Consider the following 144179-nt stretch of genomic DNA (forward strand, 5'->3'; position numbering starts at 1 on the left):
AAACCATCTTTGACCCTAATAGAGTGCTTTAGACCCCTATACACGTCAGTTGGACCAATTGGTGTCAAACCACCTCCCGTGGTGCTAAGTCCATTTTTGGAGGTGCTTATATTTTTCTTAAATGATATATACACCAAAAGACCCAAGGACTTGTGTAGATTGGACCATGTGTGCCTGTGGACTAATGAGCTTTACAAACCATCTTAGACCCAAAAGGAGTATTTTAAACCCCTATACACGTCAGTTGGACCAATTGGAGGGAAGCTACCTCCCATGGTGCTAAGTTTTTTTTTCTGTGGTGCTTAAATTTTTATCAAATGATATATACAACAAAAGACCCAAGGACTTGTGTAGATTGGAACATATGTGCCTGTGGACTTATGAGCTTAACAAACCATCTTTGACCCTTATAGAGTGCTTTAGACCCCTAAACACGTCAGTTGGACCAATTGGTGTCAAACCACCTCCCGTGGTGCTAAGTCCATTTTTGGTGGTGCTTATATTTTTCTTAAATGATATATACACCAAAAGACCCGAGGACTTGTGTAGATTGGACCATGTGTACCTGTGGACTAATGAGCTTAAAAAACCATCTTAGATCCCAATAGAGTGCTTTAGACCCTTATACACGTCAGTTGGACCAATTGGAGGGAAGCTACCTCCCGTGGTGCTAAGTTTTTGTTCTGTGGTGCTTATATTTTTCTTTAATGATATATACACCAAAAGACCCCAGGACTTGTGTAGATTGGACCATATGTGCCTGTGGACTAATGAGCTTAACAAACCATCTTTGACCCTTATAGAGTGCTTTAGACCCCTAGACACGTCAGTTGGACCAATTGGTGTCAAACCACCTCCCGTGGTGCTAAGTCCATTTTTGGTGGTGCTTATATTTTTCTTAAATGATATATACACCAAAAGACCCAAGGACTTGTGTAGATTGGACCATGTGTACCTGTGGACTAATGAGCTTAAAAAACCATCTTAGATCCCAATAGAGTGCTTTAGACCCTTATACACGTCAGTTGGACCAATTGGAGGGAAGCTACCTCCCGTGGTGCTAAGTTTTTGTTCTGTGGTGCTTATATTTTTCTTTAATGATATATACACCAAAAGACCCCAGGACTTGTGTAGATTGGACCATATGTGCCTGTGGACTAATGAGCTTAACAAACCATCTTAGACCCAAAAGGAGTATTTTAAACCCCTATACACGTCAGTTGGACCAATTGGAGGGAAGCTACCTCCCATGGTGCTAAGTTTTTTTTTCTGTGGTGCTTATATTTTTATTATTTAAAATGATATATACAACAAAAGACCCAAGGACTTGTGTAGATTGGAACATATGTGCCTGTGGACTTATGAGCTTAACAAACCATCTTTGACCCTTATAGAGTGCTTTAAACCCCTAAACACGTCAGTTGGACCAATTGGTGTCAAACCACCTCCCGTGGTGCTAAGTCCATTTTTGGTGGTGCTTATATTTTTCTTAAATGATATATACACCAAAAGACCCAAGGACTTGTGTAGATTGGACCATGTGTACCTGTGGACTAATGAGCTTAAAAAACCATCTTAGATCCCAATAGAGTGCTTTAGACCCTTATACACGTCAGTTGGACCAATTGGAGGGAAGCTACCTCCCGTGGTGCTAAGTTTTTGTTCTGTGGTGCTTATATTTTTCTCAAATGAGATATACACCAAAAGACCCAAGGACTTGTGTAGATTGAACCATATGTGCCTGTGGACTAATGAGCTTAACAAACCATCTTAGACCCCAAAGAAGTGCTTAAGACCCCTATACACGTCAGTTGGACCAATTGGAGGGAAGCTACCTCCCGTGGTGCTAAGTTTTTTTTCTGTGGTGCTTATATTTTTATTAAATGATATATACAACAAAAGACCCAAGGACTTGTGTAGATTGGAACATATGTGCCTGTGGACCGTATGAGCTTAACAAACCATCTTTGATCCTAATAGAGTGCTTTAGACCCATATACACGTCAGTTGGACCAATTGGAGGGAAGCTACCTTCCGTGGGGCTAAGTTTTATTTCGGTGGTGCTTATATTTTTCTTTAATCAAATATACCCTATATAAAGGACCCTATGGACTTGTAGATTGGAACCAAGGTGCATGTGGACCAATGAGCCCTACAAACCAACTAAGACTCACAAAGAGTGTTATACACCCATATAATTGTCTGTTGGACCAATGGGAGGGAAGCTATCTCCCGTGGTGCTAAGTCCGTTTTCGGTGGTGCTTATATTTTTCTTTAATGAAATATACCCTAAAAGACCCCCATAGACTTATAGATTGAACCGCAGGTGCATTTGGACCAATGGGCCTTACAAACCAAGTTAGACCCCAAAGAGTATTTTAGACTCTTTTACCCGTCTGTTGGACCATTGGGAGGGAAATTACGCCCCGTGGTGTTCAGTTTGTTTTTTGGTGGTGCTTAATTACTGCAAGGATTTGTATAGTTAGACTATACAAATCCTTGATTAAAGAAGTCCATATTAAAAAAAAATCGATTTAAATTATTTTTATTTTAACTTTTCATTTAATGATTATTTGATGTATATTAATATCTACGTATACATTAAATAACTCATAGTTGCTCAAATGTATTTATTTTACTGATAAAGTCCGTGGTGCTTATTGTGGTTCTTCGTGGTAGAATCGGGGGATATTCTAACTCCATATCGACATTCGGTAGTAAATAACCTGAACCTTTGGTGGTATATCTGAAGTAGAAGCGTCTATATCTATACCGGGAACCAGTACATTAATTAAGAACAATCGTACCTGCTCGGTCATTCTCGTCAATGAGGTAGGTAACGACTGTATATAATCAAACAGGTTGAACCAATGAAATTGCGCAAACGGATTAAGTGAAATCTCTACAGTAAATGTGTAAAATTAGAGATTATGTATAATCTCTGAATTTTCAGGGATTATGTATAATAACTGTTAACTTTAGTGATTAAAAAGTTTGTACACGTTTTTTTTTCAAATTTGTAACAAGTGTGGACACAGATCAGTGTGGATAGTATGTTTGAATGGTGGACAGTGTTTTCTGCTGATGTTTTCTGATAAAATAGTTCTCCATTTTGTTCGATGTTTAACTATTTGCACAGTAATAGCCAGCGTGTACCAAACACTGTCTTAAGCGTTGTTTATTTAATATTTTAGTTTTATGTATAATGCCGACAAGGATCGGATAGAGCCAATTTCAAAAGGGGGTCGTCACAGTATACTCAGTATAATAGGGGATGGGAGGTTTCATCCAAATGTCCAGTTTCAAATGCATTGATCGTCAAAAACTGGAACTTCTCCACCCCACCCCACCCTTTTCCTTGGATTCGCCAATCAAGTATCATAGAGGCACTACTGAATTGCTTGGAACATAGGATTATAAAATATCTTCCATAACTTTGATTTTGGATACCAGCAAAAACTCAAAATCATGACAGCTACACATTATGTGCATTTTTTTAGAAGTTATTTTATATAATATGCGAGATGGTATTTAGCAAGATTGCTAATAAGACAACTTTCCACAAGAGACCAAATGAAACAAAAATTAACTAAAGGCCAACAACGAGCAAAGCCCATACCACATAGTCAGCTATAAAAGACCCCGAAACAACAATGTAAAACAATTCAAACGATAAAACTAACGACCTAATTTATATACATAAAAACGAACAAAAAATAAAATTTTATATGTAACACATAAACAAACGGCAACCACTGAATTAAAGGCTGCTAACTTGGGACAGGCACATACACATTATGTTCCTTTGTGATGATCATGTGCAGCTTGGGTTAGTCCATAATAATTGTGAATTATCTAAGGGTCTTCCCAGTATCATCAAGGATTTGTGTAGTAAAACTATCCTTGGTATCATTAGTTAACGATTTTGTTTAATGGTCGATATTGTTTCTTGGAAGATTATTTCAAATTTGTAATTATCACTTCCTCCAAAATGTCTAAACATATGACATATAAAAAAGAAAATGTGGTATAATTGTCAATGAAACAAATCTCCACAAGAGACCGAATGACACAGAAATTAACAACTATATGTCATCGTACGGCCTTTGACAATAAGTAAATAATAAAATTGAGAAAGGAAATGGGGAATGTGTCAAAGCGACAACAACCAAAAATGGTAGTATTTTTAGATAAGCGATTTTGATAATTGAGACGTGTACATGTAGATACCCTTTGAACGAGTTAAGTATTTAATATTTTTTCATTTCTAAGCTTCATATTTGTTTTTTGGTATGTAGATTTTATTACAAAGGAACAAAGACTGGCCTCCAGAATATGAACCAGTACACAGTAAATTGAATTGTGTAAAAATGAGAAAACTGTTCGGCTAAAGACGTCAAACGCTTTTTGTCATAAATTACCCGACAAATTTAACAAAAGATAGGATATATCAAGGTAGCAACTGACGTCTGACTAAATAGATGAATGGAGCTGAATATATTAAAAAACTACTTTTTGATAAATAATCCTAAAGTAATGAACATAGAGAAGTTCTCGCTCGGACACACACTTCATAATCTATAGTACAATATAACAGCATACACCTTAAAAGGCACGGAGAGGCACACTGCTGTCTCCACACGGCACTTAAGACAAACCCTGTTAAATATAAAATTGAGAAAGGAAATGGGGAATGTGTTTAAGCGACAACAACCCTACCATAGAACAGACAACAGCCGAAGGCCACCAATGGGTCTTCAATGTAGCGAGAATTCCCGCACCCGTAGGTGTCCTTCAGCTGGCCCCTAAAAATATGTATACTAGTACAGTGATAATGGACGTCATACTAAACTCCGAATTATACACAAGAAACTAAAATTAAAAATATACAAGACTAACAAAGGCCAGAGGCTCCTGACTTGGGACAGGCGCAAAATTGCGGCGGGGTTAAACATGTTTATGAGATCTCAACCCTCCCCTATACCTCTAGTCAATGTAGAAAAGTAAACGCATAACAATACGCACACTAAAATTCAGTTCAAGAGAAGTCCGAGTCCGATGTCAAAAGATGTAACAAAAGAAAATAAATAAAATGACAATAATACATAAATAACAACAGACTACTAGCAGTTTACTGACATGCCAGCTCCAGACCTCAATTAAACTGATCGAAAGATTATGTCTTCATCATATGAATATCAGGCACAATCCCTCCCGTTAGGGGTTAAGTATCATACTATCATAAAATATATGAGAAGAACATAACCCGTGTCATGCCAATAACTGTTGGTTTTTTTTTTAAATAAATGTGTTTAGTTCCGATGCAAATACCCTATAAGTGAATCAATATTAAAGTCAAAATATGCAATCTTTTTTAATGACAGTATATAACTATATCATGTATATGCCTTCTTAATAAGCCCATACCGCATACTATAAAAGACGACCTAAATTATGAATTTTTTTTTAACAAAAAAAAACAAATATGTCACACATCAACAAACGACAACCTCTGAATTACAGGCTCCGGCCGGCCGACTTGGGAAATGCCTCGAGCCAATGAAGAATAAAGAAACACATAGCCATGCATACGCACAATTAAACTCAGTTTAAAAGAAATTCGGGTCCTATGTCAAATGAAATCCAATATTATAGATGTCAGAATAGGTAACAAAAGAAACTTAGTAAAATGACAATGATACATAAATTAACAAAGGACTACTAGCAGTTACTGACATGCCAGCTCCAGTCCTCAACTAAACTGATTGAAAGATTGTGTCTTCATCATATGAAAATCAAGTACAATCCATCTCGTTATCGACTCCTAGGAGTCGATATTAAGAATTGAACGATGGACAGTTAGTGCGTGAATTTTTCTTGCTACCTGATTGGAAGATATTACGAGACGTGAATAATCAAAGTTTATTGATTGGTTAGGACAATCCAAACCTAGTAAATGTCCTTCAATCCCGTAGAGTATCGGATTTGTCCTCTCTATTTTAGCAATTAGATTTTGCCTGGTCATTAATCATGCATATTGATACACAGGTAACTTTTATCTATAAATAGCCGAATCTTCTAGAGTTTCGTAAACAACAACGTTAAACGATATATACTTCTTCATAACGTGTGACCTCACGTGTGTGGTAAAATTTGTTGATTGATGCACGTGGCTATTCTAGTAAATGAATTAATCTACAAAGCGAGAGCACTTTCCATTTTCATCAGCTAGGAGTCGACTTAGCCCTTTTTGAAAGGCTATTGCTTGTTAGGGGTTTAGTATCAAATCATCATAAAAATAATGAGAAGAACATAACCCGTTTCTTGCCAGCAACTGGTTTTAGAATAAATGTGTTTATTTCCGATGCAAAGACCCTATGAGTGAATCAATATTATTAATTTCAAAATATGCAATTCTTTATGACCTGAAAACAGTATTGTAACTATATCACTTCCGAATAAGTCTTTTTAGCTTTCGAGGTGAATGCCGACATGTGTGTGCTTTGTAAAGAATATTACCATGACATATTGGATGTGAAATACCTGAACGTATAAGCTAGATTTCTGCGTGTTGATTTATATTTACAAATGATGTCCTTGTGCCGATGATAAAATTTAGTATATAAATGTTTGTGATATCGAAAACCCTGGTGTAATAATTTGTCAGTAATACGGAGATTTTTTTCTCTGAAATCAATTACGTTAACGTTGTTACAAACACGAGCGACCGAACAAGTTTAGATATATGTCATACATATGTACCATAAGATGGCGACAAGGGAACGTCACCATCTTAAAATTGATACATGTAATTAACAATAGGAAACGAAAAATTATCTCTTTTATCATAAATTTGGTGTAAAGCTTCCCATTAAAGATATAAATATCAAGATCCAGGAAAGGGCCGTGTTCATTGTTACTATTAGCTTTGTTTAATGTCAGTTTGGCGGGATAAATCTCCGGCTTTAGTGTACATAATGTACAAGTCGTCATTGATATCATCCAAATATCAAAACGTATTATTAAATTTTCGGATAAGATGTTGTTTCGATGGGTCTTTGCTGATGTTCGTCATAAATTGTAACTCATAACAATACAGAAACAGGTTCGCAATAAGTGGTGCACAGTTAGTCCCCATGGGAATTCCGACAACCTGAAGATATACGGAAGCTCAAAAGCGGACAAAAGTGTTATCTAGTAAAAATTCAAGGGGCAGTTATAGTATTAAAGCAGGTCCAATTGACATAGTTCTTTTGTTTCTTGTTACTAAAAAATTACCTGATTAGTTCTCTGTTTACAGAAATTTCAACTCTACTCATCGTTTGAGGAAAAAGTTCTTGGTTTCATTGACACACTCCCTTTTTCCCGAAAATCAGTATCCAGAATTGAAATCACATAAACAAGAAGCGCTTGTTTCTACCTTCTTAAAAAAGAATTACAGTGCCAATAATGCATCCGCTGATGTACAAATGGTGAAAGAATTTGTTCAATTTACCAAATGTAGCATCACTGAGTTAAGTCCATACTCATTTACCACCACGTCATGTGCTCTATGCTTAAAACAAAACATGGTATCAAAGGTATGACTGCTTACCTTAAAGGCTTTAACAGAGAGAAGCGTGATCTCGACAGCAATGGCAAAAAATATATCGGATAGTGGTCTGAATTTATTTCAACTGCAATTGGCTAAAAGGCGAGATACGGCCAATGGTATTAGACTAGTGCTGGCTGAGAAGAATACACACAGAAATTCTAGCTCGTGTTACTACTTGCAAAAGAGTAGCTACAAAGATTTCAGATTATCTGAATTGAAAAAACTATTCATTATCTTTTAAATTTTGTCTGTTTCACTAAGATAGGCAGCATTTCTTTTATTCATTCAAAATTACTTATTTGTTTACTTTTTTTTCATGATAAAGGCCGATCGTTAACAAAAAGAAAATGACTCCTGAGCGCTGGTACTACATGTAATATATTTTATATGGTCTTTCTGGTTGTTGTAATACTAGATTTTCATCTGTGCTGTATGACTTCCTTTACTTCCATCTAATTCAAGTTGTATCACCTCCTTGTGGTTTTGACAGTTGAAGGATAATTACGCACCCAAATTGTAGTGGTTATTTACAGTACCTCAAAATGCACCTTGCTGATATAAAAATAAGAAGATGTGGTATGACTTCCGATGAGATAAATACATTTTTGATAATTTACTGAAGTGTTATTATTTGAGGTCACCATACAGCATTCAACAATGAGAAAAACCCATACCGCACAGTAAACTATAATTTTAGACCAAGAAGTGTTGTAGCACACCCAAAAAATAACTGGAAAATCAGTTGAAAAAGACGACTTTAAGATCGACACAAAGCAACAAAATAATTATTACCAAAAAATAAACCTCCAGTCATGATATATTAGTTCATCACATATATTATATAAATAACACAGCTGAGAGGGTGATACAGCAGATTGGTACCCCGAGAAAACATTGTCAACCGCGGCGAAGCCAAGGTTGACAATGCTTTTTCGAAGGGTACCAATCTGCTCTATTACACTCTCAGCTATGTGTTATTTAATCTATCATACTGAATGTCCTATCATTATTGTCTTTTACAGATTACTTTTATTTTAAAAGTATTTTCTTTGACATCACGTTCATAACAAACAAAAAAACAACAAAATCTGAACCAAAACGTAGAACTTAAGCATCGCACTTAATTACTTGATGTAAGTTCGGTTCATTGTCCTTTAAATTATCGAATTCTGATTGGTCTTGACGAGAGGGTAACATTAAAAAAAATGTCACCCGCTCAGCCATGTGATAGAGTAAATTAACACCCTCGTATAAGCCAATCAAAATATGGCATTTTAACGTGACGTAAAATAATACAAAATAATAACCGGCAACAATAACGACAGGCACACACAAGCTGTGGTCATCCAATTCACGTAGAAAGTGGTGTCAAAGTACACAAAAAAAAAAGACGACTCTTCAGATCAGCACAAAGCACAAAAAAAAAAAATACAGAAAAAAAACCCTGTCATTGAGGTATTACTTCATCACATATATATCTTTTAAACACTTCTGTGGAGAAAACTTATGCTGTGTTTAAAACCATATCAATAACAACAATTAAACAAATAACTGTTTACAACACTCTTTCAGATGATTGGCGCAATTTGTTCCCGCCATATCATTTTTTTTTTACAATATTTCTGAATATCTTTTTTAGAGTAAGGTGACCCTACTTTTTTATTTTTTTTATTTGGTTTAATAGATAAAAATGAATATTGTGTTGAATTTTTATGAAAAGAACATTGGTCATTTTTTTTTATTTTAAATTACTGTAAATTCAGAAATTATTGCGAGGTTTTTATTATTGCGAATAATGCGACAGAGTTGTAAACGCAATAATTAAAACTCGCATTTTGTAATATCTTAACTGAATTAAGCATGACTTTTCTCAAAATCGTAATAATTAAAATCGCATTTAATTTAAAATGACAAAATCGCAATAATAAATGAACGCAATAATTTCTGAATTTACAGTACTATATTTTACCTCAACATTGCACCATAAAAAGGCGGGAAAATTGTTATAGCAAATTATCGATATCTCTTGTTCTTCAGAAAATAAGAATAAGAATAATGTAGTTTCTGCAAACAATAAGGTTAACAAAAGAAGCAATTTTCAAGTGATTCGGACTTTTTATAAAATTTTACATGGCAAAGAACTACAAGTCACGATTTTCAAATTCTTCAAAAAAGATGGCGTTCCAAATCAAATTTTTTATTGTACCAATGAAGTGTACTAGTAAATAGAATAGATAATTTAGTAGTGGAACAATGGCTTGAAGACGGAATAAATCTATATTTGAAAGGAGTTTTGTGCAGCTTCGGAAGCCAGTAAATCATTTTGTTTTGTTGGTTTATTTTGAAGCTTTTATATAGGCCAAAGTGTAGATAGAATTTAAAGGAGATATTATTGGCAGACCTGAATAGAAGGATTTGTCTTCAATAAGATTATGAGGCAAGGTGGTATATAGGATAGAAAAAGCAAAACTTTCAGTAAATAGATTCAAAGTCACCAAAATAAACATGTAATTTATCAAGTACTTCCAACGAATTTTTGACACTCCAAAAGTACTGTGAAAGTAATTAAATCCACTATGATTTTTAACTCTTTTAAGGCCTTATTTGAACAATTTATTATAAAAATAAGTCAAAAATAACACAAAAATTAACACTTAAATCATCACCGTACGGCCATCAACAATGCGGCGGAGCAAAGCTCATATTGCATAGTCAGTTAGCTCATATTGCATAGTCAGTTGTAACCGGAGGGGTTTCTACAATGTGTATTTCCCGTGTCATTGACGGCACATTTTAACCAACTGTTTACCCCAGACCGTGTAAAGAGTAGGTATCGGAATCCTGAGTCTCTGATCCTTCATATTTGGCTTTGCAAAACTTAATACTAGCAAGTTTTCATAGTTTATTAGCAAAATACATAATTCAACAAATATCAACAATTTGTAAAGATAAAAACATGAAACATAAATATGAAAAGCAAATTAAAATTCACATAAAAGTGACATTGCTCCATCTGTCATTTTAACCTTTGTCTAGATGCATTATAATGCTAAACACAATAGCGACATTGTGTCAAGATGAAGTGAAATGCATTACACCTTTCGTGTAGAATGTGAGTGAGGTCTGTGCAGGACCAGTTAGTCAGTGAAGTCTGTGCAGGACCAGTTAGTCAGTGAAGTCTGTGCTAGATCTTTCGTGTAGACAGTGACTGAGATCTGTGCAAGACCAGTTAGACAGTGAAGTCTGTGCTAGACATTTCGTGTAGACAGTGACTTAGGTCTGTGCAAGACCATCTATACAGTGAAGTCTGTGCTATAGACCTTTCGTGTAGACAGTGACTGAGGTCTGTGCAAGACCAATTAGACAGTGAGGTTTGCAAGACCAGTAAGTTCTTAAATTAAAGGTAAAGTAAGAGGTTGTTGTATCAACCAAAGTGGCTTATGAAAACAAGCCGTTACACAGCTATAAAAGACCCCAAAATGATAATGTAAAACAATCCAAACGAGAAAACTAACGGCATAATTTATGTATACAAAAATGAATTACCAGTGTTTTTATTGTACCAATGAAGTGTACTAGTAAATAGAATAGATAGTTTAGTAGTGTAACAATGGCTTGAAGACGAAATAAATCTATACTTGAAAGGAGTTTTGTGCAGCTTCGGAAGTCAGTAAATAGTTGGAAATTTCATTTAAATTGGTTCAGTCTGCTTATAAAGAAGCAGCTATGTTTGTTACAGATGTCATTTCCCGAAAATGAAGTCAGATCATGCTGTTAGTGAATTCTTGATTTTCTTTTTTAGAAACTCTATGTAAAATTTATGTCAAACAATAATGATATTGTTAGCAGCCTTTAATTGAGGGCCTCAGGAAAGATTAGTTTATTGTAACTAACTGACACCCTCTTTAAATAAAGAATTTATTATTATTATTATTATAATATCAGCCCGGACAAAAACAGTAGGCATTCACATTTCCTGGAATAAGATTTTATAAAAACACTTTTACCGGCTAAAACTACTAAGTGCAGATATTGGTTCCGGCTGATTGCCATTCAAAAAAATGATTTTTCTCCCAATATAAGGGGGAGGTTTCGCTAGCCATAAATTCAGGTTCAACCCACCATTTTGTTTTTATTTTTTTTTTGTCCTGTACCGAGTCAGGAATATGCCAGTTGTTATCTAAAAAGTAAAATCACAAAAATACTGATCTCCGAGAAAAATTCAAAGCGGAAAGTCTCTAATAAAATGGAAAAAACAAATGATAAAACACATCAACTGTTATCTAATAGTCTCTATTGTTGTAGTTCAGTGTCAGCTCAAATTAACTCCCGTCTCGGATAATATCCGTTGCGGAGGTGTTCAATATTGGACGGATATACATATAGAAGAAGAAGTTAGTCGTAATTTTCTCCTCATATCTCGAATCAAAGGATAAAAAAATAATAAGTGCTGAATTGACTTTAAATATGTGCCGATTTGATTTTTTATATGTGCCGAATTGACCAGGGGACGAATTGACTTGTATTCCAGAGTGGGGTTATGTCCCCTGTAATAATCTTTTGTTGAGGAGGTGAAATCTGTGGTCCGGACAAGTTTTGTTGTTAAAATGTGAAAATCAACAAAAATAAAAACAAACTGGCATGAAAATTTGAAATACTTGAGAAATCTCAACGAAATAATATAATGGCATTTACAATCTTTTCCCATACATCAGCAATTCTTTCATCTGAAGTCTTAGCGAAATGTGGAGATTTTCCATGGGACCCTAACAGTCACCTCCACAAAATATGCTTGGATAACGATGTAAAAACTTCTTTCACCGAACAGAAGCAGTGCCTGATGGAAGGCAATTGGGCTGCTATTATCGAAATTTACAACAGCATTGCAAGATATCTGCAGACGAACTATAATATAAACCCAGGTATACTAACCATACACAACTTGGACATGGAGAACACCGATAATCAAATTCAAGTTCAGGATATGCAATTAGTCAGTTTGCCACAAGATGAAATTCCGACAACACCAGATCATGGTACCGCTGACAAAAAGCAAACAAAATTGAAGATACCAGATCCAATCGTGTACTCGTTTATTACCAGTGACACTTTGATTAATAGTAATACACATCCAGTAATTGAGACGATAACTGACACAGTCACAGAATACATCAAACAACACACTTCTGAACCAACGCAAGATCATTCCCAAGAAGAAAAATGTCCAGAAATTAAAGAAGAAATGTGTGAACCTCGTACTAGCAGTCCAATGTCACAGCAAAAAGAAACAAATAAAGGGAAAAAGACTGACCGGTCATTTACTAGAGTAAGGAGGAGGAAAAGTTTGACTCCCAAAAAATCATCAAAATCATCGTCAACCAAGAGACAAATAAACAAGAAAAGCTTAACAGAAAATAAACAAGATAAAAACATTGCAAAAAGACCATCAAGTTTAAAACCAAAGAAATCTTGGAGCCAAAAGCTTATGCAAGATGAATTTTCTGTTAAAAACCTAGAGGACCAAGTAAACATGAGAAATGAAATTAAAGATAATGAAGTATTTGTTGAAAATGGAACAAATGATAAAAAACTGACCAGTGAAGTTGAAAGTGATAAAGAAATGAAAAGAGATTTAGAAATTGACTGGACTCCAGAGAACAAGGGAGAACTATTTCAGGTGAAAGGTAAAGTTTCATTTATACTATATAAATCTGATGTAGAGTTGTCACTGGTTCAGATGTACTTATACATATATCATTATAGTGCTACATGTGATAAGTATATAATACTGTATACTTTGTTATATTAGCCAGAAACAGAGGATCACAGATATCAGGATTGAAATTTTGTATGACAGATCGGAAGCACATTTTATACAGAAAAGACTCATCAGTGACACTCAAATAATGAAGTTGAACATGTTGAAGAGCCTGAAAGTTTGCCAAATTAAATGCAATGGAATTGAACCATACATTGTTAACCTCAAATTTGTAAAAAATATTGAATACACACAAAGCTTTTAAATATATTTCCAAAGTTTGACATGAAGCTACTTATGTACCTGATTAGTTTTAAACATGTTACAAAGGGGAAACTTTATAAAAATTGCTGTTGTAAAAGCGGAGGTAAATGGTAAATCTACTTAAATGTTATTTATATATGCCAATTCATGCAAAGACAAAAAAAAAAGATGAAGGTATAAACAAGCAGAAAACATATAATTTTTTTAGGGTCCTTTGTATATTGCTTTTCTGTGTGAGCTTAGGTCCCTTGTTGAAGACTGTACTTTGACCTATAATGGTTTACTTTTACAAATTGTGACTTGGATGAGAGAGTTGTCTCATTGGCCCTCATACCACATCTTCTTATATATCTATTGTAAATGTCGCATTTAGTTTAAAGATTTATTAAAACAGTCAGGGGACTTACTGAAATAGGTGATTTTTAAATCACTTATTTGAGTAGCAAAATCGTGGTTTTGTCACAAATTGGAATTTTGTATTTTTTTCCAAATTTTAAACACATAGGTTTAAATAATATCTTTTAATTAGTAAAACTAAAAAAACAAACTTTTTGCTTCTTTTAAGTAGAAAGGTTTCTGCCTTTGATGCTATCATTTAGCTGAAAATTCTATTTTAGTTGAAAAAATGCTATAATAATGGCTTTACATAATGAACTGATACTTTCTTAAAAGATTTTTCCCAGCAGTGGGAGTATTTTTCCGGTGAAGTTCAAGGTTTCGTCTTTCAGATTATGTAATAAAATTCTACTGTTCGCGATAAAAATCTCACTGTTTGGGGGTGTTGAAATTAGTAGGGATTATTAAAAGAATGATACTTAAAGAAGTGATTTTTGGGAAGGAAATTGAGGTCTGATACTTAAACAAGTGATTTTTATGTCATTATCCTAGATTCAGTACAAGGTCATCACCTGAAATGACCTGGTCATCCTAGACAACACAGATGTTGGTTCTGATAAGTTTAGAAACATAATTAGTCCCTGGATCATTAGTATTCTATAGTTAAAGCTACAATAAAATTAAATCACTTCTTTCAGTGATTAATTTGTACTACTTAAATAGGTGATTATTAAAGAAAGACAACTCCAACTTCCAACCTTTATGGAAATAATGTTACTTAAATCAGTGATTTAGAAAATCACTTATTTAAGTAAGTCCCCTGACTGTAAAACAGAAGAATATGTTTTTACTGTATATAGCATGTTTAATATACCTTCATTTTTCAACAGGTACCAAAGCTCTGAAGATAACACTTAAGAAGCAGCAAAAACCAAAGTCTTTGAAGAAACGAAGTAATAAAACTGAAGAAACAGAACCAAGCGAGCAACAGTTTACCTGTACCCAGTGCTCCTATGTATCTAGTAAACGAGCAAACCTTAGAGAACATGTACAGAGAATGCATAAAGACAAGATATGGTCGTGTGAATTTTGTGATAAAATATTTAGCATTCAAAAAGATTTGGTTCGACATGAAAAATGTCATCTGAATCCACAGTTATGTTGTGATTTCTGCGGTAAAATGTACAAATCACGCCGAACATTTATCCAGCATAAGAAAAGCCATGAGGAAAATTATATAAAACCTGAGTATGAATGTAAAGTTTGTAAAAAGTCTTTCAGCACCAAATATGTATTGAATTATCATGTAAAATCAGAGCATTTAGGGATGAAAAAACAATTTCTTTGTCCAACATGTGGGAAAAGTTTTACCCAGAAAAACTCCTATGTTCAACATGCCAATGTTCACATGGGACTGAAGCCTTATCAATGTGAACATTGTGGTAAAAGCTTCGCATATGAAAAATCTCTGAAAGAACATCGTTTTATGCATGATGAAGTGCTCCATTTTAAATGTGATGTTTGTGATAAACTATTTCGCCAAAAGTCAGCATTACAAATTCACAAGAAAATTCACAAAGTTACAAAAGATCATTTATGTGGTACTTGTGGTAAAGGTTTTACTCAGAGACAAGCGTTATTACGTCACGAAAGAATACATAATGGAGATAAACCTTTCTCTTGCGCTATCTGTTCTCGTTCTTTTAGTGATGCATCTATAATTAGACGTCACATGATACTGGTACATAAAAAGCATACTAAAGAATGGAGAGAAGATGTCATTTGTGATTTGAAAGGAGCAGAAGATTATTGGATAGAAGGGAAAAAACCTGAAGGTCGTATTAAAAGATTGCCAGCTAAAAAGACGGACAATATTACTGAAGTTCAAGGTCCGCAAGGCAACAATAATGAAATTGGTCAGGTAACTGCTGATGACACCATTACTAACATTGTTGATGAATTGAGTCTACATCAGCAATCTACAGAAGAACAAAGTAGGATACATAGTGATGCAGTAGACCAGACATCCCCGGATGGAAGGTACATACAACAGTCCCTTTACAGTGTATCTGAAGAACAAATGAAAGAAACTGCCATCTACCTTAGAAAAAATCCCACAATGCTTCAGACTGCTGCTGACGCTTCAGAAAATGATATGCTGCTGAGTTCGTCTAATATATCTCAATACTTACATAACCCACAAGACAGTAACCATTCTGTTAACCTTGATCACACATTTAATGAACCTTTCACAAGTCTTCACGATCGAAAGAGTGAAGAAAGATTAACTAACCCTTTTCATACCAACGTTCAAATGAGAACAAGTAACCAATGGACTGCAGAACCTTTCTCTTATAATACAGTACATTATATGTCACAGTATCAAAACTATCCAAACCAATAATACAGTACATTATATGTCACAGTATCAAAACTATCCAAACCAATAATACAGTACATTATATGTCACAATATCAAAACTATCAAAACCAATAATACAGGTTTATATTTCATTATTTTTATAACAAGTGTGCCTTACTTATGTTACATGAGCAAGCAGGGAGAATTCTTTAGTTTTTGACATGCTAGTAGTTACAATAATGTACTTAATGAGTATTAATTTTTTTTATTGTACGAAATTTTTTCCCCTTATTGTCATTTAAAAAAAATATTGGAAAAAGTGATAGTAATCATAGTATTAAAGAATTTTCAAAACTCACAACTGATTCCCAAATTTTGTGTTACATTTTGAATAAACACTAAAATTTGAAAGAAAAAAATACTAACGAATTGCTTTATCTCTACATGTCTTATGTTTCTTAAAACCTTATTGGAATGTTGATTTCTAATTAACATTTTTTATTTGTTTATTAAAGATTAGATGTTATTGATAATGTACTGAAATTTGTTTTCATTTTCTTTTATCAATTTACATATAAACATAGACTTAAAAACACGTCTTTCATTCATAATTTTGCTAGACTCAAATCAAATGTCAGTCACTTAAAAAGATGTAATGTGGGTATCTTGTTTTCTTGTGAGTTTGAAAGAATGTTTTTATTTTGTGAGAAGTATGTTTTTTTCTTATTGTTTGTTTGTTATTTTGATATATATAATATTATCAACAGAACTAAGCTCTAATTTTAAATCATTGAGGTGGCAATAAGGCCAGATGTCAGAGTTTGTGATGTATTTTTAAAAATTAAAACCTACATGCACATTCTTATTGTTATAAAAATATATACATTTTATTTAAGGGTCATTAGGGGGCATTTTTATTTCGCCTTACATGTAGTATCTACTTCCTCAATATTAATTTATGACAACATTAGCAGTCTTCACGCTGAACCACAGGTCCAGCAGTCCAGGCTTGTAAAATTAATGTTGGGCCTGTAAAAATCATCCCTACAAACCAACAAGATCAATAGGGAAAAGTTCAGTCTTTTTTAAAGCCCAATAATTCAAAAACAAGCATTTGGAATTGGCAGTGGGAGATATTTTGAATTCCCTTTACAATGTATCTTTTGGTTACCATAGAAGTGTCATTACCTGGTTAGTTTGATATTTGTTATACAATTTATTTTTTGGTAAAATGAAAAGTGAATTAGAGAATGGACCCACACTTGTTACCAATTGTATTGTAATTGTTAAATTCATGAGTTTAGTGCCTTTTCATTAAATATGCAACATACTTTTTAACATAAATGTATCACTGTATGCTTTATAAGATACTATATATATTATTTTTCTGTTAAATCTTATCTATAGGTGAATTTATTATGGGATCTATCCTACCATTTCCTCTTTGGATGGTAAAGGCTATATTTGGAAGTTATATTTGTGCTAGATACTTTTTTTTAACATTCATTATAAAAAAAAGGAGGCTATATTGAAATCGTCTTATTCCATAATCATATATTCTTCCAACAAATATTTTAACCACTCTTTTACCAGAAATAACTAAACAGAATGACTTTATAATTGTTCAGCAGCTTGGCTGTTATTTGTTGTCAGGTGTACATGTGAGCACTTTTGGAATCGTTAGATACCCACTTCCTGTTTGTGGATATCATGACTTAAAAAATGTCATATATTTCTTGATACTTCTGAATAGAATACATTCACATTTGGTCAACAGCTCACCAATGATGAGTTGTAATGACTAATGTAAGTGTGCTTTTTATAACACTCTTAATCTTCTTCCTGTTTTCTAATACCTTGATGAGTGAGGGTATGCTAAGCACCACAACATGTATGTTCTTGTTGAGTACTTGGATTACTGAAATTAAGAGCCGAGACGATTTTTAAGTAATTTTAATGATATTTATGAAATCTTTTTACTTCTAAAGGCTTGATTTTTTATACCGGATTTATTTCTAGACTGTTGGCTTATTTTTTTATTTGTTGTACATGTATATAATGTAGTGAAATATTTATTTAGACTTTTTATCATAAATAAACATTATGATTCATTGATTTCTTTTATTCTGCTGTCCCATTTGACCTTAACAACACTTCAGTTTGTTTCCCTGTACACTGGATATTGCTAGTAGTGTACTATAGATTGAAGCCAATTTACCTGAAAGTAGGATAGCTGAAGCGCATCATGATATCTGTCTTTCTATGAGGTTGAATTTTACAAACTACATCTCAAAATTATCTCCCATATGTGAATGTTCCTTGCAACACCAGTACAATACAACTAATACATGTACATGTATCTGCAAAGACAAGCATTGAAAATTAACATATATTCCCAAGAGGTTGTGACATCAGAAAAAGAGCAATGCAGAAGGAATAACCAATTGAAAAAAAGATGTTATATAAGCAGTGACAGATATTATATCTATGATTTAATGCAAAATGTGAAAAAAATACCTGACTTGTGTTTGTTGCTCGCCTCACAATTCCCAGTACAATCTATTGTACACAAATACAAACTTTGAACGACAAAATTATTTCATGGCTACCTGTGCGAATTTCAAACGCGCAATTTTACACCAGTACTTAAAATCCTCCATCCTTTATGGGTGCATTTTACATAGATAAATTAAATCGTATAATATAAACAAAATGAGGATGTTAAATTTGATGTATGCCTTTTTGTGCTTCTTCGTTACATTTGTTGTTTTTATAGTGATTTAGATGATAACACAATGTTGACTGCTGTACCCCTATTTTTTTACCTTTTTACCTATTGTGTCTGTTTGTTTTGTTCACACATCGGTGACAATATAATGGAATTTGATGCGACTGTCATACAAGTGAGAGGTTTAGCTAGCTATAAAACCAGGTTCAATCCACCATTTTCTACATTTGAAAATGCCTTTACCAAGTCAGGAATATGACAGTTCTTGTCCATTCGTTTTTGATGCGTTTTGTTATTTGATTTCAGGGCCGTAGGAAGGTTTTGTCAAGAGGGGTGCGAAGGGGGTGGGTGTGGGAGGGTCACTCCCCTCCTACAGCTTAGATTTTTTTGAAAATGGGTAAGCCAATTTCAGGGTTTTATGTGTTTTCATAACGTTAAATACATGATTATCCATACTCTTCCAATAAGCTTTTTAAACGGTAACCGTTAATAGGCTGATATTTAATTGAAGAAAACGTAAACACCATTGATCGCACAGAAGGTACTTTTCATTTCAACATATAAATATATATATATAACAGTGGTACCTTTCAAAGTTAACATTACAATTTCATATATATGATAAAAACAATGCACGCATCACTTTTGTTCCGTAATTATTTCGGATAAAATATATTACTCTTATATACACATAAACCTACTGGCATTTAATCATGATCTATTTGGAGATTTTAAAGACAACATGGCTTCATATGTCTTTCAAGTTTACTTTTATTATGCACGCATAATGTGTTCATAATAAAAGTAAACTTAATAAGACGAATTCCATGAAAGACGTACGTGTATCTTATTACAATATGATGGATTATAAAAAAAAAACAAGCAGCTTAAGAAGCATCTATTAAAATCCTAAAAAAAAACATAGTTGATTCTCTCTGAAAATTTCTCAATTTAAGATTTTGTCCTTTGACGGATACATGATAAGCTTGGCTAGGGGCGATTCTAATCCTACAAATCGCATTTTAACACCCTCCTCGGTAGCCTTTATATTCGCCTGTCCCAAGTCAGTAGTATTTTGGTCATTGGCGAAGCATTTAATTTTTATAAGTTTTGGAAAAGGAATACCAACGATACAAGAAGCGTTTTTAATAAGAATTTGGGAAATTATGCTGTGCTTTAAGGTTAAGGCTTAACCTTTTGGGTTTAACTGTTATTGTTTTATTTGACCTACAGAGCTGTAAGTAAGAAGTTCTTCTTATTTTGAGAAGTAGTTTACGTTGCCAGTTCTAAATAACTGTTTGGTGTTACATTTAGTAGATATGGATTGTGACGGTCTTCGTGTCATATTGGGTCTTTTTTCAACACGTTCTATGTGATAGATTAAATTGTATGTCAATGTCTCATCTATTACAAGTAGTTATTTAACCCTTACCAGAATACGGCGTGTTGGTGCATTTTTTGACGCATTACTTAAAATTTCCTATATGTTAAATGAAAAAAAATATCATTACATTGTACCAATTACATTTAGCATTCGTAATTTAGACCAAACTGTAGAAAAAATATATCTTCTTTAAAATTATATCTCATTTTCTCGCTTTGTTCTTTCTGCTTTCCAATATTTAAAATAAATCGTATTACACTCCCAAATTGAAAGACATGTTTTGACAGAATAATGAAATTAAAAACTGAAATTTCGAAAAATGGTAGAAAATTCAGAAATGTTACCTGAAACTAAAAAAAAGTGCTTAATGCTAGTACAAGGTTTCAGCTTCATAATGATGAATCAACTATTTTGTTTTGCACTTCGTAGTTGTCGAGCTTTAAGAGAAAAATCAAAACACTGTATTTTTTGTTTTGCTATCCGGATGGAACTCAATCAAGTTTCAAGACCGAGGTCTATATTAATAAGAATTTGCATGATAAATATTACAAACATATGTTTGATAAGGCATTAAAATGATTCCTAAGTCCTTGTCGTTTCACGGAATAGTCGTTTATTCTTGATGTTGAGCTTCTATCTCCTTTATATCTTCTCAAGCAAGATGACCCCGTGAATTTAAAAGATCGATCTATATGACAGGAAATGGACCTCCGTCATGATTCTTTATATAACGAGTCAGACATGGATTATAGCTCTACGGGTCTGATCTCGAGCCTCGTTTCCATTCCTTTTAAATATACAATTCCTTGACTGCCTCAATGAACAATTTTGAGATTAGGAGAATCTTTACTACAAGGCCACCATACGTACTTCTTTGCATAGATTACAAATATGAGTTGTCAGATCTAATGTAATTTGCCGATTTTCTGGATAATAAAATTGAGAATAGAAATGGGGAATGTGTCAAAGAAACAACCCGACCATAGAACAGACAACAGTAGAAGGCCAGCCATAGGTCTTCAATGCAGCGAGAAATTCCCGCACCCGGAAGCATCCTTCAGCTGGCCCATAAACAAATGTATATGCTACCCAGGTAGCACAAAAACATTTTATTGATTTTTTAAAAATATATTGCAAAGTATCACCAAAATATCATTCAAAAACATGTTTTTGACGTGATATGTCTGGCTGTACTCATGTGAATAGCATATTTTCTGGAAATATTTGTTCTGAATGTTTAAAGAGCATTATTTTTTAAAATATCTTGATTTTATATTGAAATAACATAATAGCGGCCTTGTTTACAAACAATGCAGATTCGCACTGAATTCCTATACTGACCCCCATTACTTTTCAACCCTGTAGGAAATAAAATTAGTACATACAGCATTTATTTTTTTTATTTTCTTCAACTCTAGTTTTGATCCATCTACCAAAAAATATTTATTACAAACATTATCTACCATTCAGAAGAGCACTTGACTTCAGTTTTAGACAGAAAGCTCTCCCCCAAATGGGCGGTACCTGATGACGTATATTTATTTACTGAATTAACCCCTATAAAAATATCATAAAGTTCACTATTAAAGAAATAACATGAATACTACTTTTAGCCATTATAGATTGTTATATGAAAAGAGGGAAACCACAGCAAAAATAGCTTACCTACATAAAAAAAAACCAGGAACTATATTCATAGACAACCGATTACGAGCGACCAAACAGGTCATTCTTAAACATCAGATCATTTCGTCTTTTTCTATTTAGTTCTCTGAGTATCTCTTTTGCTTTTTTTCTCTCACTTATTTACGCATGACATAACACCTCAACTTCATGTTTAAATATATATATATATATATATATATTATTTACGTGTGTATTGTGCATCAATATGAAATATGGGGTAAACGTCAATGAGACAGCAACCTAGCAACATAAATAACCAAAAGATAAGTATTTGGTTTGAATGGAAGCAGATATATGCGAGTTTTTTTACTCAACGAGATAGCATTTCAACGACAAAAAATGTATTTAAACGAACTATGCACTTGGCTACTGTTCTTTTTTTTTTAAACTCTTTTTAAAACCTCTTGCTATATTCAATTTGAGAGATAAAAAACAAAACTATCTATCAAACGAAAACTAGATCAAGTGAGAAAGAAGCTTCTTTCATAAGTACAAATTATTGCTTCATTGCTTATTTCAGAGTTCGAAGCTTGGTCCGACTCCAAATCTATGTTTGACAATTTTCCAGCCGAATGTCAGTAGTTTTCTCCTGGTGCACCAGCTTTCTTCACCATTATAAAGCTGGTCGCCATGAAATAGCCAAAAATAATGAAAGTGGCGTTAAAGACCAATAATGAATAAATCAATCATTGTATATATCAGACGTTTCACACACATATCTTATCCTTTATTGAACAAGAATCTATGCATTTGAAATTGAATTTGACAATATAGTAATTTTCCAGCATCGTGTAATGATGAATCTCGATATGACTGTAATATGTGCCACTGGACATGAATCTTCATCTTTGTGACATTGTAATACCTAGAAGAATGGGAGAAAGTTAGAGCAACTTAGCTTTCAACTTTTATCAACCATTCTAGAGGAAAGCTAAGTATTTAGAAAATTCCTTAGGAATGCTAGGACCAAGCAACATAGAAGGGACCTATTTTTGAAGGTTGATGTGTCCATCATATTACATATGTGGCAACCTTTTGTAAAAGATTTGTACTTTTTTTTTTTTATCTTTATTAAGTAAATATTATTTAAGTTCCATTACTAACCTAAAGTCGACACCTTATAATGTAGAATATCTTTTTTTAATAGAAAAGGGTGTTTTAGATATTTGACGATTGCAAAATTTCCGAGAATGAATCGAGCAGTCCCTATTTGAATGCAGCATTCACTATCTTAATAGACATGTCTTTGACAAGCAATACTGTGACCCACTGACAGTGTTTTTAAAGATCCAATGTGCAAATATGTCAAAAAGGGGTTACAGAGTATTGTCCCTGCTAAACAGAAGTGTGCATGTTTCAGCTCTGGTGGTCCCAGTGAAGACATTTTTTTTCTCAGTTAAAACATTTGAGGTACACAGTCTGTAAAATGAAACAAAAGTTGAAAAGATGATGCTCGTCTTGGCGTATAACCAAAAATTTACTTATTCGGAACTGGTTAGAAATGAAATGAAGTCACAAGAAAAGTCGCTGCTTGAATAGACACAGTTGCCCTTTGTACAACTTCTGACACGTTGTCCCACAATGGCTCAATGATCTAAAGCATAATAGGGGTAAATTCAGTAAAAAATCTTCCTTTGACTTTAATTCTTATCTATGTGTGGAAATAAATTTATACCTGATTTACCTTTAGAAATTAAAAACTTTCATACATCATTCATGAAAGTACAAATGTAGCCCTATCTTTTGCAACAATAAAAACATAGTGTCATCCGGCATTTTTGGGCATTCATATGGCCTCAGTGACGGATCCAGGGGGGTGTTCCGGGGGTTGGAACCCCCCCTTTTTTTGGCCGATCAATGCATTTGAATGGGAGCATATAGTTGGAACACCCCCCCCCCCTTTTACTCTGGGTTGGGAACCCCCCTTTTTAAAATGGCTGGATCCGCCACTGCGGCCTTTTTTACAAACAATGTAGATTCGTACTGAATTCCTATACTGACCCCCATTACTTTTCAACCCTGTAGGAAATAAAATTAGTACATACAGCATTTATTTTTTTTATTTTTTTCAACTCTAGTTTTGATCCATCTACCAAAAAATATTTATTACAAACATTATCTACCATTCAGAAGAGCACTTGACTTCAGTTTTAGACAGAAAGCTCTCCCCCAAATGGGCGGTACCTGATGACGTATATTTATTTACTGAATTAACCCCTATAAAAATATCATAAAGTTCACTATTAAAGAAATAACATGAATACTACTTTTAGCCATTATAGATTGTTATATGAAAAGAGGGAAACCACAGCAAAAATAGCTTACCTACATAAAAAAAAAACCAGGAACTATATTCATAGACAACCGATTACGAGCGATTAAACAGGTCATTCTTAAACATCAGATCATTTCGTCTTTTTCTATTTAGTTCTCTGAGTATCTCTTTTGCTTTTTTTCTCTCACTTATTTACGCATGACATAACACCTCAACTTCCTGTTTAAATATATATATATATATTATTTACGTGTGTATTGTGCATCAATATGAAATATGGGGTAAACGTCAATGAGACAGCAACCTAGCAACATAAATAACCAAAAGATAAGTATTTGGTTTGAATGGAAGCAGATATATGCGAGTTTTTTTACTCAACGAGATAGCATTTCAACGACAAAAAATGTATTTAAACGAACTATGCACTTGGCTACTGTTCTTTTTTTTTTTTAAACTCTTTTTAAAACCTCTTGCTATATTCAATTTGAGAGATAAAAAACAAAACTATCTATCAAACGAAAACTAGATCAAGTGAGAAAGAAGCTTCTTTCATAAGTACAAATTATTGCTTCATTGCTTATTTCAGAGTTCGAAGCTTGGTCCGACTCCAAATCTATGTTTGACAATTTTCCAGCCGAATGTCAGTAGTTTTCTCCTGGTGCACCAGCTTTCTTCACCATTATAAAGCTGGTCGCCATGAAATAGCCAAAAATAATGAAAGTGGCGTTAAAGACCAATAATGAATAAATCAATCATTGTATATATCAGACGTTTCACACACATATCTTATCCTTTATTGAACAAGAATCTATGCATTTGAAATTGAATTTGACAATAGTAATTTTCCAGCATCGTGTAATGATGAATCTCGATATGACTGTAATATGTGCCACTGGACATGAATCTTCATCTTTGTGACATTGTAATACCTAGAAGAATGGGAGAAAGTTAGAGCAACTTAGCTTTCAACTTTTATCAACCATTCTAGAGGAAAGCTAAGTATTTAGAAAATTCCTTAGGAATGCTAGGACCAAGCAACATAGAAGGGACCTATTTTTGAAGGTTGATGTGTCCATCATATTACATATGTGGCAACCTTTTGTAAAAGGTTTGTACTAAGTAAATATTATTTAAGTTCCATTACTAACTTAAAGTCGACACCTTATAATGTAGAATATCTTTTTTTAATAGAAAAGGGTGTTTTAGATATTTGACGATTGCAAAATTTCCAAGAATGAATCGAGCAGTCCCTATTCGAATGCAGCATTCACTATCTTAATAGACATGTCTTTGACAAGCAATACTGTGACCCACTGACAGTGTCTTTAAAGATCCAATGTGCAAATATGTCAAAAAGGGGTTACAGAGTATTGTCCCTGCTAAACAGAAGTGTGCATGTTTCAGCTCTGGTGGTCCCAGTGAAGACATTTTTTTTCCCCAGTTAAAACATTTGAGGTACACAGTCTGTAAAATGAAACAAAAGTTGAAAAGATGATGCTCGTCTTGGCGTATAACCAAAAATTTACTTATTCGGAACTGGTTAGAAATGAAATGAAGTCACAAGAAAAGTCGCTGCTTGAATAGACACAGTTGCCCTTTGTACAACTTCTGACACGTTGTCCCACAATGGCTCAATGATCTAAAGCATAATAGGGGTAAATTCAGTAAAAAATCTCCCTTTGACTTTAATGCTAATCTATGTGTGGAAATAAATTTATACCTGATTTACCTTTAGAAATTAAAAACTTTCAGTTTCAATTGAAAATATCCAGACAACATCTTTCAAACATCTGGACAAAATATTCTTCTAATGTCTAGGATATGTTTTATTGATGTCTACCTAATGTTTTTTTTTAAATACAGTCTGTCAACCTTATTCTCATTTTAATAAAAAGTTGAGGCATTGAATTGAATGATAATAAATCAATTCATATATTCTACAGGTTGATATTATAATATATATGTTCAGTAGATTAACAACTATCAATTGGAGAGTAAGAAAATTCACTCGTGTCAATGATGTGTTGATATACAAGAAAATGAAAAAAATGAAAGTATATTCAAATTGTATTTGTTGTTTTGGGCTGATTTTAAATATTGTTTGTTTGTGCATAAAATTATTCAATCATTTAGGTAAATACATTTAAATGACTACACAGATTTGAAAATGTTAGATAAAGAGAAGGAAGAGCACATTTTTTGTTAGAACATTGGAATAATATAATTTTCAAGTATGTGGTATAAAGGGGGGAGATAATTACCTAATACGTTGGCATATTGTTGGCACAATGTTGGCTTATATTTCTTTATTGGCATGAAATATCAATGATATTTTTTTATAAACACTGTTTAAAAAACTTTGAATTAGACAAAATACAAAGAATTTTCTAGTTCTAGGCACAGATTATCGTAGTCCTATTTGGTATGACTTTATCATTTTGATTTTTTACTGGGTCCTCAATGCTCTTAGCTAGAACACAATCGTTATTCGCTAGATAATTTTTCTTTTGACTTGATTTGAATTTTCATTTAAGTTAGATTAGAATTGTTAAGACTTTTCTATCAAAAATGAGGAGACATTCATGTTAATCTGATTAAAACATTATATAAAACATATTTTCTTTTTCATATCAAACATCATGGACTTCACACAAATATCACTAACAAACATAAGAAAAACATTTGTCGTACATCTTACAAATATCAATTAAAAATATTATGTAAAAATGTTTATAAAATATTTCTTTTTTCATATCAAACATGTGCTTCACTCAAATATCACTGACAAAATGGATGAAAAATTTTGTCCTGCATTTTTTTTTAGCTGTAATCTCTGTCCTGCCTTTTTATTTTTCACTCTAATCGGTCCTGCTTTTTTTTTTTTAGTTTATCCTGACTTTTTTTTACCTAAATTGTCGTCCTGACTTTTTTTTTTGCAAGTGTCACATCCTGCCTTTTTTTTTACTCAAAACTCCTGTCCTGCCTATTTTTTTCAAATTTCATCGTAGCCCCAAAAATCAAATGGTAGCTCCCTAATCAAGTCTGTCATCAGTTGGTTGGATATTCAAGTCTGTCTTCTGTTGGTAAGGTAATCAAGTCTGTCATCAGTTGGTTTTGTATCAGGTCTGTCATCTGTTGATTGGGTAATCAAGTCTGCCAACTGTTGTCAATCAATAAAATTGAGAATGGAAATCAGGAATATGTCAAGGAGACAACAAGGGGACAATAGAATAGACAACAGCAGAAGGTCACCAATAGGTCTTCAATGCAGCGAGAAATTCCCACAACTGGAGGCGTCCGTCAGCTGGCCCCTTAACAAATATATATACTAGTTCAGTGATAATGAACGTCACACTAAACTCCAAATTGTACACAAAAAACTAAAATTAAAAATAATACAAGACTAACAAAGGCCAGAGGCTCCTGGCTTGGAACAGGCGCAAAAATGCTGTGGGGTTAAACATGTATATGAGATCTCAACACTCCCCCTATACCTCTAGCCAATGTAGAAAAGTGAATGCATAACAATACACACATTAAAATTCAGTTCAAGAGAAGTCCAAGTCTGCCATCTGTTGGTTAAGTATTCAAGTATGTCATCTGTTGTTTTGTAATCAAGTTTAGCTTGTTTGTTTTGTAATCAAGTCTGCCATCTGTTGGTTGGGTATTCAAGTCTGTCATCTGTTGCTTTGATAATCAAGTCTGGCTTCTGTTTGTTTGTTAATCAAGTCTGTCAACTGTTGGTTAGGTAAACAAGTCATTCATCTGTTGGTTTGGGTAATCAAGTATGTCATCTGTTTGTTTGTTAATCAAGTCTGTCAACTGTTGGTTAGGTAAACAAGTCATTCATCTGTTGGTTTGGGTAATCAAGTATGTCATCTGTTTGTTTGTTAATCAAGTCTGTCAACTGTTGGTTAGGTAATCAAGTCAGCCATCAGTTGGTTAGGTAAACAAGTCTGTCATCTGTTGGTTGAATAATCAATTTTGTCAACTGTTGTTTGGGTAATCAAGTATGTCATATGTTGATTGAATATTCAAATCTTTTAACCTTTGGTTAGGTAATCAAGTCTGTCATATATTGGTTGGGTAAACAAGTCTGTCATCTGTTGGATAGGTAATCAAATCTGTCAACTGTTGGTTGGGTAATCAAGTCTGTCATCTGTTGGTTGGATAATCAATTCTGTCATCTGTTGGTTGGATAAATCAATATGTAAGATCAAGGTTAGGTTAACAATGTCTGACAGGTATCTTACATTGATTTAATAACCTAATATTGTTGTCCCTAATGATATAGTTCTCTGAAACATGAAAATTACTTTAAGGACAATCGATATCTGCCAGAAGTAAACTTCAGTCTCTGGCCTTTGTTTATAGTCTTGTATGTTTTTTTTTAATTTTAGTTCAATTATATGTTTTGGAGTTATTTTTGGGCGACATTCATTTTCACTGAACTAGTACACAATTTTATTAAGGGGCCATCTGAGGCCCACCTTGGGGTGCAGGTGTTTGGTCAGGTTGTTCTCTATTTGACATATCCCCATTTTCATTCTCAATTTTATTCAGTCTTAGATGCATTTTGTTATTAGTTGTTATTGGCATCAAACTAGTTGTCAGTAACTGTGAGTACTCTCAAATTTGTACTTAATTGTCTTTTGCTGTTGGGATGAATAAGTACCCACCCATGTCTGGTCTTTGTTTTTATTAGATGTATTTCTGGTGTGTATCAATCTGATGATTAAAGCCTTTCCAACTGATTTTTCAAGTTTGTTCTAATGTTAAACTGTTACACCAATGTCCCAGCTTAGCGAGAGGGTTGCACCTTCAAAGTAATTTAACTCTACCACATTATGAATATAATATTGAGAATGGAAATGGGAAATGTGTCAAAGAGACAACAGCCGAAGTCCACAAATGGGTCTTCAATACAGCGATAAACTCCTGCACTCAAAGGTGTGCTTCAGCTAGCCTCTAAACAAAAATGTACTGTGTACTTACTGCCTGTCCTAAGTCATATTTGTTTTTCGTTCATTATTTTCTACATAAATCAGGTTGTTAGTTTTTTGGTTTGAATTGTTTTACATTTGTCATTTATTAAGGGGTGTTTTTATAGCTGACTATTGGTATGGTTTTGCTCATTGTTGAAGGCCGTACTATAGTTGTCTCATTCCTCATTGGCAATCATACCAAATCTTATTTTAATAAGTACAGGGATGCTTCATTAGCACTATCATTTTCTATGTTCAGTGGACTGTGAAAATGGGGTAAAAACTCTAATTTGGCATTAAAATTAAAAAGATTAATATTCTAGGGAACATGTGTACATAGTTTCAAGTTGATTGGACTTCAACTTCATCAAAAACTACCTCAACCAAAAACTTTAACCTGAAGCAGGCGGACAAATGGACCAATGAACCAACAAACAAATGGACGGAGGGACAAACGAACAGACGCACAGACCAGAAAACATAATGCCCATAACTGGGACATAAAACACAAGGCATCTGTAAACAAGAATAGCCTAAATGGGAGGCATATCTCTTTTTTGTGGATATTGTGTACGGGTAAGTGTACTTTTATGTTGGTCTAAGTGCATCTTCCCCCAATACAATACTTAGTAGTGTTAACAAAATAAGTAATGAATAAAATTTATTTTTCTATTGATCATTGTTTCTGGACAATAACTGCCCAGTTTCCTTGATCATAATATTTTTCAAGCACATGACATCCACTTATTCTACCACACATTTCCTCTAATTCTCCTTCCTTAAAAACATGATAGTATCTATGGAAACTTGTGGTATTATTGTCCTGATCTTTCCTTTCCCATGGCACCAGAACATCTTGCTGTTGAAAATAAGTTCTATTTTTATGTACAGTTAAACAACAGTTTGTTTTGTTGTCAGCCTGACTGACAATTGTTTCTTCTGTCCCTTTTCTATCACTAGAATCAAATGAATCTTTCTTATTACTTTGACTATCACATGCTAATTTACTGTTTGAATCATTTTCGCTCTTATGGTTCATAACTTGACTGTCTCCTTGATAAGCGTTTTCTTTGCTTGCCGATTCCTCACTCGTTAATTTGTCAGAGCAGTTGACATTGCTACACAAACTTTGATCTTTGTCAGTGTTGTGTAGTTTGCTCTCTTTCAGATATTTTGATTTGATTTTATGGCGTTCCTGTTCCATGGCCCATACATATATCAGAAGTTTTCCACCTGATCGTAAGATTCTTAATAATTCTATTATAGCTGCCTCTCTTCTTTCCTGTAATGTAACAAACAATTACAATACTGTAACCAACTTATTTTCGTGACTTTTGCGAATAGAAAAATGATGCAAATATAAATCATGTTGAATATGTAAAACTTGGATTTTTCCTTATTTATTGAAATCAAGTCAATTTAAGAATTGCAAAATTAAATCATTGCGAACTAGACTAAAATTGTTAAACGCGAAATAAAGTATCCGCGAAAATAAGTTGGTAACAGTAACTCACTTAAAGCTCTGATATTTATGCTAAATGAGTTTAATAGTTTCTTGACTTTCCAAACTTGATGATACTGATATATGTTAATCTATAAAGGAGTAAGGGCCTTTTTTCGCCCCAAATTTCAGCTTCATCTGAAGAAAGATTATGGACACTTTTTTAAACACTTAAGGATGTACTTAGGTGACTCATAAAAGGCCATTTTCCAAAATTTAAGCAATTTCTTAATTTTTGTTCCATCGATTTGAGATCCAAACAATACCAAGGCAAATGTTAGGTAAAAGTCTGAGTCAGCCTTTTCAGGCTTTTTTTTAAAACTCAAATATCTTGAAAAGGAGGTCCATGATCTATCAATATTTTTAGCTTATTTTGTTCCTTAACTGGTACTCTTTCAAAATGTAGTATCAATTTTAATTTCTTGATTTTTTAAATTTCACCTAAGTCATTGTAAGTACATCCTTAAGTGTCTACTTCAGTTGATTCAATTAGTTTATGTGAAAGATTTGAACTGATTTTGTCGTTTTGGACACTCAAATTCAATCTTAAATATGAAAATCTATCAAATATGCCATAATATGTTAGTTTTCGGAAGATTTTTGTTAAAAATGAAAGTGACTACATCCGTGTTCACTCTCAACCTTTATATATAATATGTATTATCATCAAATACAACTAACATTTAAATATTAAGAATGAACACAAATGCAGCCACTTCCATTTCAGACAAAAATTGTCTAAAATTTAACTCAAGTGCTAGAATTTTCAGGATTTCAGTAATTTAGCATGACTTAATGATGAAAGTACCCGATATGTGTGCATTGTATGGTAAAAAAACAGCCCATATTTATGTAGCAGAAGTATTCTACTTTCAAAAAAATTTCTTAAAGTTTATTTTTTAACAATTATGTAAAACTGCTATATTTTGGGGCCAAAAAGAGGTCTTACTGAACGGTTGAACCTACTCCTTTCCTTTGTAGCATATACATTTCGAGGGATATGTTCAATCATCTTAATTAAATTCAATTACATGTGTACTATGATAACTAATAACTAGAGGCTCTCAAGAGCCTGTGTCGCTCACCTGTTAATGTGTTTACTGATGTCGGCCATCTTTGTTGGTAGGCGGGGTCATTAGACACTCTTTTTAAAAATAGATACCCTGGTATTATGATTGTGGCCAAGTTTGGTTAAATTTGGCCAAGTAGTTTTAGAAAAGATTTTTATACAAGTTACAAAAATGAGGAAAAGTTGTTTAATATTGACTCTAAAGGGCAATAACTCCTTAGGGGGTCCTCTAACAATTTTGATCATGCTGACTTATTTGTAGATCTTACTTTGCTGAACATTATTGCTGTTTACAGTTTATCTCTATCTATAATAGTATTCAAGATAATAACCAAAAACTGCAAAATTTTCTTAAAATAACCAATTTAAGGGCAGCAACCCAACAACAGGTTGTCCGATTCAACTGAAAATTTGTGAGGGGATATATCTTATTCTGATGGACATTAAAATCTTGAAAGATTTGCCCTAAATGTCTTGGTTTCAAAGATATAAAGCAAAAACTGCATTTTACCACTATGTTCTAATTTTAGCCATGTCGGCCATTTTGTTTGGTAGGCTGGGTCATCGGACACATTTTTTAAACTATAAACCACAATGATAATTGTCGCCAAGTTTGATTAAATTTGGCAAAGTAGTTTTAGAGAAGAAGATTTTTAGAAAAGTTACAAAAAATGATGAAAAGTTGTTGACTATAAAGGGCAATAACTCCTTAAGGGGTCGTCTGGCAATTTTGGTCATGTTGACTTATTTGTAGGTCTTACTCTGCTGAACATTATTGCTGTTTACAGTTTATCTCTATCTATAATAGTATTCAAGATAATAACCAACTAGAGGCTCTAAAGAGCCTGTGTCGCTCACCTTGGTCTATGTGAATATTAAAGGTTCAAGCAGATGGATTCATGACAAAATTGGGTTTTGGTGATGGTGATGTGTGTGTACATCTTACTTTACTGAACATTCTTGCTGCTTAAAATTATCTCTATCTATAATGAACTTGGCCCATTAGTTTCAGTGGAAAATGTTAGTAAAAATTTACAAATTTTATGAAAATTGTTAAAAATTGACTATAAAGAACAATAACTCCTAAGGGGGTCAATTGACCATTTCAGTCATGTTGACTTATTTGTAAATCTTACTTTGCTGAACATTATTGTTGTTTACAGTTTATCTCTATCAATAATAATATTCAAGATAATGACCAAAAACAGCAAAATTTCCTTAAAACTAACAATTCAGGGTCAGCAACCCAACAACGGGTTGTCCGATTCATCTAAAAAGTTCAGAACAGATAAATGTTGACCTGCTAAACAATTTTACCCCATGTCAGATTTGCTCTAAATGCTTTGGGTTTTGAGTTATAAGCCAAAAACTGCATTTTACCCCATGTTCTATTTTTAGCCATGGCGGCCATTTTGGTTGGATGGCCGGGTCACCGGACACATTTTTCAAACTACTAACCCAAAAGATGATTGTGGCCAAGTTTGGATTAATTTGGCCAAGTAGTTTCAGAGAAGAAGATTTTTGTAAAAGATTACTAAGATTTACGAAAAATGGTTAAAAATTAAATATAAAGGGCAATAACTCCTAAAGCGGTCAACTGACCATTTCAGTCATGTTGACTTATTTGTAAATCTTACTTTGGTGAACATTATTGCTTTTTATAGTTTATCTCTATCTATAATAATATTCAAGATAATAACCAAAAAGAGCAAAATTTCCTTAAAATTACTAATTCAGGGCCAGCAACCCAACAACGGGTTGTCCGATTCATCTGAAAATTTGAGGGCAGATAGATCTTGAACTGATAAACAATTTTACCCCATGTCAGATTTGCTCTAAATGCTTTGGGTTTTGAGCTATAAGCCAAAAACTGCATTTTACCCCATGTTCTATTTTTAGCCATGGCGGCCACCTTGGTTTGATGGCCGGGTCACTGGACACATTTTTCAAACTACTAACCCAAAAGATGATTGTGGCCAAGTTTGGATTAATTTAGCCCAGTAGTTTCAGAGGAGAAGATTTTTGTAAAATATTACGAAGATTTACGAAAAATTGTTAAAAATTGACTATAAAGGGCAATAACTCCTAAAGGGGTCAACTGACCATTTCAGTCATGTTGACTTATTTGTAAATCTTACTTTGCTGAACATTATTGCTGTTTACTGTTTATCTCTATCTATAATAATATTCAAGATAATAACCAAAAACAGCAAAATTTCCTTAAAATTACTAATTCAGGGGCAGCAACCCAACAACGGGTTATCCGATTCATCTGAAAATTTCAGGGCAGATAGATCTTCACCTGTTTAACAATTCTACCCCTGTCAGATTTGCTCTAAATGCTTTGGTTTTTGAGTTATAAGCCAAAAACTGCATTTTACCCCTATGTTCTGTTTTTAGCCATGGCGGCCATCTTGGATGGTTGGCCGGGTCACCGGACACATTTTTTAAACTAGATACCCCAATGATGATTGTGGCCAAGTTTGGTTTAATTTGGCCCAGTAGTTTCAGAGGAGAAGATTTTTGTAAAAGTTAACGACGACGACGGACGACGACGGACGACGGACGCCAAGTGATGAGAAAAGCTCACTTGGCCTTTTAGGCCAGGTGAGCTAAAAACTGCAAAATTTCCTTAAAATAACCATTTCAGGGGCAGCAACCCAACAACAGGTTATCCGATTCGTCTGAAAATTTCAGGGCAGATAGATCTTCACCTGATAAACAATTTTACCCCATGTCAGATTTGCTCTAAATGCTTTGGTTTTTGAGTTATAAGCCAAAAACTGCATTTTACCCCTATGTTCTATTTTTAGCCATGGCGGCCATCTTGGTTGGTTTGACGGGTCACGCCACACATTTTTTAAACTAGATATCCCAAGGATGATTGTGGCCAAGTTTGGTAGAATTTGGCCCAGTAGTTTCAGAGGAGAAGATTTTTGTAAAAGTTTACGGACGACGGACGACAGACGACGGACGACGGACGACAGACGACGGACGCAGGACGACGGACGACGGACGCCAAGTGATGAGAAAAGCTCACTTGACCTTTCAGGTCAGGTGAGCTAATAACAAATTTTCCAGGCTCATTTACTTATTTTAAGTATGGAAGGATCTATGCTAGATTGAATCATTAAAAACTTTACAATAGGTAACTTTCATCGCAGACAATAAGTATGGTTTACCTGAGTAGACATATGATGAATGACAGCTATACATATACAGAAATCAAAGGAAGAGGAACGTAATGGAATGTGAAGGACATCTCCAACATACACCTCATGGGAACGGCCATGACAAATCTCTGATAGATTAACACTCCGGTCTGATCCAACCTACAACAAAACAATAAATAAGGTATATACCGGTATATGGAATCATAACATTGTGATCAAACATAAAAACAGAACTACTCACTAATCATGCTAATAAAAGCAATACTCAATTCCCGTATGACTGAGGGAGGGAGACCATCTTATAAGATTTTAATTTCCCAAATAGTTTGTGCAGTATATAATCAAACTTTTTCACCTGTTTGCTCAACATGTGTTGGAAGTGATGATTCATACATTTTTGACACATGGTGATGGAAGTCACATGACAGATTCCTTTATACTGTATTCTGTAACTGCTGTATAACGGTAAAATCCATGAAATTTTGTAATCAACGGAGACAATAAAGAATCAATAGTATTTATGTGGACTTTTATTTAAAAGAGAGTGGATGTTGTTACCACTATCTGACTGTAATCATAGTAATTTAAACATCCTCATCTCTCTCTTTCTGCAAAATTCATAAAAGGGGAGACAACACCTCTTTCTGACATACTTATTTTTGCATTTCTCATAAACTTTCTTTAGTCCTGAAAACAAGTCTCTTTTATTTTCTATGGCAAAAAGTTAATGTTACATGTTACATACAACACTCAAATCAAAACAATTACCAGAGATTCAAATCAAAATGTCAAACTCTAATAAACAAATGTATTTTTATAAATTGAAAATATTTGTTTTTCTTATCATTTGCTCATACCTCATATACAGACTGATTGAGACCAAGATATTTTCCATTTCCACAGCCAATATCTGCCATCAATGATCCTACAGGCATATCTTTGATAAACTGAGATATCTTAGGCCATGGTGTGTGTCTTGTTCCACTGAAATGATCTGCTATTTCTTCATATACCTGTAAAGCAACATGTTTTACTTTAGTTTACACAATATTGGATGGTGCAAAAATACAGTTACTAGTAATTATTTTCATTTGCATATATTCTTAAATGGAAAACAGTTACTTTGAGATCAAATACAGATAAAACTCAACAAGATTTCTTACATTAATATCAAGTTCATTTAATGTATGAAAAAAGCAAGACTTTTTATGAAAATGATTGTGAATTATCATACCAAACCATCTTGGTTGCAAGTGTGTGTCACTCTTCACCCTGATCACACAATGATAATGACTAAATAATGTTATAAATCAAGAGATCAAGATTTGGAATCAGTACCAAACATCTAAGAAAATACAGTAATCTTCAGGTGTAACACCACTAATTAAGGCACCGGCCAGAAAGCACATACCAGAAAGTAGTACATATTTAACTCAAAATAGTTCCTACGCATGAGTGTAACTTTCAAAATATGTAGAATATTTAGGTATTTTTGGAATGAAATGAAAGCTGAAGGACTGGTGATCATTGTAGAACACTTTTTGACTTTTAATTTTGAATATTTAAAAAACTGCATCAAATTTTAAAAAGAGGGTACATCTTGTCAGTTTGTCAGATCTGAAGTACCTGTTTTGGTACATCCGAAGTTCTGGGAACCAGTTCTTTCTTATATGCCATTGAACTTTTAAGGTATGTTGATTTTTTCAGTACAAGACACCATACAGTGTTGCTTGTAAATGCAATGATTGCCACTTTATTTGAACTTAAAACAAAAGAGTTGTGCCTGCTTGAAACGGAGGAATTTAACATAGAAAGCAATGGGACCATGAATTAGTGGTGTACTCCCTTCAGACTGTAGAAACTAGGTTCTAATTGAATAAACTTACCAAGATAATCAGACAGTCATCTTTACAAAGACCACATATAGTTAACTACTTTATATTATAATAAATGCTTCGCTGAGCGCAGCCTGATATGACCACAAAGGCCTAACTCTGAACAGTTGGGGCAAATTTGGACACAATATTCAATCTTGATACTGTCTGAATTTGGATTGTGATCAAATTTTTGACATAATAAGGCCCCATAACCCCTAAAATGAATGCAAACCTTCTACTTGTGGTATCAAACATGGTGGTACAATTTAAGAACAATCAAAATATTTATACACAAGTTATTATCCTGAAACTAGAAAAATGCTTGGTTTTTTTGCCCCCTAAATCCTAAACTGTTGGCCCCATAATCCCTAAATTGAATCCCAACTTTAATTTTGTGGTATGGAACCTTCTTTAATAAACTGTTATCACAGAGATATGTCTCGCCTTTTTGCAAATGTTGAAATCAAAATAGCAATATTTTTAACATCTTATATAAGTTATGCAAATACAAAGTCAATGAACCATGACTTAGTAACATGGCTAAAAAAATCTCCATGTAAATGAGATGTGCCAATGCTGATACGACTGCATACCAAATACCATTGAGTTATTATAATTTGTTCCCAAACCTAAACACAAACATTAACTTGTAAACTATGTAAAAGTTTCAGTCAATGAACCATGAAGAGGGGGTAGGGCTATATGATCTCCATGGAAACGATACTTGCAAAAGCCAATAAATTTGCATACCAAATATCATTGACTTAACATTAGCAGTTCATCTTAAATTGATTTAATCACAAACTAATACATGTAAATTAAGATAAGTTACAAAGTCATTAGACTGTGACTGAGGGGCGAGGCCAAATATTCTCCATCGAGGTAAGATGTGCCAATGCTTTTACAACTGACTACCAATTAACATTGGCCTACCACTAATGGTTCCCCTAGAATTGACCTTATCACAAACTAATACATGAGAACTTAGAAAAATTTTCAAAGTCGACCATGACTAAGGGGGCAGGTCCAAATGCCAATGCTTATACAACTGCATACTAAATAATACTAACCTACCAATTGTGATTCCCCATAAACTGACCTAATCACAAACTAATATATGTAAAATAAGCAAAAGTTTCAAAGTCCATTACCATGACTGAGGGGGCAGGGCCAAATAATCTCCACGGAAATGAGATGTGCCAATGCTTATACAACTCCATACTAAATATGATTGACCTACCACTTGTGGTTCACCATAAACTAGACCTATTAATCACAAACTAATACATTGTTTATACCATCGCCCTCGCCGTCGTCGCTGCCGCCGGAAACAGCATACCTTGGTCATTATAAAAAAAAGTGCAAATTTCGACGAGGTAATATTTTGAAAAATGATGTCATTGTTTAAAATATTTGAATGTGGCCCTCTATTCTATAGTATGAAGCAACGATATTCAGAAATATGCAATGGGGAAAATGAAGAGTTCCTTCAATTTTAACAATTTTAGGTCATCCTTTGATAGAATCGTGTCAATGGTGTTACCAATTTAAAACATACATTTAGGTACTAAATATTATTGTTAAACATCAAACAACTGTTCCAATTTGTTGTTTAGGTTTAAATTACGACTTATTGACATTATTCATATAGCTGTGCATTCTATTCAAACATAAATCTCAGAATACATTGTCATAAAAAAGTTGGCTGTCCTAATTATGGCCGTTGTAAATACTGAAAAATACACTTAAACTGAATATATGTAAAATGTATCAGATTAAATGATAATAACATACCTAATCCTTCATATACGGCCTAAAAACACTTTCATTCATGAATAAAAATTAAAAAATGTCGCATTTTTATATAGTTACACCACTAACCCTTCAGTAACTCCAATGACACAAAAGTACCACCATTGACATCACATTTCAGATTTTACTTTTATTAAGTACTGAACACAAAGCAAAGAACACTGAGCAAAAGAAAAAGATGAAAAATAATTCTTATGCTAAAAATTCTCAAATTATATAACATAACATCCATTACTAAAAATGTCAATAGTGTTACTAAATAGTGTCATTGTTACCAGCATACATCAGTTTGTGAAAACTTTGTATATGTAATACATGATATTGTTAAAACATTGTTAAATAAGTATTGTTTCATAAATAATATGATGTTTCGCTTGTTAAACATGATAAGCACAAAACAATGCTGATTTTCATGATATATTCAGTGGTGTTACTTAACTGGTCAATGGTGTTATTTTATCAAAATGGTCTCACCATTGACAAATTAAGAATCTACATACACAGTTAGATTCGGCATATCACAGAACCCAATTTTTGATGAAATCAAACAAAGTTTAATTTTGGACTCTTTGGGCCCCTTATTCCTAAACTGTTGGAACCAAAACTCCCAAAATCAATCCCAACCTTCCTTTTATGGTCATAAACCTTGTGTTAAAATTTCATAGATTTCTATTTACTTTTACTAAAGTTATGGTGCGAAAACCAAGACAAGAGGCTGTCACAACGACAGCAAACCGGATTTATTAACATTTATTTGTGTCCTGGCAATATCACAAGAACCATAACTGATGAATGCTGAAAGTGAAAATCGTCAATATCAAATTTGATCTCCATTTTGTAGTCAGTATCAACATATTAAAATTTGAAAAGCTTAGATTGAATGGTTCATTAGTAAATGCAACAACGTGAATGGAAACGCCATTTTACGATCTTTCAAGAACCATAACTCCTGAACGGTAAAAGTCAAAATCGTCATTATTGAACTTGACCTCTATTTTGTCATCAGAAACAACATATAAAAATTTCAAAAGCTTTGGTTGAATGGTTTATGAGAAAATGCACGGACACGACTGGAAACACCATTTTTCAATCTTTCAAGAACCATAACTCCTGAACCGTAAAAGTCAAAATCGTCATTATTGAACTTGACCTCCATTTTGTCATCAGTAACAATATATTAAAATTTGGGAAGCTTTGGTAGAACAGTTCATGCGTAAATGCACAGACACGACTGAAAACTCCATTTTTCAATCTTTCAAGAACCATAACTCCTGAACGGTAAAAGTCAAAATCGTCATTATTGAACTTGACCTCCATTTTGTCATCGGTAACAACATATTAAAATTTGGGAAGCTTTGGTAGAACAGTTCATGCATAAAGGCACAGACACGACTGGAAACTCCATTTTTCAATCTTTCAAGAACCATAACTCCTGAACGGTAAAAGTCAAAATCGTCATTATTGAACTTGACCTTCATTTAGTTGTCAGTAACAACATATTAAAATTTTAAAAGCTTTGGTTGAGCAGTTCATGAGTTAATGCATGGACAACATGTGATTGCCGCCCGCCTGACTGCCCGCCCGCCGTACATCCCCAAATCAATAACCCACATTTTTGTCACAAAAATCCAGTTAAAAAATGTTTATTTGGGCCCCTTTTTGGCCCCTTATTCCTAAACTGTTGAGACCTTAACTCCCAAAACCAATCCCAACCTTCCTTTTGTGGTCATAAACCTTGTGTTTAAATTTCATTGATTTCTATTCACTTTTACTAAAGTTATTGTGCGAAAACCAAGAATAATGCTTAATTGGGCCCTTTTTTGGCCCCTAATTCCTAAACTGTTGGAACCAAAACTCCCCAAATCAATCCCAACCTTCCTTTTGTGGTCATAAACCTTGTGTCAAAATTTCATAGATTTCTATTTACTTAAACTCAAGTTATAGTGCGAAAACCAAGAAAATGCTTATTTGGGCCCTTTTTGGCCCCTAATTCCTAAACTATTGGGACCAAAACTCCCAAAATCATTCCCAGCCTTCCTTTTGTGGTCATAAACCTTGTGTTAAAATTTCATAGATTTCTATTTACTTATACTAAAGTTATAGTGCGAAAACCAAATGTCTCTGACTACGACGACGACGACGCAGACGACAACGTGATACCAATATACGACCAAAAAATTTTCAATTTTTGCAGTCATATAAACAAGAGTGCACACACTGAAATGTCTCGCTTCTTTACTAATCATTGATATTATGTCGATATTCCTAAGTATAAAGCTTGATTACAACTGTCACATAAACTTAACATTAACCAAGATAGCTAAACAAAGACCAATGAATCATGAAAATGAGGTCAAGGTCAGATGAACCATGCCAGGCAGACATGAACAGCTAACAAAGCTTCCATACATACAACAGGCATACATAGTTGACCTATTAATTTACTTATAGTTTAAGAAAAATAGACCAAAATACAAAAACTTAACACTGTGCAATTGAAGTCATGGTCAAATAAAACGTGCGGGACTGACATATAGATCATAATATATTTCCATACACCAAATATAGTTGACCTTTGGCATATAATATTAGATAAAAAGATCAAAACTTAAAAACTTAACTTTGACCACTGAACCATGAAAATGAGGTCAAGGTCAGATGACATCTGCCCGCTAGACATGTACACCTTACAACCATTCCATACAACAAAAATATAGTAGACGTATTGCATAAAGTATGAGAAAAACAGACCAAATCACAAAAACTTAACTATAACCACTGAACCATGAAAATGAGGTCAAGGTCAGATGACACCTGCCAGTTGGACATGTACACCTTCCAGTCCTTCCATACACCAAATATACTAGCCCTATTACTTATGAGGTCGAGGTCAAGTGAAAACTGTCTGACGGGCATGAGGACCTTGCAAGGTACGCACATACCAAATATAGTTATCCTATTACTTATAATAAGAGAGAATTCAACATTACAAAAATTTTGAACTTTTTTTTCAAGTGGTCACTGAACCATGAAAATGAGGTCAAGGACATTGGACATGTGACTGACAGAAACTTTGTAACATGAGGCATCTATATACAAAGTTTGAAGCATCCAGGTCTTTCACCTTCTAAAATATAAACCTTTTAAGAAGTTAGCTAAAACACCGCTGCCCTCGCTGGATCACTATCCCTATGTCGAGCTTTCTGCAACAAAAGTTGCAGGCTCGACAAAAATTGAGCTGGGTAAAACTGACACACGGAAATCTATTGAATGTAAATTAAATAAGTAGAGCCTTATAGCAAGTATCATCCATTACCTGTTGAACATGAGAATTCTCTAATTTTTCTGCATCTGTGTCACATTTTGGAAGCATTATACTTAAACTGAAAGGAAAATAATCATAAAAATCAATACATTAATGTTTGGAGGCTTAAACACAGGTCTCAGATTTTTATTGTGCCCAGTACGTTTTGATATTTCAAGATAACAGTGTGAGGGATGATTACTCACACAACTAATATACTAGACTATTACATGTATTATACAAATATAGTTTATGTAAAATGAATTCAGAACTAGTCTAGACTAACTGTGATAAAGAGCTTAACATGGTCAAAAGATATTTTCTATTTTTACTCAAAGGATTAATAGTGCTGAATTTATTAGCAGTTACGGTAAATGTGCTTTTTCTCTCTTTTGGTTGCCTTACTCAATGATTTTGACCAGTCATCATCTTTAATTGATAAGAAAATGAAATTTGGCTGGTCAATATAATTTTATAGCTAAAAGTTGAACTATCTTGTTTTCAACAAAAAGTACATATATTTTATTCCATTGATCATTTGTCAAAGACTGAAAAATAGATTATTAAAGTGTCTATAATCATGTTCATTGGCTTAAATCTTTTCTACTAACACTACATATCTTGTCTATTCCCCATTAACTTTGCTCAGAGGAACAGTATTGTTTATTCAGTTATAGTATATTTTTAAAGCTTTTAATTTCAGATCATTAGTTTATAAGATAACTGAAAATAAAGAAAGTTGTTGAGAGAAAATCTGAAATTCTACAAAATTTAGCTTAATCAGGTGAAACAATATTCTGAAATGACAAAAAGTAAAATGGTTACAATAGAATAGACCCTTTTTGAGTTATGTCCTTCACCAGAAAAGTTTGTCAATTATGCCACCTTTATGACCTCATTTACCAGATAGAGGCTGTATCCCTGCACTATTAAAGTTCATCAAGCTTCTTTGTGATTGTCATTATGCAAGATAAACTAGAAATATGGTTTGTTCCGTAGCTACTTAATCACAATCCCCTAATGACAGCAGTGCTGATTATCAATTCATAAGAATTTAATGCTCAACATGAGAAGGAAGTGATCATGCCCCTAATCTCATGAATGGTGTTCACTAAACCCAAAGTTTTTGACTTAAATGCAACAAACTAGAAAGTGGTCTATTTTGCATTTAAAGATCAATAACATAATTGATTGGTGTTTATCCATGACATGTGTAACGTCTTTTACACTTACTCTGAAGTTTGGAATGGTACAATTCTACAAATTCTATCTCTAGGATGAATTATTTTTCTGAATGTAAATGATACCCTGGTTTCCCTCATGACTAAATCTAAGCCATCAGCTGTTGTGATGATATCAGACTTTCGTGGAGTTATACCATGTGACCAGAGATAACGTGATTCTCCCGTCATAATTAACAAACTACGCCTGGGTAACAAAACAGATATTTGTTGACCCCCAGGATGGCTGAACTCCATGACAATCTATAAAAAGAAATTCAATAAATTATCTATTACAGTACTTAACAAAATAAATGCAGGGACCATCCCTTAAATTACTTTAAAATTATGCATATGTGTGTATTGAAATTTGATATGTTTTGTGATATAGATATAAGACGATGTGGTATGAGTGCTAATGAGACAACTCTCCATCCAAGTCACAATTAGTAAATGGTAAACCATTATAGGTAAAAGTACAGCCTTTAATACACAGCCTTGGCTGCTTATAAACTGTATTGCTTGCAGAAATCAAGCAGTCCTAAAAAATTGCAAATTCATCTGGCTTACATCAGAATTTTGATACAATTTATTGGTTAGCATATCTTTAAGAATAGGCTCTATAACATTGATTATAAAAAAGACCTCAAACCTTTACCTGAGATAATAAACTTAACGACATTATTCCATCTTCAAAAGCTGGTGGTGTGTCAACATGTGGAGGGATTCCTATAGAACAAAACTGTTAAAATTAATTGCATGAACACAAACTGAATCTAAAGTTAACCAGTAGTGATAATATATTTATATACTGAAACTTAAGGGAAGCAGTATACAAGTAAATATATATAGGAATTACCACATAGAAGTACTCACTGGGTATACTTTGAATTATCACAAAATTATCTGTTTTTGTGTTGTTTTTTAATTGTGCTGTTTCATTGATACATATCCAACATCTCCTTTTATTCATACATGTGTATATATGGAGTGGTTCATCATGTCTTCTGGTTTATTGGATAATTTAATATAATACAAGGATGTGTATCCTTTCTTGTTCACATACATTTTTTCGGAGGGTTTTCTTTATTGTAGATTTATTCTAAGGTATATTTGTTAACCTTTGAACTATAAATTTCTTTCAAAGTGACCCTCTCTTTTATAATTACATGTTATACATAACATTTCAGTTAAAATCAATCTATTGTTTGTTCAATTCAAGGAAACAAGAAGAAAATACAATATTAAATTATTTATTCTCACAATTGGTATCTTGTCCCTCTATTTTTCACAGACCTTTATAAAGGTGGTTATTTCTTTTCTGACCTTGTCGAAGTGTATTTTTGCTAAACTGGCCTTTCCTTTCTTATCATACTGACCTTTTCTGTACAGTTTGTTACATTGACCTTGCTTCTGTACATGTTTGTCCAATTACAGTTATCATAAAAAAGAAGATGTGGTCATTGCCAATGAGACAAATATTTACAAGAGCAGAAATTTATAACTATAGGTCACTTTATGGCTTCAACAATGAGCAAAGCCATACAACATAGTCTGCTAGAAAAAGGCCCTGAAATATAATGCTTGTTACTACTGACCTTGCCCTTGAACATATTTGTTGACTGTAAGTTGATCTGGTAGATGCTTGACATATCCTGTTTGAAGGGCCTTCTGAAGTATTTCATTACATTCTGCTGGTATAGACTGAGGCAGAGGGTCATCAGCATCCACATCATTAATGTCATATCTAAACTCATACCCATAATGCAGCACTTCTCTGTGCTTCATCTCTGAAAATATATAAATTCTCATAAATGCTTCAAAACAATCATACAGAATAGATTACATTACCAAAGGACAATGGTTAATGCACTCAACTACAGAACAGAAATACAAGGAAACTGTATTCTCTATTTTCAATGATGTGTTTTGATGTTTAATGATTTTTGATGTTTTAGAAAAAAGTAAAGTAACAATAAATGTGCCCATGGAACACAGATGATGCCCCTGCTTGCATATAAAGTTATAAAGGTATAAAGGGACATAACTTAAGAACTGTCAAAGTGACCCTTCCCAAATTTGAACTTCATCTATGTTTTGTAGTACAATGTAATAAGTATACTTTTCATCACATAAGTTAAGAGAACGGAAACGAATTTTCAGCAATATTTCCATTTGTAAAGGTACATAACTCTAGAACACTACAAGTGATTCTACCAAAATTCAAACCTGTATTCTGTGATAATAAGCATTGTGTATAAGTTTCATAACATTAAGTTGAGGCAAACTCAAGTTAGAGATCAATATGAAAAATTCAGCAATTTTTCCATTTGTAAAGGGGCATAACTTTAGAATAGTAAAAGTGACAACACCACAATTCAAACTTGTTTTGTGTTTTTTTTGGAATTAAGCATTGTATTTAAGTTTCATAACATTTGTTTGAGGCAAACTAAAGTTAGATATTGGAAACTAATTTTGACATATGTAAGTACGGTCACAAGGGTAAAACTTAATGCTCCCTCTACTATGATGGGGGCATAAAAATACCGAACTCCAAGGTAAATTCTAATGGGAAACTTCCTTATCAAATGGCAAATTCAAAAGGTTAAACATATCAAATGGAAACAACTGTCATATTCCTGGCTTGGTACAAGCATTTCCTTATTGTAGAAAATGGTGGATTAAACCTGATTTCATAGGTAGCTAAACCTCTCACTCGTATGACTGTGACATGATATAAGGCTTATATTTATCAAATTGCCAGTGTAAAATGGATATCAAGTACTTCTCTGCTTCTTTAATGTGATGTTTTAGACAATCACCAGTGAAAACTTGATATCAACTGATTTTGTTCAGGTTCTTTAATGTGATGTTTTAGACAGTGAAGTTATCTTGTACTTACGATTATCATTTTGCCAGTGTAAACTGGATACCAACTGATTCTCTTCTGCTTCAGACACAAAGTTTTCAAGTATAATCAGTCCAGGTGGTAGGTCCTTACAAGGTAAAATATTGGACGGAACTATAACAAATAAACCAAATTTCAATCATTCAAGTAAAAAATATCAAATACAATGTACGATTAACTACTTTTAGTAACCTTTATCAGTAATAAATTTAATGATTGAATGAAATCATACAGTGTAAAAATTCCATTGTGCTTTTGAGAAAACAGACAAATTTTAATGATTTATTTTTTTCCAATTAACAAGACAAATTATTCAGTTATTTTTTAGTTTATCTTCCTTAACAAAGACCACAGAAATGGACATAAATCAGTTTATCTGTAAATAGTATGTTTTCTATTTATTCTCTTTACATGTGCATTTTAACCATTCTTAACCACCCAGAAAACTTGAATACCAGTCTTAAATGATTTTTTTTAGCAAAAATTTAATGAAATAATGATATCATTTCAACCCAACAGTTTAAAAAAAGACACTATAACATGTATAATGAGTTTTGTGGTACATGTATGTTTATTCTTCAGATTACTTTTCATTTGTGTACTATTTGACTTTTCTCTTTCATACTCAGTCTATTTTTCGCTGAAATTATTATACATAAAAGTAACATATTAGAATAAGAATATGTGATTGCCGATGAGACAACGCTCCAACAGAGACCAAATGACACAGAAATTAACAACTATAGGTCACCATATGGCTATCAATGAGCAAAACCCATACCCCATGGTCAGCAATAAAAGGTCCAGAAATAGTCCATCAAAAATGATTGCACTATATTTTTATAACACATTATTTCCTGCCAAGTTATTTAGCATATATGTTGATGTGCCCCATGGTTGTCTGAATCCTTTACAGTTTTGAACTTTTTGTATATTTTAGAACAGTAACTGCAAAATTTCATTGTCTGTTATTGTCTGAAGGTTTTTGATTATGTTGATATAAACCCATTGTTTGTGTTCTTTAATTGGAAATGTAGTGTCATCAACACCAAACAAATATTTTCACTCAAACTTAACTATGGGAGTCTTTATCTTGTACTAAGGCAAGTTTGACTTTGAGATAAAGAACAGCATTCTTCTTTCCCGTAAGTTCAAGAAAGGAATTTCTGTCATGTCCATCAATCTGTTATATAACCTTCCTTGGTAAAGCGAAATTAAAGTTTACCTTTGTTTACATATGACAAATAAAAAATAACAGAATGTTTTCTTTTCCCATTAGGTGGCATCTCAAGGCCATTAAACTCTTCACAACATTTTGTTGCGTCTTCAGTTGTTTTAAAGCAGACAATTGAGTATGGTTTCTTTGGCAACATGATGACATCAATGAGAGAACCATTTTTGTCTAGAGCTGTTGAAATTTCCTCTCTACTCACAGAATTGTCAAGTCCACCATTGTGAACACATATAATCTGTAATGAAAATTAACAAACTATATTAGGCCACACCAGTTTAATTTCTTGTTCTACGGACTTTTGGACTCCAAAATTTGGGGCGAGCAAGCAATTTGAAAATTTTAATAAAAAAAATATTTAATTTGCAAATTTTTGAGGCGAAGCTTGAAAAGTTAAGGCGAGTAATTAATTTTTTTTTTGTAAACATAAAATAGTAGGTTTTTACATTTCTTAAAACTAGATTTATCACTTGTACTTTGACATTTCTTTAATTCTTTAATTTATGAAGTAATTTTTCCCTCTTCACCAAGAAATAACTGAATAATTAAATCTGGTCTATGTATGTGACGGACAATGAGACAATTCTCCATCCAAGTCATAATCAGTTTGGGAACAACCCCTTAGTTTTATAAATATCCCTTTTATGAGGGGTCAATATAAGCAGGGACTTTCTATACTAAGTAAATAAGCGGTACCTCGAATGACCAAATATCCGAAAAACACATGTAATGACCGAATAACTCTTCAAATATCAATATTAACACATTTGAGTGACTTTTAAACATATATTATTGAATAAAATTATATTACAAGTGTATTTTATAACCTAAAAATGATTTACAAGTTGCAGGTAAGTTAATATTGATCATTATAAATTTATGGATATCGGTGTGTACTTCCAAGATGGCGACCAAGGAAATCGTATGGAATGAATAAAAGAAAGATTGCATATGCCTTCAAAGGAAAACGCTATGAAAATATAGTATTAAATCGTTTACTGTATATACAGAGAATTGTCTAATGATTGTTTTTCAGAAAGGATTTGAAAATTTAACCATTACATCAAAGCAATGCAATTACTCCAATAATTATAAAAATGAAAAAAAGAACACAAATAAATATTTACAACTATATACAATATGTACATCCTATGTTAGCTTTCTGTGAAAGGGTAATAATGTTTCACCAATAATTTTTGATTATTTAAAATAAAATTATTTAAAATTATTAAAAAAAAAAAGTATTTAAAGTTGATTTGAGTTTTCCTGTTAAAAAAGCTTTCTTCTGGCAAATTATAATTTAAAATTAAAAATATGTAAGAACTTTTGGATTATTTTAGTCATTCGATGTTAAAAAAAAATTTCTTCTTCTTAAACAAAATACATTTCACGTGGAGTCATTGAGAAAATATTTCAGTTCATTTGCTAACTTTGTTAATAAACCAACTGACCGACTTCCTCAAAGCTACTAAGAAGGCACTGTAACCCTCTTCATTTGTATTGTGTACATTTTTCTATATTGTTCATGTTCAATTTCATTGTGTACATTTCGTATGTACATTTTTGTAGTTATACTGGTAAGTACATGTTTACGTTGCAGGTTCTATTCTCTTTTTTCAATTATTTTAGTGTTTAAGTAAGTATACCGTTTTGTTTATGCAATTTATTTGTATTGTGTTTAATGCATTTTTCTTTTCTTGTTCCCCATTGCTGTTTTATACACTTGATACATAATGCATGTATAGTATTGTTGCGCATGTTTTCAGGTTGAACTGGATGAATATATTTTTTAACAATTCTAAATAAAGTATTACCGTGGACTATGACAGATAAGCCCGTGCCTTGTGCAGGATATCTTAATAGTTATACATATTTTACAATAAATTCTAAATAAAGTATTTCCGCGGACTATGACAGATAAGCCCGTGCCTTGTGCAGGATATCTTAATAGTTATAAATATTTTACAATAAATTCTAAATAAAGTATTTTCGCGGACTATGACAGATAAGCCCGTGCCTTGTGCAAGATATCTTAATAGTTATAAATATTTTACAATAAATTCTAAACAAAGTATTTCCGCGGACTATGACAGATAAGCCCGTGCCTTGTGCAGGATATCTTAATAGTTATAAATATTTTACAATAAATTCTAAACAAAGTATTTCCGTGGACTATGCCCTGACAGATAAGCCCGTGCCTTGTGCAGGATATCTTAATAGTTATAAATATTTTACAATAATTCTAAATAAAGTATTTTCGCGGACTATGACAGATAAGCCCGTGCCTTGTGCAGGATATCTTAATAGTTATAAATATTTTACAATAAATTCTAAATAAAGTATTTCCGCGGACTATGACAGATAAGCCCGTGCCTTGTGCAGGATATCTTAATAGTTATAAATATTTTACAATAAATTCTAAACAAAGTATTTCCGCAGACTATGCCCTGACAGATAAGCCCGTGCCTTGTGCAGGATATCTTAATAGTTATAAATATTTTACAATAAATTCTAAAAAAAGTATTTCCGCGGACTATGACAGATAAGCCCGTGCCTTGTGCAGGATATCTTAATAGTTATAAATATTTTACAATAAATTCTAAACAAAGTATTTCCGCGGACTATGCCCTGACAGATAAGCCCGTGCCTTGTGCAGGATATCTTACTTTAATAGTTATAAATATTTTACAATAAATTCTAAACAAAGTATTTCCGCGGACTATGCCCTGACAGATAAGCCCATGCCTTGTGCAGGATATCTTAATAGTTATAAATATTTTACAATAAATTCTAAATAAAGTATTTTCGCGGACTATGACAGATAAGCCCGTGCCTTGTGCACGATATCTTAGTAGTTACAATTTTTTTACAATAAATTCTAAATAAAGTATTTCCGCGGACTATGACAGATAAGCCCGTGCATTGTGCAGGATATCTTAATAGTTCTAAATATTTTACAATAAATTCTAAATAAAGTATTTTTGCGGACTATGACAGATACATTTTGTAAGCCCGTGCCTTGTGCAGGATATCTTAGTAGTTGTAATTTTAAAGTTGAACATCCATTTCTAAATTAAAAATATAATAATATGATAAAGATAATATTTTTTTTAATAACTAACTAAAATTAAAACAAAAACTAATTTAAACAGTTTACTATTCCATATTTTATTTTAAAAAGGCCCACCCTCACATTGTTCATTGCCTTGACGTGGCGTGAGGGCTCTAATTTGGTGGTCTAAGATGAACACGTTGAGGGATTGTATGCAATCTTTCTTTTATTCATTCAATACGATTTCCTTGGTCGCCATCTTGGAAGTACACACCGATATCCATAAATTTATAATGATCAATATTAACTTACCTGCAACTTGTAAATCATTTTTAGGTTATAAAATACACTGCTATTATAATTTTATTCAATAATATATGTTTAAAAGTCACTCAAATGTGTTAATATTGATATTTGAAGAGTTATTCGGTCATTACATGTGTTATTAGGATAATAACAGTGTTATTCAGTCATTTGTGTTACCCGTAAATAAGTATAGAAAGTCCCTGATATAAGTTATAATATATTTTTTTGTGAAAAAAAACACTTTTTAATAAAAAAGGGCTCATATTTTCCCAAAGAACTGAATATTTATTTATAACTGTATGTGTATTACAATTTACAGAATACAGAATATATTTATCTGATATCAAATGGTCAAAACATGTCCAAGAATTTTTTAATATTCCTGGACGTTTACCATGTTAACACCAGAAGGGTTATTGGAGCAGATTTCAGGTCATTCTTAATTCCTAAATTGTCTATTGTAAGTGTAAAAACTGTAAATAGTGAATAGAGAACACTTTTTTTTACAGCCAACACCTGCCTAGTACTAAACTAATTGATTCTTAATGTGTTAAACCTTTGTTGGTGTTTCAGTAATTTGTATCCCTTCATTCTTTTCTAACATGTCACGAAACTTCATCTGCTTTTTCTTTAATTTTTTCTCGACTTTTGACATTTTTGTCGTGGCACTGGGCGCTGCCATCTTGAATTTAATCTCTGATAAAACTGATATTTGAGTTTATATAATTATTACTATTTTAATTTTAAAACATATTCATTTTTATTATTTTTTTTCACAAGTATCATGTTTTTATGTTTTGTACAACAAAGAAAGTTATTTAGAGACTAAATTATTTGACGTCAGAAAGATGGCGGCGATGGTGCTAGCCGACGTGAACTCTAAATCATGGGATAAATCAGTAAAACATGACTTGTAAGAATGAAATCCTTGTGACAGTATATGCTTTCTTATAGAAACGAAAATATACAACATTTAAATTTCAAAATAAGCTCGGCATTCCGTGTATTTGCGGAGAATATTTAGAAAGCGAAAGTTGATCTTGTCCATGTGCAAAAGCCAAAACAATCAACACTGGACATCACTGACCAAAGATAATTTCTGATTTAGTGATGATATTGATATAATTTAGCAGTATATGAAACACGATATACCTCAAAGTCAGACAATAGAAGCACTTAAAACATATATCACTGCCTAGAAAAAGACAAAATAATTAGAAACAAGTAATTAAAATCTTTCTTAAAAAAATAGTGAAGACCATGGGCATGGCATGAGTTAGTCTGAGATTACTGTGATGTCCAACAGCTATTTTGCCAGACAAACTGGGGCCGTGGGATGTCGGAGCTCGTTCCATATCAAAAAGTGGATATTTGCCCGTCCAAAATAGATGCGCTGCTTCGTCACTTCTAGTGCCAACTAATGGCCTTGGAATCATATAAATAGGGTATCAATTTGTTCATTTTTCATTTATCTCTTCATTTATGTAAGTTTCATCTACCTGCCACCCTTTATTTTCTTACATTCAGACAGTTTTCGCAGTGACCCATCGTTTCAGACATTTTTATACGACCCCAAAAAAAATTTGGGATCGTATAAAGGTATGATGTCGTCGTCGTCCAAAGACACATTGGTTTCCGGATAATAACTTTAGTTTAAATAAATAGATCTTTATGAAATTTTTTCAGAAGGGTCAATACTGTGGATTCATTTATTTTCGTGGGTATCAATTTTCATGGATTGCTGAAAACTTGTATATTCGTGGATATTTGATTTCGTGGTTTTAATGATCTCTGTATACAAAGCCTATTTAAAGTATGTTTTTCGTCGAACATTTGATTTCGTGGTTCACCTGCACCCACGAAACCCACGAAAATTGGTACCCAACGAATAATAATGAATCCACAGTACCTCAAAAGGAAGGTTGTGATTGATTTTGGGGATGATAGTCCCAACTTTTAAGGAATTGGGGGCCAAAAGAGGCCCAAAACAAATATTCTTCTACTTTCAGGATAATTACTTGTGTACATGTATTTCAATTGCTCTGAAATTATACCACAATGTTTAAAACCACAAGTAAAAGGTCTGGATTCATTTTAGGGATTATGGGGCCAAAGTTTAGGAATTTTAAAGGGTCAAAACAAGAAATTTTCTAGTTTCCAGACAATAACTTGTGTGTAATTGTATGGTTCTCTCTGAAATTGTACCACAATGTACTATTTAACAAAGGGGAGGCTGGGATTAAGTTTTTGGTTAATCACCCAAAATATGTAGGAATTAGGGGCCAAAAAAGGGCCAAAAAGAAGCATGTTTCTAGTTTCCAAGCAATCATGACAAAACTTGTGTTTAAGTGTATGGATCTCTCTGAAATTGTACTGCACAAGGTTCAATACTTACAAAGGAAAGCATGGGATTGAGTTTAAGGTTTATTGCTCCAAGGGGGGTTTCAAAACAGGGGGGGGGGGGGGGGGGGTTACCATATTTTTAAGGGATTCCTTTTTTTCAAAATTTTCAAATTTTGAAAAGTTTTAAGAAGAATATTGTGCAATAGATTTGTTAGATCTTTGACCACATTAATTTTTTGACATAAACCTATATTATGTCAAAAATTTGATCACAATCCAAATTCAGACAGAATCAAGCTTGAATATTGTTACCAAATTTGCCCAAACTGTTCAGTGTTCGACCACACTGGGGTCGTATAATGCTGCGCCCTGCGGAGCACTTGGTTACTCTCATTTTCAAATGGTTGTCAAGTTACGTGAGACTTTATGACCCAGAGACGCAAATATGCAAATATTTATACTTTTTTCACCTCCTTTATAGGAGATCCGTATTTTTACATTTAGAAGCCAACCACAATAACAGTCGGAAGCTCTCAGACATTTAGATTACTTGCATCATAAATGAACGAGGTGTTAGATTATGGTCATTTGCATAAATCATCACTTTTTTCTCGTGGTCACGTGATAATCTTTGAAAGTGAAAGTCGAAATGCAGAAATTGATGGGTAACTGTGAAAACTGTTTAAATATGGAAAAAATAAAGGGTGGCAGGTAGGCGAAGCTTACATAAATGAAGTGATAAATGAAAAATGAACAAATCAAGACCTGATTTATATAATTCCAATGCCGTTAGTCGACACCAGAAGCGAAGTAGCAGCGCATCTATTTTGGACAGGCAAATATCCACTTTTTGAAATGGGACAAGCTCTGACGTCCCCATCTTGTCTGGCAAAACAGCCGTTGGACGTCAGAGTAATCTCGGACTAGGCATGAGGGTATTCCAATGTTATTTTGCAGCAGACATTTCTACCCACAAGACTTGCTTTTTTGACTTATTACCTAATGTAGTTTGTATAATTACGCAGATATTGTAAAGTGCAAATCAACATTCCCTATCACTTGTTATGCATACATTAATTTCAATAATAAATATTCTTACAGTGCATCCCTAACTCTGTTTAACTGACAAAATGTCAGACAAAAAGTCATTCGGTCAGACAGAATTTAAAAACATTTTTAGTTGAAAATATAGTCGAACGTGTACAAATGATGAAGAAAAAGTTTCTTTTTCAGTCAGAAAAAATTCTAAAACAGTTTGGCAGAGGGAGAATGATTACCTAGAACATAGATAATGATAGATAATGACATGAACATTTTTTATCGTAAGAAAAATATATACAGGGATTTTCCAACCTTCATTTTGGGTCCAAATTTTGGCCCCAACCCTAATCTCGTTAGCTGGTCTCACTCGCCAAAAATGTTCACATTGTGTCTCACGGCAGATATTTTACAATATCGATGTGGAGAAAACCCGATAATCTATACTTAAGGTGCAGGACATACTGCTTTTAATAATCAGAAATAGTTTAACATTGAAACTTATTACCTTATGATATTATAATGTATTAACATGATTAACTTCCAGCTTCCAACTATTAATATATTTTGAAATGCAATAATTTTCTTTCTGTTTCTTTGCAGCTTGAAACAATGTAAATCATTTGTAAATGATAACAAATTATGGACTCCAGGACCCAAGTCACTTAAGCAAGCTTTCTATGACTTGTGTTCAGTTGTATCTAAAGGCCATGTCAAACAGGAACAAGCTGTATCAGTATTAACAGATCTCTGCGTGAGTAATCCACCTTCATATCAGGTTTGAAAATACATAGGCTATAAGAAATAGAAAATAAGAAAAAAATTATATTTCTAAGGTCAATATTAAAGACTCAAACTGTAAACCAGTATCCTGAGGTTTGACCAATTATCCAATGTCTCATTAACAGATAGAAAAGACCTTTTATATCAAGTAAAAAACAGTTGGAGAATCAAACCATTAGAAAACCTTACAAAGGTTGAACCAATAACATTTTTGCGATAGTTTCAACCAATGAAATGTGATTTAGCTATCAGTATTTGCACAGTGGAATGATACTTATAATAAAACACATTTTTTTTTATGATTTCAGGATTTCAAGAAGGAGGTTCCATTATTACTTGTTGATGTCTTTTCTATATTTGGTAAGATTCTTTTAAAGTAGAAAAGCTACTGTTCAGTTAATTATTTGGGTACTGGTTACTGAATACACATTACATGTTACTGGTTACTGAATACACATTACATGTTACTGGTTACTGAATACACATTACATGGTACTGGTTACTGAATACACATTACATGTTACTGGTTACTGAATACACATTACATGGTACTGGTTACTGAATACACATTACATGTTACTGGTTACTGCATACACATTACATGTTACTGTTTACTGAATACACATTACATGGTACTGGTTACTGAATACACATTACATGTTACTGGTTACTGAATACACATTACATGTTACTGGTTACTGAATACACATTACATGTTACTGGTTACTGAATACACATTACATGTTACTGGTTACTGAATACACATTACATGTTACTGGTTACTGAATACACATTACATGGTACTGGTTACTGAATACACATTACATGGTACTGGTTACTGAATACACATTACATGGTACTGGTTACTGAATACACATTACATGGTACTGGTTACTGAATACACATTACATGTTACTGGTTACTGAATACACATTACATGTTTTATTTACAGATATAGAGACAACTTGTTCTGAGGATAAACAAGAAAGAGACAGATTTATCTCATTGGTATCAGCTATAGAGGTAAGAGTTATTTATGAATTACAAAGGGATTGATGCTTGTTTAAAAAAGGTATATACAAAGCTCCGCCTCATTATCATTAGATAACATGGGAAAGAGCATTCATTAACTGAAAATTACTGTAAGATCTTGGATGATCATATTACTCTATTAAATGTTTGACAAAGCATATTGATTACAAGGCAACCCAAAACAAAACTATCTTTTTGTTCTTTTTATTAGGTAATCTCAAAATCATGTATTTGGATGTTAATGTGACTTGTTTATTTCAGGGATTAATAGCACCAACAGTGTTTAAAGAACGACTGGATTTTGACACATTGGAAAATGTAGGCTTGATTTCCTCTAGACAGCAATATCAAGCCAAATATGTCAAAACAAAAACACGATTATTGTAAGTACAGCAGTGTTATATGGAGTAATGTACATTTATAATTAAAAAAATGTGTAAGGGTTCCGCGGAACCCAGTGTCTCACCTACTTTTGCTGTTAATCGCAGGCTAAACAAAAATGAGCAAATAACTAATAAGAATATTCCTCTGTATACTATCTTTTGATTGCAAGAAGCTTCTGACCAAGTTTGGTAAAAATCCACGATAGTTTATGAATCTAGTAAATGTTTTAAAAACTTTAACTGCAGACTGTATGTAATGTAAACTGGAAGAAAAACTATTAAAGTCCACTTATAAGTAAAATACGGAAAACAAGAACAAATTTTTAACAAATTTAATTATAGATACTAGCTTTAAATCATAAACAAGCTTACCAGTATGTCTAAGTATGATACAAAGCCAGGATATTTAAAAAAGTTATTAAAATTTTAAAATATTTAACCACAGAGGGAAAGTCATGTTTCCTGGAAGAAAAACTAAGTCCATTTATAAGTAAAATATGATAAAAAATGGTTTGTTTTTTTTTCACAAAATTTACTTCTGTATACTACCTTATGAACATAAACAAGCCTCAGGCCAAGTTTGGTAGAAATCGGGATAGTTTCAAGAAAGTTATTAAAATTTTAAAAACTTTAACCACAGAGTGAATATTTGTGGACACCAACGTTGACAGAATGTAGGATCGCTATGTCTTGCTTTTTCGACTAAAGTCGAAGGCTCGACAAAAAGAAAGAATTTATGGATTATCTATTAAACTAGTAACTTGACTTTTATGCACAAAGTTCTCAAATTTACTCAAATATCACAGCAGTAAGCACTTGAAGGCTTTATATTATATTAAACCACTGGACAGAAAGTTGTTAAACTTTGGTGACTGGTTTAAATCTATTAAAAATAACCTCCCTTTAGTTTATTATAAATTTTTGATAAAACATTGAGAAGTTATTGAACTTTATTCTTTGAATAAGCAACAACTGTATCATGCTCTCATGCTGCAGATTTTTATTTAGAATTTTGCATTTAATATTAAAAAAATTAATAAATGAAATGGTTAGAAATCTTGTCATTTAAAAGATGTTATTCTATGGTATTCTGAATTTTACCTTAAAGAGATTTGTTTTTTATGGTTGGATGCTATCTTCTTAAAAGATTTAATTGATTTGTAGTTACAAACAGATGAAATTTAATTTGCTGCGGGAAGAAAATGAAGGATATGCCAAACTTGTAGTGGAATTAAATCAGGAAATAACAGAAAAAATCACACCTTTACAAGTTATAGAAAATCTCAAATCACTGATTGGTAAGTTAAAGAGAAAAAATATCACCTTTACAAGTTATAGAAAATCTTAAATCACTGGTAGGTAAGTTATTAAATATTTATAGATTATCGTTGTTTATCTCAACGTGATTGATTTTCCTACTTGAGCCAGTATAGCAAAAGTGAGAAAAGCAATCAAGTTGACATGACCAATGATAATCGGCTTATGGCTATAAAACCTTTGACAGTGTTGTTAATTCCATTGACAATGGCATGTGCACCCTTATTTTCTAGCGATAATTTTTCATATCACTCTACTGTGCTGAGAACCGATCAGTCAGTAATATCAAAGGAAAAGGAGTAGGTTCAGTAAGACCCCATTTTGGCCCCAAAATATAGCAGTTTTGAAAAATTGTGAAAATGTAATCCTTTAGCTTTTTATTGGAAAGTAGAATGCTTCTGCTACACAAATATGGTCTGTTTTTGACAATACAATGCACATATATCGGGTACTAACATCTTTAAGTCATGCTAAATTACTGAAATCTTCACAATTTTAGCATTTTGGTTAAATTTTAGACGGTTTCCGTCTCAAATGAAAGTGGCCACATTCGTGTTCATTCATAATATTGAAATGTAAGTTGTATTTAATGATAATACATGACATATATAAAGGTTGAGGATGCACACGGATGCGGCCACTTTCATTTTTGACAAAAACCATCTGAAAAGTGACGATTTTTAGCATATTTGATAGATATTTCTTATTTTTGCTTGAATCGGAGGGTTTTTAATGACTTAATCAGCTAAAATCTTTCACATATACTAATTGAATCAACTGAAATAGACATTTAAGTGTTTAAAAAGTGTCCAAAATCTTTCGTTGGATGAACCTGAAATTTGAGGCCAAAATCGGCCCTTACCGGACCTACTCCTTTGGTTAAAAGGCAGTAAAAGGAATCCTCACAAGATTCTGAAGTTTGGGAGAAAATCAGTAACATCTGTTGGATGAAACAGAATTTTTATAACAGAATACTTGTTATACTGTGAATTCATTAACTTTCATGGGTACTAATTTTCGTGGATTAAGGACAAATTATAATGTATATACTTCAGTACTGTAGAAAGTATAATACAATCCAGAAAACTACTCCAGAGTTTGAAAAGTAAAATATTACCAATCTTATCATCTTTAATAGCTGCCTTGTTTTTGGAAAGTTTGCTATAGCTTGCTTTAGTTCCTTTCCTTAGGCGTCGGCCTCAACTTCACAATGTTCTGCACCCAAGATAATGTTGTACTAGTGTTCAAATTCTGATTCTTGGATAGTTTGAGTTGCTACTCTTTTGAAAAGATTACAGCTTGAATAAAAAAAGGAATGAATGTTCACCGACAATTCATATGAATTGAACTTCATTTTGAAAATAAGTATCACAAACACTACTTTGCGGATCGTCCATTGGCTGTAGAGAAAATCAAAAGAAATCTACGTGAGACAGCGTTTCATTCATGAATATTTCATGAATGAACATTTTCCCGCACTATTTTTTACTATGTACGATAGTTACAACAATTACTGTTTATTATTGAATAAGTAAAAGCCCGGGTGTATCGAAAGAGTCCGTTATGCGAGAACAAGTTGATATTTGACAAAGTTGTCGGATAATTGACAAGTGATAATGGTTCGATTTATTTTAACAATACACAGGTGAAAGAATATTAAATAATCGATAATTATATGGCTTTGTCTCACGCCAAGGACGAGTAAAAGTAAATACCGGCTTTAATAGAAAAGTGCATTGTTTTTGTCAAACTGACAATGATCTGAAAGTTTTGATGCCAAAAATCATTTGAAAACTTTTAATTCTGTTATTTAAATACTAGCTGTTTCACATTCCAATGTGGATATAAGGACTTTCACTCGTTCAGCATGCTCAAGTGGATCAAACTGACAACAGAAATACATTGTCTTAATGACAATTAGTATCATAGCATCCGTATAATTTAAAAGCAACCAAGTCATCATCTACTTCTTAGAATATTATAGTTCATGACAGAGATCAAGCTACAGACAACTGCTGTAGAAATTATCAAAATGATTTAATAACATTTGTCCATGTACATGATGTACTAGCAAAATTCTTAGTGCTTAAAAATGCAGTAGCGGATCCAAAACTTTTTATCCTAACGCTTTATTCCTGGGGCAGTATGATTCTTTTAGATTGACCTATATTTAACAATGTATCGTCCTTACACAGAGGCAATGATTACTGATACATCAATAAATGGCTTAAAACAAAAATCTCAAATGTCATTGCCTCAATGGTAATTACACAGCAGCAACTAAAATGTGTTACAGGGTTATACAGATCAACATTGTATGAATCTAGTGTATATAAACTTTTTATTCCTGAGGTCATTCTACTATTGTTATGCCCACACCATATTGGCTTTTATCCTGTTTTTTTCTGTAAGTATAATATGTTACAGGGTTATACATTAATGTACAAGTGTAATGTACGTCCCTTACTTGTACGTACGTCCATACATCCCAAAATTGATTTCTGTTCCGTCTTAATTACTTTAGTTTGTTTGAACCAAATTTTATGAGAAACTTATATGCAATGCTTATAACCACAAAACACAAGTCAAGTTTGAATTTTGTTGGCGTCACTTTTACCATTCTAGATGTAAAAGGGTGAAATTTTCAGTATATCCTATCAAGTATATATACCCTTATATATAAGTTTGACTTGTAGTTTTCTTTGGTTATACATTTATCAGGTGAACATAAAAACGGTCTTTAGATTTAGAAGTATAGATATATAAAACAAGAATGTGTCCATAGTACACACAAGCCCCATCTGCACTATCATGTTCTGTGTTCAGTGGACCGTGTCGGCGTGAAAATGGAGTAAAAACTCTAATTTGGCATTAAAATTAGAAAGATTATATCATAGGGAACATCGATAATACTAAAATAACGAGGTCCAATTTGTCAGCCGTCATGGGGTAAAAACGACAAATCAAAGAATTCAATTTTAAATATATCCAATATAGGACAATGGTGTTGATTAAAAATTACACCACTCCAGACCCTTTTGTTTTCCACATAATTAATATTGCCAATAATTAACAAGTTCCGGGTCGAATCCCGATACCAATAGTATATTCACCTGTTACCTATTACCTATTACCTTATCTGTACGTTTCTTATCTGACAGGCACACCACCAAACGGTGTATTTCGGATTTTGCTACATGTATATACACTGGTCATAATCACAGGGTTGACACTACTTAATTCAATCATTGTCAAATTGTTCCCTACTGTAGTATTTTAGTGTTTCCTGCAGCTTTTAAAAAGGGCAGGGTAATTGTTAGCTCAGAGGGCACATTAAGCGCGATGGACAACAATTTTAGGGCATTATTTAATATAAACAGGCAATTTCTATAAAATGGATTCATTTAAAACATACTAGTTTAATGCTATAAAATGGACATATACATCTGTAATCAATCATTAAAACAAATTGTTAAACAAGAAAAAGTGTTTAAAACATATATATGAAATATTTAAAACAATAAACACAAATAAAAACAAAATCAGTTCTTTAAAAATGTTTAAAAACAAGAAAGAACTATGTCGTATATATAAAAATATTGCTTTGGTCATATCAATTGTCATTGACAAATCCTCCTTTTAATCCCTAAAAACAGGTTGATACATTCCCTGATATCCAAATCATCTATTGATTTGGTATTTGCTGACACTAGAACAAGATTGTTTACAGTTGACACATTCAGTCTATTTCTGCGTTGTGAAACTGTCATTTGAACTTTAGAAAATATACGTTCCGTGCCTCTTTGGTGCTGAAAATAAATAAATTACACATAAAACAAGAACATCTTAAATACTCTGGAAGTTTTTTTTCATAAATTGTTCCTTTCTTAAATAAATCATGTTACAGTGACTTGACTGATAGTGTTGCTATCCAACAATTGCAATTCATTCAAAATTTTGACCAAATTGCAATTTGTTTTATTAAACCAAATTGTTCAACTGGTCAGAAATTTGAACAAATTGTTCAGTCAAAATGTGAAAGTGCAAGGTGATAAAATAAATCATACTTACAATCCTATAAGACTTTAACTCCACTGTGTTGATGTTATTTTTAAATTAGTTTATCAATCTGTATAGGTATATATAGCTATTACCATACTAAAGGTGAACTGTTTTATTTGTAATTGCTATAAAAATGTCCAAACTAAGCTTTTATATATTTTTTCTTTCAAAATGTATTCTATATTCATAAGAATCACACAGTATATGAATAAAAACATCATATTCAGTAAAATAATTTGTAAAATTGCAATATATTTGTAGGAAGGGGAGATAATCTTTTTTGGTTTCAAAAAGTCTTTATTCAAAAGAATAGTATTTAAGGTTATTTCCCCAAGGAAACTTATCAATAGCATATTGTTATTTCACATATCGTTTACTGAATATATGATGTATTATTTTAAATGATATATGATTCTGATAAATATAAAATCCTTTTCGAAAGAAAAACTATATAAAAGCTTAGTTTGGACATTTTTATAGCAATTCAAAATAAAATAGTTGACCTTTAGTATGGTAATGGCATATATGATATAATATATCAATACAGTGGAGTTAAAGGCTTATAGGATTGTAAGTATATTTTATTTTATCACCTTGCACTTTCACATTTTGACTGAACAATTTGTTCAAATTTTTGACCAGCTGAACAATTTGGATTAATAAAACAAATTGCAATTTGGTCAAAATTTTGAATGAGTTGCAATTGGTATAATTATATTATATCATATGTGTTATATTATAGCCATTACCATACTAAAGGTCAACTATTTTATTTTGAATTGCTATAAAAATTTCCAAACCAAGCTTTTATATAGTTTTTCTTTCGAAAAGGATTTTATATTTATAAGAATCATATATCATTTAAAATAATACATCATATATTCAGTAAACGATATGTGAAATAACAATATGCTATTGATAAGTTTCCTTTGGGAAATAACCTAAAATACTATTCTTTTGAATAAAGACTTTTTGAAACCAAAAAAGATTATCTCCCCTTCCTACAAATATATTGCAATTTTACAAATTAATTTACTGAATATGATGTTTTTATTCATATACTGTGTGATTCTTATGAATATAGAATACATTTTGAAAGAAAAACTATATAAAAGCTTAGTTTGGACATTTTTATAGCAATTACAAATAAAACAGTTCACCTTTAGTATGGTAATAGCTATATATAACTATACAGATTGATAAACTAATTTAAAAATAACATCAACACAGTGGAGTTAAAGTCTTATAGGATTGTAAGTATGATTTATTTTATCACCTTGCACTTTCACATTTTGACTGAACAATTTGTTCAAATTTCTGACCAGTTGAACAATTTGGTTTAATAAAACAAATTGCAATTTGGTCAAAATTTTGAATGAATTGCAATTGTTGGATAGAAACACTATCAGTCAAGTCACTGTAATTCAAATTAAAAACTGAAGAAGTAAATTTTAAAAAAGTAATTTGATGAAAAAATGAATTAATTGAAAGTAATTAATATCCCTTTGACAAAAGTTTATTTTTACCCCCAAACTAACACCGTTGCAAGTGCGTAACCATTTTGTAATAAAAATCTACAAACCTTTGAAAAAATGATAAAAGCTTTCTGCATTTTGCGGCCGGTTTCTCATTTTCTTCCTCACGTTTTCGCTTCATCCGATTTGTTGATGGCATGATTAGTATCTATATTCACTATTCAATCTATTGCAGTTTGCTAATCAGCTGATTAAGAAATCGATTACAAAATGGCGTCCTAGTGAACTTTTGTTTACGTTTGAAGGGAAATAACTCGAGCGGTATTCATAAAATATGTCTTTCAGTACCGGTTGTTAATTACGACGATAAAGGCATGGCGTCAGGAATTTCGACAAAATTAGGGCAGGGCGCCAAATTTTTTTCCCAAAAAGGGCAGGGCGTCGAGAAATTGCGGCAGGGCGCCATTACACGCCAAAACCACCTGTAGGAAACACTATATTTTAAGCAGTAAGACTTTCTAAGATGACAATACGAATACTAAGAATCGGGACTTAAAATAAGGCGTATAGGTACAGTTTTCAATTTGTTAGCGGGCATGACATAAAACAGCGAATCAAAGAATTCAACTTTATTTATAATTAAATTAATTAATATAGGACAATGCTGTTGATTAAAAAATACTCCATTCCAGGACCTTTTGTTTTCCAAATAATTAATATTACCAATAATTGATAAGTTCCAGGTCGATGGGTTCAAACAGAAAGATTTTGAACTGTGGATCTTAAAATCGGCATGACTTTATCAGATGACAATCACAATACTAAAATAAGGCTTACTCATAGTTATATATTTTAATTCAGTCACGGACCCGCGATATCACGGGTTTGTTCTAGTGTGTATTAAGTTTTAAATTGATTGGACTTCAACTTCATCAAAGACTACTTGACCAAAAACTTAAACCTGAATGGGACAGACAGACAGACGAACAGAAAGAAGGACGGTACAACGAAAGGATGCACAGACCAGAAAATATAATGCCCATAAATGGGGCATAAAAAGTGATTTTTGGAAATTGCTGGCGAGACAATGGTTTAGTTTGAAAAAATCAAAACTGTGATTTAATACATATTTGAAATAATACACGTCTATAACCTTTTTGAAATAATACACATATACGGTTGCAAACTTTCCCAAGGTGCTATCCAGCACTTTGATTAATTTTAGTGCTGTTTATCCATTTGAAATGTTATTTATTGAGTTTTAGTGTCTAAATATATAAGTACTAGACATTTATATGAGGATTTCTCTTATTTTTGTTTTATTTTCACATTTTCCGAGCAGTGCAAGAAAATTATTTCTCCTCACTAGTGAAATTTCTGTTCTCAGCAAATGATTGGTCAACAGTTTAATTTAAATATTTAAAAAACCTGGCAAGCCACACGCTTTTTGAAAATATTAAAATGAAACTCTTGAGTGTAGAAATATTGTAACACACTTGTTTTTGCAGTGATAAATCTATATATAATTATCAGGGATCAACCTACATGTAATACATATAGTATTAGCTCAATGTTTTCATATTTATTTTAGGATGCTTTGACCTTGACCCTAATCGTGTGTTGGATATATTGTTGGAAACGTTTGAGAATCGGCCAGAACATGATCAGTTTTACATTCCCATGTTTAGAGAGTATGTCAGTGAGCCGAAGACACTTTGTAACATCATGGGATTTAAGTTTAAATTCTATGCTGTAAGTAAATTTAACACGGGAAATAAATGATGTCTAGAGGATTGATACATTTTGTCTTGGAACATTTTTATACGATCAACTTGAATAATATTGAAATAAAGTTTACATTACTTAAAGGATAGAGGTCTTCATTTCTTATTTTAATTTCATCAAGATCTTTCTTAATTTTATTATAAAAAAAACCACATCAAAAGTAGAGTTTTGAAATTGATATTAATTAATCAACATTTTGTGTAGTCGTATATTTTATTTTATAGTCAGAAGAAACTCCACAGTCTCTGTATAAGATGGCAGCTGTTTTATTGGAAAATGGATTGGTTGATTTGGACTTACTTTATCCACATGTAAGTATACATTCTATTCATCCAACATTTACCTTGAGGTAGAATCTTTGACTATCAGATTTTAGTTTAAAAAAAAAAAACCATTTAGAGACTTAATGTACCTATTGGTTGTCTAAGATGGTCTTATATCCCCACTCAAACCCCATACTCTGTGATATATAATAGTTATTATCAAAATTATATATGTACATCTTTAAATTGTGAATATATGTACAATATCTTTTACTAAGGCTAGAGACAAATGTATTATGATGACTTTTCAATACTTTGTCAGTTTATTTTTTACTGAAGTATACAAATCAATTAATATGCTGTCCAAAGTAAACAAAACTATTTTAACATATTAAATATTTATTAGATATGAATAACAAAAGGGTTTATGTATTGACCATAAACACACTTTTAGATTTTTTTCACTGTAACCAGAATGTAATCATAAAGTAATCAGGATTACAGGGTATTTTGAAAAGTAATTGATTAAATTAAATTACATGTAATCAGATTTTTGGCTGATTAATGATTACAATGATTACTTGAAAATTGTAATCAATTACAGCTGATTAACGATTACAATTACAATTACCCCAAGTCTGACTCTGTCAATCTTTTATGAATTCCTTTTAGAAAGTAACAATATATATGTTCCAGACCATATGAGTATTTGGACCGTACGCGTACGGTCCGGACCGTATACGTATACTCGTACGGTCGGACCGTATGAGTATACGCGTATGGTCCAGTACGAGCAGACCATACATGTTATTGGATCATATGAGTTGAATTAAAACAAACATCAATTACAATCTTTATTTTTAGTTTTATAAATTGTTATCATTACAATTAGATGGATAAAATGAACAAATGAACAATAAATATTTGTTTAATTGTATATCTGAATCCTATTTTGGTACTCTCGCCCAAGGTGACACTTACTACCACAAGTAATGTAATATGTTTTACATTTACATGTTTGCAGTTCATTCATGTTCCTTTGCATTTGCATTTTTTTGTAAAGTTTCTAATATTCTAAAACAATTGTCCTCCCACATTATGTTTACTTCCGATATCGTCAATTTCAATGATCATAATTCAATTAATGTATTACTGATCGACATGCTAAAACAAGATATTAACAGATTTAATTAGCGTGAATTTTTTAAATAGTTAAAAAATGAAGTTTTTATTTCAATTAAAATTATGATACAATTGAACTTTTCTATATTAATTTGAGAGTTAAGTTATGTTGAGCTGTTACATGCATTTGTAACTTATAAACTTAAGCAACTTCTTAATGATATTAATCCGACCTTACGCGTACGGTCCGACCGTATGAGTATTTTGAAAAAGTACGCATACGGTCCAGACCGTACGCGTACGGTCCAAATACTCATACGGTCTGGAACATATACATCATCAAGCTTCATATAATTAAACTGCATTATACTAACAGATAACTTTTCTGTTTATTTAATATCACTTCCTGTTTTCAAAAACCTTAAATCTTTCAATTTTCATGCTCATATATAATGTTTTGTCTAATTTAGTTGACAGCATTGAACAAGGGTATAATAAGAAATAGTTAACAAAACTGACATGGAATGTAGTCTGTAAAATGATTATTGTTCTTATACATTGTTCCTGTACATATTTCTCAATTTTAAGCCTGCCATGCATGTATTGTAGACTTTTTCAAATGCGTATGTATTTAAAGTAATTCTATGTTAAGAATTCAGTGAACAAGACAAAAAAAAAAATCACAAACAAACATGATCAGAATCACAAGTTGACAATAAAATCCTATAGTATATAAAATAAAGCATTTGCTTCTGCATTTACTTTCTGTAATGAATTAATGAGATATTTGGTGATTATAGTATAAAAAACTGATGACATGGAAGATGACACCTTCCATTGTAACCAGTTTATATAGTTATGATTATAAACATTTAAATTTTTTAAAGCTTTCCCCAGCAGACAGTAAGATTTGGGAATATCATGAGAAAGATGTGAACAATGCCAAAGCTCATGCCAGGAAGCTGAACATTGTATCGTTAGCTGATAAAGCTGAGGATAAAAAGACAGATGAAGAGGCTATGATAGATGTGGTAAGGTTGAATTATCATTACTGGAATAAAAGTATTTATTACATTACTTTTGTACATTTATCTGTCACATAAATTTATCATATTATCTTCTCAAAGTACAAACCAGAACTTCTGGAAATTTGGTAACATAATTCTTGTGAGCATGATATACCGTGTGATAGATATAGGAAGATGTGGTGTGAGTGCCAATGAGACAACTCATCCAAATAACAATTTTTAAAAAGTAAACGATTATAGGTCAATGTACGGGCTTCAACACGGAGCCTTGGCTCACACCTAACAACAAGCTATAAAGGGCCCCAAAATTACTAGTGTAAAACCATTCAAACCGGAAAACCAACAGTCTAATCTATATAAAAAAAATGTATGTTTTATCAATTTCCAGTTATTGAATACTGGCTATGTGAGAAATTTTCTCATGAAATACAATTCAGAGCTTTTTGAAAATTGTTATCACCTTCAAGTAAGCATGCTATTTTGTAGAACACATATATATTTACATACAATGCTCATCAACTTTTTGTTTACCAAATTCTTGTATGTTCTCACTCAAATTTTATTTGTTTATATGAGCATCAGGTTTACAATTTAGATAACAATGGATTGATGAAAATTAAGTTAAAGGTAAAATGATGACAATTGCATAAGTTTGAATATTGACAAAGATGCTTATAAAAACTAGTTTCTATGCTAGATTGCATATGAAATGTCATGAGGGTAATAAAATTAACCCATAATTTAGAAGAGTTAAAAACGCTGTCAATATGTAAATCTCACTTCTTTACATATAAATGAGAAAAATTTATTACAAAAACATTTTACAGAATTCCCCCAAATTGATGTGTATGGTACAGAAAGACAAATCTTCTGTTTACAGATAATTCAAATTCTTGTCAACTAATATTTGAAGAAGAATTAAAAAAAAAATTACAAAGAGAAAATAAACCTTGCTATTTATAAGTCTTTAGAAAAGAACATGTGTTGACTTCATTCTATTTAATTTGTTTAGCATCAGACCAATCAGAAGTTAGGATTATGTGGAGAGTTACTACAGTTTGGATGTTGGAGTAGTGTGAAGCAGATTCTAGACAGATTACCAGAGTTCTTTGCCACATCATATAGACCTGTTACTATGAAGCTATGTGAAACTGTCCATAAGATGATGGAATCTTTCTATAGAGAGTATGTTTCCATGCATTAAGGTGGTACCTAACACTACAGGGAGATAACTCTGTAAAGTCAGCTAAACGTTTTAATTACATTGTGTTGTAAAAGGAATATTAATTTTCTCAATGATCAAAACTGGTGTTTGTCAAATTGCTATATAACCAGTGTAATTTTTCTGACAAAATGGTTGGTTCAAAAAATTAAAAATTTTTATATTTTTATTTAAGTCTCAAAGTAAATACTTTGACAAAATTTTATGAAAATTAAACAAGCCAAATTAATTTTAGTGAAAGTGTGGGGTACCACTTTAAATACCTCATCAGTATTACATTTGCTTTGTTCCTTCTATTTTCATATTTACTGTTGGTTCAATCCTATTTTTTGCAGCTATTGATTAAGCAGCCATCATTCAATCAATAAATCCAGTTTGATCAATGATCTAGTAAAGGTTAATTTGGTCACAATTTACTACTTGTTAAAAAATATGAAAGATTTATTTGTTACATAAAAAGGTGCACAATATAAACCAAATAAAGTCATAAAACCTAACCTGATATCCTAATCAATTATCTCAGGAAAAGAATAGGAACCAATTTTTCAGCATATGTATTTTGCATGGAGTTGGTCGTCTGCAGGCAGTATTGATTTCCATGTGAAGATTATATTTATCATTAATTTGTGATATATATGTATAGAATACAAATTAAAAATAACTTGTGTGTACTGTAATGATCTGATTGTTTAATGAATATAGTTTTCACTTTTAAGAATTTCAGAGAAAAGGAGACAAATAATGGATCTTATACTTATCTTTTGTTTTCATTTCAGAAATTGTGGCATTCCTAAGAAGATATTAAAAGGAAAAATAAAACAAGACAAGAAGGTTCCACAAGTGACTTCTTACAGAGAGTTGCACTTACAAGTGTTTTCTATTTTACGTTATTTGGGCCCATACACAGCATATGACCCAGTTCTTATTTCCAAGATAATCAGACTTGGAAAGACATTTATGTCAAAGGTAAGATGTTATGTATTTGAACATCACTGGACGTTAAGCAACCAACAATTAACACATATTTAAAAATGGTCATTTGAAATCAATTTAAGATGTAGAAAAACTAGAAATCACCAATAAAATTGAGAATGGAAATAGGGGATGGGTCAAAGAGACGACAAACCTACTATAGAGCAGTAAACAGCCAAGGCCACCAATGGGTCTTCAATACAGCGAAAAAAAGAACTATCTTTAAAAAAGATATCCAACGTATTTAAATTTGAGTATGTATTTAAAACTATCATTTCGATAACCTTCAGCAGCACAAAGATACCATCTAAATAACGTTTTCTCTGTTTGTGTTCAGTATTCTCGGTCCTCGTATCTTTCTGTTTACATTCACCAAAACCCTGCGGAAATCTCACATACTTAGGTGCGTTCTAAAAGTCATGTACGTTCGTACAACAAAGTTTACATTAAACATTATATAATTGTCCCGAATAAACAGCTGTCACAGATGCAAAGAGCTATTGGAGAAACAATTATTTTAATAAAAATATAAATCTTTGTAAGATCTAGTTCAAATATTTATAGTTTTTCACTTGCTTTCCATCACGATATAATTAACGAGACGTTTTTTCAAACACAACCAAATCACCCACCATGACAGCATTTTGTCCAATCACAGAAAGGATTTACAAGCATGTGTATTCTGTTGCCATAGTTAAGCGTTCTTAAGTTCAAAGGGCACAAACCGAAATTATACTGACTACGTCGGAAAAAGTTCAGCATGATAGTAAGAAATTCTATTTTTATTACAGAGACAGGATGGAGGCATTACACCAGGAAATGTTGGTTTAAAAATTATGATATTGTTTTGTTATTTTATTACAGAGACAGGATGGAGGCATTACACAAGAAAATGTTGGTTTACTAATTATGATATTATTTTGTTATTTGGTTACACAGACAGGATCTGGATGGAGGCATTACACCAGAGGGTGTGTGTTTATTTGACATATTTATAACATCTTTGTTGTTATTTTGTTACAGAGACATGATAGAGGCATTACACCAGAGGATGATATAGCTTACTATGGCTTCCTCAATATGTTGGTTCACTTGACTTATTTATAACATATCTTTGTTACTTTGTTGCAGAGACAGGATGGAGGCATTACCCCAGAGGATGATATAGCTTATTATGGCTTCCTCAACATGTTGGATGAAGTACTCCTACCTAGTATGTCTGTGCTGGCCAACAATTGTTGTTTGTCCGAGGAGTTATGGTCATTTCTCAAATTATATCCGTATGAACTCAGGTAAATTATTACTGTTTACAATAAGTGCATTGGAATTCCCTTTTCTTTATTCTTGGAAATGATTTAATTTCAAGTTCAGCTTTCAATTTTCTAATAATATTGCTTTTATGTTCTAATCTGAATCAGAATCTCAATAGAATCATTTTTGAATACATACAGAACAATTTATCTAAATGACCATTAAAAGTATAGTAAAAACTTGTTTAAGAGCATCCTATTTGAATACTAGCAGTGTTTCAGAAATAATTGATAATAACATTAACGGTACCAATTTTTTCTGCACCAGATGCACATTTCGACAATACATGTCTCTTCAGTGATGCTCGTGGCCAAAATATGTAAAATCCAAAGCTTATATAAAAGATGAAGAGCTATAATCTAAAAGTTCCAAAAAGTATAGCCAAATCCGTGAAAGGAATCAGAGCTTTGCTTTGATAATATAGACAGAATGTTTTGACCATATTTTCCATATTGATCATATACATGATTTTACTTTATCTACAGGTATAGATTGTATGGAAACTGGAAGAATGATACATACAGTCAGCATTCTAAGTTAATCTGTATCCGAGCTGATTGTTTGGAGAAAGCTAAATATATCATGAAGTAAGTTCTAAAAACATATATAGAGGCCACATAATATTATACTTCCCTTCAAAATTGGTATTGGAGCTTAAACATTTACAAATCAAAAGACAGACTTACAAAATCAATTGTTTGATTAACCAAATGAATTAAAAACTTACCTATATTTTATTATTAATGCGTATGTGTGATTTTCTTGTCAGCTGACTGCATCTGTTTGGTTGCAGTAGCATGTTGGTCTGGAGTACAGAAGGTTGTGGGTTTTAACAAGTTCTGGTTCAAACCAAGGACTTTAAAGTTATATTTGCTGCTTGTCTGCTAAGAACTCAGTATAAAGAAGTAAGATCCAGGACTGCAAAATGTATTCTCCAGTGTAGCCTTAGTTGAACCTAGTTAATTTATTTAAATCACAGAAAGTTATTTGAATTGTTGTTGATATTATTTACACATACATATTGTCAAAAAAGATTCTGACAACTTTAAACTGAATTATTACCTTGTATTCCCCTAATTGATGGACAATTTTTGTAGACGCTTGTCAAAGGAGAATGTGAAACCATCAGGAAGACAGCTTGGGAAACTGAGCCACAGTAATCCTGGTGTATTGTTTGAATATGTAAGTAAATAGATCAGTGATTTTTGGACTGCTCTATTTTAAAATAACAATCTTTTTGAGATTGTCATAAATTGATGTTTTGTGAATAAAGGAACAAATAAGCAGAAAAAACTGAAGGGTCCATGTGCTTGTTTTTTCGAGATATGAGCCAATGAAAATTTGGATGGAAATTATTCTCTTTACATTTTTCATACATTGAACATTGACACATTTTTATCGAGCCTTCAACTTTTGTTGAAAAAGTGAGACATAACGATCCTAGATTCCAGTTTAAACTATCCTGGACTTCTAACAAACTTGGACAGAAGCTTGTTTAATATGATCAAAAGCTAGAATCTAAAATAAATTTCCTGTTATAAAAATTTCCTGTTTTTCCATAAGTACCTTTATATGGACTCAGTTTTCCTCCAGTTAACATTACATACAGTCTGCAGTTAAAGTTCTTCAAACTTTTATTAGATTCATGAAATAGGCTAGACACTGGGTTCCACAGACCCCTTATACATTTTTCCTTTCAAAAACAATGAAATAATAACAAGGATTTTATTGGATTTTCAATATGACTTTAAACTAAATGTATTTTAATTTTGAAAAGAAAAGGACTCAGAATATCTAAATTCAAAACTGAAAAGGGAGCGAAAACATCCTTAACTGCAAATGCAAAAATTGAACGGAATTTTAGGTTGTACAAAGTATGCAATAGAAACATAAATAATGATATATTTTTACAGGTATTATCACAAATCCAGAGATATGACAACTTTATTGGACCTGTTGTTGATTCACTGAAGTACCTAACATCACTATCATATGATGTCTTAGCTTGTATCCTTACAAACCAAGTTGTTGGTTAAATGGTCATTACCATTTCTGTTATAATATCAATGAACACATTTTAAAGAATTTCTGAATGGCCATATACCTTACTCTCAACACACTTTAACATCACTGGAAATCCTTTAAAACTGAAATGCCTTCATTAAACTGTTACTTTTCTTGTTTCAAGAAGAACTCACAAGTGTTAATTCAATTTTCAATAATGATTTTTCAACATAAAGCTCTACTTGTCAAACATTAATTTCAAAATAATCCAGAATTATTAGATTTCTGTATGTGAGTGTATGACATAAATGTATATTTTGAGCGTCCAGATAATAGGTTTACACAATTATCATCAATAGCAAAATGTAGATCATTCTCAAGTTTGGACATAGTGGGTTCAAATATAACGGATTTATATGTTTACAGTAATTATTCTTCCTTAATTATAACCAGACTGTATCATTGAAGCTGTAGCCAACCCAGACAGGGACAGAATGAAGCACGATGACACAAACATATCACTATGGTTACAAAGTAAGTTACATCCAATAAACTTTACATCATATCACTATGGTTACAAAGTAAGTTACATTCAATAAACTTTACATCATATCACTATGGTTACAAAGTAAGTTACATTCAATAAACTTTACATCATATCACTATGGTTACAAAGTAAGTTACATTCAATAGACTTAACATCATATCACTATGGTTACAAAGTAAGTTACATTCAATAAACTTTACATCATATCACTATGGTTACAAAGTAAGTTACATTCAATAAACTTGACAAATGTATCACTATGGTTACAAAGTAAGTTACATTCAATAAACTTTACATCATATCACTATGGTTACAAAGTAAGTTACATTCAATAAACTTTACATCATATCACTATGGTTACAAAGTAAGTTACATTCAATAGACTTAACATCATATCACTATGGTTACAAAGTAAGTTACATTCAATAAACTTTACATCATATCACTATGGTTACAAAGTAAGTTACATTCAATAAACTTGACAAATGTATCACTATGGTTACAAAGTAAGTTACATTCAATAAACTTTACATCATATCACTATGGTTACAAAGTAAGTTACATTCAATAAACTTTACATCATATCACTATGGTTACAAAGTAAGTTACATTCAATAAACTTACATCATATCACTATGGTTACAAAGTAAGTAACATTCAATAAACTTTACATCATATCACTATGGTTACAAAGTAAGTTACATTCAATAAACTTACATCATATCACTATGGTTACAAAGTAAGTTACATTCAATAAACTTTACATCATATCACTATGGTTACAAAGTATGTTACATTCAATAAACTTTACAAATGTATCACTATGGTAACAAAGTAAGTTACATTCAATAAACTTTACATCATATCACTATGGTTACAAAGTAAGTTACATTCAATAAACTTTACAAATGTATCACTATGGTAACAAAGTAAGTTACATTCAATAGACTTTACATCATATCACTATGGTTACAAAGTAAGTTACATTCAATAAACTTTACATCATATCACTATGGTTACAAAGTAAGTTACATTCAATAAACCTTACGTCATATCACTATGGTTACAAAGTAAGTTACATTCAATAAACTTTACAAATGTATCGCTATGATAACAAAGTAAGTTACATTCAATAAACCTTACGTCATATCACTATGGTTACAAAGTAAGTTACATTCAATAAACCTTACGTCATATCACTATGGTTACAAAGTAAGTTACATTCAATAAACTTTACAAATGTATCACTATGGTTACAAAGTAAGTTACATTCAATAAACTTTACAAATGTATCGCTATGATAACATAGTAAGGGACTTTAACAATGCAGATAGATAGAAAGAAGTGTGATGAGACAAACATCCCAATTTTGTTACAAAGTTGGACGTTGAAAGAGAGAAAACAAAAAAACGAGAAGAGATTACTCTGAAAGTACTTTAATTCGTGGGTATCAATTTTTGTTGGTTTGAGCAATATTTACATGTTCGTGGGTTTTTAAATTCGTGGATATTAGTTTTCTAAAAAATAAATGAAAAATTAAAGCCTTTAGAAACAAAGGTTACAAATAGTCTGGATTGAGGAAACTGCAAAGTAAACATTGAGCCGTGTAAATCGTAGTGATAACACTAATTAACCCATGATAAAGTGATCAACAGATTAAAGACTATCAAAAGGCCATACACATGTCACCTAAAGAAAACAGTAACATAAACAAATGCTATAAACATATCTTGAATTGTCAAATCATTCTTATCAAAATCAAGCCCAGTATGAAATTACAATTTCTAATATACATGTATATGAGAACTTTGAGGATATAAAATGAACACTATATCATACTAGCATATCAATACTGGAAATCTGATTTCATCGATCAAAAATACGTTTTAAGAGAATAAAAAGATCAAAAGTTGTACAGTTTAGGTTATTAAAGATTAAAAGGTTATAATCCTGCATGCGGTTCAAGATCTGTGACTGCTTTTAAAGTATTCTTAGATTTGGCGTTATTCAATATATTCTCTAGATGATATCAGTAGTCAAAACTACCGTTGCGGATCTTTCCATGTCTTGATTTTGACAATGGTTGTTTTATTTCGTTGGACACTTAAATTCGTGGATAAAGTCATCCATGAAAATTGCTACACCACGAATAAAAGTACTTTCACTGTATATATATGTCAGAATATTTCGTTAAGTCCTTTTCTTGGAGACTTAACATTTTTCATGACATAGATGAGGGATTGAAATTTACCCTCTAAGTCACTTTCATATTTTTGTATTTTATCTGCACAGGTCTTGCCAACTTTGCTGGTTCTATATGTAGAAAGTACACCGTAGAATTAGCTGGACTTATGCAGTATGTAGCAAATCAGCTTAAAGCTGGTAAAAGGTAAGTTCAAAGGTGTTATATAGAATTAAGGACATGTGGTATGATTGTCAATAATATATTCACCAGGGTCTAATTGATGTAGAGATAAATAATAAGCTGTTTTTGTATTTTGAATACTTTGTAGTATTTGGTTAGGGGAAAATGTTTGCTTATGGTGTAGAAACACTAATTAGGGCCCTGTCGGAAAGAACATACAAGAAAATAGTACATATTTTAAACAAAATAGTTCTTAAGCATAGCTGTATCTTTGTCAATAGGTGAAAAATTTGGGTAGTTTTGGTAACAAATGAAAGCTTGGGGACTTAGGACCACTGTAGAATCCTGGTTTAAGATTCTTTTGAATAATGAAAAAGAATACAATTATAATAGGAGGGCACATTTGCCCTGTTGTTTAGATCAAAAGTACCTGTTTTTGTAGTATGTAACTTCCAGTAACCAGTATACTCTTAATATGCAGGATAAGGTATAATTTGGACATGAAACAGTCTGCAGCAAAAAAAATTTCAACTACTAGTCCGAAGACCAATATCCTGACATTATTCTTATTGGTCCAAACAAATTTTTGCAAAAACTTACTAGTCCGAATGAAATTTTACTAGTCTGGGGCATCGGACTAGTGGCTAACCGTGCAGACTGTGAAATGACTGCAACTTAATCTAAACTTAAAACAAAGTAGCCATTAATGCTTGTAATTACAGACTTTAACATAGAAAGTAATGGGGTTATGAATTATTGATTTATACCTTATAGGTTTTAGAATTAAGCATTTCAATCATTGAGTTGGACAACTAAATATACTGAATAAAAAGTCTATTTGTTAACATGTCTATATCATAGCAAATATACTTGCAAGACTCATTATATGATGTCCCAAAGAAAGATTATATTTAAACATTGCTCATAATCATAAATTATATAGTTTTAATGTATTTATCTAGTTTTGACCTACTGATATTGAGGGAAATTGTACAGAAGATGGCAGGAGTTGAGATGTCTGAGGAAATAACTAATGATCAACTAGAGGCTATGTCAGGTGGAGAATTGTTAAGACAAGAGGTGTGTAGCAATAATGGATTGTATAGGCAGTCACAGAAGTTTCTCGTACAGAAAAGTCAAAATGGTGTTTTGAACAAAAGAATATTAAATTTTGTCTATAATGTGCATCCCCTTTTGCCTTCTTCACAGATACATTGCTCATATATTGAAGTTGTGTACCTGCTGTTATGGATTTGCTTGAGGAACTTTAATTTCCATTTTTTCCACACTTGTGTACTTGGTTTGTTTTCAGCAAAATTTTCAAAAGATTGTACCTACTTTTGTTTTCAACCAAGAAACATTCTTTGCAACCTTGCCATTGATTGGATTCTTTGATCCATTTTATTATTTTACAATGGACAAGAAAGGTGACTTTTATATGATGAAAGTTAATCTAGGATTGTGTTTTAGACACAATTAATTAATGAAGGGCTAATGTTTACATTTCCTAGTACCAGGTCAAAATCTCTTTTGATTATCTGCAAAAGTTAGCCCATTAGTGGAGAATTTTAAAGGAATGAGTTGAGTACCTGTTAGACAAAACATTTATATGTATCATGTGTATTTTATTATGTTTTATAGGGAGGTTACTTTACTCAAGTAAGAAATACAAAGAAATCTTCGACTCGGTTGAAGGATACTTTACTGGAGCATGATCTGGCCTTGTCACTCTGTCTGTTGATGGCACAACAACGTGATGGTGTTATATTCCACGAGAGTGCTGCCGGGCATCTCAAACTGGTGGGGAAACTCTATGATCAGGTAAGTCTTTTGTAGCGGGTACATCTTGGTGCATAATGTAATATACATCAGTTTACAGTATCTCTTAGATTTCATATTTATACTCAAAGCTTTTAAAGATTGCAAATCTTTATTTGTCTTTTAAACACTGTAAATTAGTCAACTAGACATAAATACATGATTGATTTTACAGTTTGGACAAAATCATTCAAGTAAATGTCTTACAGCTTTTACATTAATGCTAGCAAGACAAATCTTTGTTTGGCTTGCTTGCTTTGTTTGTATCAGTGATTGCTCAAGCATGGTAATTAAGATAGGCGGGGCTTCAGCTTGTATACATCATACTAAGATTTTATTGGACGTTATGTCTGAGGTTAAGGACACTTAATTTTAAAACATCACATGACAAATACACTTTTTTCTTGTATGAGGCTGAGAAACTGGCCTTCAACATTAATTGACTTAATATTGTTTTTATAACATATCAATCTATTAGTTCAGTCAGTTATTTCCATGTCTGTCCTTCGATTATGCAACTCCAGAAAATATTCTAAAAAATGGGAAACAATTGTATTGAAAAGAGAAAATCGAGTGCACCTTTTTTTATGTTAGGGTGTGTTTGAGATGAATATTTTGTCTTGAAAATGTATAAACAAGAGTATTTGATACATCATCTCGCTTCAGACTCTATCATTTTATATAGCAAAGCTATAGGTTGACTTTATAACATAAAAAAAAATCACAGTACTATATAGTGTGTGATAACATTGTGTGAGGGAATTCGACATTTGATGTACCACTGTTCACTCCAGTGCAATTTATGACAATACCACTGCATCAATCAGAATTATTTTTTTTGCAGTGTTTTAAGAAATGATTTTGCTTTGTTGTCACGTATTATTTGTGAAACATTCAATGTTTTAAAAAGGCGAATTTTCTTTATAAAGTCAATGATTATGTTGACTTTTGAAGGCCAAACTTTTTACAGCCTTAAATACGCTAATGAAAGATCCAAAAACTATACCAATACATAACGACATGATTATGAAATTATAACAAATCTATTGGTTAACAAATTTTTACTCGTTATTGCAAAATAATGAACTTAATATATCTGACATTTTCTCCCTACCCAGTTTACCCCTATACATTTTTATGATGTGGACTGGTCATTGTTATTGAATCGTAGGCAATTTGATTGGATTAAGTTGTTATTAGTTTACCTTCAAACTTGTTTATGCTTTTCATACATGACTATTGATTAATTAGAACGTGCATGAATGTGACCGGTAACTAAAATGACCTTCAAACTGGACACTGGACGAGTCAATATTATGTTTTATCAATGAAAGTTAAGGTATGAAAGGTAAGAATTGCCACTTATTCGATTTTCACAAAATTTTCGGAATATACAGTTGGAAAGGTTATTTTTTAAAAGCCTATTGTGAAGAGTAAAGAGAAAGTTTACAAATAATACGTTTTGTTCCATTAAACAAGTCATTTTCGTAAGAGAAATACCGAAATATATTTTACGCACGACTACGGCAGGTAAAATTATTATTTATCATAATAAAAAAAAGCATTTTTCAGTCTCATTGGAATATGTTGATTACAATTAATCCCAAACTTAAGAAGTAAGTAACTAAAGTCAAAATATGTCCGATCTGCCTATTTCTGCACATCAAAAGTCAATACGATCGTTTTAAAGTCAATTTCGTCTACCTCACAAAATCTTGTTAGGCACTATAAAAGATGAAATATAGGGGTCAAGTGAAATACCTATCCAATGGATCACAAAATCAGAGTAGGTGTGTTCGAATAGTTATTTTACTAAAAGTGCTTGACGACAGTCTTTAAGTTGGATCTCGGGAAAAAAATTGTCTTCCGTTTCTACGATTGTGAAAATGAACAGATAATTTCGACGAAGTAGAATCCCGTCTGTATTGTATATTTACAGGTAAGGAAACATGTGAGAATATGTGTCATGTGATGTTTTAAAATTTAGTGTCTTTAACCTCCAACATAACGTCCAATAAAATTTAAGTATGATGTATACAAGCTGAAGCCCCGCCTATCTTAATTACCATGCTTGAGCAAACATTGATACAAACAAAGCAAGCAAGCCAAACAAAGATTTGTCTTGCTAGCATTAATGTAAAAGCTGTAATGCCATTTAATACATCTTGCCAACTAAAACAGCTGTTAAATTTGAGTTACAATTGCCTACATTTTGTATATACAACATATTTGAGTTTGAGTTTAAATTTCATTTTTCCTAAGTCATTGCATAATATTTGTAACAAATTGTTTTTATAAACATTTATAAAGATTTTAACCCTACATTAACATTTGTGGATGTTTTGAAGACAGGTGTATATAAAACGTGTGGTTTTGAATGTATTTTATGGAATATTTTGGGAAGCTTCTACTCCTATTATATCGGATCTTCTACTTCTATTATATCTGATGAAGTATTTTAATGCTGTATCTTGAACAGAAATATTTGTTTGTTGCAGTGTCAGGACACATTGGTACAGTTTGGTAGCTTCCTGTCCATGCAGCTGAGTACAGAAGAGTTTGTTAAACGCCTTCCCAGTGTAGATACTCTGATAATGAGTTACAATGTGCCAGCTGATGCAGCATTCTTTCTCTGTAGAACACAGTATGCTTATGCAATAAATGTAAGGATACATATAAGTTTGTGTACAAGTCCAGGCACTAATAAGACAATAATCTTTTTGTTAATGTTTTTGTTCTTGGAAAGAAACTGTTAAACCTTGAAGCAAGATAATTTATTTTTATAATAATTCTATCAAACTTAAAGGTGTTTCTAAAGTCATCTAAAAAGTTATGAGGAACAAAACTTCATTGTTAGTGGTGTTTTTTTTTTTTTTAATTCTGGAACAATTGTTCTTTTCTTTTTATTCATATATGGCAGATTGATTTAAAAATAAATATCACATAAAATAAGAAAATATAAAACGAAGAAATCAAAGTAATCACATTAACTTTGTGAAAAGAATTTATATTTATGTTTTCAGTTGAAGTATGATGAATTGAGGAAGATTGACAAAGCTAACAAACAGACCTCCAGTCAGCAAAAGGTATTATATATACATGTATATGCTTTGAACAGTGGTGATGTTTCAAGTTGATATATGCCTTGTTTCTTAATAAACAGACATTTTGTAATTGCAGTTCTGACTTTTGTGTCTGAATTGGAAACTTTGAATACAAGTCTTATGAAAAAACACTCATTTAGACAGGAAACTTTGAATACAAGTCTTATGAAAAAACACTCATTTAGACAACTTTAGAAAATGTGGAGGAAGCGAGCATTTTGAAACTTGTACATGTTGTAAAGTTTATGAACCATTTTTTTACGCACAGTTTTTAAAGCAATTGCTTTTATGCCGTCGCGTATGGCCATCTTTGTGACCCAGATCAGAGACTCCGCCCAGATCAAGCCATAGTATTTTGTTAAACAGGCTCCTGGTCAGTCATTCTTTAACACCTATGTATGTTTTCTAATGCAATACATAGCTTGAAACTTTAAAAAAACGTTAGTGGATTTAAGAAGTTTCAGAATATGTTCTTGTAGATGTATTTTTGTATTTAAAGGGTCAACCGTTTGACTATCAAATAACATAGAAGTCCGAGTGAAAAAAAGTACATTTTTATAAATGCGATTCCGTTTTCCGCCGTTCGTACGATGTTTCAACAAAATATGGATTCATTTCAGTTGTTGATTTAGTATTGAAAATTTAACTGAATTATCTCCTAATAAATACGGTTTTTTATGTTTAATTTGTGTTTCTTTAAGAGGTCAGGTGCTCTTGTTCATTCATAAAATTATCGTTCATTCATACATTTATCGTAAAATCAAAATCACTACACAGGTTAATGCGTAGTGTCAAATTATTACCTGTAATCTAAAAATAGACAAACTTTATTTGCGCAAATAATTTAGGGGAACGAAACCCTTGTTGAAAACACATAACAATAAGTTCGTTTTCCTTTTCTGTCAAAACTCCGTAATATTTATCGATCACCTTACTAATGAAATGGACCCGTCCAAACGTAGTAGATGCCAAGTCGGTCCAGATGAAGAGATATTTACAATTTGGAATTTTCTAGTTTATTAATACATAGATTGAAAAAAAGTACGTCTTTTTAAATATCATGATCAAAACTGGGTTTGCATAACAAATGTGACTTGTCAGATGAAACCATTATCCTCGTCTTTTCAGTGAACAAGTCTACAACGTTTGTTGACACTCGACGGTCCACCGTGTTAGCAATTTTATTTCACATGTTTTCGAAATATTGAAGATCATTTTTCGCAATGTTTCCTAAAAATTGATAAATATCAAAGCAACGTAGAGCTGTTTGTTCTTGTTCGTATAATAAAATTGAGAATGGAAATGGGGAATTTGTCAAAGAGACAACAACCCGACCATAGAAAAACATACAACAGCAGAATTAAGGTCACCAACAGGTCTTCAATGCAGCGAAAAATTCCCGCACCCGGAGGCGTCCTTCAGCTGGCCCCTATACAATATATATACTAGTTCAGTGATAACGATTTAATGTCATGTTTGTCTGTGATGACCCCCCTTTTCGGGATTGCATGAGAATTGTAGTTATCTCGTACCCACATGCACTTGTTTCTATCCATAGGAAGGTCGACTATCCATATAAAACTATTTATATGGATAATCGACCTTCCTATGGATAGAAACAAGTGCCTGTGCTCGTACCGCATCAGAAGGACACATATCAACTGAGCAATAATGTTTGGAACTTAGTTTTAAAAATGATGACAAAGTAACATTATGAAAATATTTTTATTAAGCTGAAATATACATTTATTCTTTACATGTTTATGTCTTGTAAGATATTTTATTTCTTTCCCGTTTTTTAACATTTGCGTCTGGAAAGTTGAAATGTTTTAACTTAATCATTTGTGTTAATGGTTAAATATAAATTAATAAAGAAAATTGTTAAAATTAAATCAATAAAGGAAATTACTGCCAAGGAAGTTACAAACACTACCAGGGGATAATCCATGATGATTTCTTTTTGAGTTATATGTTTCAGCACATGTATATTTGACCCCAACTTTAGCCTGGTAAACGTGTTGTCTCCTTGTGAAATATAAAACATATTAAAAATGACTTTCTGCTAAAGTCTTTTATTTATATAAAGTTAAAACCTTCTTACTTTTAACTAGACAACACTCATGTCAGGTTTAATTCTTGTATATATGTGGATGAAAAATAAAAGTCCCCAAACATTAACATGGCAGCAATTGCTTTTACAGCCTTTAAGGCTTTGATTTGTTTAAGCAGGACCCTAGATAGCTTCAACTGGTTTGAAAGAGATGATTAATTCCAGAACTACTCTAGAATTGAAAAAATAGCGATTTAGGTGTACTGTGGATTCATTTATTTTTCGTTCATACCAATTTTGCGTGGATTGAGGAAAGCATACACATTTGTGGATATATTATTTCACGTTTTTGCCGAAGTCTGCATAACAAGCCTTTACAAATTTTGGTATTTGTTTGAACATTTATTGATAGCTTCAACTGTTTTGAAAGAGTTGTGTAATCTCAAAGCTACTCCAGAATGGAAAAAATATGAATAAGGTGTATACCCTTTATGAAATAAAGTTTTATACTAGATTTGATATGTGTCTTTAAGTATTTCTGCTTTTCATCTAATTCAGATTTTTATGCTACACATATGAAAGTATGTGGTAGTATGTTTTTAATCTTGTTTCTTCTTTATCAATTTACAAGTTTTTGTTTAAGGCAGTTAACCCTGACATTGCAGGGCATGGTGGCCTATGGACACATAATCTTATTTGTTTTAAAAACATGTTTATATAGACTTAATTGTTGATTACAGACCCAGAGGTATATAGAAGCATCAGAAGGTGTTATGGAACCTGTGATAAACTCAATACGTCCTGTGTATAATGCTAAAGTATGGGAAGATCTCAGGTTAGTTTTTGTCGCATGCTTATGTTTAAGGATTATATTTACATCAGTAAAAGATGTCTGAGGTATGTGTCAATGAGCCATCAAACCAGAAGTAAACACATATTACTAAACCTTACATATTCAAGTCACAGAAGGGATATTAAGAGATCTTCGATTCAGCATTTGGCACATCAACATTTACATGATTTAGGTTCAGTATGTGGTTAAGGAATTTTAAGACATCAATTATTTTGTGGATAGTTGTAAACTTGTATTAAAGCTAATCTTCAAATTCAAGAAATAGCATCTGTAGAAGAAATTTCTTTTATTTTCATTAATATTTTATCGATAAATAGACTCACTTTTGAACAGCCGTCTTACACTGATATACTGAAAGAAGCAATCACAAGCAGGACACAGAGTTCAGTGAATTTGTTTAGGATAACAGAAGTCCATCGAAAATTTTATGAGATTTTATGGACTTGTTCTTCCATAGGACATACTTTTCATTTTGCTTTCTTGTATGTTTGTTATTTGTTGATGACTATATTTGATTGTCATTCCCTTCACTGTACAGCAGTTGATCAATACCAAAATTGATAATCATTGTTTTTATCTTTTTTACACAGCCCTTATTTCTTCGTGACATTCTGGTCTTTATCAGTGTATGACTTAGCTGTACCTACCAGTGTGTATGAGAAACAGAAGAACAGCCTGGACTCACAAATCAACACAATTGAAGATAACAAAGATCTGGTTAGTCATTTTATATCATTGCATTGAGGAATAAAAAAAAAGGTTGCATTTTGTTTTTTGAAAAAAATCATATTTAAATGCCACAATGATTAAAAATTCCTAAATGATTATGTGATCTGAATTTGAGCGGTTTATATGAGGAAGTTAAATGTATTCATGTCTAATGCAAAATTACAAAAATTGTATCAGTAATAGAATTGAGAATGGAAACAGGGAATGGGACAAAGAGACAACCCGACCAAGGAGCAGAAAAAAAACCAAGGCTACCAGTGCATCTTCAACAGAACAAGAAGTATTTAAATGCAAGTTCTTCTAAGTAAGGGCAACTTTTAACTTCTTGGATTTACCTCATACTTTCACTTCTTTAAAAGATTATAATTTGTAGAAATAGAATGAAAATTGATAAACTACATTGTCTTCTTTTCAATGTCTGAATGGGTTAAATTATCTTTTAAATATGTAAAAATTTTCAGCCACAAAGCAAAAAGAAAAAAGAAAAGGAAAGGTGTACAACATTATTGGAGAAATTAAAAGATGAAGAAAAGAAACAGTCTGAGCATGTCTCAAGAGTTCATTCCAGATTAAAGGCTCAGAAAGAACAATGGTTTATTTCACGTATGTATTAAAAGCTAAGATTTTGGTTTATTTATTTTGTTTTTTTGGTATATGCCTCTGGTCTCTCGTTCCTTTGTTTTTGTTAGTTTAAAATTGAGAAAGGAAATGGTGAATATGTCAAAGCGACAACCACCCGACCATAGAGCAAACAACAGCCGAAGGCAACCAATGGGTCTTCAATATAGTGAGAATTCCCGCACCCGTATGTGTCCTTCAGCTGGCCCCTAAAATATGCATAATAGTACAGTGATAATGGACGTCATACTAAACTCCGAATTATACACAAGAAACTAAAAATTAAAATCATACAAGACTAACAAAGGCCAGAGGCTCCTGACTTGGGACAGGCGCAAAATTGCGGCGGGGTTAAACATGTTTATGAGATCTCAACCCTCCCCCTATACCTCTAGCCAATGTAGAAAAGTAAAAGAATAACAATACGCACATTAAAATTCAGTTCAAGAGAAGTCCGAGTCTGATGTCAAAAGATGTAACAAAAGAAAATAAATAAAATGACAATAATACATAAATAACAACAGACTACTAGCAGTTAACTGACATGCCAGCTCCAGACCTCAATTAAACTGATTGAAAGATTATGTCTTCATCATATGAATATCAGGTACAATCCCTCCCGTTAGGGGTTTAGTATCATACTATCATAAAATATATGAGAAGAACATAACCCGTGTTATATGTATTAATATCTTTTTTATAGAAAAGTTTGTCTGTTTGGCTTCAGGTTAAATTTTTGGTCAAGGTAGTTTTTGATGAAATTGAAGTCAAATCAACTTGTTCTCTATGATATGATCTTTCTAATTTTAATGGAAAATTAAAGAGTTTGACCCCAATTTCACAGTCCTATGAATATAGAAAATGATAGTGTAAGTGGGGCATCCATGTACTATGGACACATTCTTGTTAAGTATATTTTGAAAGCTCAGAAACAATATTTATCTATAGATACCTTGTAATATAAAATCTCTGAATGTCTGGTATTTTTCAAATGTCAGACACTTCATTTTGCATTGTTCATTTTGTACATGTAGTTAATTTCTGCATTTATTGTTTATGGTCTAAAATAACTTATTGTTGAATAGAATTAAGGATTTGTGGTAATGTCAACATTTAAATAGTATGCAAGTTAATAAGTTTAATATATATTATTATGTGTTGCCCAATATAAATATTTAAAGTTTTCAATAATTCAAATAAGAAGTTACAAATGAAAGCAGTAGTTAGAATAGATATTCAAATGTGTGAAGTTTCAATTAGAAATTTTTATTAAAAGAAATATTTCAAACATATTGTTCAAATTGATCTAGCATTTGGTAAGTTGAATTAAATTTCATTATGGATTTTTCTGGGAAAAGTTTGCAGTGCCTGATAAAAACAGCATTGTTTTGTAATACTGGTTTGGAAGGGCACCACATCATAATCTTTTTGTGCAAAATATGTATGATTTTTGTTTTAAAGGAAGGGAAATTCTATTTGTTAAAGAACTACCTACAAGGACCATCAATTATAAATTATACATGAAATATTTGCTGATTGACAATAAGCAGACAATAAACAGACTAAGAAGTTCACAGTTTTATGAACAAATCCCATTGTATACTTTTGTTCTTGTTATCAGTTAGGTAGAAGTGTTCTCTGTCAGAGAATCGTCATTATTCTATGACAATATGCATCTTAGTATTCCTTTTGATACTGTGCAAGATTTATTCATAGCAGTTTTTATAGAAACTTTTAATTCCTATTTTACAGATATCTTTAATGACGAGGAATAGTTTATAAAAGTATGATGTAGTGGCTTCAGTACTATTTTTAAGTTGATTTTAATTTGTGTTGTAGGTTCCACAAAGAATGAGACAATCACTCAGTTTCTACAGCTGTGTATTTTCCCTCGCTGTTGTTTTACTGCCAGTGATGCAGTATACTGCGCCAAGTTCATACATATATTACATGATTTAAAGACTCCAAACTTTTCTACACTCATCTGTTATGATAGGGTAAGATTTTACACTGTTTATAAAATAGTGAACTTTGATAATACATTCATGACATTATTGAAAAAAGACAAATGTTTATTTGTGTGAAAACATTTGGTCTAATTAAAATATTGGCATTTATTGGACTGAACTTAATTTTACTGTTCCTTCATAAATATTAATCTCCCAATCTTCCGACTACTGGAATAAGTAAAGTTTGTATATTATATTTATAAGAAATGACTGAAAGGAATGGTATTTTTCTGACATTGGCCAAATATTGTATAATGTATGCAGAGACCTACCCCATTGCCTTTCAAGACCATATGTTGTAAAGTAAAACATATTGTAATGACTAAGGAATATAAAAATCAATTTTTCTCAGGATTAAAAAAAAAAATGTTTATTGGAATAGATACTCACAACTAGTAGGTAACTGTTAAGCAGGTGTTAACTTAATATTATATATATGTATTGTAGATATTCTGTGATATTACTTTTACTGTGACAAGCTGTACTGAGAATGAGGCTCATCGGTATGGTAGATTTCTGTGTTCTGCATTAGACACAATCATGAGATGGCATAGTGAGAGGAAAATATATGAAAAGGTAAAAGTGTGAATAAAAGTAAGAGATTGAGACAGCTTTGAACAACATTAAAACCAGTGAAGAACTGCACATTTATTAATGTATTTGTAGGTGTATTTCTTTTGGTGAAGTTGGACTGACAATTAGTTTCACGCTCTTAAATTGTAATATTGGTGAAGTATATATAGCCTTATGGCTACTCCTGAACGATGCTGTTGAAAGTTAAACTGGCATGTGTTGAAAAAAGAAAAATAGGGAAGTCTATGGTCTTAATAATTATTAATCCAACATTTAGAAATTGACCAAATTATTCTCTCAGACCAAACATCTTGGAAACTACTTTTACGAAGATAGACCTCATGCACAGAATGTATCCACAGGCGTAAAAGATTACTGTAAAACAACATATAAAGTTTTATTTTATCTTTGTTAAATAATTGAATTAACATGTTTTCACTACAAATGTATTAATTGAACATGAACCTGTTCAAATTTAGTTTGTGTTAAAATCAAATAGATAACTATGGTATAACTTATCCTAGAAATTGAACATTGGAAAATATTTCATATGTTTAACTTCTGACTGAACAACACTTCAATGCATGAATGCACATAGTAATGAATGTTTTTTATGCCCCACCTACGATAGTAGAGGGGCATTATGTTTTCTGGTCTGTGCCTCCGTTCGTCCGTGCGTCCGTCCGTTCATTCAGGTTAAAGTCAAGGTCAAGGTAGTTTTTGATGAAGTTGAAGTCCAATCAACTTCAAACTTAGTACACATGTTCCCTATGATATGATCTTTCTAAGGGCTATTCCAGAAAAAAATGTATGAGGGGGTTGGAAGGCAGTTTTTGTCAGCACCCGCCACCCAGACAAGTGTAATTAAAAATTATAGTGCATTATTGTGTGAAAAGTTGCTCTGATACCCATCACCCATGTATTATTAATACAATGTGCCTTCCAACCCCCCACCCCCCCCCCCCCCCCCATACATTTTTTTCTGGAATAGCCCTAATTTAATTGCCAAATTAGACTTTTGACCCCAATTTCACGGTCCACTGAACATAGAAAATAATAGTGCTAGTTTCAGGTTAAAGTTTTTGGTCAAGGTAGTTTTTGATGAAGTTGAAGTCCAATTAACTTCAAACTTAGTATGATCTTTCTAACTTAATTGCCAAATTAGACTTTTGACCCCAATTTCACGGTCTACTGAACATAGAAAATAATAGTGCAAGTTTCAGGTTAAAGTTTTTGGTCAAGGTAGTTTTTGATGAAGTTGAAGTCCAATCAACTTCAAACTAAGTACACATGTTCCCTATGATATGATCTTTCTAATTTAATTGCCAAATTAGACTTTTGACCCCAATTTCATGGTCCACTGAACATAGAAAATAATAGTGCAAGTTTCAGGTTAAATTTTTGGTCAAGGTAGTTTTTGGTGAAGTTGAAGTCCCTATGATATGATCTTTCTAATTTAATTGCCAAATTAAAGTTTTGACCCCAATTTTACGGTCTACTGAACATAGAAAATGATAATGCGAGTGGGGCATCCGTGTACTATGGACACATTCTTGTTTTTAAATAAGTTATTCATTGTATTATATTATATGACAATAATCAATGATAAAAAAAAAATCCTTGATTTTCCTCCCACCCTCATTGAGCAAATAAAAAGGATGTATGTTTCAAGAGTCCTCTACTAAAAAAAAACATTTAAATCTGGTCATTATTGACCATAATTTACCCAGGATGTAGGGTGGTTTTTAATGAAAATATTGTTTTTTATGTTTTAGGAGTGTGCCAGTTACCCTGGATTTGTAACAGTCTTCAGGAAAGGAGCTGACAGTGTTAATAAAGCTGATCAGTTAGACTTTGAAAATTATCGCCATGTTTGTCACAAATGGCATTTCAGAATTACAAAAGCTATGGTAGCATGCCTGGAAAGTGGGAACTATATACAAATACGCAATGCCTTGATAGTACTGACCAAGATCTTACCAAATTATCCCAAGATCACACAGTTTGGTCAGGCTTTGGAGAGGAGAGTAGATAGACTCAGACAAGATGAGAAAGAGAAAAGACCTGATATCTATGCCTTAGCTATGGGGTAAGTGTCATAGACATGTTAGAGATGAGAAAGAGAAAAGACCTGATATCTATGCCTTAGCTATGGGGTAAGTGTCAAGAGAAAAGACCTGATATCTATGCCTTAGCTATGGGGTAAGTGTCATAGACATGTTAGAGATGAGAAAGAGAAAAGACCTGATATCTATGCCTTAGCTATGGGGTAAGTGTCAAGAGAAAAGACCTGATATCTATGCCTTAGCTATGGGGTAAGTGTCATAGACATGTTAGAGATGAGAAAGAGAAAAGACCTGATATCTATGCCTTAGCTATGGGGTAAGTGTCAAGAGAAAAGACCTGATATCTATGCCTTAGCTATGGGGTAAGTGTCATAGACATGTTAGAGACGTAATGTCTTATAAACAATAATTATTAGTCCCCTACTGACCAAGTCTAAGAGGACTCTTAAGTTTGCACTCTGTCCGTCTGTCCATCTGTCAGTCCGGCAAATCCGTTTTCCAGATTTCTATTCTTCATGCTTGAAGATATTGATTTGATATTTGGTTTATTGTTTTATCATGACAAGTTAAAGGTCCAGTTCAGCTTTCACGATTTTAGCTTTTCTCTTTGAACAGAGCACTCAGGGGCGTGTCCAGGATATTTGAAAGGGGGGGCGTAGAATAAAATATTTCGCCGAGCGAAGCGAGGCGAAAAAATTTTTGGACCTTTTTTGGCTTAAAAACATAAAATAATAGAGAATTGCACTAATGTAACGGTTCCTGACTTGGAGCATGTATATTTTATAGTTAAAGTGTCAGGGTGTGACATTTTTTATGCCGAGTTTTCTCCATTAATTGTCTATGGTATATTAAAATGATTGGATGGCAACGCGTAAAAAAATAACCCCATTTTAGACAATTTAGCTGAAAATACAACCCCTTTTGTCAGAATATACCCAGTATCGTATATATAGTAATATACCCCCCCCCCCTACCCCCCCCCTATATATTTAGAATGGCTATGGGGAATCGAAGTTAGTGTCACACAAAACAACCAAAATTCATGTATTATACTGATTTACTTACCGTTTTGGTTGTTTAAAAAAGGTGTCCAAGACACCTTGATACGATTTTAAGGTCTTTTGACGTTTTGTTTTTGACATCGACATCTTTGCGAATTCTTTATCACATCAACAACAATGGATACTAATCGCAGAGTCGAACACGCCGGACTCAGAGAAACGAAATTTTACGGTTGATGATGACCCATCAAATTGGGGAATCAGTATAAAAAGAAATCAGAGTATGTGTTTAATTAATGAATATGATAAATTGCCATCATTCAATACAATACTAGCAGATTATAACGATAGTTTTTTTTTTTTTTTTTTTTTTTTTTTTTTTTTTTTTAAAGGGGGGGCGTACGCCCATTACGCCCTTACCTGGACCCGCCCCTGGCACTTTCAATAAAATTGATTTTTTATGACATACTTATTAATTAGTAGATTTCTGAACAAAGGGAAATAACCCATTTTTTAAAAGACAAAATGATATTCTGGATTTTTTCCCTTTTCTTTGGTAAATTGTTTGAAGAATTTAGTGGTAGGTTTGTTTGTCATTCTTGAGGATATTAATTTGAAAATTTGCATGTTTTATCATTACAAATTACAGATCAAATTTTAATTTTGTTCCAGTCTGATGATTTTGTTCAGATTTATGGTTGTTCCATTACAATGAATTTTTAACCGGTAGGGGACTATGTTTTGAATGCAATACTCACAGAATGCTTGTTGGAATATTAAATTGGTCAATACAAAGACAATAAAGACTATTGAACCATATTTACTGATGGAATAAAGTACTATACCTAAACTATTTAGTTTTCTTAACATCATATTAAATAGTTATGACACATACTGTACATTTACTAATGACTCCACAAAGTTCATCAATATTCATTCTTGATTAATTGTTTAGCTAAATAGTCTTGAAAAGTCAAGATGATGAAAGACCATTTTAAAAAAAAAAAAAAATGGAGTTTCTCACTGATGTTTTCTTATGTAAGTATGTTGTAGACATACAGATCTATAAAGATAGACATGTGTCTTCATCATGTCAGGCTGAGTTTTTGTCTGATGATATGAGTGAGCAATTTTAAACTAACATTGGTATGTATTTTTTAGATATTCAGGTCAGTTGAAAGGAAAGAAAACATCATGGGTGGCAGAAAATGAGTTTCATCAAAAAGATGTAAGTAAACTATACATTCCTGTATCCTGCCTTTTATATCAATTAGTTAAGTAATAATTTGATTTTCATTTATATATATTAAACCAGTTACAAACAGGCTTAAAAAGATCAAATTGAAGAGGAAATAAATACTGTTGTACTGAGAAAAAAGAAAGAAAAGACAACTTATGATGACATTTTTATGCCCACGCAGTAGCTGAGGGGGGCATTATAAGTTTTATTGTTGTACGTCTGTACATGCCAGTTTATCCCAGAATTGGTTTGTGTTCTCTAACTTAAGTTTGACTCAACCAAATTTTATAAAACTTATACACAATGCTTATTACCACTAAACTCAGATCAAGTGTGTATATTGGTGATATCACTTTGACTGTGGACAAAGTTTTTCCCCTTTATAAATACCTCAACAAAATGTTATGAATCTTAAATACTCAGCCTATTACCACAAATCTCAGATCAATTATAAATTGGGTAGTTTCTCTTTACCATTCTTGAGTTATGTACCTTCATAATGTTATAAGCCAGCTGGGGCATCATCTGGGTCCCATGGACACATTCCCATGGACAGGTAACCATTTATTTAGAAATTACTCAGAACAAACAATTGTAAAGAGTAGATTTGTTAATTTGTAGAATAAAGCTCAAGCCAAGGTTCAGTCATCTAAAGGTGGTACAGCTACACCTACCAGGAAAGCAGCAGACGACGCTAAAACAGGCAAACAGAATGATGGTAATAGATTATATTTAGATCTTTTGATGGGTTTCATCAAAGTAAATTTATCTGTCAGAGTTTTTCTAAAATTTGTTGAACCTATTTTTATTGATTTCAACATACAAGCTGCAGTTAATAGAAATTGACCTTATGCAAATGCAGGCATGTATGTACATGATTGTATAACACTATGATTGATTTTGACACATTCAAATACGTAATAAACGAAGAAATTTGGTTATCATGAAAACTTAAATCATATATCAACTTTCTATTATTAGATGAAATAAGCTCTGCTCCATGAATAATGCAGATAATATAAAATGATCCATGTAAGATAGCAGATCATATACTTGACACTTTAAAACAAATCTAGCAGACCGAGAAAAATTATCAAGGGGAACTCCGCAGTTATGAACATTATAGTTAATGAACTTGTTTGTTTTTACAGTCAAGTTGAAGGATAACAAAGATTCTAAAGATCAAAAGGAGAAGAAAGTAAATGAGAAAAAGGAGGTGAAGACTGATGTCAAAGTTAAAACAGACAAAAAGAATGAAGAAAAGAAGGAACTAGTTAACGGGTTAGTAGCCACACATTGTTTATATACCTCTAATGTTGCTCCCGACATTGACCTGGAGATCAATCTGCTGATATCTTTGATTTGTCTGTCCCTGTTGAGCAGCCCTGGGGTTCTGTCCGAGTACTTCCTCCACCAAAATAACATTCTACCGGGTGTCCTAACACTCCCTGGTGTTGGTGTTGTAAATATTGAACATTGTAAATACACTAGTGACACATCTCCATTAGTATTGATAGGGAGTGTACATGGATTCCACTGTACCATTACAGCTGTCGAGGGATTTTTCGGATAACAGAGGAATTTACCAGTACATACATACTGTGGAGTAGCATGTTTTATATTTTTTGTGTGATTAGTTCAATATAAACCTATTGGTTTCAGTTAGTCTGTTATCTTGTCAATGTGAAACTCAGCAAACATTTTCATTATTTGTATATCAAATAAAGGTGTAACATTACTTCCTAAGGTACTGATGAATGGACTAAGGTTTTTTGGGGGAGGAGTATGATTGCTGTTGTTGTTTATATTTATTCTACGATTTAAGTCATTTTAAATAAGGAATTTAACTGGTTATTTTATTTTTAGAACATCAAAAGAAAAAGATAGCACTAAAGAGAAGGTAGAAAAGAAAGAAAAAATTAAAGAGGAAAAGAAGGAGAAAAATAAGGAAGAAAAGAAAGAAAAGAATAGAGACAAAGATGAGAAAAAGAACAAAGAGGACAAGAAAGATAAGTCCAGTAAGGAAGATAAAAGAGCAAAGGAAAGTAAACACAAAGATGTATCGGATACAGTTGTAAAAGAAGAGAGACATGATTCTCCAAGAGAAACTAAGGCAAAAGAAGACCATAAAGACAGAAGAGAGAAGGAACGTCAGGAAAAACATGAGAAGACTTTAAAGAGATCCTACACACCAGACCATGAGCACAAGGAGCCAGAAGGACGGGAGAAGGAGGTACACAGAGTGGAGAAGTCATCAAGCCATACACACCATAGTCCAGAGATTAGCAAAAGTCATACTGATGAAAGAGGTAGGCATTTGTACAAAACATCAAAGTTATATAAATTTCACAAATGATTTACAAACTACTGTAAAAGCAGAAATTTTTGTGGAGGATTTAATTTCGTTTATTTTGTGGAAAGAATATATCAACGAAATTAAAACACTGACAAAATTTAGCTTTCATATAATATCACCTCCAATTGATGGAAACCTCGAAATTAAATCCCCATGAAATCTTATAAATCTACAAAACCACATCATTTTAACCCCATGAACATTAATGTTTCTACAGTAAATGAAGTTGAGGTCATGTACCACATGATACAGTTCAAATTAATGTAGATACTAAATACATGTCATCTCGTAACTGTAACTGTCTTGAGCTAACACATTAAACATTTGGCTCTGTACGGGTGAACATGGTTTTATATTGTTATCATGTTTGTATGATTACATTACATCATATTAGTATGATTACATTACATTAAATTAGTATGATTACATTACATCATATTTGTAGGATTTCATTACATTAAATTAGTATGATTACATTACATTAAATTAGTATGATTACATTACATCATATTTGTAGGATTTCATTACTGAGAATGATTGAGAGATTGATCATTTGATTTTGAATTTGTGTCTTGCTTCTTTTATTTAGTATGGTTGGGTCTTTTAAATTCTTCAGCCGTAGGAAGAGAACCTTCTCTGAGAACATTAAGGCATCTGTTGCAAGGCAAATATTTTATCACTATTCAATATGCCTCCTGTTTTCAGTGTCAATAGAAAGTTATTGCCTTTCATCCTGATTCCTCCACGCTGGAAAACCTATGTATATGAGTATATGGGCCAAAAACTCATATAACAGGGGTTGAATTTAAGCTTTTTTATGTACTGGCCAGCCGGACCAGTGGACTGAAAACTCTACTGGTCGGGCTCCAAATCTACTGGTCCTGCAAAAATGACATTCATTTGACAAACTAATAATATAAATGATAGATGTTTAATTTTTAACCGGATTTTTGTGTCAAAAATGTCGGTTATTGGTTTGGGGATGTACGGCGGGCTGGCGGGCGGCAACCAAATGGTTTCCGTGCATTTACTCATGAAGCGTTCAACCAAACCTTTTAAAATTTTAATATGTTGTTACTGACAACAAAATGGAGGTCAAGTTCAATAATGACGATTTTGACTTTTACCGTTCAGGAGTTACGGTTCTTGAAAGTTTAATAAAGTTGTGTCCGTGCATTTACTCATGAACCGTTCAACCAAACCTTTTAAAATTTTAATATGTTGTTACTGACAACATAACGGAGGTCAAGTTCAATAATGACAATTTTTACTTTTACCGTTCAGGAGTTACAGTTCTTGAAAGTTTAAAAAATGTCGTGTCCGTGCATTTACTCATGAACCAGTCAACCAAACCTTTTAAAATTTTAATATGTTGTTACTGACAACAAAATGGAGGTCAAGTTCAATAATGACGATTTTGACTTTTACCGTTCAGGAGTTACGGTTCTTGAAAGTTTAAAAAATGTTGTGTCCGTGCATTTACTCATGAACCGTTCAACCAAACCTTTTAAAATTTCCTATTAGGAGTTTTGGTCCTTGTAATATTGTTAAATGCCAGAACACAAATAAATGTTAAAGAATCCGGTTTACTGTCATTTTGACAGCTCTTGTATTTTGATGCTTTCGTTTACATAAGTTAGACAGGAACAAAGGGATCGTCTTGATTCTGATTTTGATAAAGGCTTTGATAATCTCAATGATTTTCTTTATCAAAATCAGGATCAAGGACAGAAAAAATATCAACGTTTTCTTCCACCTCATGGCAATCCTCAAGACGACCATAGGGTGCCTGACTGGGTCGTCTGGAGCGCTGTCCAGAAATATACAGTTCATTAAATTCCGATCTACTATATAATTCAACCATTCACGATCTTTTCCCCATGACTTTTAGCGTTTGCGTTTCCTTTTGTCAATTTCATATACTTTTCACTTATTTTAATTTTTTTGTCCTGCGGTTTGACTCCTTCCAAAAATTTCCCCATTTTATATTGTTGTGAAGGACGCTCACCCCAGATATTAATCAACTTTATCAATTGTAATATCCCAGTACCCTGTAATTGATTTCACAGGTAAATTGTTTTGTAAACAAACGGAGATTGCGATCCAATCAGTGATTTTTATTGACAAATTTCTATTGGTCCACCAGACCACCAGCTGACAAAATCTACTGGTCCCTGACCACCGGACCAGCACTAATTTTGACCCCTGTATAGTCAGGAACATATACATAACATACTTTTATTTTCACAAAAAAAACTGAGAAAAATACAGAAAAAGTATGAATGCTGCTATTCAGAACTCACAATATTTAGAGTTACAGATTTGCAAAACTGTCATGAAATTCAATCAAGTTGTTTTTTAAAATCATGAATTCTAAGCCAAATCTTGGCTAATTTATTTACTCTAAATGTTACTGAATCTAGTAAAAAAATCATTTATAGTAAAAAAATCCTGTTTAAAAGAAATTAAAGATTTGTTTCTTTAATCTTTGTAGATGTTAAAAGACGCAAACTGGATTCTCCAACTGGGTCAAAGGTTAGTATGTTGGAAATGGTAAATGGTTGACCAGTGAGAGGGCATAAAGGGACACTTGACCAGTCCCTTTTGGTATTTAATCCATCTTTTTAAGTTACAGGGTTATTTTATGAAGTCAAGGAGATTAAAGAAGAAGATAAAGTTCAAGAGTCTCGCGACAGAAGTCTCAAGACCACCACTATTAAATATATGAAGAGAAAGCGTGCTCTTAAAAAAAATGGAAGTGAAGAAAAAGATAAAATATAAAGGAAAAGGCAGATATTCAAAGAAAGATAAAGAAAAGGCTGTTAATAAAATGGGAAAATAAGGAAAAAGCTGAAATTATGATATGCATAAAAAAATATGTTTTCAAAAGCTGCTTTCAGGCAAAGTCTGGGTTTTTGTATGTCAAAATGAAGGAGTAAGCTGTTTTTCTTTCCTATTTTCATGTTTATCCAGAAGTTGAAAAGACTTGAGGTGCTATTTATTACGCCATTTTTTTATCGCAATATTGAGAACTGTTTGTAATAAAGGGGAAATCCAGTTGTTTAAGTTTACGCATAATAAAAGAACTCATGATAGAAGTTCAGAAGAACTTTTATCATTTTCTGATGGTGCCATTTAGTGCTAAAAGTCCCTCCTCTCATTTTTCAATGACGTTTGAAGTTTATAATAGAAATGGAATTACCGAGTCTCATTTATCAGGAAGTTTTCTCAGGAATGACCCGATCTCAAGTTTATGATGGTCACAGGAGAAAGATGTTTCACTCAAAGCCATAGAACTTTGCTATATTGTTAATGCTAAAATGAGGGTAGAGCCAAAGGGAGCATGGAGATATATGCCACTTTCTGAAGGCCGTCCATTCAAGAAGATTTAACCCATTGCCAATTGGATTTATGAACTTTTAAATGGTTAAGATATTTGAAACAGTTTCAGTCCAGAAATTTAACATGATTAAGACTCAAATTCAGCTCTTCCATAACTGTTTTAAGATGAATTTCGAAATCAGAGAGATTGAGATATATAATTTCGATTTTTTTTTACATTTTTATTTTATATTATTTTTGTTTTGGACATTTTACATTGTGTTATTTTTACATGAAATTTACAATTCAGTTAAAGTTTTTAATAAAAGAACTATTTGCATTTGGTTTTCTGCTTCTTTTTTTTTTATTAATTTAAAAATACTTTCTTAAAGTATTGATGATGGGAAGTACGGCAAATGTTATTTTCGGATAGAAATCACTTTCATAGAGCCGTTGAAAAATTAGTTTTGATTGGATGATGTTCAATATGGATTAAAAAGGAACCGTTCTCAATTGGAAAGTTACCGTTTCACTCAAATGATATCTTATTGTTGAGATAAGCTGTGCATTAATTCGCTGGAAAGATCTTTTAGAAATGCAATCTCTGAAGATTTCTGTATTAGGGAAGACGAAAATAATGTGGAAATATCATCACTGATTCCTGAAGGAAGTTTTTGCTTGAGATGAAGCAGAAAAAGGAAGGAGATTAAGAGTGAAAGGTCTCTTATGTATTATATAATGTATCAGATGTAAATATTTTATTTTGTTAATACTTGTTTTTTTTTGCTTTTTTTTTTAAGAAATTTAGTTATTATTGTAAAAAGCACATACAGGACAGTATCTGTGATTTTTCTCTAGTAAATTTAATTTTTAAGTGACACACATAACTTGGGGGGGGGAAAAAAGTCTTCTTATTTTAATGTCAAATTAAAACCAATGTTAAGAAACTGTAATGCTTTAGTGGTATGCTTTGTTAGATTGATCTTTTGGTCAAATACATGTTATTAGGTGTGGACTAAAATAAGGGGTGTGTCTCAGCCACTAAATCAAGAAAATGAGCACTCTGTATAATTAATTCACATTATCTTTGTCAAAGAAGACACATTGCACAATGTCATATAAAGAAATAAGAAGATGTGGTATGAGTTCCAATGAGACAACTCTCTATCTAAGTCATTATTTGTAAAAGTAAACCATGTTTATAGGTCAAAGTACAGCCTTCAACATAGATCATTGGCTCACACCCAGCATATGTACTGTTTCAACTGGGTTTTAAACCAAACTTACTAAATATCTTTATGTCAACAGTTTATTGATCATTGAAGTGTTCCTCATTACCAAAGATTTTTAAGTGTAATTGTAGAATAGGTAAAATGGAACTAACAAGTTAATAAATGTATTAGTATATGTTTTTTTTTATTATGTAAAACATGTTGGTGTGACAGAATTCTTTTCTATAGAGTTTGAATAGAATTTAAATGTTTTAAAATGATAGCTGAAATAAAGGACATAAGGAAACATGAAACAGCATTCTCAATATGTACTGAGAAATAACCACACCTTAGAGTAACATTCGTTTTTATGCTGTTCTTCATCTTACAGTCATTTGAATATCTTCAATTTTGAATTTATTAATAACAAAGGAGCTGACAGCTTTAAATTGTTGAATAGATATAAGAAGATGTGGTATGAGTTCCAATGAGAAGTCCCAATAAGTAAAAGTAAACCATTATAGGTCAAAGTGCGATCTTCAACGTGGAGCTTTGGCTCACACCGAACAGCAAGATATATAGGGCCCCAAAAATGACTAGTGTAAAACAATTCAAACGGTAAAACCAACGGTCTAATCTATATAAAAAACAAGAAATTAGAAACACTTTTGAACCACATCAACAAATGACGACTACTGAACATCAGAAGACTGTATATGGACCTCTAGGTGTTTAAGTCGCTGTCTCATTTACATTTAACCATCATTGAAGCTACTTCTGAGGTCTGTACAAAGCAGAGAAGTTTCCTTTCTATAAAAATCACTATAAGGCCTTCACCAATGAGTTGAACACTTGTAAACCAAGTATAAGTACAAGTTGATCCATATAAACTGTTCATATGTAGCTGCATGCGCATATACAGGGTATATTAATCGCTAACATGACGGAAACAGTCATCTTGTTAACATTTTCACACTACTGATGCAATTATAGTAAAATATGTTCAGGTGTTAGGAGAAAATGTGTACAAATAATTATTTCATATAAATATGTATGATGATACTTGTTATGTCATGTCATTTTGAATCATTGTATTGTTATTATAATATTGAAATGATTAAGATAATGTTTTGTTGTTATTTGATGTTATTTGTTGTTTTTATGATTGGTAGAGCATTTTGATGACTGTAAATCTGGGATACATAAGAAAGGAATTTTTACTAGAATTTTTAATACAAATAAATATTTTTAAATGGGGGAAAACATCCAAAGTAAGGTATTCTAAAAGTCCATTTTCATTATTTTTCTTTGTTGTGTAAAAGTCATCAAAATCCCCTGATCACAGATATTTTGAATGTTTTGTCCATTACTATAGGAGAGGAGGAGAAGCCAGTCTAAAGACACCCATAAAAGGGTAGGTACAATTACGTTCAGGAGATACCATCAAATAGAAAACTCTTTTCACTTTAAGCTAGCTGGACTTTGTCTAGACCAACTATTATTTACAACAAAATTCTTGGCAATGGGAAAAAGACTTGTCTATTCTTTGCGTACAACGCGTTTCAACTGAAACACTGATATTTAGAAAAAATAAAACCTTTCCCATTTTCACAGTACATGTATGTTGTGATAGTAGAAAATAAAAGGAGATGTGGAGTAAGAGACAGCAACCAATAGACCAAAATAATCTAAAAGACTTAAAGGTCAATATACCAACATAAGACAGGTGTCTATATGACATGTCAAGCTCTATTTCTTATACTTTATCTATTGATATAGATAGGTTTTGATTGACAGGAGTTACTTCCCATTTGTTGGAGATCTAATGAATTCCTTCATAAATCAGCAAAATTCAACAGGTTATACTGACCTCAGGAAAAGAGCCTTTCTGAACAATTTTATGTCCCCGTCTTAGCGAAGGAGGCAATAAGTTTACCCTTGTCCGTCTGTACGAATGTACCTCTCTATGTCCCAAAATTGGTTTCCATTCTCTGACTGAGTTTGCCTCAACCAAATTTAAAAGAAACTTATACACAATGCTAATTACCATGAAACACAGTTAAAATTTGAATTTTGGTGGCATCACTTAAACCATTCTAGAGTTATGCCCCTTTATAAATGAAAAAAATTGCTAAATTTTTAGTTTCCGTTCTCTAACTTGAGTTTGCTTCAACCAAATGTTATGAAACTCATACACAATGCTTATTACCACAAAATACAGATCAAGTTTGAATTTTTTGTGGCATCACTGTAATCATTATCAAGTTATGCCCCTTTATAAATGGAAAAATTCCAAAATTTTTAGTTTCTGTTATCAAACTTAAAGTCATAAGAAACGAGTGACTGGTGAAAAATATTGTTCTTCCAATTCTTGAACCAATGCATACAAACATCATAAACTTAGTCTTCTGTGCACGAATTTATCATTTTTTTCGTGTAAATTTCATATAATCGTTAATTTTTTTTTCAATCGGTCAGTGTTGTTGTGAAAATATGGCAGGTAATTAAAGTTCGTGTTTTGAAGCTGAAGTTTAAAGATTGTCACCTGTTAGTCAACAATGGACAAAAAATAAACAAAAAAGCATGGCAATTGAGCACGTGTTTAACATGTAAATTCAGATAATAGTTTATTTTAAGGACATCCATGCATATTGTGATCACTGGATTTTTACGAGATGGGTCACACTGAGGTCACTTTGCATACGGAAAATATGTTGGGGGGGGGGAATTGCTGGTTGGAATGAAGCAATTAAAATAAAGTAAACTTCTTCTAAATATGAATAAATTAAAGAATTTTCTTCAGAAAAAAGTATATGTACAGAAGTTTTACAATGAAAACTATCCATTCAGTTATTAAAAAAAACGTATGCATTATTTTTTTTGATTTGAGGTTTCTTATGACTTTAAGTTTGCCTCAACCCAAATGTTATGAAACTTATACACAAGGCTTATTACCACAAAATACAGAACAAGTTTGAATTTTTTGTGGCATCACTGTAATCATTATCAAGTGATGCTCCTTTATAAATGGAAAAATTGCAAAATTTTTAGTTTCCGTTATTGAACTTAAGTTTGCCTCAACCCAAATGTTATGAAACTTATATCACCACAAAATACAGATGAAGTGGAATTTTTGTGGCATCACTTTAATTATTATCAAGTTAATATGCCCTTTATTAATCTGAAAATTGCAAAATATTTAGTTTCTGAACTGTAACTTTAGTTTTTCCCAACCAAACAATATGTGACCTATACACAATACTTATTACCACAAAACTCAGATCAAGTACAAATTTGGGTAGCTTCGCTTTTATTGTTCTAGGGTTATGTCCCTTTATTATGTTGTATGCAAATTGGGACATTATCTGTGTCCATAGGGACACATTCTCCATTTATTATTTCTTTATTCCTTGCTTAATTCAACACAATGATTTTGTATGGATTCATATCTGATTTATGTAAATGGCATTTTCAAATTGATTAATCTAATTAAAAAGAAAATGTTTATCTTCAAAATGGTTGCTGAGTGAAAGTCCTTTTACTCAAATTGATCATGCTTAAGCCTATGTATCACTATATCTTATTTCGGCCCACTTCATGAAATCAGTCCGATGATGTAATTCTGTCTTATTTGGGCCCACTGTATCAAATCAGTCCAATGATGTAATTCTGTCTTATTTGGGCCCACTGTATCAAATCAGTCCAATGATGTAATTCTGTCTTATTTGGACCCACTGTATCAAATCAGTCCAATGGTGTAATTCTGTCTTATTTGGGCCCACTGTATCAAATCAGTCCAATGATGTAATTCTGTCTTATTTAGGTCCACTTCATGAAATCAGTCAAAACATAGTATTTTGTCTTAATTGGGCCCACTTATGATATCAATCCTGTCTTAATTGGGCCCACTTCATGAAATCAGTCCTGTCTTTATTGGGCCCACTTTCTGAAATCAGTCCAAGGATGTAATTCTGTCTTATTTTTGGCCTACTTCATGAAATCCGTCCAAGCATGTTACTTTGTCTAAATCGGGCCCACTTTATTATTCAGTCCAAGCATGTAATTCTTAATTGGGACCACTTCATGAAATCAGTCCAAGCATGTACTTCTATCTTAACTGGACCTACTTTATGAAATCAGTCCAAGGGTGTTCTTCTGTCTTAATTGGGCTCACTTCATGAAATCAGTTCAAGCATGTACTTCTATCTTAACTGGACCTACTTTATGAAATCAGTCCAAGGGTGTTCTTCTGTCTTAATTGGGCCTACTTCATGAAATCAGTCCAAGTTTGTTATTCTGTCTTAAATGGGCCCAATTCATGAATCAGTCCAAAGATGTAATTCTGTCTTATTTGGGCCCACTTCATGAAATCATTCCAAGATGTACTTCTGTCTTATTTGGGCCCACTTCATGAAACAGTCCAAGGACGTACTAGTGTCTTAATTGGGCCCACTTCATCAAATCAATCCGAGGATGTACTTTGTCTAATTTGGGCCCACTTGTTTCTTAATATGGCACTTATAATTAAACATTGTGCATTTTCATACCAAAAAATAAGGAAATATTTGTAGACATGATAAAAAAACATTTAGACAAAAAAGCAATATATTCAACTACTTAACCAAAAAAATAGCTCAATATCCATAAACTAAAACAAAACTCAGATTTTGACTAAATGCTAATGTGTTCATATTGTTTAAGGATGGAGACCCACTGTTTTTTCTATGAAATTATCATTATAAGCAATCTCCCACTTACTTGAATTGGAACAATGTATGAATATAGTAATTAAACACTAACTAGTAGAGGTCACTTGTGCAATCAGTGGGATTTTCTGTATTGAATAGAGAATTCTAGGGTCTTGGAATAGTGTCTGAAGATTGATATTAAATAGAACTTAAGTGGTTTAAGGAATTGAACTACTGTATCTACTAGCCTGTCAACGCTTAGGTTTTGAGTTTGAACCCTAAAAGTGGCAGGTGTGCTAGACACAAGGTCGAATTTCTCAAGTCATTCTTGCTTCCTCCACCAATAAAAACTGAACGCCAAGATATAACCATTAGTGGCATAAAACACCAATCAATAAATTTGAAATCAGGAAAACAAAATTAGCGTTATTCTTTTAAAAGCTGGACTTAACAGTTAACATCAACAACATAGTGATTTTGTAGCACAAAGTCAAATAGATATTCTAATAATAAATTTTTCCTACAGGTTCAATACCTCAAAATACAAAAGAAGCTATATTTCATAGCTTTATCATTGACAAGTTTAAGTTCTCAAAGACTATTAAAAAATAATTAAAATTTTACTTTTACAGATGGCTTATCATTATACATGTAAAAGATTTACAAGAAGAAAAATGGGGGTCACTGGGCAAATTTTTTCAAGGCATTCAAATGGATAAAACCAGAGGATTGCGAAAATCTGACAAAAAATCCAAAACTTGACAAGCCATCTTTCTTAAGCAGCTTGACAATGCCATTACTTCAATCTGTTAGATACATACTTTCTTCTTTGTAAGAGATTAAATTACATTAGAATATGTTTATAGATATAGGAAGATTTGGTATTAGTGCCAATGAGACACCTCTCCATCCAAGTCTCATTTTGTAAAAGTAAACCATTATAGGTCAAAGTACATTCTTCAAAAAAGGAGCCTTGGCTCACATAAACAGCAAGCTATAAAAGGCCCCAAAAATGACTAGATTATTAAAAAAACAATAATCACTTATGAACCACATCAACAAACGACAACCACTGAACATCAAGTTCCTGACTTAGAACAGGTGTCCATACTTGACCCATACTTGCACTCGTGCAATCTTGTTAATTCATGAAACAGAATACTAAAAGCTCATATAAACAAACCCTAATGCAACTGTTGATCTCTTTTATTACTGATTTTTCTGTCAGAAAGTAAGGCCTTCGGCACAGAAACAATGCTCACACCTCACTGCAATTCAAGGTGGGTTGTCTCGTACATCGTTTATTGCTTACTAGGTTCGAAATTCATACATTTGTATACGCCTGTTTACGAGACGTATTATGGTATACCTCTGTCTGTCCATCTGTTGAACATTAACTCATATACGCTTTACCCAATTTGCATAAAACATTATTGAATTGTATATATCTATTGATGTGAGCTCCCTTTCGTTGTTTATAAATTTTAGATTTTACATTTCCTGAGTTTAATCATTAAAAAAAGTTTTTTTTCCCCAGTTTTGAGACAATAACTCAAAAAATTCTATCTTCAATTTGCAAGAAAATTTGGTCAATTGTTAATATCTATTTCCAGTTTTCGTACAATAACTCAAAATGCTATCAGCAGTTCTCAAGAAACTTAAGTGAATTGTTTATATCTATTGATGTAAGCTCCCTTTTGATTTTTATTAAAATGTGGTGCCTGGTTTATATTTATTAATATAATCTCCCTATATTTTTCATAAATTTCTGATATGATATTGAGAAGTTATAGACTTTATTCTTAGAAAACATGACAGGCTTATCATGCTCTTGTGACGCAGCTGTTTATTAAGAATGAATGAATCTAAAATACCAACAGTGAATGCAGAGTTACTTTAAGTGTAATATGTCTTGTTACTTTTACCCTGATGAAAAGTCCAATATTTTAAAGGGGTCAAACAGGGGTCCAATTTGTTTGATTCAACTACTGCTTGAAAAAAAATTAAAAATTTTGTCATGTGAATTTCTCACTTATTATGAGTAATAGGATAACTATATTTGGTATATGGGTTACATGCAATGTCTGTCTGGCAAAGTTCATTTGACCTCAACCTTATTTCATAGATCAGTGATCAAGATTAAAGGTAAATGATTAAGTCTGTCAACATGTCCTACAATAACTAAAAAAGTATGCATGAAGCTATGGTAAAATCTTTATATCTATTGACGTGAGCTCACTTTCGATTTTTATCAATTTAAGATATTAGTTTCTGAGTTATGGTTTGTTATTCATTAAAAATAGTGATTTTCCAGTTTAGTATATGCATACCTTGCACGGTTCTCATGCATGTTTAACAGTTTTCATCTGACCTCGAGCTGAGGCTGACAATTCATGGATCAATGAACAAGGTTAAGTTTTCGTGGTCAAGATCGTATTTCAGATACGATAAGCAATAGGTCTTTTATATTCGGGGTATGGAATGATTGCATGGTGTTCATGTCCAACTGGCAGGTGTCATCTGACCTTGACCTCATTTTAATGGTTCAGTGGTTAAAGTTAAGGTTTTGTATTTTGGTGTTTTTTAATAAACTTTGACAGTCTAATGAGTTTGAGATAAACTTATGTTAGGCCTTTGTCACTTGGGATGTCCATTCCTTTCATTTTGCGAAAATATGAACAAAGAGTCATACAGAGTTTCCAGCAATTTATTATCATATTGTAAAGAAGTGATTTTGTCTGAGGGTTAAGGGTTTTCAACTATGTAGGTAACTTGTTGTTATAATCAATGTTCCATTGTTTAAAACTGTGTTTTATTGTCAAGCCTTCGACTTTAGTCGAAAAAGCGAGACTAAGCGATCTTACATTCCAGCGGCAGCGTCCACAAATATCACTCTATGGTTAAAGTTTTTGAAATTTTAATAACTTTCATAAACTATACTTGATTTCTACCAAACTTGGACAGAAGCTTGTTTATGATCATAAGATAGTATCCAGAACTAAATTTTGTAAAAATAAAATTCCATTTTTTCCGTATTTTACTTATAAATGGACTTAGTTTTTCTACTGGTAAACATTACATTCATTCTGTGGATAAGGTTTTTAAAATTTAATAACTTTATTAAACTATCCTGGGTTTATACCAAACTTGAACAGAAGCTTGTTTATCATCATAAGATAGTACCCAGAAGTAAATTTTGTAAAAAAATGAATCCATTTTTTCCATATTTTACTTTTAAATGGACTTAGATTTTCTGCCAGGAAACAACACTTTCACTCTGTGGTTTAAGTTTTTAAAATTTTAATAACTTTCTTATACTATTTTGGATTTGTACCAAACTTGGACAGAAGCTTGTTTATGATCAAAAGCTAGTATCTAGATGAATATTTTTATTGGTTTTTTTCCTCATTTTTGTTGAGCCTGTGATTAACAGCAAAAGTAGGCGAGACACTGGGTTCTGCGGAACCCTTACGAATAATTTCAGTTACTAGAACATTATATTGTTGGTTATAATCAATTATTGTTAGAAATCTGCCACGTTGACTTTATTTAGGTACATTGAGGTGCATATTTCAATTCTGGTCAATTTGTTATCAATTTCATGAAATTCAATCATGTACATTTTGTGGGTTGCTGTCTTTATTTTTTTAATCAAATGTTATGAAACTGATACACAATGCTTATTACAATTGTTTTAGGATTCATGAACAACAGATCATCTGAAAATCTGTTTTCCCAATTATGAGCACATTGATGGCATCAAAAAATAATGAGATATATTCATTGATCACACATAATGAAATAAGAAAAGAACAAATGAGTTAAATCTTTTGCAAACTATAAAGGACTATTAAGATCTTGATGTATAGTATAGGTATAGCCGTATAGGTCTATTATTAAAATGTTATGTTAATTTGCTGCATCATAGATGTATACTCCACATCTCCTTTTAATTAAGGTCACCCTGTAATGATCAGTCTGTCCGTCCGTAACAAATTGTGTCACTCTATATTTAGAGAACTATTATAATTTCATACTTTATACATGACATGTATATTAACCAAAACCGGAGAGTGTGTCATAATGTTTGTACTAGGTCAAAGTTCAAGGTCAAAAACTTTGGTTTCAGTTGACAATCCAATTTCATATGGTAAAGATAATGTTTAATCCATATCTTGAGAAAAGTTATGATTTTATGACTATACTTGACAGTTATATTAATTAATTAACACCAGAGGGTGTGTCATAATGTATGAACAACTTCCTAGACCAATTATAACACTTTAACTAAAAAACATATAATAAACTCACTCACTGCACATAATGAGACTTATGTAACAACTTGTAAAAAAAACTCTGTAAAAAAAAAGTTCTACAAATAGGTCAACAAGAATGAAATTGTAAGTCCACTTCTTTTAAAAGTTCCTTCCCTTGAATAATGATTTTTACCCATTTTTGCATTTTGGGCAAACAAATAAAGTAGATAGAGGTAACCTGAAAACAAAAAAAGATCAACAGAGAAAAAGATGAAAAAAAATTAGATCTAAATTATGAATTATATTCTAGATTTTAATGTTGAAAGAGAAGCCATCGTTGAATATTCACATAGATCCCGGGTGTGTAACATGAGACTCGAATTTATATTTTTAATCAAAACAGCTTCTCATATGAAATTATTAATAGATATGTTTACAATTTTAGACTCCGTCACCAGTTCCAGAAGTGGACAGACACAGAGAACGTGATAAAGAAAGAAAAGAGAGGAAAAGAGTTAGTAATTTCAGTTTTTTAGTTTTTATAGCCCCCCCCTCCCCCCACCCACTTTTAGCAGAGGGGGCATTAAGTTTTACCCTTGTCTGTTTGTACGTACGTCTGTTCATCTCAAAATTGGTTTCCATTCTCTAACTAGTTTGCCTCAACCAATTGATATGAAACTTATACAAAATGCTAATTACCACAAAACACAAATCAAGTTTGAATTTTGGTGGTTTTACTTTATCCATTCTAGAGAAATGCCCCTTTACAAATGGAAAATTTTCAAAATTTTTCTTTTCTTTTCTCTTACTTTAGTTTGCCTTAACCAAACATTATGAAACTTATACATAATGCTAAATACCTTAAAACACAGAGACAGTTGGAAATTTGTTGGCATCATTTTTTAACGATCTAGAGTTATGCCCTTTTACAAATGGAAATTTTGCTGAAATTTTGTTTCTGTTCTCTTACTTCAGTTTGCCGTAACACAATGTTATGAAACCTATACACAATACTTATTACCACAAAACACAGATCCAGTTTGAATTTTGGGGGGCGTCATTTTTTCCGTTCTAGAGTTATGCCACTCTACTAATGGAAATATTGTTGAATTTTTTGCTCCTGTTCTCTAACTTCAGTTTGCCGCAACCAAATGTTATAAAACTTATGCTTATTACTACAAAACACAGATCAAGTTGAAATTTTGGCGGCAGCATATTTACTGTTCTAGAGCTATGCTCCCTTACAAATGAAAAAATTGCTAAATTTACGTTTCCGCTTTCTAACTTAAGTTTACCTTAACTAAGTGTTATGAAACGTATACACAATGCTTATTACCACAAATCTCAGATCAAGTACAAATTTGGTTAGCGTCACTTTAACAGATCTTGAGTTATATCCCTTTATAACATTATATGCCAGTGATATTGTTTGCCTCAAATTACAGCCGAAATTCGGCTTTTTCCCCTAGAGAAAATTCCCAATTACTAAAAAAAATGGCTATAAATTCCTCCCAAAAAATGTTTTACACTTTACCCAAACAGTGATGGCATTGGTAGTAATGTTTGTAAATATCGTATTCATGTTATTATTTTGATATTAGAAAGCACTTTTAAGATCCAGTTTTCTGATCAGAATCATCATGGTGTTTGTAACACATGTAGTTTTCAATGCATTAAGTACCATCATTGCTTCTGTTTCTTTCCCCTCTCTGAAAAGTACCTTTCAGGTTGAAAATGTCTTACAACCAAAATATACATGAAAAAACAGTGCAAAAAAGACAGCAAAGGTCAGCAAAAAATCAGAGATGTGTTTAGAATGAAATATACAAATTTCCCAATTTCAATAAAAAATATGCATTTTTCCCAATAAAAAACGGTAGAGATAGTTTTGAAAAAAGACAAGAATATCACTGTATGCAAGCAGAGCATCATCAGTGTCCATTTCCCATTTAATTTAGTTTTATTGGAAGTGACATTTTCAAAGCTAAATGAAACCTTAGGGCATACTGAACATTCAGAGTTTTGATTGGTAGATGGGATAAGTAACTGATTGCTTTATATTAGAATTTGTCTACAGTAATTTCTAAACTCTCATGAATTATTCCTTCATATTTGTATGTTAGATTAACATTTCATGGATAAATGTATTAAATAATTTCTGATTTTTCAGTAGGGGCATTATAAACAAAGCCTTTCTATAACTGAGATTTTATTGTTTTCAGCAGGATTGGGAAGATGATGCTAATCATGAGGAGGTAAAGAAAAGAAGAAGTCTTGAACCATCGTCAAGTAAGTTGTTCCCAAGTACAAAAGTCATATCTTGTAGATTTTTATACACCCTTTTATGGGACTTATTATGGTATACCGTTGTTTGTATGTCCGTCCGTCTGTCACCTAGATGTGGGACATTAATTCAAAAACGCTTTAACGCATTTACATTAAGCCTTGGGGAATTGTTTATATCTATTGACGTGAGCTCACTTTCATTTTTTATATATTTTAGATTTAACGTTTCCATTCATGAAAAAAGGGGGGATTTTTCAGTTTCAGACAATAACTCAAAAATGCTTTCAGCAATTCTCATGAAACTTTAATGAATTGTTTATATCTATTGATGTAAGCTCCATTTTGAGTCAAAATAGAGATTTGACCAAGAATTGGGGGATCACTAAATGTGGTAATTTTATAGAACAATTTGGGAATGTTGTCATCTGGACACAATATTGTTAGAACTTTCTCCAATTTATATTTCAGTTTGCTCTCTTGATTTCTTAACCACTAAATCTGAGGAATAAGTATAATCCAGATTGATAGATTTAGTTGGTATGACTAACACTTAAGGCAGATGGGAAGCTGTGGTGACCATATTAATATATCCAAAATCACATAGGTCTCCAACTACATGACAGAGTACAATTCTGCACTATATATGTCTCGGATCATTAATATTTGACAAAATAAAACAAGTTCCTAGGCTACTGATCTTACTAATAATAATAATATGTAACAATTCATAATTTATTTCATTACAGGTCGTTCTAGTCACAGTAAAATAAATGGTGACACCGAAAAACATCTAAAGAGACGAGAAAGTGACTCCTCTAAATCTGAAGTTCATCTGGTTAAAAAGGTAGGATATGTCATATGATCATGGGTTGTAGGATTTGTCACATGATCATGGGTTTAGGATATGTCACATGATCATGGGTTTGGGATATGTCACATGGTCATGGGTTGGTAATATAGTTGCATGCTTTAGAATTAGTTGATATAGCACGCATCACATCATATCATCAAAAACAATTTTGAGGGCTCCAAAATAAAAACATTCTGAATTAAACTTGATAACAGCAAAAGAAACCACTGTTAATATGAATTTTACAAGCAGAATAAGTGATAAGATATCCCCAGATTTTTGTTTAATTTTCATCAGACCCAGAATACACTTTTCCTTTGAAAATTAATGATGTTACACTGAGCTGTTTTACTATAGAAAAAAAATCAGTAATTTTCATAGTTGTAGTTTACTCTATGAATAAGTGGAAACATTTTTTTTCGTTGGTACCAATTTTTCGTGGATTAAGGAAAACTTACATATTCGTTTATTTTGGTTTTTACCAAAGATTGCATACATGCCTAACGTAACGGTACCCTAATTGCACCTATTTAGCAAAAACAGCAGCGGAAATCTTACAAGATTTCTAGAGACTAAACAATTAGCATGTATATGAATTGATACTATGCACGTCTTTCAACATAGGTAAAAAATATTTAGAAATACACAAAACATTCACAGTATTTATCAACAGATGAAGTGTTTACTGAAAAAGCAATATGTACCGAAACGTCGCATGACGTCATCAAAACGTCATCTTTTTAAAATTAGCAAATACAATATGTTTCAAGTATCCATATCTAAAAAAAATGAAAAGTAAGCATGGAAAAATATCCAATTGTTCAAAATATTTGAAAAAATTAAACAAAAGCTCTGTTATTCGACTTTTGACGATGCAAATTTAAGCATGGATGCAATTTGGGTACTCCTCATTACAGAATCATTGATGGTTTGGAGGTTAGATCAAACCAATTTTTCTATGATTCCTTATGGATTTAAAATCAAATTAGTGTACCTATATAATAAAGAAGGATACGGCTACAAAATAAACACAAAATGAAAATTTTTGTCTTGATAATATAAAAATACATAGTTGAAAAACTATCAAAATAGGTGCAATTTGGGCACCGTCACGTTACAGGAAATTTGTCATTCATTGAACAGTTAATTTTAAGGTTCACCTTTACCCACGAAATCCATGAAAACTGGTATCCAATGAATAATAATGAATCCATAGTAACAGCTTTTGTCATACCAGTCAATACATTCCCATATAAATTATAATACACTTCACTTTAATGCCATTTTCCTCAGTTTATATGCAAGTAATGAAGACCCTTTACACAAATAGTTGCAAAGCAATAAGGGAAGGGAATAAGAAGAAAAAATGTGAAAGATAATAGAATGTAAAAAAGATATGATATGATTGCCAATAAGACAACTAACTCTCCACCATAGAATAACAACTATAGGTCACTGTACAGCCTACCTATTCTTTATAGAAGACCAACAAAGGCTATGGAAACAGACTTGTTTATGTTATAAAATGGAAGGGAATATCCTTATTGTTTCTTATAGGAACCAGTCGACTCAGATGCTGAATCCCCTACAAGAAAGTTCAAGTCTGAATGTCAAGTTGTTAAAATAAAAAAGGTTAGTTTGGTCATAGTTCAATGTTTATTCAGAGATGGAAACAGAACATTCAATTCCATTATGACAGTGAATTGGTGTTTAATGTTCAGTGGCAAACATTACAGGCATATCTTGACGTGAACATGTTGATGTGATTTAATAATAAACCCAGCTTTGTATTAGACCAACACTACTTTAGAAGGTAACAGACCATAGGATGACATGTCACCATTTTTGTCATACATTATTCTGACTCGGAGAGGACCACAATTTGATATCTCTTCACAATTCAGTTCACTTAGCAAGGAGACAGCAAACGCCCATTTCCAAATGGTTTGATGTCAATTCTTTATTTTGCTAGTTGTCAGCTCTGTAGGTATTAGAATGTCCTTTGCAGGTGCTTTGCACTGTATACATTCCCGAATATCCAAATTATCCTTTTATTGCACTAAAGCTTTCCTTTTTTAAAAGGAAAAGCAAGCACTCACTTCTGTTTTAGATAGAATAAACATTTTTTTCATTTATCTCATCATAACACAATGACTGTCCTAAAAGGATATTTCTACTATCAACTCTTGTGATAACATATACATTGTACATGTATCACAATTTATTATAATTTATAATAATTAAAACAATGGCTGGATATGAAAAAGATCTTCTTTTTCTTCTTAAATTAAAATCATTGTGGTTTTTTATATGATATATGAAAAATAACCATACTAAATGCATATTTTTTGTCCTGTATTGTATACTTTCTTTTATATTAAACAAAAGAAAGAGTTGATTGTATTTATACTTGGTGAACGGGAAGGCAACATTTTACCCACACACATTCATAACGAATAGCTTTTTGCATGGTTGACAAATAGCTAGTTCACTGCATTTAATTTGTATTTTAACAGGCAATATTTAGAATGTTGCATGCAAGGTGCTGGGAGCTAAACTAATCTTTTCAGTGTTTTTATGTCTTTTAAGGATTTGGTGATGATAATAGGTCTGTCATGGTTTCTGTTGAATTAATTTACAACTTTAAAACATTCTAGTAGACTTAAAACTAGACATATTGTATAGACACTTTGGGTTATTGTTGACCTTAACAGTCTTTCTGGATTGTTGTATTTTTTGGTCAGGTTGATAGTTTAAATGATGTTTACCAGTAGGAAGAAACAAATTTAATATTAACATTTTTAGATATACATATTTCAAGTTAATGGTGTGAAAGTTGTGACAAGTATGTCATAACTTTATTGCCACTAGAAATGAAGAGGATAGGTCATAAAAAAAAACAGAATATACAACATTCGAGTTCAATACATTTCTGACAAAAAATTTGGTTTTATTGAACATCTTCTATACGTTTAGGGGCATCATCACTTCCGTTCCGATGTTGAGGAAGTGGTTAAAAAAATATGATGCTATACTGCACAAATTATTCAGCATAGTTAATTCTTATAATTGACAATTAGTACTGCTGTCATCAAGGAATTATGATTAGGAACCTACAAAACAAACATTCTGTCTAGTTTAACCTGCACAATGACAATCACTAAGACGCTTGATGAACGTTAATATTGGAGGGGTACAGGCAATCTCCTCTTTCTGGTCATTGATGTCATAAAGGCACACATAATTGACAATATTTTTCCGGTGAAGAACATAACTCCATAGTAGTCTATTCTAAGGAGGTATGGCTAGCTTACCTTGAAATCAGATAGATACCCAGTCCACAAAAAAACACATAAGAAAGAGAACCACAAGGAGCATTGTTTGACCTTGACTTATAAGCCTTTAAGAGATTCTATGGATATGGAAAATAACAAACAATTTACTTTTAGCAATTATTCTATAAAAGAATCACAAAGTGACAGTAACAAACACAGAATATTTGGTTCCTTGTTTATAATAACATACCGGTACTTGTGTTTAAGCTAATTTGTATATGATCAGTTCAATTTTGATTATGAGAAAAAATGATACTATTGGTCCATGTTTTGAAGTTAACTGAGGAGTAATTATATTTACAGGAACCACATGAAGCTACAGATGATTCACCTCCAAGGTCGAAATCAAGGTCGACCCAGGAGAGCAAAGTTGTTAAAGTGAAAAAGGTTCAAATATTATTCATTTTAAAAAGCAAAAATTATCAGATATAGCCAGATATAATAATTTCTTCAACCAATAAAATTTCTGATTTGTTCTGTTGAATTTGTTATTGACCTATATTCATTTTTGTAGTTTAATTAAATCATGCTTTTCTAAATTATTCACAATGCACATAAATGAGCGACACCTGTAGGCTCTTTAGAGATTCCAATTTTATTGTGTGGATCTTTTCAATATTATTTGGAACATCATTAGGTTACAATTTGGCCTGTGTCACTGATCAAAGACAAAATTTTCAAAATCAAAGTGTTTCACATGAACGGTATTGTTTGTTGTTGTTAAAGTAATCCATTATAGGTCAAAGTACAGTCTTCAACACAGAGCATTGGCTCACACCGACCACAGCAAGCTATAAAGGGCCCAAAAATTACAAGTGTAAAACTATTCAAATAGGGGAAAAAATGGTATAATTTACCGGTATATATAAAAAAAAACAAGAAACATTTGTGAAACATATCAACAAACAAAATCACTGAACATCAGGTTTCTGACTCAAAGACAGGTGCAAACAAATGCAGAAGGATTAAATGTTTGAATAGGTACCAACCTTCACCCTTACCTGAAACAGTGTAACATCACATCATAGAAAGACACAATATAGCTTCATGGTATTTGTAGGTTGTTATAAGATATATTATAATGTGAGATATCTTTGTAGGATAGAGAGAGTGTTGAAGAATCTCCCACTAGAGTCAAGACAAAAGAAAAATCAAAGAAGAGTGATAAAGACAGAAGTCGGGATAAATCGTATCTTTTTTAATACAGCCTATGAATTAAAGAAATATGCCTTCTAGAAATATGAGGAAAAATTTCTTAGTAGAACCTTTTTACACCAGAAAGTGAAGATTCAAATTTTATGTTTTGTTAATTTATTTTCAAGATTACTTTCATTCAGTCTTTACTGTGAACAATTTGCTACTAAAATTCCTTTGAAAGGTAGGAGCAATGGTTTCCATCTAGCAGAAATTTGCAGCATTGATTATAAATTTTGGTAGCATTGTAAACTGTAGAACTTGACTAGTTTAACATATGCACAATCAAACAATCATTAATGAATTAATATTTGTAATATTCCACAGTGGTGAGTTGTAACATGTTTCTCTAAGTTTTAACTATTTTCACATTTCTTGATCGATATGTGAGAAAAATATTTCTACTCACTAGTGAAATTTTGTTCTCGACAAAAGATTAGTCTCTAGTTAATTATGACGTCAAATTTTCTTGATTTCTTCTGAAATTTACAATTGTGAAGTCATGAAATAAGGAGACCATGCCTGATGAAGTCCAAAAAGAACACAACTTTCAAAAAATCTTTGAAAAAGGAAAGATCAAAATCATTAGAGAAACAGATTCTACCACTATAACTTGTGTATTACAATATTTCTCCACTCTCAACAGTTAAATTTAAATAATTTAAAAAGCTCAGCAAGCCTCGTGCTTTAATTATTAAAATTTAACTGTCTCAAGTGAGGAAATATCGTAACACACTTGTTGCAGTGCTGAAATCTTTCACACTTTCACACAGTATCTTATAAATACCTACTTCCTGGATGACTGCACATTACATTTTTGAATATGATTAACTATTTGTCAAACATTTTTACCAAATTCGTTAAGCAACCCAAACAGACGTAATAGATCAATGTGACAATAATTGGGATCCAGCAGTCAACACAGGGTAAACATACATCACAGACATACAACAAAAATTCAGTCAAACACACATAGGAATTAATCTTATCAAAGGCACAAACCATAAAAGGGGTAGTGAATAATAATAAATTCGTCATTGTGGCCAGGACCAAAATTGTGACACCTAGAAGTGCATCTTGTTTATAAAAAAAACCTCATCAGTGACATAAATAAGGCTATGACATCGTCAATGAAAAATTATGTTTTTTTCTTTCATTACACATACCATATATAGTATACAGTTTCTCGATAAAGTAAATAGAAACACAAAGGTAAACAAAATAGAGACAACACTTTAAAAAGCTGTTATGCCCGTATGAGATGTAGATTTTATAGGAAACACTTAATAATTGATTATTTCTGATTGGTGTTTATATCTCTCCTTAACTAATTTCAGATCAAGTTCATCTAAGAAGAGTAAAAAGTGATGGAATTGTTACTCATTTAATTTATTTTAACAGACTGAGTTATTGTTTGATTGATTATGTTATGAGATATTGTGAAGAAGATATATTATGTTTTAACTCCATCTGTAAAGATTTTGTACAGACCTCATAGAACATCCAATTGTTGGACCATTTCATAAAAGTCATGCTCATCAAAAACTTGTATAAAATGTTGTTATTATTGACTGGCCAAAGTTTACAGAAGTGATACATAGATATTGCTTTTCTTTTGGAAGAAACAGCATAAGAGCTGTTACAATTTATCTTCAAATATGTAAAACAGATATTTTCCTCAAAGTAAATTACTTTTAGCAAAAGCCTTGACATTACAAAATTTGATACATATTTTTGCCTCATTCACCAAAGTCACCATAAGTTGTGCTGGGATATAAAGGCAGGACCCATTTTATAATGTAATTAGTTATCAAATGTACCAGGATTATAATTTAATACGTCAGACCCGCGTTTTGTCTACATAAGACTCATCAGTGATGCTCAGATCAAAATAGTTAAAAAGTCACACAAGTACAAAGTTGAAGAGAATTGAGGACCCAAAATTCCCAAAAGTTGTAACATAAACCTTTTTTATCTTAAGAAAATTTGTTCATTTTCTCTTTAACTTGCATGGAGGAAGGATTTAATTTTTTTTCAATTATTCACAAAATAGCTACTGTGGATTCATTCTTATTGGTGAGATACCAAGTTGGTAAAGGTGAATCATGACTTCAAATGTTCAACGAAATACATATGTTCTATAGGCTTGTGTGTAGACTTTAGAAAAACCATGTAATCAAATATATAAAAAAATAAATCTTTCCTCAATCAACAAAAATTGACACCCATGAAAAATAAGTGTATCCACAATATGGTCTGTGCTACTCCAAAATCCTCTACAGGTATGCTTAGGAGATTGGATCCTAGTTACCATGTACTGTCGCCATGGGGCACTCAAGAAGTCTCATTAGTGTAGAGGCTCTACTGACAGGAAAGCCTTGCTCAATCTACTTTCTTTTCTCCAACAATAAAGGCAAGCAAACAAGCGGCAGTGGAAAAGTCTCCCATTGCATTCACAAACACAAAAGCATTCTAATTACTTGGTAGTTTTCTTCCATGCAACAACAGTCTCAGAATATACAACATTTGAGACGGTAATCTGGCAGTACTGTTGTCAATTTGTATGAAGCTTTGTATTTCACTTGATAGAAAACCTGGATACTTCAAATCTTGAATACATATACATGTACCTTATGTCAAGACATTATTATGCAATAATTTTCATTGTCCTTGACCTCATTTTCATGGTTCAGGATTTTCCAACTAATGAGAGATTTGAAAATTATAAAGGGTATTTTCATTACAAGATTACATGTATGTATGACAGGGATCAATTGAACTTAACATCATTAAAAGATCTGCCATAGTATAAGCAATAGTTCATATATACTTGGTGTATGGAATAACTAAGATGTGCATGTTTTTTTTATCTTTACCTCTTTTACAAAACAATTATCGAAATATTTAATTTTATGACAGTAGCGGATCTACAAATTTTCATAAGCTGGGCCCGCTCCGGTCACGCTTCAGTGATTCCCTATATAATCTACCAAATTTGTTTTGGCCCCCCTCCATAAATCTGCCTCTGAATGATGCCTGCAGAGGACCATTTATTTAACTGTGACTAATTTATAAATGTTACTCTTCATTCAAAGTTTTGACCAAATTGCAATTTGTTTCTCCACATCAAACTGTTCAACTGGTCTGGAATTTTAACCTACTGCTGAAAAGATACAAGTATTCAAAGTGTTAAATAAAGCATACTTACAATTCTAATAAGGTTGAATTCTACTTTGAAGGGGTAGTAATTATACGACTGCAAAAATTTAAAACATTTTGGTGGTATATTGGTGTCAGCGTCGTCCGAAGACGGATAATAAATAGAAATCAATCAAATTTTAACACAAGGTTTATAACCACTGAAGGAAGGTTGGGATTGATTTTGAGGGTTTTGGTCCCAACAGTTTAGGAATTAGGGGTCAAAAGGGTCCAAAATGAAACTTTGTTTGATTTCATCAAAATTTGAATTATTGAGGTTCTTTGATATGCTGAATCTAACTGTATTTAGATTCTTAATTTTTGGTCCTGTTTTCAAATTGGTTAACATTATGGTCCAAAGGGTGCAAAAAAAATTTAGTTTGATATTAACATAATTGAAATTTTGGGGTTCTATGATATGCTGAATCTGAACATGAACTTAGATTTTTGATTATGGGCCCAGTTTTCAAGTAAGTGCAAATCGAGTCCAAAATTTAACTTTGTTTGTTTTCAACATAAATTGTTATTTGGGGTTCTTTGATATGCTGAATCTAACCATGTATTTAGATTTTTGATATTTAGGCCTGTTATCAAATTGGTCCAGATTGAGGTCTAAAGGGTCCAAAATTGAACTTTATTTGATTTCAAAAATCAAATTCTTGGGGTTCTTTGATATGCTGATTCTGGCCATGTTTTTAGATTTTGGATATTGGACCATAAAAGGTAAATGTCTAGTTTAAAATTTTTATGTTCTTAGACCACATTCATTCTGTATCAGAAACCTTTGTCAACTTTTTAATCACAATCCAAATTCAGAGCTGTACTTGCCCCAATTGTTCACGGTTTGACCTCTGCAGTCATATCAAGACAGAGCATTTGATTTTTTAATTGCTACAAAAACATCCAAACTAATGTGATATATTAAAAAAATCTTCCCTTTTCATAAGAATCAGATTTTTGCTTGAATTAAAATGTTTAGTATTCAGTAAGTTATATTTGAAGTTACAATACAAGTTTCCAATAATCTTGTCATCCTGTTGATTTGTACTTGCGGTTTTATTTTATCAACCTTGAAAACCTATGGTAGCTCCAACTGATTAGAATACAGATCATGAGTCCACACTTTGCTTACAAAAATATGACAACACTGCATTTTACTTTCTGTTCTGATAAATTGCTGAAAGTATATTTCACAAAGTATTTTAGATCTTAATTTATTAAGCATGAATGTCTCATCTGCTTTACTAACCATTTTCATGTTGAGAGTCCTAAACATAAAGCTTTATTACAAGTATCACATTAACTAAACACGATCTAGGAAAATGAGGTCAAGGTGAGATAAACCATGCCAGACAGACCTGTACACCTAACATTTAAGCAATATATGCATTATATATAGTTGATTTATTGCTTATAGTATTAGAAAAAAAGACCAAAACATGAAAACCTCACACTGCTGAAGAACCTTGAAAATTGTGTCACTGTCAAATAAAACCTGCTAGACTAATATGTACATCATGAAATATATTTCCATACAGCAAATAGTTGACCTATTGCTTATAGACTAGTACAAATGTATTAGAAAAAAAGACCAAAACACAAAACTTAACTTAAAACTACTGAACCGTGAAAATGAGGTCAACGTCAGATGTACACCATACAATTCTTCCATTCACCAAATAAAGTAGACCTAGTTCTTATGGTATCTTGGTCTATCTTAGATATGGACTTGACCACTAAAACTTAACCTTGTTCACTGATTCATGGAATGAGGTCAAGGTCATATGAAAACTGTCTGACAGGCGCAAGGACCTTGCAAGATACGCACATACTAGATATAGTTATCCTATTATACACAATAAGAGAGACATTAACAAAACAAACTAGAGGTTCATAAGAGCCTGTGTTGTTCAACTGATTCTACTTTGGTTTTGGAAATCATGTAAAAATAGAAGTCATAACAGATACCCTTATAATGACTGAGGCCAAAGTTCAAGCATGGATCTCAACAATAACTTAATTGAAACTGCAGAAGATGACTGGGGACTTTTCTTTTTGAATTTTCCTCACAGTTCAGTATTTTGGGGATTTTACTTTTTTTACATTGTTTATAGGGTCCTTTGTTAAAAAAAAGTCCCCTGCTGACAGCCATCTTGGATGATGGATCGCCTACAAAATTACAACACTTGGTCAGCACCTCATAAGGAACATTTGTGCTATGTTTTATTTCATTCCATTTAGTTCTCTAATTTAAGACATTTATATGAATTTCTCTTAGGGTCCTATGTTAAACTAAATCCCTCTCTGTCAGCCATCTTGGATGAAAGATTGACTATATTGTTACAACACTTGGTCAGCACCTCATAAAGAACATTTGTGCCATGTTTGGTTTCATTCCATGCTGTGGTTCTCTAATTAAAGCTAATTTGTCCGTATTGTCCAAAGGGTGGTCCTATGTTTTACAAAGTCCCCCGCTAACAGCAATCTTGGATAATGGATCGCCTACAAAGTTACAACATTTGGTCAGCACCTCAAAAGAAAAATTCATAACATGTTTTGTTTCATTCCTTTTAGTGGTTTTCTAAAAGAAGACTTTGGTATGTATTTCCCTTAGGGTCCTATGTAAAACTAAGTCCCCCTCTGACAGCCATCTTGGATGATGGATTGGCTTCAATGTAACAACACTTGGACAGCACCTCAAAAGGAACATTCATGCCATGTTTGGTTTCATTCCTTTGGTTCTCTAAAAGAAGATACTTGTAAAATTTCCCTGAGGACCTTATGTTAGACAGTCCCCCTCTATCAGTACCTCAAAAGTAGTCATGCCATGTTTGGTTTCATATCATTCAGTGGTTCTCTGTAAGAAGACTTTGGTATGTATTTCCTAAAGGGTCCTATATTATACTAAGTCCCTCTATGGTTGCCATCTTGGATAATGGGACAGCTTCAAAGTAACAACACTTGGTCGGAACCTCACTGTAAGGTATATGCATTCCATGTTTTGTTTCATTATTTGGTTTTCTAAAAGAAGATATTTGTTATATTTCCCTTAGGGTTCTATGTTAAACTAAAGTCCCTCCCTTGCAGCCTCTCTGGATAGTGGATTGGCTTCAACGTTACCCCACTTGGTCAGCACCTCACAAGAAACATATATGCATGCCATTTTTATTCCATTCCATTAAGTGGTTTTCTAAAAGAAGACATTTGTACATATTTTCCATAGGGTCTTATGTTGAACAAAGTAACAACAATTGGTCAGCATTTATAAGGAGCTTTCATGCCTTGTTTGGTTTCATTCCATTTAATGGTTCTCTAAAAGAAGACATTTGTATGTATTGTCCATAGGGTTCTATGTTAAACAAAGTCTTGCTTAAAAACAAAAAATACCCCTGCTGGAGGTCATCTTTGATTACATCCCAGTTCCTTTGTTCTACCATGGGTGATCTGAGCTGGATCATCCCTACCAGATCACCCCAGCTTGCTTTGCATGCTTTCCTTTGTTTTGTAACATTTTGGCGGGAATGCCTAATGCACAATAAAACTTAGAATTGATTATACGGAAAAGACTAACTATCAAAATTTATATAGAAAAAATCCAGTGTTTATGCTGATCTGACCATAGGGGTGATTTTGCATCCTAATGGGATAACTATTACTGATGAATCAGCTACAATGTAACAACACTTGGCCAGCAACTCATCAGGATGATCATTCATGCCTTGTTTATTTCATTCCATTCAGTGATTCTTTGGAAGTTCAAAATGTAAAAAGTTTACGACAACTCACTAGGACCTGGAAGAAGGTGAGCTAAAAATCTGCACATTTTTACAAGTAGTCACTGAACCATGAAAATGAGTTTGAAGGACAATGGACATATGACAGACAAAAACTTCATAATATATGGCATCTATATACAAAGTATGAAGCATCTAGATCTTACAACTTCTAAAATATAAATCTTGACAGAAGTTAGTTAACACCACTGCCGCTGGATCACTATCCCTAAGTTAAGCTTTCAGAGACGGAAGTTGCAGGCTCGACAAAAGACAATTCATAAACTAGAATTGGACTTGTATGTGACAGGTTTTGTATTAAATGTGCAGGGATTAACCAGATGGCTTTCTTCAGAACCATAGGATTGTAATGTGTATAGAACTTGTGTGACAGGTTTTGTATTAAATGTGCAGGGATAAACCAAATGGCTTTCTTCAGAACCACAGGATTGTGATGTGTATAGAAAGTACTATCATTGTATAACACCCTGTAAAACCAATAAAACAAGTTCCTGATTGAGTACTGAATCTAGACAAAAACAGATTAACACAAGACTACCATGCTGGTGAAATGAAAAAAAGATAAATACAAAGTTATCCTCATTTTTTTTATTTAAGATACCATTAATAGCTCGTTTCACATTGTGATACACATGAATTGCTAACATTTATTTACACATGATAAAGTGTTCAAACATACATGAAATAAAACTTGAGTACAATCATGATTAAATGAGATGTTTTATAACATGCTGCAGGGTGTCACATGATCCTGTAGTCCATAGACATGGATGTACATGTATTACCTTTACCTTAATATTTGGGGTCTGTCGGATAGAAATCGAGCTTATGTAAGTGAATATCAATATATTTCGGCTTGAAATGAAATCTTTCAAAATTCTGTTTGAAGATTGAGTTGTTATAAAAACTCTATAAAACAGACCAAAATTCATCTTTTATTTCGTATTTGATCATGTTGAATGTTTCTAAACCGAATCAAAGGTTTATACGTACATGTACATGTTCACTTGCATAAGGTTGATTTTGTATCTGACACAGCTTATTTGTAATCAACAAATAATTACATGATGCTTCTTATAAGTTACAACTGAGAAATATTGCTAATTTCGGGCAACTTCCAAATTTCAACAAAATATTGAAATTTTAAATTGTGAGAGTGAAAATGATTTACATAATCTGCATAAATGCATATTCAAGTATTTTAAGACTATATTTGTTTGGCAGTTGAATGACTATCTAGACGGATTGATTGATTGATGTTTCCTTTACACAACCATAGTACATAGGAATTTATTGATTTAGACAGAAATAAAAGTAAACTATATGTATTGCACTGCAGTGTTCTTCTCCCTAGAGGGCCTTTTAGCATCATGGTTATGTGATGCTGTATTTCTGAATGTGATGCTATCAGAATTGATATTATTATAGATTGTGTTATTGATGTGATGCTATAATTTTTAAAAATAAGATGGTATTTCAAATTTCCTTGATAAACAGGATGCTATATGAATTTTCTGGGGAGAACACTGCACTGCATATCATATTCCTATATAAATTTATTTAAATGTCATGAAACGTAGTGTCAAAGTTCCATCAAAACAAGATCAAGAATTATTTCTCAGCATTAGGATATTTGAGTATTTCTATAAGCTTTTGTCTTCATTGCCTGACTACTATATATAAGTGATTAAAAAAAAAACATGTTTACTATAAAGCCAATAAATGTTTACAACTACTGGAATACAGAGAAATAGCTTTATCCAGTAAATTATATATTTAAGTAGGTTCATCAATTCCTTCGTTTTAATACATCAAATATATCTTGCATAAGATCTAAGAATTGTTTAGTGACAGGTTTTCATTTTCCTTATAGAAAGAAAGTATCACAATTACAATCACAACCTGTTTGACAGTTGAAAATTACATTATCATCGACTAAAACTACTTAGTTTAAAAATGGATGGAATTCTTTTTCACAATCATGACAGCAAAATATGGTGAAACTCTCTATGATATCTATGAGAACAATGCAACATATCAAATATGAATTTGAAAGACTTTTTGTCTTGAACTATTAAAATACATTGTAATGAAACTAATTATTTATAATGAATGTAAGTTACTGTTCTAGTGCATCAAAACTAAGCCCAGACATATTTCCATATGCACAGAAAAAAAATCCAGTACCATTTTGTATTAATCACTTTAAGGAAGCCGCATTTATTAACATTGTGGTGGATCAAGTAAGAGGAGCCCTTTGACTGGCTTAAAAGGGGGGTGTCTGCTCCAGTCACACTTCAGTAATTCCCTAGATAATCAACCATTTTTTCCAACGAAAGTTTGTGTTGATTTTACCCGAAATTTATTTGTTGGTTGAATTATTAGTATTGAATTAGGGGGGCATATACTAACAAGGTACAAATGTACTGGTTATGAAAAATTATTTGATTTGTTCATGTTATGTTAAGAACTGAAATGAAATATTCAAAATATGGCATCTTTGAAATTTTTTAATGTTACAACATATATTTATTTAGTATTAGCTCAAACAAAAGTCCCTCCACCAATGACTAGCATATTTTAAATACATTTGGATTTCACAATGTTGGATCTATTGATCATATATCAAAGAGTCAAATGTATATTATATTATTAATTTACTAATAAATGAATATTATACAATGTGTTTTGAGTGATCAGCCATTTCTCCTAAATTTCACAACTCATAAAATTCAGTTTGGTCCCAATAATAGAATTTATAATACAAAAGCATTTAAACTACTGACAGGATAAATATATGTACACAAGAATTTTATACAGATGTCAGTAGTTTAATATAAGTTCTTAAGCATCTATATACTTAGCATTATAACTTGGCTTTAAAATTACAGCTAAGCAAGCACTGTAATCTAGGAAGTTTAACTGCAGTATTGCACTTTATTGATTATGGGTACGACTGTCTTGAAAACAGCTGATGATTGTGTATTTATAGATTATTGTTGTTCATCTCAATCAGATTGATTTTTTCGCTTGAACCAGTACGGCAAAAGTGAAAAAAGCAATTAAGTTGAGATGACCAATGATAATCTGTTTATCGCTACTAGTATTTCACCTATAGATGACAACATTGTTAATTTTAATAACAGCAACATATGCTCCCTTAGTTTCTAGCGATCATTTTTCATATCACTCTACTGTGCTGAGAAAAGAAATTATCTATCCGTGAAAATTTCATAAAATTGAGAAAACAGGAACTTTCTTTAACCTATTCTTGTTTTACCAAGATTTCCATTTTTTTGCATCCTTGTGATATTGTTGTAGAAAAACTGTTAGAAGTAAGAATTTTCATCTATATAGTATCACAGAATGGTAACTTCAACTTTAATATTTGAAATATAACATCATTACAACAACAAAAAATCTTCAAGTACCCTTCTCCATATTTTTGGTAAGTAAAAAATTTCATGCCTTAAAAATACCAAAATCAAGAAATATTTCAACAATTTATAGTAGTTCCTTAGAGGAATAAAATAAAGGGAAATTATCTAGTATCAAATCCCCCATTTTTCAGTATATATATATTTTTAATATATTACATCTATAATACAGTACCTCCAAAATATAAATAATTTATAAGAACATGAAATAACTTTTTTCACAACTTTATATTTCACACAGGTCGGAATTTTTCTTTTTTTTACAGATTTGACTTATTTTGGTATTTAGTAACAAGCATTATAAATTTGAATGCATGTTTAGTTCTACAAAAATACAATACTTATTCTCAAATATAACCAAATCAAAATCATTAAATTAAAAATGTTATAATGTTATGTCTTCGTTTAATTTTCCAACTAATAAATTAACCATATGCATGTAAAAAAATGTGGATTTTACTGAAATTGTTTGGTTTTCACAGAACCTGAGAATAATTAAATGTTTATTTCCTATCTCATCGAACAGCTTTTGTGAATAGCTAAATTCTCAATTATATATTATATATATATATATATATATCTATATCTATATACAAAATAAATGACATTGAAACTATCATTAACAATTATTGTGAGTTTCTAAATGACTACCATGTCCTCAACTAATATTATTTATTTCATACTGGTGCATGTATAAGAACCCAATTTTAATGTAATTGTATGGCATTTGTTGGTTTCAACTTTTCCCCCAAAAAAACTTACAATCTTATATGGCATATGATACTATCTAAATCATATTTTGTTGAAATAAGGTTTACCTAGTCTGTTTCTATGAGTTAAGAACAGTAATTGTGGTCACAGTAAGAACTTAACTGGTTATATTTTCAATAATCCCCATAGTACCTGTTTAACCCCTGGTATGCTTGAAGACGCGGACTGTTATTGTGAGTCACACCTTATAAACATTTAACAAAATTACGAACATTGCAATAATTAATAAATAAATAAATAAACTACTTAATTTCTTTTGATGTGTAAATTATGCAAACCACTAATAACCACTTTAGACTATACTATCAACAAATGGTTTCACTATGTAAATAAATATTCAATTCAGCATATGTGCTTAAAATAAAACTTGCTCAGGTATAACAGATTTTAATCCTGCTATGATGTACTTTTAGAAAGTAAAATATCTTTAAACACAATATCACGATATAAAACATATTCAAAAGAATATCTTTCACAGAGAAGAAGGTATCAAAATGCAAATTTTTAGACCCTTGAAATCAAAAAGTGTAATTAATCCCATAATCAATATCATTCTGTTCTCCTCATTAGTCGGCATGTAACCAGCAGGATTTGAAAGATTGCCAAAAAAAACCTGATTTTTAAATTAAGATATTAGCAAAGTTTTACAAAGACATAAGAGGTCTTATACCAAGATGATGATGTGCCGATATGGGTCAAATTAAGCTTTGGCTCATAAAATTTGCCAAAAAAGTTTTATAAAATTGCCATTTTTAGGTTAAATCAAAATGATCACAAACTCCCTCTTACGGTTCTAGATCAAAGTGTGTACATTGATCAAGTAATTAGCCATTTGAATTGCCATTAGTGTTTAATTATTACCAAGTTTTTATGCAGTTTAAACTTTATAATTGTAAGTTACATAATCTTAACAAGTAAACGTCCAATCAGCAGAAGTATATCCCTCACATTGATATATATATATATATATATATATATAATGGATATATATATATATATATATATATATATAATGGACAAAATTAACAAGACATAAGGGATTTGTAAGTATCACATAACATAAAATAAAACATTAAATGAATAAAATAAATACTTCAAAAAAGAAAAAACGAAAAAGAAAATCTCAACAGAAAAAAGCTACAATAAAATTATTGTTCTATCCACGATGGTTTTTCTGTATTTGCTGGTTTAAGTTTTATATTGAACTGTTTTAACGTTGCCTCTAATGCTGAATCGTTGCCAGTAAAATAAGCTGATACAGCGTTGTGAAATAATAACAACTGTTTGTGCATGACTTTTACCTGAAATAAAAGAATTAATAAGATGTTATTAAAAAATAATAGAAAAATAACAGAAAAGATTTATACATCTAAAAGGCAAAAACTAGAATTTACTAAATAAATTAAATATACAATTATTGATTGGTTTTAAACATATATAAAAGAGGAATATTAAAAGAATGTTAGCAGTCAGTTTGATACAATTTTGTCCCTAAAAAAACAACCAAAAATGTTACCCATGTTTTATTTGCAAGTCAATAACTCATCTCATTTGAATCCAGGCATCCTTTAATTTGTTACTCATGTACTATTAAGGGTGTTCAGTAATTACAAAGTAAAGAATTTCAGCATTAATACATGAAACAAGGGTGCCACCAGGAAAAACCCACACAAAAAAAAATCATTTGTATAAATGTAAAACAACAATTCTCATAATTTTAATCTATGACATGAAATCAAACAGATCTATGATGAAATCATCATATACAATTGCATACATGTGCTTGTCTGTCAGTTTATATCTATTTAAAAGCCTTTCTGGCAAGTGTAAATTATATCTTCTAAGATTTAATCATGTTAGTTAACTTTGGTTTTAAAAAAAGATTAAGAATTTGACTGTTACCCTATTCTCATCTAGGAACTTAAGTTTTATAGACACATCTGCTCTAAGCTTTTCAAACTTGACTTTATGTTCATCAAACTTTCTTTTGGAGCCATCCACTTTAGTAGCCGATGTTGATTCTCTAGGTGCTAGCTGTAGAGCTTCCATCTCATTTCTGTAAGCATCATACTCTAACCTGAAGTAAAATAAAACAAACGATAATTGTATAGGTGCCAACTGATAATAATCAAGTTGTAAGTAAGCATTCTAATCTGAAAATCAAAATTTCGAGTCATGGAAGGCTGCAATTAAGTAAGTTAAATTTTGTCATTTTAAACGGTGGTTTGCTTATTTCAATGTTACACATGTTACAGTTATGATTTACTTAAACAGTTTGATTAACAATATACAGATTTATCTAAATATTCCTTTAAATTTTTATGAGATAATTTATTGTTAGCCTTTCTATTTCCAGTAGGGAGGTCAAAAGATCTGAAATTTAGTATTCGAATTCTCGGTCATGATAATCGAGTACTCGCGAGTACTCACGAGTACTCGGATGAATCATAAACATCTACTCGGATGAAAAGCTAAGATTTAAGTTGGGAAGCAGTGTTTTTGTTATTACTTTCATAAACATATTAATGAAAGACAAACATACTCATAGCTTGCTGCTCTGTGTGTTTGTGTCAATTAAACAATGAATTACCGACCGCAGTTTCTACAAATAACCTATCACAAAAGCAATTATTGTTTGTGTATGTGTTCATGAACCATATTCCAATCAAATCAAAAATATTTGCATATAAAGTCCAACAAACGCACACAATATCTGTATCATTTGTTCCTGCATGAGGAGTTGGTATTTTTTATAATAAGACTTGTCAATTAATTTTTCATCAACCATATTGGACTTAAAATTACTTGTGTTTTTTCATGTTGCTCAGTTTTACTTTTCCTGTGTTTTGTTTTTTTGCACTATCGTTTGTCTGATTTTCTTTTTTTTTTTTTGTCATGACGTTGACGGTTGTCAGTATATTTTGACTTTTGGGTTTGAATGTCACTCTCGTACTTTCGCCTATCTCTAAATTGTTAATTAAACAATTATAGTTAAGTTTCAAAAACAGAGTAATTAGATTAATATTTCAACAGAATTAAAATGAGTGGAAATGTGAAGAGAACTATCTCAAGATGTATAACAAGCTAACAAGTATTTGAGAACTAAAACTGTACTCAAGTACTCAGCCTTCCAAGCGAGTACTCGTTGCCATCTCTAATTTCCAGCCATGTATGTGAATGTATGTGAATGTACGGAATGATGTGAATAAGTAAGTTGCTTTACATCTTATTCTTAAAGCATCTTATTCTTGAACAAATAGACATATAAAAGTCTAGAATAAATTTACCCTTTTCTTAACGTACTGCCACTTTTCTAATTTTATCTTTTTACATATTTGTATCCAGTTAAATGTGAACTAATTCCATTAAAACCATATTTAAATGTCCTACCTTGCAGCTTCATACTGTCTGACTGTTAACAGTGTGTCCTCCATGGTCTTGTTACATAAAGTGTTAATAGTTGATGTGAAAAAATTCATAGCCCCTGAAAGAAAACAGACCAGTGTTTTAAAGATATATATATATCTACAATAAATTACTAATGTGTGACAACTATGCAAAGGAGAACATACCAGTATTTATAATGTTTGTTACATGTACATCGTATTGATCAAAGTAGAGGGTATTAAAATATTTCTCCTTAACTTCTTAATCCATTTAAATTGTTTTTCTTATCAATAATTGCATTTTTTTAATTGAAAATCCACAATGATCTATTTTTACAAATAGCATGCTAGAAATATAGTAACCATTCGAAGATGAAAGAGAATTCAATCAAAAACTTTAATTGCATATACGACAAACACCTTCTTTCTATCATTAAGTGCTCATCCAACATTAAAATGGTAATAATTGACTTAAAAATAAAATCACAATACATGTAATACTGAACTCCTAGGAAAATTCAAAAGGAAGGTCACTAATCAAATGGCAAAATCAAAAGCTCAAACACATCAAACAAATGGAAAACAGCTGTCATATTCCTGACTAGGTACAGACAAAATGAAAATGGTGGATTAAACCTGGTTTTAAAGCTATCTAAACCTCTCATTTGTATGACTAACTTACCTAATAATACTTCCCCATTTTTTACCAGAGCCCTTTGTGTCTCACAGTTATATGAAAACTCCTCCTGAAGTTCTGGAGAACGTTGAGCTTGCTCTGAGAAGGCTTCGCCTAATGCTCTCTGGGTTTGTACAACATTACAGAAATGACTATTTAAGTTCTTGGCCAGTCTTAATATATTAGAATATTTTCTTTGCATATCGCGTAATACTTCTATTTGTGCTTCTAGTTCCAGATCAACGGTTTTAGAACCTTTACCAAGTCTCTCAGCAATGTATTGTTTAGTACATTTGAAGGTGTTGACACTCCATGATTTGATGGTTTCTATTTTAGATTGTGCTGTCTGTACAGTTTTAGGTAAGAAGTCTCCATTGCTGGAAACAGGGTTGTTTGATAATGACACATGACTTGTTGCTGAAATAAAATAAAATATCAAATTATCCTCTCATTCGAACTTAAAAATAATGACACGAATGAATTTTTACTTCTGGTTAATATATATGATAATGTTAATGATTATTAGTATGATAGTATCGGATAATTATATTTGATCCAATTCCAAACTTATAAATATTGAAAAAGGTCTATGCAGCTATGTATTGATCTATCATCTTTAATCTCCAGTTTCAAAATGTATGTGTTAATAGCAGTAGGTAGAACATATAGCCAAAACAATTGAAATACCAATGTTTTAATCTTTATAGGTGCAGGTTAATGGGTTTATTGCTTTATCTTATCTTTAAAAAAAAATAATTTAAAATGCCAAAAATAATCAACCGCATACCTCATGCAAAAAAAGATTTTACCCAGGTTTTGCATGCCAATGAATTATTGGGATACCACCACCAAAAACACATGCTTTTCTTGTATTTCATGCAGGTACCATTAAACTGTTGCATGAACATGATGAAGTCATCGCTTATATATTCAAATAAATAAAAACAAAAGTATCTCATAAAAGCTAAGATTTAACTCTCCAGATGATCAGCTTGTATTCCCAGTTCTCAGAAACAACCCTTTTGTTTTATTGTAGGTCTACTCCATTAAATAGTTATCAAAGGTACAACTTCAAGGCTTATAATTCCATTGCTTCCAAATTAAAATTAATGTACATGTAGGAGGGTTGGAAGTGAATGTCATGATTCCCAACTTCCCTTCCTATTTCTTATTTATTTGTGGAGAGAAACAGGAGTAAACCATCTTCAGCAAATGAATTAATTTCGATATAAATGTGTATCAAATGTATTTAAGGACATTTTCCCCCCATGAAATACAATATTTATAATAGGCTTTAAGTACTTAAATGTTTCCCTTTCCCTTTGTCGTAAAAGAATCTAAAAAATATATATACTTTAAAGAACGCAGAAATTACATGAATTATCAAAAAACTTCATACACAAGATTCCAAAACAGCAAAACTATGTTTAGAATGTCAACAAGCAAACTTTAGCTCATATAATATGTACCTTAGCTGTAGCTATTCCAATTTTAATTTTGTTTTTTCTACAATAACAGATTTTTATTCATATTCCTCTCTCTCAAGGTTTCCAAAACTTTTGAAAAAAAAAATGTTAAAAAAAGACATTCAAAACAACTGATGACAAACAAAACTTAAGTTTATACTGTAATTTTCACTTATATTGTAGATGAGCAATATATGTGAACAAGAAGCAGAAACACACACCAGGTGGCATAGTTTGAGATCTAGGTAGCTGAGAAGATCCAGTGTTATCAAAAGAACCTGATCCGCCTGGATATGATGATGTCATTATTTTCTGTGGAGATCCTGTCTGGACTGTGTTATGCATGTCATTTAAGTTTGGCCCATCTTCTAAAATTTCTTTCAAATCTTTCTCAAAAGTATCGACTTCTCCTCCACCATTAACCATATCTCTTCCTGCCATAATTGCATGTACCTAAAAATAGACTATATGTGTCAACAGAGATGTCCTGCCATACAAATGGGGTTTGTCCCAAGTCAGGAGCCTCTGGACTTTGTTAGTCTTGTATTATTTTAATTTTAGTTTCTTGTGTACAATTTGGAAATTAGTATGGCGTTCATTATCACTGACCTAGTATATATTTATTTAGGGGCCAGCTGAAGGAGGCCTCCGGGTGGGGAATTCCTCGCTACATTGAAAACCTGTTGTTGACCTTCTGCTGTTGTTTTTTCTATGGTCGGGTTGTTGTCTCTTTGACACATTCCCCATTTCCATTTTCAATATAATTTTCAGGAATGAAATTTAAGTAAAGTGTCAGGAGATGGTCAGAATGCAGGATTTTAAACCAATTATCCCAAATTTCTCCCACGACACCATGCCTAATAACTTGCTACGGGACTTTTTTGAAATTCCTAACATACCAATATATATTTGGATGCTACATCTCTGCTGTACATGCTGTAGTTTAAGCACGAGTCTTTGAACTTTTTTTACACACATTGCTTTGTTTACAGAGGGTCCCAGATAGCTCTAACTGGGTTGAAAAGGCTTTGTAATTTCAGAGCTTAACTGATGACAATGTGTAACAACCAACCCTTGTGGACATGAATTTACAAGTGGTGTATGTAGTGTAGGCCAAGCGTGAAGACTGAATAACATAATTACTTATATAAGGTCTTGATTTTTTGTTTTTATGCAAATTATCATGTACTTAAAATGTGTTAAACTATAAAACTATATGTCAAACGATGATGGTGTGTTCGTCTGCCAGATGCCGGTCACAATCAATCATTTTAATTTATCGAGAGAAAATCATATCGTATTCGTCCTTTGAATACGTATGCGTTTTTATTTTACATAGACAAAAATAACTACAACTGGTTATGGGGATATTTGCTTGCTTGGCATTACGCTTACGGTATGGCGTAGAAATTACTATACTTGGTTTATCTCGTTGGTTGTTTTCCTATTGTTTCTGTCCGTGTGTCTTGACAAGTTGTCGGTGTTGACGTCACCACAATCTAGTCTAAAACCAGACGATTAACAATTTTACATTTGTATCGATTTTTGCTATAAAAATAATCGTATTTTATTCAGTAAAAAAGTTTTTGTGTAAATTTTATCATGATTTGTATAAATTTCTATATTTTATGAATTTAAATCATTTGTTGATCATTTTTTTTCTGTTTAAACTGGTAGGTTGTTGTAAATGAATTTTTTGATGGCGTTCATATATATCATTAGTACTGGTATCAGGTTTAGGTTTCTACTTAGATACGATCAGTAGAAGGAACAGTTATATCAAACAAATATTTGCTTTCTAAAAAACTGAAGGGACATATTGTGACAAAATATTACCTCCCCTTTAAAATCTGAAAACTAGATTTGTATCAATGTTTGTCTCATTTATGTAAATTACGGGAAAACGTTCAAGTAAATAACAAAAATAGAAATAAGACAGCTTATTACACTTGGCTGTATAAAATGTACCTTTTAAGCTAGAAGAAGAAGAAGAAGAAGAAGAAGAAGAAGATAAAAACAAGAACTTAAGAAGAAGAAGAAGAAGAAGAAGAAGAAGAAGAAGAAGAAGAAGAAGAAGAAGATAAAAACAAGAACTTCAATTTCACTTTAATCATTTCCCATAGAATCAGCCGACCGTGCAAGGGCTGTATAGCCAGTCAAGGTCGTTAAAAACTTCCATTTGTTGTCATTTCCCATAGCCCACCGTGCGAGGGCTGTATGGCCAGTCAAGGTCGTTAAACACTTCCATTTGTTGTATCATTTCCCTCCTTAGTCCGAAATCGACGTCGACGAGAACAGCAGACTAAAGAAGATTGATGTAAAATTGGGTTAAAATATTGCTATGCGTATAATTTCCTGGAATACCAACTTTGGTTTTTTTTACTGGCTGCAGTTCAGTTCAGTTTCTTGTATATTTCATTAATTGTGGAGCACTACCAAAGGGTATAGTTTTAGCAACTATGTACACCTTAAAACATAAGGAAACATTTAATTATATACAGATGACTGAATTTGGTAGTAATAATCACTAAATAATAAATAAATGTATCATAATAAATCATAATAAAGTTTTAAAAAATATATAATAACTCATATGTGCTGGGGTGTAAGAAAACGTTAAGTAACAACTGCATATATTTACAAGTAAGAATTATAATGGCCTCAAATTAAAACATACTTATAATTACTAGTTGAGAGTGCTTTACATACATCGGGATCTATAATGAAAATGTTATTTTATAAGACTTATATGTAAAATGGTTGGGGCTTGGAAAAAAATTAAGCTATAATATATACATAAATTTTCTTCTCAGTTCAATTTACTGTATGGAGATCTTGTCATTATTCTTTAAATAATAACTGATATCTTACAATTTTTAAAAAGAGAAGATTATTTTTTAAATACTTATAAGTCATAAAATAGTAACTTAAAGATGATATACTATTAGTAAGGAATTATTTTATTTTTAAAGAATTTACTTATACTGTACTTGTGATCAAGTTTTTTTTTATCCTTTTTGTGCGCAGCAAGTGCATCTCATAACACATATTTCTAGCCAGTGTTTCAATGTTTTCATACACAGTTGAGTAACAGTTTATGTCTTTGCTAGTACAGTCCGTTATGAGCTGCAGTAAATTCCCTTGTTGTATGATCTTCTTGTATGTTGAGGTATCAATTTCATCCATTGTCTGTTCGATTTTTGAGCAGTATTTAGATCTTATTTGCTTTAATTCTTTGCAGTGAAGAATAAAATGTTCTAGATCTTCATTTCCCTGTTCACAGATTGTACACATCGGGTTAACTTTCGGATCGAACTTAGCTCTTTTGGCTTGGAATATGTACGTTTGAGTACTTATTCTTGCTTTTATTTCTCCTGCCTTTACATCTTTACTATTGTTTTTTACACTTTTTCATATATTGTGAGCTTCATTTAATGGATTGTTCTGTATCTCTATGTATTTTAAGTGATGTTTTTTTTTCCATTTTTTTATTATGACATTCATTTTTCCAGTATTCGTTGATCTTTATTCCTACTAGTCTTTTTCATTCGATTTTATTCAGTGGATTTTCTATGTAATAGCTACTAGATTTCAAATTGTATTTTAATAAAGTTTTTTCTACTCTGTCGATAAAGTGTTTTCCTTTTTGGTCTGAAAATACTATTTGTCGGTGCAGAATTTCACGTTCTATGGTTCCTGAATTTCGAACAATATTCATGAAGAAGGTAAGTACATTTTTGTCTAATGTGATGGCAATAGGTTCTGCTCCTACCAGGGTATAAACAGCCATATTTGCTGTATTATTTGGAAGCCCTTGAATTTGTCGGAGGATTTTCTCTATGCCAGTTCTAGTATATCCTTTTCTTTTGCAAGTCAGTTCATCACCTCAAGTCCGTAGATGCTTCTTGGTACTGCATATGTTCTCCATAGCTTGTATACGACCATGGGTGAGAACCCCTTCTGACATGTAACCCAGCTCCAAGAAGGCTGTATATTGTTGCCCTACCGGTTCTTATTCTTTCTGAGATATTTGCACGGTTTTGCTCGTTTCTTTTGATACCTAGATGTTTGGTTTCATTGGTTATATTGTTGTCATTGTCTTCAAATTGCAATGTTGATATGTTTGAGCCTTTTGTATTGTATAGAACAGCTTCAGATTTAGTTGGATTGATTTTGAATAGATATCTGCTTGTATGGTGTTGTACTATGTCTAATATTCATTGTGCATCTGCAGTACTATTTGCCAGGACAGCAATATCATCGGCACATGTTGTTGCAGGGACTTGTATATCACCAATACATGCTCCAAGTCCAATTTTTAAAATATGCTATCAAGTATGACGTTGTTATAGCATTTGTATAGCGTTGTAATAGTTTTGCACCTTGTTGAATTCCTTGAAGCACCATTACATCTTCTGTACATTTCCTTCTCATTTAACCTTAATGCTCATTCCCTTATACAAGTTTCTCAGTAATATCCAGAGTTTCCTTTTATTCCATAATGGTACAGCTTGTTGAATAGGATTTCATGGTTTAGCTTGTCAAATGCCTTTTCTGCATCAAGAGTTATTTAGATCAGCAGTTTCTTTAATTTCTTACTTTCTCCGATTGCTTCTGATGTGAGGAACGCTGCACATAGTGATGATACTCCTTCTGTAAAGCCTCTTTGCAGGGAGTTTTGTATGTTGTTAAATACAGAGTCAACTCTATCCTTCAATATACTTTCTAATATTTTTGCAAAGGTTTTAGTTACAGTTATTCCTCTATAGCTAGATGGTAATATTTTGTTACAAAACAAAACAGTACGACTAAAGAGATGATTTCAGCTTCCAAATTGTGTGAATTTTCATTTTTAAACCAAGAGTTCCAAATGGTGAAGTTGAAATCATCACTTTGTAAATTTTACGGACGCCATCACGAGTTGGTTGACCGTTATGGAATATCCGTTTTACAGATGATATCGGATATGTTCCTTATGTCGTAACTACAATCCCGTTCCCTTTTCACGAATGTGAGCTACCGAATTAGACTATTTACCACATTTGTGACATTTTTGCCAATCGTTTTTGGATGTTTTGTTCACACATCGTTGTCAATATAATGGAATTTGATGCGACTGTCATACAAGTGAGAGGTTTAGCTAGCTTTAAAACCAGGTTCAATCCACCATTTTCTACATTGATTTGAAAATGCCTGTACCAAGTCAGGAATATGACAGTTCTTGTCCATTCGTTTTTGATGCGTTTTGTTGTTTGATTTTGCCATGTGATTGTGGACTTTCCGAATTGATTTTCCTCTGAGTTCGGTATTTTTGTGATTTTACTTTTGTCTTTTTCTTTCTTGAAGATTGGTGTTAGAATCCCTGTCTTTAGGAAAATTGGTACATCAAAATATGTTAAGATTAAATTTAGCAAATGTACTATAAAGGGAGTTAACTCTTCCATTCCATGTTTGTAGTGTTCTGCCGAAATTCCATCTTCATCGGGTGCTTTTCCTGCTTTAAGTTTTTCTATAGCTTTATTTATTTCATTCATTTACATTAACAAGATCTATGCCTTTACCTTTTTCCCTTTCTATAGATTCTATTATATTGTTTTGTATTTCTACTAGCTCTAGTTTTTCAGTGTCAAAATTTTCCTCTAATGTTGGTGTAGCTAGTTGTTAGAAATGTTCATTATGCTTGGTCCATCTTCTGCAGTCTTTTCATTCAGTTTCAGTATCTTGGTGTTAGTAAGTGGTGTTTTTCTTTGCATGTTGATAAGCTTGTAAAAAAGTTTTGTATCTGCATTTGAAGCTTTCATAATTTTTTCCGCTGTTGATTCTCTCTGCGAGGCATAGGCTTGTCTTTGTGCTTTTCGAAGTATTCTCTTTGCAGATGTCATTTTGATTTTGAGCTCATTACTTCTTTCTTGAGGTGATCCATGTTGCCTCCATACTTTATATGCATTTTTTGATTGCTTTGATGCCTTATCTATTTGTTCATTCCATATCGCCTTTCCCTTTGATTTTGATTTTTCTCAATCTATACTTTGGGATTGCCGCTTCTCCGGCTTTATATAGCATATTTTCTAGATTTCTTATATCTTGCTCAATGATTCCTTTTGATTTTTGCATGAGTTGTGGTAGATCTTTATTGATGACTTCCTTATAAATTTGATGGTCGCAGTCAGTCCATTTAGGTTTTGCTATGATAGTCGTTGCTTTTTCCCTGACTTTTTTTCAGTTGGCTATTCAGTATCAAAATAACAGGTACATGGTCCGATGTATTCTCTGGGTCAGTATCAAGGACATCGATTTGTCTGATTTTGGTAATGATTTCTGAGTTACTTTTGAAGAGGAAGTAATCAATTTGTCCTTTAGATTTACCATTCTGGGAGTAAAAAGTTTCTTTTACTGGGCATTTCTCAGTATTTCCTGTACATTTTTCCTTGCAGAAAGTCTTTAGGATTTTATCATGAGGTGTAGAGCTTCTATCAAGTGACCCGTTCATGTCTCCACATACTATAATTTCGTGTGTCTTTATATTTCTCCATCATTTCATCAATTTGAGCCAATGTGTCTTTGTACTCGATATCTGCATTTTTGCTATCTGATGGCATATATACATTTATAAGACATATTGGTTTGTCTCCTCGTTGAATATGCATGGCTTGTATTCTACGTCCACCGTCTATCAGTTCCTTTATATTTTCATTAATTTCTCTTTTTTTCTAGATTATGGCTACTCCACCATATCCCATTTTCATTGATACGTTGAAATCAGGGTCGCCATTATCATCCACACTTTTAGCTATGTATCCGCTATTTCCAGTAATTTCAGCTATGATTTTCTTTTCCGTATTGAAAAGGCAGTGTTCTTGAATGCATAACCCATGTGCATCCCTTAACAAGTTTTTGATATAGAGGGCGTTTGATTTCACATTTTGTACATTGAGTGTACGTATAATAATATCCTCTCTTTTATCTTGTTTGATCGACCGCTGCCTAAAAAATGATTTGGTTTCTTTCTATTCCCATCTTCTTTTGCTTCTAGATTGTCAGCCTGAACTAGTCCCTTTAGATGCTTAGGACCACCAACATTGGCCCCCTTTGAGAGGGAAACTTCTGATGTCAGTCCGCTTCCAGCGGGGCGTCCCCACTAGAAGCCGTTGCTATAGTTTTATGTTTATAGTCTGTTCCTGCGAATTGTTGCTACAGCCACAATTTGGCTGGTAGGTTTTAAGTTACTTTCGTCAATAGTGCTTTCTTCTGATTGTATCCTAAGTAGATTGATTGTATTTCTATAGTCTCTATTGGTATCTTCCATTATGACTAGTTTTGCTCTGCATTGTGCTAATTGATCTTCAAGCTGTTGAGTAGTTTCATTTATATTTTTGCACTTATATTGCCTTTTCGGTTTTGCTTTCATGTTTTGTGGCTCATCTACATTTTCTATTTTCTGCTGTTCTGTACCATTTGGTTATGCTGTTTGTATGAAGCCGTTTTGTTCATTTCTAGCATGTCTAGTAATTCTGTGTTAGAATTTCCTGTTTCTTCCTTCGTGATCTGTGTTCTAGTTGGACTGTCTTTAGATGTATTGTCTGGCATATTTTTAACTATATGGCCTATTTTGCTATAATACTCTGTCGAGCCTCGTTCTTCTAGAATTACTTTTGGTATTGTTTCTTCTGTATCTATAATTGAGTTATTGTTTCTCATTGATATATTTACCACGTCCATGTCCATAATAGAGCAACTCCTACATGAATATTGCTCTTCTTCAATTTGGCTTATCCTTACAGGATCAATGTTTTCACATGTATAATGAAACAGTTGACTGCATGCAATACAATCTATGGCTGTTTCTGGTTGTGCTGTCTGATTGCATATGGCACAGTAGTTATGCATAGTAAACATGTTGACTGCACTTGTGTCCTTACTGGGTGTTGGTTCATCTTCTGACAATTCAATGGCTCTATTCCAGTTACTTAATAATTCTTTGTCTGTATTTTGTATACATTCTGCCCCTTTGGATACTAGTATTCTATTTATGTGGTTGGTTTTAGATTGATTATTTGTTGTAAGTGATTCATTCTGTTTTCCTCTTATTTCTATATCAGCTTCATTTCTCTTGATTATGTTTATCTGTTCCTCTATCTGTTTGTTGTAAATCTTATAGTTGCCTCTTGATTTCATTCTTTCTTTTATATCTTCAATATGGGTCAGGAAGAGTTCCATACCTTGGCCATTAACTTCTACCTTTGATGTAGTATAGAATAAATTGATACGATAGAGTTGTCTGTTATTACTTCTATTTCTGACCGAATGTGAAGTTCTGATGCATAGCCCTTGATTATCATGCTGGTGTTTGGGCAAGAGCTTGTATGTAGAGTGTTGTTCAAAGTATATGTCTATTTCCCCCTTTAAAACTTCATAAGCAGCTGCTGATAGCTCTAGGATGTAGTTTTGATGTTTCTGCTCAATTTTTATGTCCATTGCTCTATTACATGCTTCTAGTTTTTTTGTCCAAAGCCCTGGTTTTATTGATACTAAAGTTTTCATATTTAGCTTGTTTATAGGGCTGAGGTTTGCTCTTGGTTCTTGCTGATGTTCTATTCTGGATACTCATTTTTCACTTTAGATATTGTTGTTTTTCTTTTAGCAAAGATGTTCTATGTTTGTTAATGTGCAATCAGCAGGGCGTCCCCACTGAAAGCTAGCTTAGATTAGAATTTTCCAGTTAACTTTTATATCTTCCGATATAGGGGTTTAATGAGTATGTAGATATATATCTCTATATTTTCAGGTTATACAATATAGACTGGTGTTATATAAAAGCTGCTAATATTTCTATATATGAATGTAATTGTATATGGAATGGATAAATATGGATTGGTATAAAGTTTATATATGTATAGTATTCTATTCTACTCTATCTATTACATTGATGGAGAATTTTTGTTGCTATTCTTCTCATCCAGAGCTTTGCTAGTAATAAATTTGGATGTACGCCGTCAGTTCTGTATAGATTAAAGTTGTAATATTCGTCAGTACCGCCTTTTCTTTTAGATGTTTTTCGAATGTCAAGATCAAATTTTGGTGATTTTTCTGCAGATTGATTTATTTCTTAGATGAAGGTATTTAAAAGGTAAAACTGGTTTTGAAGTGTTTGGTCGTCTTCACTGAAAATGTCCGGGTTTTGTGGCCTTGGGATCTGTCCCAACGCTGAATAGAGTATGGCGGTATTTCTAAGAAGATGATTTTTGATTTTGGTCTATTTTGGTGATGAGTTCCTTAAGTTCGATGAATTTTCTTCTTAGATATCTGACGTTTGAGTCGTTTTGGTTCACAAGAGAGATGTATCTGGTAGTTCTGTTAAGTTCGGTAAAATTACAAGTCAAATATAAAATGTGATGTTTTTGTGTTGATGACAGATTGATGGTATATGCATGTTATAGCTCTGTGGAATATATGTGTATATAATCATAAGAAGCTAGATCAGAGAAATCAGTGAAAAAAAATCCACTTGCTAGCTTATGAGAAAAATAAGTATATTAGGAGAAATTGTAACATGCTAAGACCTTTAGAATAAGTTGTATGTATACGAATTTTTCCATATTTTTTTTATCAATATGCATCAAAGATGATTTGTATCTTCAAATTTCAGTTTCACAATTAAGGTTCTTATCGTACTCTATTTGGCCTTTTAAACATGTTTTGTTTCGAGCGTCACTGATGAGTCTTTTGTAGACGAAACGCGCGCCTGGCGTAAATGGGTGTTTTTCATTAAAAGCGTGAATTTCAGACCTAAAAAATGGAAAATCAACTTGTATAACATTTTATTTCAAGAGTTATTTTGAATACCTCTATTATAGACCTGTTTGTAAACAAAAACTGCAATCTTAAATACTCTTTAAAATGATATTATTTTCATAATTTGTGTACTGTTTCGTAGGGGAAATTTGTCCACTACGAAACTGCTGCTAAACACACATCTTATTGCAATTTTAAATGTCTCCTATAGACATTCCAGTTTGTTTACTTTAAATACTAGAAAGATCTCATTTTTTTCTGGATTGGAGTACCATTTTTTATCGATAAAGATTAGACAGTACTTCACATATGAAGGTACAACTCATGGTACGTAGTGGACATTTTGATGCTTTTCGTAGTTGACAAAACCGTTTCGTAGTGGACAAAAAGTTTCGTAGTTAACATCAACCCTATTCTATGTTAATAAAAACATACTAAAAATTACATGAAACTAACCCTTGTTATTTGTTTTGCACGAATATAATTGAAAATAAAGAGTAAAAAAAAAGACTGCATGGTAGTGGTAGTGTCCACTACGAAACGTTTTTCTCCCATACTTGTTTCGTAGGGGACATATTCACATGTTTTATCCAACCCCCCCCCCCCACAATCCCTATATTGCAATAGTAACCAGACTGATTGTATTCATCAAAACATGTATTAAGCTGTATAATGATATCTTTTTGATAATTTTAAAACCAGATACGGAAGGAGATTTGACCCATTGCTCAATTTTTCTTACCAACAATTTAACTGCCTTTATATTTTAATTACTTCGTTTCGTAGTGGACATTTTGTCAGGGATACACCTTCTGAAATTAAAAATCCTATGTTAATAGGTGTTTATTAGAATATGTTTGCGCTAAACATGCTTTTGAATTATTAAAGAACTGATATTAAGTAAAAATAACATTTATTTTTACGATATTTTAGAGTATGAATGTTGAACAGGCGGTTTAGGGACATGCCATTTTGGTTGTTTTTGGACCATTCAGGAATCAATATCTTATCAATCCCTCTAAAACATAGACTGTTTCTGTGCTTAAAAATGTTAAATCTAATTTAATATACTGACTGCACAAAAAAATACTTGCAAACACATTTTTTAAAAAGTGGCTGGGACAAGAAGTCACGTTTTTATTGAAAAACGCCCAAATATAAAATTTTAATCCTGGTATCTATCAGTATGATGAGTTTATATGCAGTTATCTCGATAAAAACTGAACATAAAACATCGTAATTTTTGTGTGGTGTATTTCTTATAACACAATTTACTTTTATTCTTTTTCGCTAGATTTCCCACTGGTTCATGTGGTTGTTGTAATAAGTATGCGGAAAGGTGTTATAGACGGCTACGAATTCGTGCATTTTACCGTAAAATTCCTATGCCACAATGCTTGAATTACGTCACAGTACAGTGGCGGTTCAAGATCTTTTCATAAAAAAGGGGGGGGGGGCTGACTGGTCTAAAAAAAGGGGCGCTCCAGTCATGCTTCAGTGATTCCCTATATAATCAAAATAATCAAACATTTTTTCCCCAAAGTAGGGGCCAAGACCCATACACCACCACCCCGTTGGATCCGCACATGCACAGCAAGAACCGATTATTCGATGACGTCGTTCACGTCGATCTCGGGACAACTGGTGCATGAAATTAACTCATTCATAAAAAAAAACTCGAGGTTTATATGATATATACCTGGGACTATTATACTAACTTTTATCATTATAGTAATCATGTTTATATTAAGGATTATCATTTCTAATAGCTATACAATAAAAAAAAAAATTATAAGATCAAGGCACATTGTCACTGTCAAAACAATATGGCGTATCGATGAATAGCGCTTGGTAGGTTCTCGTTCTAACGACTGTGATGTAGATATTATTACACTGATTGATGTAACGGTTTCCAGTCCCGTTAGTATTTCAATTCAATTCAATATTTTATTAAAGTCTCATCTCTCAATAATATAGAATACAACATTACATTAAATGTAAAAATATATAAATATATAAAAAGAGAGCCATTCTGTACAGAATTACAAGAAACTGTAACTGTAACACAATTGTGTTTCATATCATTAATTATCAAGGAGTATTAATTAGGAATTTATTAAAAAGGAATTAAATAATTCAATGACAATCATGTACGCTTTGGACATTTTTAAATAACGATCTGTTCAAATATTATAGACATACCATGTATACCCTGCAGCCAATAA

General features: G+C 32.2%; 4 protein-coding genes across 10 annotated transcripts; 2 read left to right on the plus strand and 2 right to left on the minus strand.

Moving 5' to 3' along the window:
• Nucleotides 1-12131: 12131 nt before the first annotated feature.
• Nucleotides 12132-17369, plus strand: LOC143042477 (uncharacterized). Its single transcript, XM_076214783.1, has 2 exons — nucleotides 12132-13278; nucleotides 14843-17369. Exons 1-2 carry the CDS (start codon nucleotides 12279-12281, stop codon nucleotides 16354-16356), a joined length of 2514 nt encoding a protein of 837 aa, XP_076070898.1. The 5' UTR covers nucleotides 12132-12278; the 3' UTR covers nucleotides 16357-17369.
• Nucleotides 17370-30015: 12646 nt separating this feature from the next.
• LOC143042478 (tRNA (carboxymethyluridine(34)-5-O)-methyltransferase alkbh8-like) lies at nucleotides 30016-51527 on the minus strand. The gene is made up of 10 exons (XM_076214785.1): nucleotides 51381-51527; nucleotides 47461-47704; nucleotides 46230-46349; nucleotides 44926-45117; nucleotides 43986-44056; nucleotides 43341-43591; nucleotides 42120-42186; nucleotides 35972-36127; nucleotides 35124-35273; nucleotides 30016-30653 (listed from the first exon to the last, which is right to left on the minus strand). The coding sequence occupies exons 1-10, from the start codon at nucleotides 51504-51506 to the stop codon at nucleotides 30048-30050; spliced, it is 1983 nt and encodes a 660-aa protein (XP_076070900.1). The 5' UTR covers nucleotides 51507-51527; the 3' UTR covers nucleotides 30016-30047.
• A 133-nt stretch (nucleotides 51528-51660) lies between these two features.
• On the plus strand, nucleotides 51661-116990 carry LOC143042481 (THO complex subunit 2-like). Of its 3 annotated transcripts, none has more exons than XM_076214787.1 (40): nucleotides 51661-51737; nucleotides 54809-54959; nucleotides 55297-55348; nucleotides 55941-56011; nucleotides 56282-56403; nucleotides 57568-57701; nucleotides 64849-65009; nucleotides 65267-65353; nucleotides 67315-67458; nucleotides 68468-68640; nucleotides 69454-69643; nucleotides 70781-70941; nucleotides 71446-71547; nucleotides 72058-72142; nucleotides 72874-72967; nucleotides 73418-73498; nucleotides 75804-75900; nucleotides 76839-76956; nucleotides 77518-77697; nucleotides 80193-80357; nucleotides 80718-80780; nucleotides 83589-83683; nucleotides 84292-84418; nucleotides 84892-85033; nucleotides 86888-87045; nucleotides 87505-87633; nucleotides 89406-89719; nucleotides 91859-91925; nucleotides 92559-92655; nucleotides 93089-93218; nucleotides 93804-94246; nucleotides 96788-96828; nucleotides 100201-100239; nucleotides 108215-108283; nucleotides 109992-110058; nucleotides 110802-110899; nucleotides 112463-112537; nucleotides 114544-114627; nucleotides 115341-115429; nucleotides 116772-116990. In XM_076214787.1, the coding sequence occupies exons 1-40, from the start codon at nucleotides 51673-51675 to the stop codon at nucleotides 116800-116802; spliced, it is 4791 nt and encodes a 1596-aa protein (XP_076070902.1). In that variant the 5' UTR covers nucleotides 51661-51672; the 3' UTR covers nucleotides 116803-116990. The 3 variants fall into 3 exon arrangements, with proteins under 3 accessions (XP_076070902.1, XP_076070903.1, XP_076070904.1); XM_076214788.1 differs by having other exon boundaries at nucleotides 109995-110058; XM_076214789.1 differs by lacking the exon at nucleotides 112463-112537.
• A 10633-nt stretch (nucleotides 116991-127623) lies between these two features.
• On the minus strand, nucleotides 127624-133678 carry LOC143042482 (arfaptin-2-like). 5 transcript variants are annotated; one of them, XM_076214793.1, is made up of 6 exons: nucleotides 133582-133678; nucleotides 132384-132615; nucleotides 130703-131113; nucleotides 130025-130118; nucleotides 128537-128711; nucleotides 127624-127935 (listed from the first exon to the last, which is right to left on the minus strand). In XM_076214793.1, exons 2-6 carry the CDS (start codon nucleotides 132601-132603, stop codon nucleotides 127783-127785), a joined length of 1053 nt encoding a protein of 350 aa, XP_076070908.1. In that variant the 5' UTR covers nucleotides 132604-132615; nucleotides 133582-133678; the 3' UTR covers nucleotides 127624-127782. The 5 variants fall into 5 exon arrangements, with proteins under 5 accessions (XP_076070908.1, XP_076070907.1, XP_076070909.1 ...); XM_076214792.1 differs by having other exon boundaries at nucleotides 133558-133667; XM_076214794.1 differs by having other exon boundaries at nucleotides 133577-133595.
• Nucleotides 133679-144179: the final 10501 nt, after the last annotated feature.

The sequence above is a fragment of the Mytilus galloprovincialis genome, chromosome 8 (assembly GCF_965363235.1).
Source record: "Mytilus galloprovincialis chromosome 8, xbMytGall1.hap1.1, whole genome shotgun sequence".
NCBI lineage: Eukaryota > Metazoa > Mollusca > Bivalvia > Mytilida > Mytilidae > Mytilus > Mytilus galloprovincialis.

What these genes read in the sequence shown, in the direction of transcription:
- LOC143042477 (XM_076214783.1), top strand. Translation starts at nt 12,279, where the DNA reads ATGGCATTTACAATCTTTTCCCATACATCAGCAATTCTTTCATCTGAA. An exon ending in AGAACTATTTCAGGTGAAAG is followed by an intron (nt 13,279 to 14,842) that starts GTAAAGTTTCAT and finishes ATTTTTCAACAG; the next exon opens with GTACCAAAGCTCTGAAGATA.
- LOC143042478 (XM_076214785.1), bottom strand. Translation starts at nt 51,506, where the DNA reads ATGGCAGCGCCCAGTGCCACGACAAAAATGTCAAAAGTCGAGAAAAAA. An exon ending in TTACTGAAACACCAACAAAG is followed by an intron (nt 47,705 to 51,380) that starts GTTTAACACATT and finishes TTTTCATTACAG; the next exon opens with ATTATATGTGTTCACAATGG. An exon ending in TTTGTCATATGTAAACAAAG is followed by an intron (nt 46,350 to 47,460) that starts GTAAACTTTAAT and finishes TATTTGTTATAG; the next exon opens with TTCCGTCCAATATTTTACCT.
- LOC143042481 (XM_076214787.1), top strand. Translation starts at nt 51,673, where the DNA reads ATGGCGGCGATGGTGCTAGCCGACGTGAACTCTAAATCATGGGATAAA. An exon ending in TGATGTCTTTTCTATATTTG is followed by an intron (nt 55,349 to 55,940) that starts GTAAGATTCTTT and finishes TTTTATTTACAG; the next exon opens with ATATAGAGACAACTTGTTCT. An exon ending in AGAACAATGGTTTATTTCAC is followed by an intron (nt 85,034 to 86,887) that starts GTATGTATTAAA and finishes TTTGTGTTGTAG; the next exon opens with GTTCCACAAAGAATGAGACA.
- LOC143042482 (XM_076214791.1), bottom strand. Translation starts at nt 133,097, where the DNA reads ATGTACAGCAGAGATGTAGCATCCAAATATATATTG. An exon ending in TAGCATCCAAATATATATTG is followed by an intron (nt 132,616 to 133,061) that starts GTATGTTAGGAA and finishes GTCTATTTTTAG; the next exon opens with GTACATGCAATTATGGCAGG. An exon ending in AAATGGGGAAGTATTATTAG is followed by an intron (nt 130,119 to 130,702) that starts GTAAGTTAGTCA and finishes GTTTTCTTTCAG; the next exon opens with GGGCTATGAATTTTTTCACA.